This window comes from Puntigrus tetrazona, chromosome 3 (assembly GCF_018831695.1).
Source record: "Puntigrus tetrazona isolate hp1 chromosome 3, ASM1883169v1, whole genome shotgun sequence".
Taxonomy (NCBI): Eukaryota; Metazoa; Chordata; class Actinopteri; order Cypriniformes; family Cyprinidae; genus Puntigrus; species Puntigrus tetrazona.
The window spans coordinates 17,246,354-17,390,532 of record NC_056701.1 but is presented as its reverse complement, the minus strand read 5'-3'; the positions used below and the strand labels follow the sequence as shown (position 1 = coordinate 17,390,532).

General features: G+C 37.8%; 2 protein-coding genes across 2 annotated transcripts; one reads left to right on the top strand and one right to left on the bottom strand.

Annotated features, from left to right (window-relative positions):
• Positions 1–6,347: 6,347 nt before the first annotated feature.
• Positions 6,348–8,750, bottom strand: LOC122332748. Its single transcript, XM_043230135.1, is given in 4 exon segments — positions 6,348–7,106; positions 7,141–7,709; positions 7,712–7,927; positions 8,053–8,750. Coding segments are annotated over 4 exon segments (1,749 nt in total). The 5' UTR covers positions 8,738–8,750; the 3' UTR covers positions 6,348–6,827.
• Positions 8,751–41,927: 33,177 nt separating this feature from the next.
• hs3st4 (heparan sulfate (glucosamine) 3-O-sulfotransferase 4) lies at positions 41,928–130,728 on the top strand. Its single transcript, XM_043228915.1, has 2 exons — positions 41,928–43,503; positions 125,856–130,728. The coding sequence occupies exons 1-2, from the start codon at positions 42,899–42,901 to the stop codon at positions 126,508–126,510; spliced, it is 1,260 nt and encodes a 419-aa protein (XP_043084850.1). The 5' UTR covers positions 41,928–42,898; the 3' UTR covers positions 126,511–130,728.
• The last annotated feature ends 13,451 nt before the right edge of the window (positions 130,729–144,179 follow it).

Genomic DNA, 144,179 nt, shown 5'->3' with positions numbered 1-144,179 from the left:
GTGTCACAAACTGCCGCAAAGCGACTGTCAGATCTGTTCATGTTGCCCGGGTGAAATTCATTATCAGATTTATTTGATCAAATCACAACGCGAAAGGTCAAAAACGCGTGATCGGTTATTAATTGCTCATTAAACCCCTGTATTCATCAGTAATTCATTTGCTTCTCGCCTTGAGTACACAAAGAATATGGCGTCTGTCCTTCATTTTCTGTTCGGTAAACAAAACAATACGCTCAGACACCTGAATCAGGGCGCTATCGATTTGTGATCACTGATAACGATTCGATAGCAGGACCATATTGACGGATGAAGTGTGACTTGTGTCTCCTATTGGGAAACAGATTGATATCCAACTTACCTGGGTCAACGGGTTCCTAATTCATTACAGTCAATTGCTGTCTGTACTAATTGAGTCACAGATCACTGATGATAAGGACAGTGCTGTGTGCAAAGAAAACAGACGCTTAAGCTTCTGTCTCGCTATCGTGAGTGATTTGGCATAATGAGGTCGTACCTAATGCTTTTTTCATTGCTTGTTGGCACCATTGTAAACTTCAGTGGAAAAAAAAACATCAAACGTTCGTTGATTGTTTTAAAATTGTTAGCCCGTTTCGGCGTGAGAAATGCATCCTAATTTCGTGGTGGATCTGAGCCGCCGCTTCAAATTGTGTTTCCCCTGGCTCCGCTAATATGAAAACAGCGAAAGAAGAACCTAAATGTTCACCTCGGTTGAGAAATTTGGGTGTTTTGTGATCTAGCTGTGGGAAACTTGCTGTGAATTTGTACACAGCAGGAGTCTCTATCAGCAGTGGCTGCTCTCTGGCAGATAATCTGTTTCATTTGTGAGGTGAAATATTATGGTGTTCACACAAACCCTGTCTGCGTCTGTTTATAACAGAGGACAGCACAGAGGCCTAACAAGTGTTTCGGTGTTTTAAGGTGACGGCTGTATTATATGTAAAGGCGAGTTGTGTAGTTTTTTTGTTCCTAAATGTTAAAATACTTCTCCTATCCTAGTTTAATGCGCTTAGATGACTATAAATAAGCTGCTGGTTGTTGTAAAAGAGTAAACACACTGTGCTTCTATGGCACTTTTATCACCGGTCGCTTATATGATACGAACAAACTCCTGAATGTACTCAATGGTTGTAAATGAGACCTTAAATCATTTGGAAAGTCGAAGTAACTTTTTAGAATTTTAATTAAAAAAAGAACATACATTTACATCTGGAATGAACTGAACTGTTGACTCATTGTTGAAATCACCTTAACCCACCCTTAAACCAAACCTGTCCCTAACCTTACCCGTGTCCCACCTCGATAGCAGCAAAAGTACTTTGCAATACAATAAGTGCATTGTACTTATTTACCGATGCAAGTGTATAATAGTTAAGGCCACCTAACATAAAGTGAGACCTTATTTTAAGAGGTGATCTAAATATTTGTGGCTTGCATGGAAATAGATGGAAAACTGACAGAGTCGTGCTGCAGTTCTGTGGATGTTTTTGCCCTTTAGGTCTTCGAGTCGGTCATGTGACCGAAAGCTACGCATTGCATAGTATTGCATTACAGTTTCAAAACCTTTAGAGCACCTTAACGCAGACAAAACACACAAGGAACCGGCTCAGCTCTATGGCAGCACGTTTTTGCGTTGGCAAGCACGGCTTATATTTTCATCACAAAATGTAAATATCTAGTTATTTGTGCATTTCTGGTGTCGCCAGTGGTGCAGAAATGACACACTTCACCTTGAAGAAAATGATGCCAAATGTAATTATATCAGCATCATCCATCATACCTCTTCTATAGCTGTAATCCTCTTTTAGCTCATAGAACTCAACTAATAAATGCCTTGCGTTTCATTTCAATGACCTGGATGATGATACTTGTGATGAGTAGTGATTGTCATATAGCAGAATGTGAAGAGCAACAATAAACTGCACAGTTCAGTTCTGTTTGATGTTGTTGGGGCAGGTCTTTATCTTCCTGTCTTTGTGTCCTCTCCACATGGAAACCGATCCTAGCGTTGGGACTCCAAGGAGCTCGAGTCACAGCGGCACGGATCTCAGCCAAAATCCATACCCTCACCACCCCTGCATTTGTCCTCATATCCCGCCTGACACTTTCCATGAGAACGAATACCTTTTCGACAATAGAGGGAAAGCGTTGTAGGGTTTTCACACCTAATTTTAATTATGATAATTATGAATTGTCATTTGAATCAGCTCTCAATTCAAGTTTGGGGAATTGAATCTGAAAAGATTCACGTTGGTATGCAATTCAAGTATACCTTTAAATCACCTAATACGTCCAGCGTTTTAGGGCAATTTAAATGTATGTTACCAATATGAATTTACTCTGTGATCAGCAAAATAAATCAATTGGATTCTTCGCTTTACCTCGAGCAGGTAACAACGGATCTGGGCATGAGTTTGACTTTCCAGTTACATAACACACAAACAAGAATTCGTAATAATGAAACACAATTTATTCGACAGTACCTACTATTTGACAAGACTACACTGAGAAGACTAAACATAAACACACACACACACACACACATGCATTCATACACACATTCACGGGTTGGAAGGGAAATGGATAATTGTCTGTCCAAAGTCTGTTAGCTAGTTCTGAGATCGCACTAAGAGCACCAACAAAGCAAAGTTAGGTTTAGCCTCGCTTATATGTGTCTGCGCCAATTCAGTAGAGACGGAAAGGTAGTTTTACCACTCGGCGTGTCTGGGGAAATCCCGGCGTGCTGATTGGGCAGGCTCGTCCGTGGGATGACGTGGTCGGGCTTTCCCGGGCCGTTTGAATGAAGTCTCTCTAGCTTGGTGGTTCGCTTTGGATGAACCGGGTTGGTTATGGAAAGGGCAGTGAGTGTCCGTGGAGTGATGTGACGGAGCGGACCGGAGTCGAGGGTATCGGGTCGTTCTGGTTCGGAGTCTTCTGACTTCTACAAGTTCCGAAGTTTCTCTGTTTCCTTGGCGATTCCTGCAGCGACCCGAATTCCCCTCCCGGTGGTTCCGAAGAGTTCTTCTCGACTCGACTCCGACTCGATTCTTCTCGTTCTCAACTCAACTCAGAGAGCTCTGTTCCTGCGTTTTGAGGTGCAAATTTTGGGCCGTGCCCTGGGCAGTTGTCCAATCCCGAGGTCGAAGGGGCGTGTCCACGCCTGCTTTCGACTCCGGTTTCGTGCATACTTTATCCCAGTTAGAATTGACATTCTGCACTTCTGTTCCCTATCAAAAGCTTATAAGTGGAATACACTGTTGTGCATTGCACAAACACATATATTCATTCATCACGATATTGGAAACATCGTAGCTTCAATTTGATATCAAACATGCATTATCTAGCGCTTATGGAACGCTCTCTGTTAGAGGATTATTTAAAGAGTATATAGCGGTTCCTACATACATCCCAAAACATTTATTAAGCAGTTATTTACAGATGAACCTTTATTCGTTTGAAAGGAAGGCATTTAGATTGTTCGTTTAGTGGTTTTATGTGTGTCCTGGCAGTTCCTTTATTGTAGCGAAAAGGAAAAAGCGCGCTTTTTAAGGAATGTATGTTGGGACAGAGCAACCCTCCTGGGGGGTTTGAAAGTGTGAGGCTGTCCTGACCACGTTGATTCACCGCGAGTCTTATCACCTTTTGACTTGGTGGCTTGGTAGAACTGGTCCCAGATCAGTGCGCAGAACGAGTTATCGTGCTGTCGACCAGATGTTGCAGTTTCAATCATCCCAATCTTGACGTGGGTACTCTCGATTGGTCGAGCTCACTGCAGCGACAGTCCCTTGAGAATGTTTGGTAGACGTTGCGGCGCTCTGCATCGCTCGGCTGACCATCTTGATTGCCTTTATGGTCCGGGGTGCGGAGGATGCGCGATTTTACGACCTGGTTCTAGAGCGATTCCCCCTTTTATGGTTCGTGTCTGTTCATCGAGGCCCCACATATCCCCCTTTTGCGCGATGAGGTTCCCGTTGCGAACGTCATCGGGCACTGGAACAATGGACAGAGAGAACAGACATCCACAAACAACATTTCCATCGCTAACTGAACTGTGGTGCAGAAATTTGGAATTTGGGCAGATCGGGTGAGAAACTTGATACGACATTTGCGCTCAATCTATGGACTTGGTGCGGGGAGTCAATCTTATTGTCAGGACCTGACGTGAGAGAATGGTTAAGGGTGTTCCTGTAAAAGGGCCTAGAGGGGAAAAGGGAAACAGAGAGGGAAAGAGAAGGGAAAAGACAACACATAAGGGACACAAGGACATTGAGTGAGGTTAGGACAACAAACAATGGTCACATGTGTGGAGAAACTCCTTGTTACTAGAGTGTTGGTTCTAGCAGTGCGGTGAAGGAGCGTGTAGGTGTTGTGCTTGAAAACCTGGCTATGTGTTTCCCTAGTGGGTGAGGAATTACATCAGTGAGGTGCGATAGTCGGTCTGTGTCAGTGGGTTTGGTCTCCCCCCTTTCCTTGTCTCTTGGAGCCCTGGTGCCTCTTTATCTGGTTCCGGTGTACCCATCGCAGGGCTGGCTCGCTGCGCCCCTGTCGAATCTTGATTCGGTAGGCAACAGGTGACAGTTTGTCTACGATTTCGTGGGGTCCCGTCCAGTGAGGTAGGAACTTCTTTGACAATCGATGAGGGTGTTTGGCCGTGGCTGGGCGAAACTGTAGTACCACACTTTGTCTCCGACCTCAAGTTCCTGATATGAGGCCTTCCTGTCATAGTAAGCCTTACGACCTTCCGCTGCTTTGGAGTTGTTGCTGTGCAAAGGCGAAAGTCGTTCTCAGGTGCTGATGCAACTCTTCTAGGTACTGGTGCGTGGTGTAGGCAGTGACAAGGTTCATGTCACCGGGTTGGTCCAGCAGGTGTAAGGGTAGTGTCATGCGTCTCCCCGTCATCATTTCGAATGGGGGTACTCCGGTGGACCGGTGAGGAGTGGACCTGATGGCCATTAGTACCAGGGGAAGTTTGACATCCCAATCCTTCTGATTGGCGGACACGTACTTCTTCAGCATGCTGACCACTGTCTTGTTGGCACGTTCCACCTGTCCAGAAGAGATTGGGTGGTGGCTTATGTGCAGCTTGGCTTGCACACCCAGGAGTTTCCACATTTCTTGCATGAGCTCAGCGGTGAAGTGAGTTCCTCGGTCTGAATTGACACTCAAGGGCATTCCAAATCTTTTGAGAATATGGTTCATCAAGAGGTAGGCTGTTGTTTCTGCCGTGTCATTCGGAGCTGGGGGGCACTCTATCCACTTTGTGAACTCGCAGACCACGTTAAGGAAGTACTTGTTACCTCGTGTTGACCGTGGCAGGGGTCCTACCCAGTCTATTTGGAGGCCTGACCATGGGAAGGTCATTCCTTTCCTTTGCAGTGGTGCGCGGTGATTTGCATTCGCCGGTTGAAACTGGCAACAGACCAGGCATCCTTTCACGTATTCCGCCACGTCTTGCTGCATGCCAGGCCAGTATACCACCTGTTTGAGTGTCTCATAGGTGGCCTTGGCGCCATGGTGTCCAGCGCATGGTGCATCGTGGGCGTATGTCAACATTATCCCCCTTTGGCTCTGAGGCACTACGAGCCGTGGCGTAGCGAGTGGCTCAGGGACATACGTGAGAACGCCGTCTTTGAGATGCAGCATGTGCTTGATGGAGTGCAGGTGGCGGAGGTCAGAGGAGGTGGCTAGGTCGAAGTCAGAAACGGGTGCGGTAGCTGGGTCAGAAATGTGTGCACTGATGGTTTGCAGTGCTGGATCCGACGCTTGAAGGGTACTGAGATCGTCAGCAGCAAACTGTGGCGAGATGGAGATACGGGAGGAGGTGGGGATCGCAACGCCAGTGGCGTGTAGGCGGCGGGTGATGGCTGCCACAGCTGGGTTGGGTGGGTGGGAATGGAGCGTCCAGGACTCTCCATGTAATGCACCTGCTTTAGCGAGGGCATCTGTTTGGTCGTTGAAGTCTTTGTCGTGGTTCTTGCTGCTTGAACTTGAAATTGCTTGTGACCTTGACATTGCCTCGGCGGTCTGTAAACGGGCAGTGGTGTCTGTGGCTTGGCACTGCAACTCCTGAACGTTTACTGACTGGAAGGGCAGAGGTTCACGGACTTGTGTCCACAACTTCAAGTGCTTAAAGTCTATTAGTGGCTTAAAGCGATTAAGCAGGTCCTTTCCGATTAGCAGTGGGTAAGTCTTTAGGGGTGAGATGTAGACTGGGTGGATGAGGTTCATCGGACCCACAGTTAGGTGAATCGGGGCCACCTGTGTCAGTTGTAGGCCCGTGTGGGAGTATACTTGAAGGTTCAGCTCACATCTTTGAAGTTTGAGGGGCCATTTAATGTCTTTGCTCCTTCCTGGATTTTTCCGAGGAGTTCTGCTGACATTAGTGTGATGTCAGCTCCTGTGTCCAGAAGGGCTTCGACCCTGATGTGGCGTTCGATGATGACGGAGAGGTAAAACTTTCTTGCTATACCTCTCTCAATGAGATCACCCAGGAGTTGAGGGACTGGAGTTTGGGATGAGATGGGGAGGATATCAGGGCTAATCTGCAGTTCTTCGGACGAGTGGCAGACGACCAGGACAGCACTTTCAGGAACCAGAGTGGTTTCAGCGGCAGGTGTTTGTTGGATGATGCCGTGGTTTGAAGCATCATATGGTGAGTTAGGGGCTAACTCGATTGCTGGGGTTTCAGGTAGGATTTCTCGTCCATCTGAAGTTATGGTCATTATGGTTCTTTGAGTGTGCGGGGAGGAAGTGCTATTCTCTGTGTCTGGTTGGGTCGGGTGGTCGCTGCTGTCTCGTCCGGCTGCCAGTCAGGCTGAATCCGGCTTCTCTTTCTTTTCCCACTTCCAATCTTCCTTCATTTGCTGGAAAAACTCTCTCATCATGCTCTTCATCAGTTCTTGTGAGTAAAAAAACGGTGATGTCTTTTGCTCTTGTGTGGATTCAGTTTGAAAGTTCTTTCGTCGAGTCCTTGGGCTGGTTGCTCCAGGGTGTGTTTGTGCTCTACCCATGGAGGTTCCGTTGCCATCCCAGGAGCTCTTCCCCCTTTGGTTTCTAAAGGAGGTTGACTGATTCCACGATCTCTCCCACTGACCTTCCTGCGGTCTTGAACTGTCCCATGACTTTTCCCAGTGGCGTCCAGGCGCGGCGCTGTCGTTCACGTGGTCCATCCCAGCGGCCGTTTCTCTGATTGGGTCTGGTACCTGCGTGGAAGTCTTGCTCTCGGTTGGACACGTTCCACTCTTTTCTTGACGGCTTGAAGCTGTCTTGATGTTGGGCACCCTCTAGAGGCAGTCCGTGACTTTGTGTGTTGAAGTCGAGGACTGTCGGAGCTTTAGTGCCTTTCTCTGCAGCCATCTTTTGTTTGCTGTAGGCTTTGTGTGCCAAGTCGCGCAGCTGCTGAATGGTCATTGTGCGCGAACATGCAAGCACGCCTAGATGGTGGCTTACCCCAGGATGTAGGTTCCTGAGGAAGAGAGTCTTAAAGTTCATGTCCTGTTCCATTTCGGGCTCGTTGCGAGTTCCGAAGTATGCTCTCCTGAGTCGGCTGTAGTAGGCTTGCGGAGACTCATGACGGCCTTGTCTGATCTCCAGGGCGGCTACTAGTCCTTGTTCTGACTCTGGGTCATCAAATTCATTGATGAGAGCCTCTCGGAGCAGGTGGTAATCAGCCTTTGTCTGGGCTGGTTGCGGTCCAGGAAGCTGCGTACATCAGGGCTGGATGTTGCTCGCAGTAAATAGAGTCTATCTTTATCAGTGACGTGAGGTCTTACTTCCAGATGGAATTCGACGTCCTGTAGATAGGTTTGAATGTCTGGACTACTTGGCACACCTGGGGTGAACTTGACGATGTTCCTGGCGATCTTGTCGAGATCTTTTAGGTCCAGGCCGTGTGATGCTCTTTGGCTGGCTGGGTCCGTTTCTCTTGGCCTTCTCGCGAGGTATGTCTCTTCAGAGGAGCTGGTGAGTGTTTCAGCATCGCCTCTTTCCCCCTTTGTTCACTTGCCTGTACAAGCACGGGAGACCCGGTCCTACTTGGCAGGGGTGACGTTGGTGCCTCTCGTGTCCTCGGTGGCTCAGCGCGCAGGTCGTAGGCGTGTCTGAGTTCCTCCTTGACACAGTCAGATTCCTCTTTGACGTAGTCCAGCTGTTGTTCTAGGCGGTTGACCTCATTCCTTGACTCGTTCAAGTGAGTTTCGAGGGCTTTGATTCTGCCGGCCTTGTCTCTAAGGTCAGTCTTTGCCTTCTCCAGTAGCTGTTCTGCGTACTGGAGGTTGTTGGCAGCATTGTCAAAGTCTCTTTTGGTTTGTTTCACCTCTTGTGTGGAAGCTGCTAGCAAGGCTTTGAGCGTGGTAATCTCCTCTGGGTCCTTTCTCTCCTCATCCAGCTTTTCCTGTAGTTCCTGAGCCTCCAGTTCCAGCTGTTTGATGCGTCGCTGTGCGCATGTCAGCTCCTGTTGGAGATCGGCGGCGTGCCTGTCACTCAGTTTGAGGGTAGCGATGAGGGTGTGACTTAGGGAGCAGGTGATCTTTGCTAGCTCTTTGTGGTTGTAGCCTTGGCTTGGGTCCTGTTCCATTAGGCTCGTTAGGTTGTTATCCAGCTGTTCCTGGGTCTGACGCTTTAGTGTTTCCGCGGCCTTGGGTAGGAGGCTGCTGGTTGCAACACTTAGCCATGTTTCCAGGTCTTCCCAGTGACCAACGTTGTCTGCTGTGTGAGACATGTTTTGGTGCGGCGAGGGGATTTGGAAAAGTGACTGACACAGACCTGGAAGAAAATAACAACCAAACAAGGCAGAACAGACAACAGCAAGGAAAGACAGAGGTGTAGATGTGTGGTGTCAGTTGATGCTAAATGTGAGGTGTCAGGTGGGCGTGGTTCTCTGTAACTGTGATCCTCTGGTGGGTGTGCTTCTAACTGGCGTTTCTGGGAGACAATTAGTAAACACACACAGGACGACAGAGAACAGAAGACAACACAGAACAGGAAGAAGGGATAGCTGGGCGTTTCGTTCTCCTGTAACAGGCGGTCCTTGCTTCTTTTCTTCTCCTTTTTTTTTTTTTTGAAAGGAGGAGCTACCTGTAAGAGACGTAAGAGAGGGAGATAGAGAGGAGAGAGAGAGAGAGAGAGAGAGAGGGGGAGGTAACACACTCTTTCCTGGTCAAGGAAGGAGGGGGTTAGGCTCTATCACTGTCTCTTTTCCTAAGTTAGAGGATGCTTTTAGGAGTTTCTAAATGGGGATTTCTAAGTACTAAGACTGCGATTGCTATTAGAATCTCCTCCGGCGAGGATAAAACAATAGCAATGACAGTGTTAGCTTTTAGTTGGTTAGATTGACTCCGTGCACCAAGTAGATTGTTCCTGGGGTCGTGTTTACGATTCCTCGTCGATCGACTTTGGTTTCGGCTGGGTAGGATAACACGCTGAGAAGGGAAGGTTTGTGAGCATGAACAATTTGAAACAATGTCGTCAAGTTTCACCCGATACTGATCAGAAATGTCTCAAATTAAATTCTTTGCTTTCCTGGTTCCCACAGGTGCGATCTCAGAAGCAGCAGCAGCAGTCAGATCAGAGGAGAGGAACAAGAAGGGAGAGAAGAGAGAGTTGCTTACACTGTAAACAAAGTTGACAAAGTGTGATGCTGTTAAGCCTGATACCTAATGGTTGGTTTTACTATGTTGGTGTGATGAGTTAAGTCACCTGAGGGTTGAATAGGCCCTAACCTACTTATGGGTGTCGCCAAATGGGTTTTAGCAAAAGGGGTTTAGACCTAGGCTTTGGTGATGAGGGCGATTAACCCGTCGGAGTACAGCGGTGTGGCTCCCCGTCTGGGCGCCCCTGTGCTCCTGTAAGGTCAATCAGACTTCTGTCCGACCGTATTGCAGTGAGCCTCTCAAACAGCGTCGGCTTTTGACACAAAGGTGCGGGCCCACGGTGGAGGTGCGTCAACGGCTGGCTTGGACTGACAAGGCTGCGGGGCAGAGCCCTGGGTACTGATCGGTTTCCCCGATTCAGCAGCTGACAGGGTGGTTTACCCGAGCCTCCGCCCAGGTCAGCTTGTGTTGACTCCTCCTCCGTTACACAATTGCTGATGCCTGCTGCGGGTTCACTCACAATGCTAGGACAGAGAGGCCTGGCTTGCCCCCAGCTGGCACAAGGTCACGTTCAAACGGGGTCCTCACTCGCTGTGACACCTCCGAGACAACCGTCACTGCACCAACCTAGCACTAGGGAAGTGCTAGCTGCTAAGCCCTAAGCAAGGGAGAGACCCTGTAAAGAGGATTGAGAGGAGGCACTCAACTGTACACACCAACGTAACTGCAAATGACTTGAAATTTCTATTTGGTAGCGATAATTAATGATCAAACTTCCTGAGGAGTCAAGTCTGAATTAATCACTAAGTATCTTCTGCAATAGAATCCGGGTACTATGCCTGGAATAGTAAACGGAAGTTCAAGTCGATTATAATTGAAAATTTATGATATTGGTATTAAATTATAAAGCAATTATAATTAAATAAATCCACAAAATAGCAATTATGGAGGGGAGCCACCCTAATTTGCTAAATCTGAAATTAAAATTCCAAACCAGGGATTATATTTAAGTGATGTGTTATCACGACTATAAAGGCAATTATAATTAACCAAATCACCAGCTGAAATTAAAATTTTCAATCAATAACGGCAGTTAATAATTGAAATTCAATGCAATTATCATCAAAGTATTCGAAGCAATTATAATCAAATGGATCAGCAAATATTGTTGCAATTTATGAATATGAACCTAATGCATTTAGTAAATGACATTAAGGTTTCACATTAGCAATGCTAGAAAATTGGTAATATATCCTGATATCATCAAATTAATAAAAGCAGTTATACTTGTTGATGGCAATGTATCATTGAAATGCTAAGGGTAAGAAAAAAAAACGTTTCTTGTTAATACCAACGGTTATGGCAGTTCAAACATTTGTCAACATTCTTCTCGGTAAGGGAAAGGTGAGGAAAAAGGGGATAAACGTGAAGGGGAAAGGAGGAGGAAGCCCACTATTGTGGTTCCGGCGTTCCGATGGAACTCAACACGCCATAAACACACACGGCATTCAACTCAATGGACGACAGAGGTCTAAGCGCTATCCTGATGCTAACAGTTTGCATAGGTTTCAATGCCAACACATTAGATTCAGTTATCCTAGCCTCTGTTCACAAACTTCAAATATGGCGCCGGAGGACTGCGCTTGCGCACTTTGAAGTTAACTCGGAAACGGCGTCCTAGGACTTCCGCGTCGTTACTATGGATACGTGCAATTCGCTATTATACGAGTTCGGCCCACCCGAAATGACGGCGCATTTCGCAACGAGTAAACTCGATCAGCTTCGTCTAGCACTGACAACTTCACTTGCTAAAAGTGAGGCACTTTTACATGCATATACTGCAATTAAACAATGACGTCATCGGACCGCGGCGGGTCTGCACAGTTTATTAACTTGATCAAGAATTTTCTTCTCCCATATACTTCCGCGTTCTGACGCTCTCTGCGCTACGCTCGGTTTCACTTCTTCAAGTGACTAAATGGCAAAGGATTACTTAGTTAGCTACTTCTAAGCTCTTGCCAGGGAGGAAATAGATTCATATGACAGTGGAACTCGCACTGTCATAGATCAACAAAGGCCTTATGGAAAATAAACAAGGAACACGCTTGCTTTTTTCCTCAACGCGCTCTAACGCGGATCTCTGTCTCTATGGACAAATATTACGATTACTGCAGTTTTCAAAGTCTTCACAATTCACACGCACTTTTACGTGTTCGCATGTCAAAATAGAGGTACGAAATAACAACAATTTGTCTCTGTGTCTTAATCTATTCTTCCGGATAAAATAGAAAAACCACGAAATCACGAATCACAAATTTATGAATTATGAACTGAAAATCAAATCTTGCCCGCCTTGATTCTCCACCATTATATGTAGGGTTTTCACACCTAATTTTAATTATGATAATTATGAATTGTCATTTGAATCAGCTCTCAATTCAAGTTTGGGGAATTGAATCTGAAAAGATTCACGTTGGTATGCAATTCAAGTATACCTTTAAATCACCTAATACGTCCAGCGTTTTAGGGCAATTTAAATGTATGTTACCAATATGAATTTACTCTGTGATCAGCAAAATAAATCAATTGGATTCTTCGCTTTACCTCGAGCAGGTAACAACGGATCTGGGCATGAGTTTGACTTTCCAGTTACATAACACACAAACAAGAATTCGTAATAATGAAACACAATTTATTCGACAGTACCTACTATTTGACAAGACTACACTGAGAAGACTAAACATAAACACACACACACACACACACATGCATTCATACACACATTCACGGGTTGGAAGGGAAATGGATAATTGTCTGTCCAAAGTCTGTTAGCTAGTTCTGAGATCGCACTAAGAGCACCAACAAAGCAAAGTTAGGTTTAGCCTCGCTTATATGTGTCTGCGCCAATTCAGTAGAGACGGAAAGGTAGTTTTACCACTCGGCGTGTCTGGGGAAATCCCGGCGTGCTGATTGGGCAGGCTCGTCCGTGGGATGACGTGGTCGGGCTTTCCCGGGCCGTTTGAATGAAGTCTCCCTAGCTTGGTGGTTCGCTTTGGATGAACCGGGTTGGTTATGGAAAGGGCAGTGAGTGTCCGTGGAGTGATGTGACGGAGCGGACCGGAGTCGAGGGTATCGGGTCGTTCTGGTTCGGAGTCTTCTGACTTCTACAAGTTCGAAGTTTCTCTGTTTCCTTGGCGATTCCTGCAGCGACCGAATTCCCCTCGGTGGTTCGAAGAGTTCTTCTCGACTCGACTCCGACTCCGATTCTTCTCGTTCTCAACTCAACTCAGAGAGCTCTGTTCCTGCGTTTTGAGGTGCAAATTTTGGGCCGTGCCCTGGGCAGTTGTCCAATCCGAGAGTCGAAGGGGCGTGTCCACGCCTGCTTTCGACTCGGTTTCGTGCATACTTTATCCCAGTTAGAATTGACATTCTGCACTTCTGTTCCCTATCAAAAGCTTATAAGTGGAATACACTGTTGTGCATTGCACAAACACATATATTCATTCATCACGATATTGGAAACATCGTAAGCTTCAATTTGATATCAAACATGCATTATCTAGCGCTTATGGAACGCTCTCTGTTAGAGGATTATTTAAAGAGTATATAGCGGTTCCTACATACATCCCAAAACATTTATTAAGCAGTTATTTACAGATGAACCTTTATTCGTTTGAAAGGAAGGCATTTAGATTGTTCGTTTAGTGGTTTTATGTGTGTCCTGGCAGTTCCTTTATTGTAGCGAAAAGGAAAAGGCGCGCTTTTAAGGAATGTATGTTGGGACAGAGCAACCCTCCCTGTGGGGTTTGAAAGTGTGAGGCTGTCCTGACCACGTTGATTCACCGCGGGAGTCTTATCACCTTTTGACTTGGTGGCTTGGTAGAACTGGTCCCAGATCAGTGCGCAGAACGAGTTATCGTGCTGTCGACCAGATGTTGCAGTTTCAATCATCCCAATCTTGACGTGGGTACTCTCGGATTGGTCGAGCTCACTGCAGCGACAGTCCCTTGAGAATGTTTGGTAGACGTTGCGGCGCTCTGCATCGCTCGGCTGACCATCTTGATTGCCTTTATGGTCCGGGGTGCGGAGGATGCGCGATTTTACGACCTGGTTCTAGAGCGATTCCCCCTTTTATGGTTCGTGTCTGTTCATCGAGGCCCCACAGCGTATACCACTTCTGCTGACGCCATTAAAGGAATGCTCTTTAGTCAATAATTAAAATTTGTCAATCAGATTTTTACAAAATAGATCTCATTTTAATTTTTCAGTTTTGAATGTGAATTTGGAAATTCAAATGGTAAACATTTGAAGGGATAGTCCAAAAAAGAAAATCGTTCAGCTTCATGTCGTTACAAACAATTAAGATACTATTGCTGGAATCTGTGAGCTTTCTGACCGCCCATAGACAGCAAGGATCCTTACATGTTTAAGGTACAAAAACATCACCATAAACTCTAGGATGACGTAGAGAAGAATTGTTGAAAGTTTTTTTTTTTTGCACAAAAAAGACCATTGACCTTTGCTGTCTATGAGAACTCTGATTGTTTTAAAAATATCTTAACTTGTGTTCCAAAGATCACTGAAGGTCTTTGTGGTTTGGATCCAGTTATTATTGGACTATTGTACATTTTGTAAAAAAATACTATTTCAGTCTTTCGTGTGTGTGTGTGTGTGTGTGTGTGTGACCCAGGACCACAAAACCAGCAATAAAATTATACATTTTTATTTAATGGCAAAAATCATTACAATATTAAATAAAGATTATGTTCCATGAAGATATTTAGTACAATTCCTGTTCTTAATTACACATTTTGATTATGAATATACATTGCGAAGAAAAATATTTGAACAGCAAACATGAACGGAATTTAAAGGCGTTTGTTTAATTTCAATTTTTATTTTATTTTTCTATTTTTTTTTTTTTTTTTTTATTCCAGATTTTCAAATAGTTGTATCTCAGCGCAAAATATTTTGACCTATCCCAACAAAGCATACATCAATGGAAAGCTTACTTATTGAGTTGCTTTCATATGTATACATTTCATTTTTGTTTTTTTAAATTGACCCTTATGACTGGTTGTGTGGACCTGGGTCACATATATAAAGGTGCCATACAGAATGTGATATAGATTTTCCATTTTGAAACTGGATGAATTTAAAGCAGCAATATAGAGTATGCTGACTCTTGAAATTGCAGATATTTGTCAATGGATCCAGAAACATTAAACTGAACGAGTGTGTTTAAAATTGACCAGGAGGTCACGAGTCAGCTTATAGTTATGAGGTCCATAAAACACAGGTTCGATATTGATCCATATGTGCGTGTCAAACCGTTAGTATGTTTTCTTGTCACTGGCAGTATATTAGCGGCCAGATCCGTTGCCTTCATTCACACATTTATTGCTAATCTGATTTTGTTGCAGCTTTGGATTGATTCCAGACGTCCAAATGCTGCACAGGATCACTGTAATTATCACTCGAGAGCTGTGAGCCTTTTGCTTTTCTGATCCAGGATTTTAAAAGCATGACTAACAGTCTTCACCCATCGAAATTAAACACAACCTAGAGAAAGCTGAAGTGCTAAAATGACTAGAAAGCTCGAGATGTAGCTGTAGACTAATAAATACCGCATGCCAATCAAGTCAGATGTGGATAGTTCCCAGTATATCATATTTCCATTGTGCGAGTTGATTAAGAAAATAAAGTCTGGCACTAAAAGTGACCTTTTCATATTTGCTAAAACTTTCATTCAGATGTGCTTAACATGACATTACGAAAAGGTCATTGCTAGATTGAAGGCACAAATACCTTTATCCTAGATTTTCAGGAACTTAATGAAAATAACCTTTGTGTTCCTCTGCTTTGAGTTTTAAATTAACAAGCGAGATGTTTCTTAAAGAGACAGCGCGTCTGCGTGTGACAGAGTCCTGCAGAATTGAGACCCATTTTTGGACTAATCGAGTTTGTGTCTTTAGCTGAATGCAAGTACTGGCTCACACAACCCTGGCCTGCTGCCACCAGTGGCCATGATTGACTTCAATTATAGGCTTTGGGGATTATGTTGACCCGGGGTGGAAGTAAATCGTCTTGCTTTGCATATATAAATGAGCGCTTATCAATCCTTTATCTCAGGGTGGCATCTCATCTCTGAACGCTGCCGAAGAGGATTGATCAAATGAACACGTTTCAGCACGCCAAGGACTTTTGAGTGAATAAAGACGAACAATTGTATCAGGCAAGCTTTATCAACGCCTGCGCTGAGAGAAAAGTGTTAAAGGAATAGTTAAGTCTTTATTTACTCATCCCACGTTGTTCCGTATTATTAGAATTTTTCTGTACAGGTGCAGTCACATTAAGGGAATTTATTATGCAGAGAAGAGAGCATACAGATGCATGAAGCACAGCTCAAACCGAAAAAGTCACTATTAGCAAATACACACGACAAACTAAAATCTGCATTGAAATTTTGTTTTTTTAATCATGTCAAACTTTCAATTGCATGGATTCATAACCTGGTCTCATAAAAATATGTACCTCTGTGCACTTTTTGTGAGGCACCATTTTTACGTGTCGCGCTGCACGTTTTGCTGCAGTTTCAAAGACAAATGTGAGTGGTTCTAAAACACAGGTTCAATACGTGAACCCTGGAACATTTTTATTATGCTGATAGAGGTTTGTACTGCGGCCGTTCAGAACGGAAATATCCGTGGACTGTTGCTAAAAGCTACTGCTCTATCATGCTGAAAATATGCCCTACACCGAATCCAACCCCATAGTTTTAACAAATGAAAAACTGAAAAATGCATTTGTTGATCAGCGTTTCAGCTGCCTTTTAGGCAGATTTTAAACTGTTTTGTCAAACCGCAGTTACATGGTATTTGAACCGGATTTTCTTAAAAGCAAAATAGATGACTTAGTTATATATATACATGTGTTTATGCTAGAGACGTGGCCGACTTCATTGCACAGAATTTGCTCTGTGAGACACATGCACATTGCTTGACAGTGTGTGCTTCCATCCATCGTGTTTTAGATATTCTTTAGATATGCTTTTATTTATACTGTTTGGGATGCAGTACTAATAGACGAAACACACTCACTGACAGATTTTCATCCAGCTCACAGGTTTTGGAACATTCTTCTTAATATTTTGTTAACATTCATGTAACGTCAAGATACACATTAGTTGGTGGTAATACTCTTTGGAGTGAACGGCCATTGAACAAAAAGAAGAAGAAGAAGAGGAAATCACCTTTATTTATATATGTCAGATTCTGAGGCCAGATCACAGATATTCTAACAGGTGAGTCGACTAGTTGTTAGTTTTTTATTTATTTATTTGTAGAACTGGAGACAATTATAGGTTACTTGTTGTGACGTGGGAATTATTTATAAAATGGTAGGTGTATGTTAACTCTTATTTGTGTGCATACAGGCTTTCCCGCCTTATATTTTATAAATGACTTAATCTTACACACTTCATAACTTTCAGCTTTAAAGTAAAATACTTATTAGCCGTGTGTACGCTGTTGAGCCTAAAGCAAGTGTCTTGCTTTAAAAAAGTCAATATTTTCTCCTTGTTTGTTCTTTTGAAATATAAAGGCCATTAATTTCTTTAAAACATCTGGCTGTAAATTCCATCATCTTTTAATTTACTTTATATTAGGTGGCTTTAACTAATGCGTACTTATTGTGTAAAATACACGTATATGTCGTTATTGTGTAAATACATGTTTGTACATTGTACTTTTATGTATTTTTATACTATATGTAACTATATGTAGTTACATCTAATACATTTATAGTTACACTGTTGACCCTTACCTTACATCTTAACCCACTCTTAAACCCATACCAGTAAACCTGTGCCAAATCTTACTCGGATCCCACATCAACAACAGCAAAAATGTTTTGAAATACAATATGACCACAATATATTATTATTATTATTATTTTAATGTAATTAAATAGTAGTTAAAGCGTACTATAAAGTGTGACCAAATCAGGTTATTTTAATTGCTATACTTTTCTTTGACTGTTAGTTGCAAGTTTAATTAGAAAATGAATCAGCTGTATGTCAGTACTCCCTCTCTTTCTCTCTCTTACAGTGATTTTTCAACAGTTTTGTTACCGTAGCTGGCAAATGTAAAATGAGCTCATTTAGTGGATAAAAGTATAACGTTTCTCAGTTTAAGCATTTGTTATGTCCCCTGTGTTCTATTGTGGATTAATATTGGCTAATGCGATTTGTAAGTATTTTATTAACGTTTAAAACAAAGCATTTGGGGTTATAAAGCTGTTTTGTTTTTACAGATGCAGGGGCTTCTGGAAAGGAAGACACACAGAAGACACTTTTACCTCAGCTTCACGGACAAGGTTTAAGCCTAGATTTAAATCTGGGTTGTTTCTACTAAAAAGAAACTTGCACAGACTGATCTTAAAACATGTCAAGCCTTTGTCTTGTCTTAGGATGCACACCAGTAATGCCTCTTTCTAAGGATCATTCATACAAATGGCTAGAATGTCCTAACTGTACTATGACCTCATTCTGGTTTAGGCTAAGCCCTATCTATGATACTGGGCAGTAATTAGTTGTTTTGATATACACAATGTATTATGTTAAGTAAGATTTATATTTTAGTTTGTGGAATATTCGAGTGTGCAAAATGTGTTGGTAACGTAAGAAATCAGTTATGCTGTTGTTAATTTAGATGTACTGTGTGTTACAGCAAAAACCTGGGTAAAAGGTAGACAAATAAACTATGAATGAAAATGATCAAATGTATTAAAAGATGTTTACAGTTTTTGGTGTTGACATATAATTAGTAATGTTTTACCAAATGTTATTGTTTGAATTAATTTTTGTTCATAGAAAAAGGTACCAGGGCAATGTTTGGAGGGTATTTAAATATTTTATATAATGTTTAAACATTCAAAAAAGTTTTACTAACATTTTTCTAACAATATGAAAAATCTGAAAAAATGTTGAATGTTTAAATATTTTTTATAATGTTTTGAAAATGTCAAGATGTTCCTGTAATGTTTGCAGAAACCCCACAATGAACTCTGTCTGAATTCTTAAAAAAAAAAAAAAAAAAAAAAACATTTTCAACATTTACAATACATCCCAAAATAACGGTTTCATAACATAAAGGTTAAAATGCAAAATGTTATGGCAACTTATTTTTATTAGCTGCCCGTTGTGTTTGTTTGTCCTGTAGCATCTCACCACGGCTGCGGTTAAATGCACTTGCATTTATATGAAACTGATGTACACACAGTAAGATATGTTTTCAGAGCAGGGCAAACACCTGATATATCGAAAGTGATCTGTGCATGCTCTGAATGCAGCTTGTTGAAGTATGACACTGCTATGATCTCTTTAGCACAAATCAAACAGCAAAAAGAAAAACCCATAACTATTGACTGTAAACAAAAATCAATAATAACAAAATAAATAAAGTAAATTATGCACAAAATAAATTTAAAAATTTAAAATGTATATGAAAATGTAGCCATGTGCAGTAATACTGAAAACTGAGAATGAGATATTCTCCTGGTTTCACAGACAAGGCACAGACTAAATTGCATATTTGAGCTGTCTCAACTGAAACGATCTTGCTCTGCCATATCTTCAAATATGTCATTGCTCTCTGTCAAGATGCGCACCTGAAATGTTTTCTTCTAAGGCAAAGTTGCTTAAATATCTTAAGCTATGCCACATTTGTGAAACTGGGCCACTGAGTTTATGATGATAAAACTATAATGTACTAACACTATATACAAACTATAAATAAAAAGCATAGAAACTCCAGTGTCGGTTAAGATGTAAAGTTAGAGAAGAATTAATTGGGGAAAAAATGTAGATCAAGGACTGTTTTGGATCCGGATCGTGACTCCCAGAAACAGAATCGATCTCATCGGGAAGTGCCTGAAGATCCCCACCCCTAATATATATGTATATGTTTGTGTATATATATATAACAGCAAGCAGGGCTGACACAATATTTGATTTTTACAAAACTATTGTTGTAGTTGAATTAATATTCATAATAAAAATATTATTGCAATATTTATCACATCGTTGAAGGAAAATAAACTATGCCCTCAGTCACATTCATCCATGTCTGTTTACCTTTTCTTTTTCGGCATTTGAGTCACACAAAGAATATATACGAAGAGAGGAGCTATATAATACCACGTTTCTTTTATGAAATCCGAAAAACTCCCACACTGGCGGGCTAACATTTTTCAGATGTGGCAAGAGTGTCTCATTTTTGTCTGACATCTCCTCTAACATTATTTTGTGTGACGGTAGTAGCTGCACAAAGTGTCATCATTATCTTCTTCTTCTTCTACTTCAACTATGTTGGATCGACCAGATACAGTTACTGGTGCGGGATTATTTACTATATATATATATATATATATATATATATATATATTGTACTCAATACTGGTATTTTGAGATATTCCTAGCTGTCAGTATAAATCACATTGCTGTTATGGAAATGATCAGCCTAACATAATGGGGTCAGAATGACATGCGGATGAATAAATGACAACCTTTTCATTTTAACTAAAGTATATCTTTAACTGCTTAAGTGTGATAAATTCCTTTAATCCCAGTAGGGCAACCGTAAGTGCGCTGTACTGTGAGGTCTAACGTTTGAAAACAATGTTGTTGCCAAATGCTTAAAAGGTTGTGGTTGTGATAAAGACCTCCAAAATAGGAAATCAAATCACTAAATTCATTTCCCTTACTTTAAAGTGCAACAAATCCCAGACAAACTGACGAGATCATAAGACGTGTGCAAAAGAAGAACTGTTAAAAATCTTCCCTGAGGGCATTGACGTCAGTGTCTCTGTGCCTGTAACTCGACCCTGAAATGTGTAGTGTGTGTTAATAGTGTTTTAAGCAGGTGGCAAGCAAAGCTAACAGTGCACTGTTATGTCATATCCTGAGGGGGCGAACAGAGGCTTGTGTCATCTCCTCCACCGGTGCCTTGATGAGCTCTCATGTTCTTTTGAGATTTGCTTTACTGTTTTTATGTTTGAGGTCCCAGAGACACAACGGATGTGTGTGTGTGTGTGTGTGTGTGTGTGTGTGTGTGTGTGTGTGTGTGTAAATACAACCTCCGGTAATACTTTATTTTTAACATAATACAGAGTAATTACCAAGTAAGTAGTTACTAGTAGCCGTCATACTGGCATAAAACAAAATGTACTTATCATGTAACTAGGTTATGGAACAGTACCAACAGTTTGTAATAATATATATGTAATAGGCTGCTACTGTTACGTGTGACAGACCGAGTCTGTTTTACCGCTACTTATGTAACCAAAAGATTGCCACATATGTATTGCAGACTTTATACAACACAATTTTAAATGAAAGTACACAGACATAAGCTCCTTAAAATAAAGCTTACTTCACATGTGTCTATGCTGTACACCTTATCCAGCTGTACCTTAGTTTGATTTAACCCATCAGTGCACAGCTTAAATACATGTAATATCTATCTAATTGCATTAAAATGACATAATATTACACATGCATAAGCTGGTTAATATAAAGTGTGTCAAGATTGTTCTTAAGGGTAAGTGGCTGTGTAACAGACTCAGTCTGTTATATATGTGTAACATTAGCTGCCTGTTACATCTACACAAACTGTAATTACAGGCTGTTCCATAACTTAGTTACATGATAAGTACATTTCATTAAGTACAATGACTACTACTAAGTACCTAATTAGGTAACTCTGTATAATGACACCTTAAGATAAAGTGTTACCCAACCTCCTATCGATATTAACCTGTTGTTTTCCTTTCAGAACCTTTTAATATGTTCCTCTGACAAAATTAAAACCGATTAGGCCAATGTTACTCGAGCTTTTAGCATCTGTTTCATCACAAAGTAGAATTGTGATGCACTTCCATTTGGAGTTGCTTCGATTTCACATAAACAAAATCACTGGGCGTTATTGTTCTAATTATTGTAATGAATGAATGAATGAATGTCACTTAATCATCTATCTGTACTTAATCAATCAGTTAATGGCAACAGAGTTTACACCATCTTTTTGTTTGAAAATGCATTACATTTACATTCATTATATATATGCATATATAGCAAAATATTAATATTATCAGATTTTTTCCCCATTTAAATAATTACATATTTAAAGAAGTATATATATATATATATATATATATATATATATATATATATATATATATATATATATATATATATATATATATGATGCAATATTGATTTTTTTATCATCATTACTCCAGTCTTCAGTGTCACATGATCCTTTAGAAATCATAGTAAAATTCAGTTTTTCTGCTCAATGAACATTTATTATTATCAGTATGAACTGTTGTATATTACTGTTGTCTGTGAAACCCATCATTCTAGTAATATGCATGATAATAAGTAACTAATAGGTTTAACCATGAAACAAAGTGTTACCATTAAACATGTAACATTTTTTCCAGTACATGCATGGGTGTGTATTCATATATACCTAATAAATATACACAGTACACACTGTGTAAACCTATTCATTTTTTCTTCTTATATTTAATAAATCTAGGGCTATGCAACTACAACTATTAGTAAATTAGTAATGTGACATTTTGCATGGAAGTCGTCTGTGAATGGATAGCATTTAGCTTACAGTCACTTCACACAGTAACAGCAATTTGTGAAGCATTAACCTGACTCACTAAGTCTATTTTTCAAATGATTAAAATGCCTCTGCCTTTCTGAGACCCCAAACATAACAGCACAGAACATGACCCACGACTGCAGCGGCCAGGTCCCCGCGAGAGGAGGTGTGAATGGTTCAGAGCGTGGTTTGCGAAAGCGTAGGTCAGCGATTGTGAATGCATCGTTGTTGTGTTGCGAGGAGTTAATGGAAGCTGTGGCGGCTCTCCTTTAACAGATTACAGCAGCTCTGTGTCACGGGGAAAGAGAGGCAAGGTCTGCAGGCCATCCATCACGGGCCCTGTCTATATCCAGCCTTAGACTGGCTAAGTCGTGTGATAAAGGTGCATGTCAGCTCCCCTCTGCTGCTCAACTGCATCCAATCCCTGCTGAAATCCACACTGGGGTTCTGGCTGGCGCTCAAATCCACGCTGTTCAGCTCCACCTGCGGCCAACTTCATACACAGTGGAGAGACTATCCAGGTTTGACTTGCTGCTCTTTCTTTCTTGCTGTCAGTTTTTTTTTTTTTTTTTCTGCTTCTTGTAATTTTTCTCCTGAAGGATTAAAGCCCCGACTGCGAGGAAACATCCAGCAGTATTTCTGTGCATATGACAGGGCTCGCTGCTCAGTGCAAAAGGACAATTACATAGGCCCGACCTTATTGTGTGGCAAATCCTCTATCAGCTTGCACGCTCAGGGGAATCTCAAATTAATCCTGTCTGAAAGAGTGAAAGCCCAATCTTGTGTTTCTCTCATGTCATTAATACCAGTACAGTATGTGCTCACTTCATTCAGATTAACTGCCTGCATCCTGCTTGCTTGTTGGTTTTGCAGTATCTAAAGGTCCCCAGTCATCTCATCACAGGCCTATTTATAGTTGCTTTTTGAGTAACAATACGTGGGCCGTCTCCCTGTTGAGTCACTGCACATGTAGCCATTTATTTTTTACTGGAACAATACAACAAAACATCATTCGAAACAATAGGGAGCGCATCGTTGTTTAGAGATCTGTACTTTTGCAGTCCACAGCTTGAACGGTTTTTCTGACCAAAACCTGTAAATTATGCATGACCGTTTAGGCAGCAAACATTACTAATTTGCTCCAAACCTGATTTCATATAAATTGAATTTGAACAATTTACTGTGCGAGTTATATGATACAATGTACAATATTTGCAAGTATAGATTGCAAGTGTTTATTGTCAACAATTTTTATTATGTGAAATAATTTTTGATAGATGCCGGACTTTTTAGATAGATGCCAGCAATTATTTAGTCCACTTAAACTTTTTTTTTAATAAACTGACTGCAAACCTGCATTCAGATCTTCCTCAATCTAATAAAGAACCAACGAATACAATATGAATATGTTTTTTTTTCCCTTTCCCGACTGCCTTTTTTCACTTGGACGTACATAATGATATGGAAGAAAAGATCTTCCCTTTTATCACAACTTTAATAGGGATGGGTTCTGTCAACCTTTGAACTGCAAAAAAACCCTGAATCTGTATGAATAACAGGCAAAAATTGGTTGAATATTTTTTTTTAGTTTTTGTTTGTTCATCATGCAGTTGTCATAGGTTTTAGATGTTCAACAGTCACATGTTGAAGTGGGTTAATAATTTAATTTAATTTAATTTAATTTCACATTTTCCTACAAATCACATTCTATACATTTGTATTAAATTGTGACTTAAGGTCAGGTTAAGTGTTTTATTTTTTGCTGATTGGTTACCTTTTTTGCCATAACTAGCATCGCCAAATGACAAAAAAACACCACCAACAAAAAACACATTTCCTTTGATGTTTATTTTTTTCTCCTGTATTTGCCAATACATATCAACCTACTGCAGTAGACAGTATTTTATCATTACATTTTATCAGGTGTAATTACGCACATCACCTTTTAAAACTATCAGTGATAAATATAACTTCCTCACTGGACAGAAAGCCAAATTCTCAGTAAACAGTAAAATAAGAGAAAATTCTCTCATGTAAAAAAAACACAGACAATGGCTTTTTCACTAATTCCCTTTCTACCAGGTTCTTCTATGCATGACTGATTCCTTGAGGTGTATCAAGCACCTGATTGGTTGTAGTTCGGAGATGCGTTAACCAATGGATTTGCTTGCAGTTCTGTCATTATAAGTCTCTATTACGCACCTCTCTCTGGCTGAGTCTCCTAGTACCACATCATATATATATTTTTTCATCTGATTCTCATACCAAGACATTCGAATGTGGCCTCCACGTGCTTAGCATTCAAATAATGCATAGGAACAAGTCATTTTCACCACCGCGGGCGCAATACAGTATTTTGTTTGAAGAGATCATTACCTTTCCCCCCGGTTTCTCACCCAGCTTCCTTTCCTGCTCTGTCTGTGCAATCTGAATGCACAAAACCTTTCCCATCTGAATCCATACCTAATAGGAATATGTAATACATTTCACACCTTTGATCATCTGAAATTGGGGAGATAGAGTATCTATCCAGCGCCATCAAACAGTGCAGCACTCTTATCTTAAAAAGTCCAACAGAGCTGAAAAGAAGCTTTTCATGTCCTTTTTTTTTTTTCCATACTCGATGCTCAGATGTTCGTTGACTACTGCTTTAGTGCTGAAGGTCAAAAAGTAATATAAGGGCAGTTAAAGATTTTTGACATAACATGTAATTGCTGCACAGGCTCTGCTTGAACCTCTGCCAGCCTCATTTGCAATTAATGATCATTAGCGCAGAACAATTTATGCGTGTTTGTGTTAGGTTCGTGAATCTGCGCTTTTTAATGAAGCAAATATTGATTCAGATATTTTATGATGCAATCATTCATTTCCATTAACTTGCAAAAACGAGTAGGCTTTGGGTTATGAATTCTTTTGCATATTCAGTGGCCTACACATGCTTAGATGCATCGGTTTCAGCATCGTTTGATGACATGCTGAGACATAAATCTAAACCATGGGAAGTATTACTAATGGTATTATACACAGCTATAGAATTGCAGGTAATATTTTATTTTAAGGTGTCCTCGTTACGCGTTACGTGTGCTTACTATTATAATATCAAAAAATAATAATGCAAAATTACACGCGATTAACCGTAAACCATACCCTTATCCAACCATAACCATATGGTTGAGTACATTGATCTATATTGCATAAATGCATACTATTTATGAATCACACACACAAACACACACATACACACACACACACATATATATATTATGTTGTGTTTTAAAGACACATTCTAGATCCCTTATAAAAAAAAATCTTTGGTGAATTTTCACAGCATCTCGATAACAACTATATAACTATAACATGAAGTTTTTATTTTAATTTAATTTTTTTTTCATTTTAATCATTTACGTAATTAAAAGAGGTAATTAATTAATTGATTGTGAAATATATACCAAAGCAATGATTCATTTAATGAATTAATTGGGGTTTGTAAACATTTGTATGTCTGTAAGGTTGTTCATACATAATTTACATTTTATATGTCAGTGTTTTATGAAACCACATTGTATGAATACTCATGAGATTACATTGCACTTTTAGAAAGATCTGTTTGGCTTAGTTCTTCACCATATTCTGTTGTCCTTGTGGGACAGTAAAGTGTCAGAGTTCAGACTCTCAGGGGATGCAGGCTCAGGCGATTAAGACACTTGCAGTTATAGGAAATGCACTAAATACCCACTGGAAGAGTCTAACAATTCCAGTACAGTACAATCTAATAAACTGGATTCTTTAGGTCATGTAACAGCACAAAAAAACTCAGTTTAGTTGCTTTATATGTATGGCACGTGATTATAAAATGATACTGCAATATACAGTATCAAGGCAAATCTTGTCATTGCAAATCAAAAAATATTTTGTCATACACGCGTGGCCCCATAAAAACAACTTGATTTTTAATTATTTTTGTTTAATTACTTTCATCTGAAATGCACATATTTCTGCTTGGCCTGGTTGGCCCTTGTCATCAAAGAGAGATCAGAAACTTCAAGCGTGTAACGCTTTTACCAACTTATATCTTTCGTAACGTGACAGGGTAAGGCAAGGAAAGGACAGGACTCATATCTATAATTATGCAATATTATAATCATAGAATATTTCTTCTAATATCAAATAAAACCTGCACTGCGGTTGACAGAATAACTATATGATACTCTACTTGCCATTCAACTGCAGGTAGCAGTATAATGATACAGCACTCAGAGTACTTGACATGACATGCTGTGAAAACAAGTCCTGAAGAAAAGATATTATTATTGCACCCCGTGATTACATTATTCCTCTCATACCATAAAAGAACATTTGAATTCAAAACAAGTATAACACCCATTGTAGAAACGTGAAATACATCTAACTTAAGCAGTGAAGAGATTGCTATTGAGCACAAGCCAACTCTAATATTGGCCAGTTTATAGATTTGAGGACCTGAGACAATGAAAAAAATCATCCATTGTCGCTTGTCTTTGCTTGTGAATTTGTCAGTGTCAGTCCAACCTCATTATTTCTTAATCTGGGAAATGAAGCAAAATCGGGTTCCTGGTCTAGATGAGCCGTGAGTGCAAGAAAAAGTAATTGCGTTTCAAAAAACCTTGCCATTATTCGCCTGTAATTTGATTGTGTTGATTGATGTATCTAGGTAATAATACATGTAATAATAAAATCTATTTTCTTATTCAAGAGATTTAGCTATACCGAAGTTACATTGGTTGGTCATTGCTGTCATGCACTACATTCTCATGTCACCATCAATTGTCTTTCATTTCTAAAAATTAATAAATAATGCTTTTGTGCCACAGAATGTAGTCTTTTTATGAAAAATATATCTGAATTCAAATATGCATAAAAAAAGTAATAAATATAAATGCTTTCATTTCAGAGACATGTGCTTCTCTATGGTCTCAATCTATTATTCGTTTCGGAGCAAAGTCTGCAAAGTTGCAAACAAGAAAATAACTTTACTTTTTTACTTTAAACAACTCATTATAATATACAGCCGTCAAATGCACTGAGCTGCTTTGTCATCGAAAAATACCCTTATAATATAAAAGGATAGTTTTCTTAATGTTTTATTGTGAATATGAGATTGAGCTGAAAACGAGTGCTGTATCAGAGGCAGGTATTCAAACGTAGTGCATTTATGTCTCATAACATGCTGTATAATGTAGTGATCTTTTAATAGAGTAGTGCCGACTCAATGCTCCTTACATATTACAACTCAAATTAACAAAGGAGGCCCGTGCTAAGCTGTTAAACTATCACCTTGAGATTTGATTCAGTTGCAGAAGGGAGGAGGTAGCTACTGTAGTTCTGAAAATAGAATCTTTTTTCAAGTTATTTCTTTTTTTCTGTTATTAGACACTTCAAACTGTGCCGTCAAACTGTGTATAAACGCAATAAATGGACAGTAATTTAATAATGGTATTATTTTTAACAAATCTTGTTGAAATCATGAATTATATTACTGGTGGGATATCGCTCTGTATCAGAATGGGTGTGATTAATATACAGTAGTGCGATGTTGCACATTTACAGAAATGCAATTTTTTTTCTCAGTCACCTTGTCGTGTTGGGTATATGCAGATTTTCTTGACATTGTTTTTATTGTAGCAAATATTAAGTTAAAACTGACTGAATTTGACAAAAGCGTTTTTTGGAAGCTGTCTAAGAAAATACAACCTCGAATCACTACTGAACGTACAATCCCACCATCTTCGGTTTTAAAAAGCTGGAGAGTTCAAAAGGCAACGCAGAACAAAAACGGCTCAGGTTTACACAACACGTGCCTGAATCTTTAATGTTGTAATGAGTGCGTATCGTCAAACTGTCCGTGAGAACATTATTTTCTCCCTGAAAAAAGCTCGTTGCTTTTATCATTTCAGCAACGATGGGGTCGTGTAGGGTTCTGCTAAATATTTCCGTTCACCAGTAGGCAGATGCATAGCAGCATAATGGGATCTGCACTTGTCTTATAATGAAACTTCACTTTTCATTCCAAACTCCGTATGAGCTAACCTCTGGGGTTCTGGATCATGGCTTCCCGAGGAGCGTACAGGAGATTTGTCTCCCAGGAGAGCTTGAGGCAGAGTCCAGAAACCTTCTCCGATCACCTCTCATTTCACACAGACAGCTTCTGCATACTCAGAGACATCATACTTCAGAATACGCCTCAAGTACGGCAGAATTGATCGGCGGCGTGGTAATATCTTTTTTTGACGTTCTTACATTCTGCGTTCAACATTGTTTTTTTCCTTTTCTAAACACGCGTGAGCAATCATGACAAGCATGCAGGCTATCATGATTCAAACCAGCGAGATTCCAAGAACAACATTATTAATTTACGGGACGGTGGAGGTGTTCTGGGCTTGGGAGCCCATCATTTTAAGAGCGGGGAGGGCAATGAAGCCGGCGGAAACTATTTCTGTGATGATAGGCATCAAGTAGAAAATATGAATTATTAATCACAAGCATTTTGTCCCTGATGCCCGGAGGAAAAGGCGACTACTGCTAACACAATCCCCATCTCATTTATTTTTATAGAAAACTTATTAAAGTATGTACTTGAGATCAGATGGTTAGTACTAGAGGAAACACATGGAAATAATGAATGTCATCAACAGGGTCTGAGTGTTTGTGGCTCTTAACAAGCAATCAGAAAAGTGCTGCAATATGCATCTGAATTATGACTGAGCTGAGATTGGGCTTCTCGAGTTATTTTATTATTTAGCTCTAAGTTCATTTTGTTAAGATATGCACGGTGTTAGAAATGGAGAGCAATAATGAGGGATTGACACAATATGCTCCAAATGACCCAATTGTGAATCACTGTTAGTGCCATTTCAGACAGCTGCATATATAATTGACCTAAGGTTATTCGGCTGCATAATGTTATGATCCTTTGCAATCTGTGGATGTAAATGATGCATTTATAGCTGTATATGAATTTTTTTGTAACTCTTTGCAGTAAGAGTTTATTAACATTAGTTAATGCGTTGCTGTAGGTTTCAGCGATTACAATCCACTTCAGTTAAGACAGTTCTTATTATTATAGCTTAATGTTATTTTGTAACTATACTATTGTTCATTGTTAATTCATTTTCTTTCTAATACATTAATACATCATAATACATCAATTAAAAAAACACCTATTATTAGAAATGTACATGTAGGGTTCAAAAGTTTACAGTCAGTAAGTGTTTTCTTTGTTCTTTATAAGATTTTAATTATTATTTCTCGGTATGGACACACTACCTTGAACAAGACTTAAATTGACAATGACGACATTTATAATGTTACAAATGATTTTTTTTTTTTTTGGTACTTTTGAACGTTCTATTCAAATAATCCTTAAAAAAACATAACATACAACACATACAGTACTATTCTTTGCTAATTATCTAACAATATTGCCTATATATGTTATTTCTTGACTATTTTAAGTAATTTTAAGATTTTAACTGATCAGTTGCTTAATTCTGTAGAATGATTTAAATTAATGTTACTTAATTACACTATTCATAAATAAACCAATATTCAACACTGTTCATTTAACCCATGTTTGTTCGTCAAGCTTGAACTAATGATAATTTATACTTGAAATGATACAATAGTATCATATAGTACACACGCAAGGTGTTTATCATGACTTGTAAGCTACTGCATTGTAAGATTCTTCTTTTGAACAAGTCTCAGGTTGCCAGAAATGTGCTTAGAGAATCATAGACGTTTCCTGCCAATGAGAGAAATAGTGAACTACAGTCGGTGGTCGGCAGAGTTTATAGTCAACGCCATAGTCATGATTTACACTGTTCCGCCAGCACCCTGCTCTCACCCAGGGGAGATGGGTGTCTTTTTGATATAACGGCATTATCTTTTATATGTCCTTGAATGCGAGATCTTTCTTCAAAAGCTGACGGAAAGGGACACACTATATCCGAACGTGCCTCCTGATTTTACAGACAAAGTCTTCAAGGTGGACTCTAATATTTTCACCCATGAGTGGCTTTGAGAGAAAAGATCTTTAATCTCTTTGTAAAGTTTAATCAAGGTAAAATTTCAAGACACTCCTCTGAGCCATTCTGAAGTGAATCGCTTTGACGCGACGGGATGGTTTTTATTAATAAATGCCATCTTTAATTGAAATCTCAATTTATCACTGCGAGAGCTATCTGTTGTGCCGCGAAAGCGCGACACAAGCGCCTTATTGAAATCATTACATAATTAGGAAAATTAAACAGGTAATACATTCCGCGTTTTACTCCAGGGACAGTTACATTTGTGCTTTTCTATCTCCATATTTTTTAAATGACTCAGTTTTGTTCTTGCAAAGAGGAGATAAGACTAATTGGACAGTTGAAAGACCCATGAATTGATGATATTGCTTGTGTTGCTCTCGTTTTACTACGTGGCCCGCATTAATGCGTTTCGAAACGTCCCTTTTGGGTTTCCTGAGTCTACACCGTGACCTTGGTGTCTTTTTTTCTTCTTTCCCCTCTTTATGTACCCTCTTAACAGTCTGAAATGGGATTTGAAATGCACTGCATTATGACATGTGAACAGAATGTGTGAGCTGACCCTCTCAGTTCATGGAAACATTCGTATTATGACTCACATTCAATTATCAATTCAGCCCTTCAGAGAGGCTCTCAACAATAGATCAGTGAGCACAGAATGACCGTGAAAAGCTTTGTTCCTACTTACCTCTAAACGTGGAAAGTCGGCAGAGCCTGCGAGACTTCTTTGCCATGGCAATAACCATCTTTTGTGCTGCCGGTTTTCTCTTTTTGCAAGGAAAAAGTCTGCACTCGGCATCGTAGGCCTACGCGGGTATACATGTTTTATTTATGGACTCCATGCAGCACGTTCGCATTGCGAGACAACCCGAGCTTACGTTAACAAACACCCCGGTTTATTAAAGAGGCATTATTTCTCCCATCGAAACTAAACCTCGCTGGCTGAATTGGAGCCGGTGTTGCGTCGTATCGTGCCTGCTGACCGTTGGTAGGTGTGTGGAATCAGTGGTTTATTGTGTGAGCCGCAGTGCAGAGCAAACGCAATGGACTGAGAGAGCAAGCCGTGAGCTGTGACACTATGCTCTTTGTTAAACACAGTCAGGGGAACGTGGTCGATTTAGCAGAGCAACTCCGGGTTCCCACAGCACTTTATATCAAACGGAAAGATTAGCGCTTAACAAGCGCTTGGGAAAAGGACATATTTTTTTTTTGTCCTCTTCATTCATTTATCTTCAACACCGCGTGTGTAAAACCAATTACAACATCCATTTTACAAAGATTTTTTTTTTTTTAGTCTACACTCTAAATGACCGTATGAGCATAGACACTCGAATATTATTCATCTTTTATAACCTGCACTGTTTTATAAATAATTGACACATGTGTCTGTCTTTAATTTATTTTGATTAACAAAGATGAGTTTTAAGGGACAAAATTAGTGCAGGGGGACATTAATTTACCATTTGGCATATTGAAAATTTAAGACAAAAAACTGGTAAATCTTAGTCTCATTTGCTTAAATAACTGGACACAATATATTGTTAGTGAAGGCTTTTGCTTGTAGGATAAAAAAAACCCCAAAAAAACAATCCTGTTCATATTGCATTTTGATTGATGTACTATTAATATTATAAAAGCACTGATTCAGTACTTTAGTAGTAACGTCTTTCTTAGCTTAAGTTGATATTAACTGAACACTTATACATTAAATATAAATGGTAACACTTTACTAGTTTCTTATTAACATGCATATTATTAGAATATTAGCCATTTATTAGTAGTAATTAAGCACAAATTAATGCCTTAATCTACATCCCTACATCTTTTCTGTAGGATTTATTTTAAGACATTTAGTTTCTTCTTCATTTCTAAAAGACAAAAAAACTATTTACATGAATTTACAGAGAAACTGCAGTCCATTATGTTCTTCAGCACCAAGCAAACCACGTACCTTTAAAGTTTAGACATATTTCACCTCAAAGGACCTGCTTCTTCTTTTTTTTGCTGTAAGACTGGACATCTGTGTGTCCACTGACAACACAAAGGGGCAGATAAGGGTCCTTTTGCAATGTGAGGAGAGAAACCGCACTGATATGCCATAGCGGTCTCTTCCTGATGAAGTGTTGGACTTCAAAGCAGATAAAAGTCAGAAAGGCTCTGGACCACTGGTAGATATTGAAGTGCTTTCATGAAATACTGCTAAGGGACTTGTGGGTAATGCCTGTGGAAAAGACTCAATACAGAGCCTGAGCCCATAATGTAGGTCGCTGAATATATACAAGGTCTTTGTTAGAGGTCTACTAAATAATACAATATTTGCGTTATTAAAATGCAACCAACCTGTTTAGCGTAGATTCCTTTTAGACGATTGGTAATAATGTTGGCGTTACAAAGGATATTGATTTCTACCCAAACGTAGATCCTGCTCTCTGCGGTCAGTGTCATCACAGTAAGGACACTTTCAAAATCCTTCACACTCGCTGTCTGGAACAAATTACCAACCTTCACCTGGAGATCCATTGATCCATCTTCAAAAAAACAGATTCTCCTCTAGGAGCACTTTGCTAACTAACTAGTGTCTTTGCACTTTTTACACTTAAAAAAAGACAAAATTCTTCACATCCGCAGCAGCATACTCGTCCCTGATTAATTGATTCTGCTAATATTAGCTTTTTTTACATGCTGTAAAAGTATCTGGAAAGTATGTTGGCTGAAATGTATCTTCCTCAAGGTAGAGTAAGAGACTATCTAATTCATTTGAAATGGACAAAAGTGATTCTGTTAGGAATAATTGTCCATGTTAGCCTAAACACAAAGAAATTAATAAATCAATCAATCAATCCAACATAGGCTCATTGAAAATACGTTCCTCTACCTACAGTTCTGAATATTATTATCTGAACATTATTATACATATTGAACTCGTGTTTAAGTTGCCGCTCTCTAGACATTTCACTTTGGAACTGCAGCAAAATGTGCAGTATGGTTCCATTTCATACAGTATATTAATTAACATCAATTTTAATGTTTTTTGTCTCTTGAAATGTTTCAGAAGTAGGTATTTGTAATATTTTGTACATTAAACTGTACTTTTACAGCATGGTTAAATATCTATCCAGTTAAATATGACATCAACTCTGACTAATGTCCACATTTTGTTAATTTGCATTCATTTTATTAATATTTGCATAGCTCAAATACCCAAGTCTATTGTGCATTTATCCCACGAGGCCTCTCCTAACTAATTGTACCTAGTGTAGTATTTAATTAGCAAGACGAAAGTTCATTTGTTTCATTTAAGAATAATTATTTTGCTGTTCCAAACTTTACAAGAAATGTTTGATACAACTGCACTCGATACGTCTCAGCGTGAGATTGTGTTTTTGTTTTTTTAAATCTGTATTATGTATTTTTGGCTGGACTTGAGGGGGTGGAGGCGGGCAAGAAATATGGTTGCGTTCTTCTCCACTGCATGCTTGTCGTGCGCCGTTGCTCCAGCTCTCCCCAACTCACTATATGCTCACCCCGATATGCACCCCGAGGCAATGTGCCTTTCATTATTTCTTTTGAAACTTTCATCTGAAGTCTCCTAGGGATTAGCCCTCTTGATTCCTGACACAGTCAATGAAAAACAAGCCTTATACACTGGGAGGCTTTCAGCCAGTGATGCTGTTCTTTCTGCTCCATCTCTCACAGTGTTCAGCCATGTCAGGATTCCTACACAACAAGTGGGCTGTCTTTCTTGATTTTCCTAATGGCTTTGGTGATCTCTTATCATTTGGAAGAGAGCTGGGGGTTTTAAAACGCTCCGTCTCTTTCTTTGTTAATGAATGTAGCAAATCTTTACTACTTAACACCTCTGAGATTTTATCAGGGAAACTGTGGTCTGTTCACGGTCATGAATGTTAATAAGCCCTCTTACCTCAAGTGCTTCAGTGCCTCAGCCCTCTCGGATGGTCTTTACAACAACGCTGGGACTTACAAAGATGATGCAAAGCTTACCAAGTTTCAAGAGCGGAATTGTAAGTGCTGGCTCTGACTGCGGGCTTTCTGATAGGCCAAGCTGAAGCTGCGCTTTTAAATATTAATTGGTGTTCTTCAGAGATTTAAAGGGATAGTTCAGACAAAAATGGAAATTCTGTCATCATCAGCCTGTGTGATTTTCTGTCTTCTGCTTGACACAGAATGTGTGCAAATAATAATGTAAATGGGGTGCAAGTTCACTTATGGCCTATTTGGATGGTCTATTGTTTCTCATAATTAATATGGCACCTCAGTGATAAAACGGATCCCTCTTTATTTATAAAATCGGATGGCCATTTATTCACTGTGGAGAAATTAGTTTTGTGAGGTCCCTTATGAACATGACAACAAGTAACAAGCAACTACACACAGAACAAATTCATAAGGGACCACCAAAATAAAGTCTTACCCTTATCAGAAATGTGGATTCAGATGGCAATTAAATTACTACATAACCCTGGTGTTTGTCAAAACACAATACGTAATATGACCTGGGATTTTTACACAGGTGGAGGAAGAAAAACACAGATGTTCAAAAATTAGACAGCAGTAAAGTAAACTTACTCCTTGGATCCTTTTGCATAAGCAGCCAATGAGCTTGTTGCTCAATACTCAAATACTTGTCTATTGTGTTACAGAAACCCTCCACCTTCCCCAGCTCCACCTGTATAAATCTCCTACAGGGTAATTCATATTTTGAATATGTCATATGCAGCTATTCCGCCAAGACCAAACACATTAACATCGCCATGTACATTACCATGCAAATCCCTCTGAGACTTGCCATGACAGAACTAGATTACTTTGTTATAAGTAACTTCTTTAAACTCATGTGGTTTTCTTTTTTTTAAAATAAGGTTCAGATAATTAAAAAATCATTAAAAAGATGTATGATGCATGCAAGCACAGCACAACCTTCTGTACAGTTGGAAAACACAGGCTCCCAACCCTTTAATAGCATGCTCTATTGAAATTGACATATAAAATCACAGACGCCGCTTGATAATAACATAAATATAATTTACTGGTAAATAACTGGTCCCAACCCAATTATGGCCAGTGTTTTTATTCTTTTTGTCCATGCATTCTCTTAAATATCTTCTTTTGAGGTTGGGTTTATGATGAGAGAATTTGGCTGGACTATCCCTCTAAGCACTGTGTGTTTGAAGCCGCTCATTTGCTGCTTTCGTTTGTTAGGATTTTCACTATGTTGTATTTTGCCACGAAGCAGGTGGAGCTAATCTATCTCTTTTGCCCTTCAGTTATGGTTTACTGTCCAGGGAACTGGACACGAGTGTCTCCAATAATCTCTTAATTAGGCGATGATGGACTATTCATTTAGTATGCAAAGCTGCAGATCTCACTTTTCACTGAGCAAAGCCCCCTTTCGCTGTGGCGGCCGAGCCAACGCTAATGATCTCAGCAAGTGGCAGCAATCCATTGCAGTGCTACTGTGGGGCCACATTAATCTTGTGGGTGATCCGTTTGATGAATGACCCTAAACTAGAAGTCCTAGCAGATTCCACCCTAATTATGCTGAGGGTGCTCCACCTGGAGGCGCTTGGGGACTCTTTGCAGACTCAGGGATGTGTCGCCGCTCTACAGGTGCTTCCAGACATTGCTCCGGTGGAAATCCGGTTGACCCTTTGGGGGAGATGACGTCATGTGTCCTGGGGCTACCAGCCAGAGGTGAAGATGATGTATTGGACCCGTTCCTCCCATGTGCCACCTGGGCAAAAGCTTGCGAAAGTCATCAATCTGAGGGACATCCCGAGAAGGGGTCATTAGAGGCCTTAGATCTATTACAAGCTGTTCTGATTCTTTTTAAACTATTTGAGAGGTCTTACGCTGCCGGATTGCTTTCCGGGGTGTTTTTACCATTCCACTGGCATTCAATTGCTTCTCTCTGTTGCTCTGAGTTATGTTTGAAGATTGAATGCTCAGCAGGGAAAGTGTTGCATCAGCTGAAGTTCTGGAAAAATAAATAATATACCAATGTTCTCTTGAGAGGCAAAGGAGAAGAATCTGTTCTCCTTGAGTTGGTTCTTGTTCTTCAAATTAGCCGAATAAACAAATGTATGTAATTTTTCAAACTTTTATTACACGATTTAGAGGTCAGTGTTATAGTGCAGCTAGAAATAAGTCACTCTACCTTTTTTCCAAACATTTTTACGTTTCAAGTTTTAAGCCTGCCATTCCGTTATGTTTATATTGCTTGATTAGAGCTTTGTTTTTAAGTTCAGTTTCCCATCTAAAACGGGGAAAAAAGTCATATTATGTAAAATATTTAAAATGCAGTATTATACAAATCAAAACACTAAAAACTAAAATTAAGTTGGTAGTCATCACAACTTTATAATATTTGCTAAAAAATGAAGTTTAACAGTTTTATTAATGTACATAAAAATGAACTTGTGTTAAGTGAGAGTGAATGCGATAAAATGTAAAAATAGAGCAAATGAGCACAAAAAATTACCCAGCGTCAGCCAATGTAAAGCAATTGTCAAACTGAAAAACACTAAAATTGCAATTAACAACTGAATTTAGACATCGCAATGTAATCATTTTTAGTTTGATAATTGTACATTGATTTGGATATTTGCTAAAGATTACATTTCTTATTGATGTGTTTTAAGTGTATTTAAAATAAATTAAAAAAGTAAGCATCAAATGACAGCAAGTGAATAACAAGAAAATCAATTACACAAACTAATGTTTATCAATCAACTTCTACATTTTAACCAATATAGACATGAAATAATAATATTGTGTATCACATATTTCATGCATTTTACCTGTTTGGTATTTAAATGTAATCTTAAATATTCTTGTCAAATCAACTCAGAATTTCAAATATTTAAGATATAGATGATGATACTAAAGCGCAACGAGCAATGTGATCATAAGGGATTCGTTCTGTAAGGTCTTTACCCTGCAATTGGACAATAGTCTTAACAATAGCTTCTGAGAGTTTCATTGCCATTCTGTTCTGCTACAGGAGTCTGAAGGATCTGCAGGAGAACCTTAATGAGAAGAAAAGCCTTCATAAGAGTGCTGATGTCTCCAGGGCAAAGCACGGCCTAGCAGATGTCCGCAGGGAAATTCTTTGACCTCTAGTTTCTAGTAGCGAGATGCGAGACTCCCCATGGCCCCTGATGGTTATCCTGCCCGTTCTCTGCGGTTTGCCGTGCTCTTTCTCTCCAGAGCCCGTGACCCCTTCAGAAGTCATTCTGATTCTCCTTCCCAGCAACCTGTCCTCTGTGACTTTTTATTTCAGCTCAAATTTGTCATCTCTCATTATCTTTGGGAGTAATGACATTAGGATCGATAGGCTTTTACTCTTCCAATTTTGATCATGCCTGACTGGGGAAATCACTCATTATCTATTTTATGTTTCATAGAACACAACTGTGCTTCTTGGAGATGTTTCATTTGTTTGTTTTCTTGTTGATTACACAGACGCTGTTGACAATATTACAAATTCAATCTCCCGGCTTTCCCTTCGCAGTCGACTTAATTCCTGTGTGTAGTTAAGCCCCGCAAATGGCATCAATGCATTGCCGCTATCGGACGGATTGATTTAATTGCGTTCGCATACAATAAAGTTAGGATCTAAAAGGTCAGCAGGAAATGCTGCAAAGCCCAAAGGAGCATTTTTTTTAAAAAGAGGCTAGTGAATTTAATACACATCCATCACTTTTTATCATCTAATTAGTCCTCTGCATGGCAGGCTGTTCAACATGGGAGGAAACAGCGCTATTGATTCGATAAAGGCCTGGTATCTATCATTTCACTTGTTCATTGACAGACTGCCCGGTCATTTCTGACTCTGTCTTTATAGTGTCAGCAAAGCTCTCCTGCTCGTTGCTCTATTGCCTTACAAAATTGTTATCATCCCTCTGATGTCACAAGAATAACAGTTTCCCACGTGAGGCATGGGTTGTAACCCAGCACATTTTTATCACCCTGATGCAGTCGTGGATCTTGAATGTACACAAACTAAAAGCAACCAAAGAGCATTGTTTCACAGCCAGTAATTCGTAGAAGGGATGTGGAAACTGTGTTATATTGCTGAAATTTCTAAATTCAAGGGCTGTATCTGAATGACTGCATGTCTGTGGACTGTACTGTACTCCGCTGTGTTATCATCTTAATTTGTCTCTACTGTCATCCCAGAACCAAAATAAAAGTGGGGGGTGAAATTATTTTGTTTTGTCTCCATAGGTGCAGTGAAATTCATTGGTTCTATCGGCTGATCATCAATTTACTCCGTAGGCCTTATAGATCTCCTTGCTTGTTCAGCCCTTACATATTTCCATGCTTTTCCATGGATGTGTGTGTGTGTGTGTGTGTGTGTGTGTGTGTGTGTGTGTTGTGCCTCTGAGGCTGTCAGAGGTTGCCGTTTTTCTCTCTCACTCAGACAGTGGAAGCATTTCTGCTTTTGCCTTGAGCTCACAGCTTGGTGAGCATGTCATTTTTCTGTTTTGTTTGGTTTTCATTGGAGGGAAAGGACATGTTCAAGTATGATCAAGCAATAAGAATGTCCAAAACAGAAGGCAATGGATAGAGAAGAAATATTGTACTTTAGACAATTCTGCCGAGCTGCACGGCATACAAATATTTAAATAGATGTACCATATGTTAACATTTGATATCTGTCCACTAATTACCTATTGTTAGCGCACTGAGCAATCTGTCTGCATAGTCTTATTTTGCCATATTGTCTGCTCAATGTATTTATATAGGGAAAAATAACATCAGGGCTGGTTGGATATGTAGGCATTTTGCTTTAAGTTATACATACAAAAATCATAAATGCCTCAGTAAGCCTAAGCCTTAAATCAATATGTGAGCAAAAGGGCTTGTTGAGGATGTAAAATCAAATTCGCAAAAGAAAGCAGCTTTTAATGTGAATTAATATTTACCTGTATTCAGCGTGAAAGGCATTGAAAAGTGAATATATTAATTATTAGAGCAAATATTGCGTAATTGTTAATTGATTTACTGCTATAATCCTTCAATTTCAGAGGCAGATCCAGATAGAGGTTCCTCTAAAGAGAAAACAGTAAAACATACAGAGCCCTGGATGAACCTAGCCTTGCATTGTCAGACCGCTTACAAATTTAATGAAAAAGTCTGATTCACAGTCTACCTTCTTCTAGCCAATGCATGCCTACTTAGAGAGGAAGACTCTGCGACCAGCATATCAGAGTGATTTCTGAAGGTTTTCGTTGGACTGGACTAATGGCTACAATATTATTTGCAAGCATCATGTCAGGCGGACATCGTATTTATCTGTTATGTTTTTTGTTTTTTTTTAAATGCATGCTATGCAGTTTATTGCAGTCTTAGGTCTTAACATTTATGCAGGCTTATAGACCAAACTACCATTTTCCCCACTCGCCACTCAGAGCTCAGACAATTATAAGTCTGTTTCAAGCATTTTTGGCAGATTTCACAGGATTTCCCTTTGGACCGCATGCCAGAAGCTTAGAGTCCAACTGCCAGCCGATCTTTTAAATATCCATGGATATTTAAAAATGAGTTTTCCTTCACTGTGAACTCTACATTACATTTTCCTGTAGCTTCTAGGCAGGTGCTATCTTTAAAAGCAACTTCAAAAAAAAAAAAAAATTGATCAAAGAAATGCATCTCCTACAGTGCGTGGAGCTGTATTTCCAGTGAGTATTTGTGCCTAAGTTTGAGAGGTCATTTCAACAGTGGAGAGTGAGAACAGTAGCACCGCCACAACCTGATAGGTGGGTGCCCTATATGTGGGAAGAGGAACTATAGCTGAAGCAAAAGCCAGCGCTACATGAGATTTTCTTACAGTGTAGGTGCTGTAATGAATGTGAAGTTTGGTACCTTTGAGGTGCTCCAGTGTTGGCATGTGTCAGTTATAGTATAAACACTGAAAATGAATTCTTTCTTTCTTTTTCACGTGGGATACAGATTTTTGACTAACTTATATTGATGTAGGCGTAGGCGCTTCAGTGCTCATACATAAATATAGAAATAAAATAAATCCTGCAAGGTTTTTCTTTTTTTTTTAAATAAACAAAATGCGTATATGGTTGAATATATTAAATTTGTTGAAATATATTTGCAGGGGAAAAAAGTATAAATTTTACGCTTTAAAACTTGCAGCATTCACAGTAAAACTACGGAATAAACAACCAAGTAATGCATGGATGCTAACAAAAATGAAAAACATATGAGAAGACTTTTAATGAAATACCGTCAAATGTGAATTTTCACCCAGCGATGAAGTTTTACATTTATTACACTTTTTTATGTAAATAAAAAGATGACTGGTTCCTTTTAATTCCAAAAAATGGTGCATTTAACTTCTCTTTTACAGTTTTGCTTTTTATTACAGTTCTCCCCGTATACAGTAAGAACACTTACTGTTAGCCAGTTATCAGGTTTGACTGTAGCAGTTTTACAGTTTTATCTATTTTGTAGTGTATATTTTACTCACAGCACAGTGCGCTTATGTGTAGGTTTAGAGTACACAGAGCTCAAACATCTTTCTTGATTTTAAACAGCCTCCAAAAACCAACTACAAGAAGCTTGCAGGAACTCAAATTTATCAGGAAAATGAAACGCTTACTTTTAACGGATGCTCTGAGCTGGAAGCTGAGGAACATGAGAGACGTGATGAATAGAGTGATCTAACGGGAAGGGGACACATCGCTCAGCTCGCAAGTCATCTGTTTATTTCCCTAAAAGACATATGTCTTATCCTTGGATCACATTCAGTAGAGAAAAAGATCCATAACCTGTGGTAATAAGCGTGTAAATGAACATTTTGAGCATTTTCACTGTAAACGTTGCTTTGATGCTTCTATTTAAGGAACTCTGTGGTAGAGGGAAAACAACAGATAAAGAATTTCCATTGTTGAATTATTCAGCATACATAGCACAAGAACACTGCTGAATTCTAGAAATGTGCATCCGCCCGTTCAATCGTTCCTCATCCATACAGTCACTCCTGCGGTCGGTGCATTAATGCGCTGTAATGTGCATTAAGGTACCTGTCGTGAAGAATCACCAGTCTTTGCCCAGTGCTGCTGTTGCGTGGATTAGTCCTGCATCTCTCAGGCCAGTAGAGAGCAGGCATGAGCTGCTCTGTATAGAGTAAAGTTAGGGCTTATGTCATAAAAATGGAGTCATAAGAATATAAATGTGATATCAGATATAATAAAAGGAAGAAATATATTCTTATAATGAGCTGCTGTAATATTCCTATCAGTACTGCTTTTATTGTTAGTAGGCTACTGCGGGTTTGCGGGCCCTGTGAGAATGACAAACACCCGCTGCGCCGAATGAATTTGTGGTAAATGTTAACCAAATAAAACGAAACGAAAAAAAAGATTATTGTTGTATGTTTTAGAATAGAATCGCGTTTTTTTCAGTGTACCCCCAACATTTATGCATTCTATACATTCAACTCTACTTTCTTCTTTTGTTTACACATACAAATAGATAGGCTTTCGTGCATTTAAAAACACATGTGATAATGAAATCTACACAAAGTCATTCATACAGGAAAAACTTTAAATATACAATATGCAAATTAAGTATCTGTATCATTCATACATCTGCATATCGATATTAATCCGTTAGCATCCGTTTTTTGTTTTACATAAAATGCATTCTATTGTGTTTTTATTAGTATTATTCTCTTTTTTTCAATAAACGTATAGGTTCTATATGCATTATTTTTGTTTCTACCGATCAAAGCGCGTCTATTGCCTTCCTCCTCTGTCGTCTTGTAGAAAGCGGCAGACGAAGCATCGGTTCCTTACTGTAGTATTATTCTGCTTTTTGGATGAGCCCACGGCTGATGCGCACATCACGTCTACCAATCAATGCGACGCGTTACGACTGCGCGCTGCACTCTCAGCCACTGAGAGCAGTCAATGAATATTTATGGCGAGGCTGCTCACTCTCCGGCGCTCAAAGTTAGTGGATTAGCAGTGGGAGGATGACTGCGTGATACAACATCAGCACCTCGTTTGGATTAAGATCCAGCGTTTGCGCCGATTGCCACTTGAAATCAGCGGTGTGAAGGACAGCGGTGTCAAAATTGCACTCCAGAAGCGGTATCGGGTGCAGACGTGCCCTGCACATCACTTCAGAGACTTTGCTCTCTCTTTGCCCCTTTTCTTCTAAGATGCCAAGACTTCCATCAGCATCAACACCCTCAGTCTACAACCGAGAGGGCTGCTCGTTTGGAAGGACGCCCGACCGCAGCCGTTCTCATCTGCAAGTTCAATCCGATCAATTGTGACAAAGGCTGTCAGCGTCGGAATAAGAAATCGATACTCGAGACGTTCTTCTGGAATTTTAACGATCCGATTTCCTCCAGCGAAGAAGAGCGCGTGGAGAGCGCGGGATCCTCCTCGCACTTTCAGATGTTTGCGGTGTTGATGGTGACAGATTATTGTTGTTGAGTGTCCATGCGAGACTTGGGGTGGAAACATGTCTGGCCACTTCTCTGAGAGGGTCGCTGCTATCAGAGATGGCATTTTGGTCCAGCACTTCGGTTTTTACTTCTAAAGTGCCCCGGAAGATCTTATTCATGTTCACCCTGTCCCTTTCTGTCACCTACCTGTTCTATAGCTTGATGAGCTGTTACAACTCCTTCCAGTTCCAGGAGAACTACGTCTATCAGGGGAGGCTCGTGACAGAGGAGACAACTTTTGTTACGCTGAGGGAGAAACTTTACTCGACCTCTTCGCAGATCTACCTCGACGAGGAGTTCGTCGAGAGAACGGCCACAGAGCAAACCATCGCCGTCTCGAGCATTAGAAATAGCGTGGGGATCGACGAGAGGACGGCGGGATGGGTGCGAGCTCAGGCGGCTACGACGCGCTCCGCCGCCGCCGCCGCCGCTGCTGGAGAGCCCCCGGAATTCAGCACCACGGACAGCGAGCTTCGGAGAGCGGTGAACTGCACCTCGGATTACGGGGTTAAAAAATTGCCCCAAGCCATTATAATCGGAGTGAAGAAAGGGGGGACAAGGGCTCTGCTGGAAGCTTTGCGGGTTCACCCCGACGTGCGAGCCGTTGGGAATGAGCCGCACTTCTTTGACAGGAACTACGAGAAGGGGCTGGATTGGTACAGGTGCGCCCTTCAAGTTTATCTCTTGTGTTGTTTATGGGTCAGTGACAGATGAGGATGTCTGATCTCATGATAGCAACCTAGTTTAAAGTTCTTGGAAATGCCATTTCTTCCTTGACTTCGCTTCAATATTCATTTGAAGGAGTTTTTCTACAAAACAGCTGATTTCATTTCAAGCAAAATGCTTTATCATTATTTTTTATTATTATTGTGAGTGTTTTTATTATTATTATTATTATTATTATTATTATTTAATTAGAAAACATTTACACACACACACACACACACATAGTCATTCGAATGCAGGAGACCTGTTTTATGGTTTTCTTGTCACATGACAACAAAATGGCTTCCTTCATGACAGTGATTGATTTATGGGATTTTTGTTATATTATTCCTTTCATTTGTTCATTTATTTGTATTTGAATTATTTAAAACAAGAACATAAAACACAAACAAACTAACAATGAAAGATTATGCTGATGCAAAACTCCTGACGCAAAAAAGCAATAGTTTAATCTGAAATGTAAAAAAAAGAAACACGACAAGAATTTTAGTGTAATTTAATAGATCCAAGCAAAGCCTACATATCATCAACAAACATCTTGTCATTGACCCATATATCGGGGTTGAATTCTCTTTATTTCATTTACTATAAGAAGTGCTCGCATTCAAAGATTGCAGACATTATTTAACATTATTGTGGAGATCAAAAATGATGTAGTTATTTAAAAAAAACATGTTTTTAGACCAAAATGCCTTGATGATCAAAGCTTTTGATGACATAAGATGACGTAAGATTGTACAGCTAAATGTTGGGTATATACATTCAAGTTTAGTGCAGTCGTACAACAAGAAAGAGTTTACATCTTTATTTAAGACGATTATTTAGTTTTAGGCCTGTGTATTGCATTTGAGTATTCCTCCACTTCTGCTTCCCATTTTGCAGTTGAGAGATGCTTTAGTCAGTCAGTTAGTCAGTAGACAAATACATACATGATGCTTCAAATGCAGCCGAGCTCCAGGCTGCAACGGATGCCTTTGTCCAGGTTTAACATAATTACTACAATAGCATGACTGTTTCATTTCATGCTGAATTCATGCACAATCACTGCTCACTAGAGCCAGGTGCAGTGGATGCTCCATTGAGCACTTTGACTCCCAGGTGTGCTGAAATCATGAGGTGCATATTCAGGTGTATGTGCTCCTCCGAATGCTTCGACTCGTCAGCCTGTGATATTTCCCAGTTTACTGTACATTTCTCCACTTTATTTACAATCTGAGCCAGTGCAGGTTATTACAGTCAGGCTGTTTTTCTTTGGATTGCTATTCTGCATAGACCTAACATCACTCATCCGAGCGGTTGCCTATGGAGAGGAGACGCTCGTACAAAGAGCATCTGAGGGGTAGAGAGTGAATGAGCATTAAGTCATGCTGCGGCGTGTGCTGGATCCGCTTGGATCTGCTAGCCTTGGGCTGTGACTCAGAGCTTTGGGGCCAGGCAACATCTGCTGCAATTCACTTCAGAGCTAGTCGAACTCGTAACGTTCCTTCATTTGTGTTAATGTGAGCTGTTTCATTACGCTCTTTGTGTGGGGTTCATTAGACCGGGGGATGACAAGCTTATATAAATAACACCTAAGAGTGCTTGTGTGTTTTAGTTTCCCTGAGCCTGGAAAATCCTTTAAGCGGCCTTAAATTTGTTTCCACGTTCGCTTGGAACTTGACTTGTAGCTTGGAGGAATATCAAATATGTAGTGAGTGACTGCCATACTCACTGAAGGAAACAATATTATGTTTGCATTACTGGTGTGCTATAAATGTGTAATATGGCAAAATAAAGCTAAACAACAATAATAATAAAAAAAAAAAAAAAAATATATATATATATATATATATATATATATATATATATATATATATATATATATATATATATATATATGACTTTAAAAAGATAGGCCTACAATTTGGTGACAACACAACATACACTGAACATTTGTGTTTTAATATTGGCTTTTGAGTCCATAATCTCGCCAGATGCTTGCAAACTGATTTGCATTCGCAGAATTGGCTCATTTCACACTTAGCTGTGGCCGTAAAGCCTAAACATGCGAAACGTGTAGGTTATTAACTTAAAGAATTTGCATAAGTTTATTATTTCATTACCCTCATGCCATTTACAAAACCGCACGACTTTCTTCATTCTGTGAAACACAAGAAAACGCGAAAATGTCTTAGTCTTTTGTTTTTATCTGTGCACTTGGGAAACAACTATTTTTTTGAAGGATATTTTTGACCTTACTAACAAATGTAAAATTGTGGTGTTGAAATGCTGAAATATATAGCTACTCTGACAATTTTATTTACCACTTAAAACAGTGTTCATTTATAGTGTACATTTAAAATCAATGGTGTTCAAACCGCTGACTTTCATCGCAAGGACAAAACAATTCCTCAGAATATCTTCTTTTATGTTCCACGTAAGAAAGAAAGCCATCCAGGTTAGGCCAGGTTGATTTTTAGCTGGTTTATCCCCTTTGCTATGCATAAGAAGGCAACTCGGTGTACAAATATTCTGTATGCAAAGATGAATAGACAAGGCGGTTTTACATTTTAAAGCCATCATGAATAAATATTCAGCAGTAAAGGCTTTCTGGACTTCATTTGCTGGGCATATGTATCAGGAGAAGTCTTTTCAGTCTTGAAATATGATGGCGCTCCTCCTTTACAGCCTGACGCTATGTTTAAAAGGCTCGTCAGGGAGGACCGGATGCTCTGTTAAACTCCTGTCTGCTGTTAAAAGAAGCCTCACTTTCACTGAGTGGGTAATGTGTTCCCTCTGTCAAATAATAATAGCTCGGCATCATTAGACGAATCGCACCACTGTTGGGGTCCACTTTCAGATTAAAGGAGTGCAGGAAGGTAAAAACGAGAGTGTTAAAGCTGAAGTGTGTAATTTTTGCAGTGTTAAAAGACTTATATACCAGCTTAATATGCAGAGACAACTCTAAGTAAGCCATTTGTGGTGCAAAACTTTGCTCTTTTTCAGCATTCCAACTCTAGTGCGGGGTGATAATATAGTTTGCGTTTTGCAATGATACGAACATATGCTTTATAATGCATGTTACAGTGTGTGGTATTAATCTTGCGTTTAAAAAAAAAAAAAAAAAAAAATCTAATGTGAATTTTACAGCATTTTACAGGCTTCTCTGATCTGTTATTCTGTTATTTATTCATTCTATTCAATAGTCCCCCACACTATATTCAGAGCTGGAGTTCCTTCGGCTATTTGACCTCAGGAGAGTTTTTCCATCTTTGTGTCTGGTCGTGAGCCTGTAAAAGAGGTGGCCTTTCAAGAGCTAGCAAAGAATCAGCATTGCCTACACCAAGGTCTCTTCCTTTTTGTTGGAGATAAAATGCATTCTGATCAATGAGAGCTATACACCGCTGAAGCCCACGCATTGTTCTTGCCCCGTACAAGGCTACACAATGAAGCGCTCTAATTCCACCACCTATTTATTCCCCCGATGTCCCTTGTTTCTTGCTGAAGAGTAGAACTTGAGAAATCTTCCATTCTTTACAACATTACGTAGTTTAAAATAATACTGAGTTAAAAGCAAGTTAACTATGTGAATTATTCTTTAAGAAGGATGGTTCACTGTCATGATTTACTTCATATTGTTTTTTTTAGTATTTCAGATACTACTTTACTGTATTTTTATCAATATTTCAAGTGTATTTTTATATCATGTTTCACATCATGTTCTCATAACATTACAAACGTTCCAAAAACAATGTTATTTTAATGTTATTGCAATACTATTAAACTGTAGCTTTATTACTTTTTTAAATATTTTTTTTTTAATTATTCATGTTTCAATTTTTATTTTACTTATACTTTTATAATACACTTCAAATGCCTTCTTCTAAGGAATTTTTGTAAAAGCTGCTTAAATGTCTTAATTTAAGGACTTAAGCAACGTGCCGTTTGTGAAACCGAACCATACTGTTCAGAATTAGTATATGGTTCTTGGTACTTGGGCACTTTCAGGTTCAGATGTTAGATCACGTTTATAGTTAATGTGATGAGCTGCACCTGTGGTTACGCTGAGAGAACACCTGTGTGGACCTGTTGAGAACTGACATCCATTAAAAATCCCCTGACACTTTAATAAATAGCTCCAAAAAGTTAGTTACGAAAAGCTCCAATGCCATTTGTTTGCAGATGCCACTTGCTTTGGTATTTAATGCAATGCAATTCATCCTTTTTTTAAGTGTCCTAATACTTTTAGGGCCACTGGATGCGGCGAATCATCTGTGAGTTTCTGAGGAGTATGAACAGCATGCGACGTTGATTCCTTCCCGTCAGAAGCCGAGGCATCTCTGACAGGAGGAGCAAGTCGCAGATCCACTGCTGAGCGAAGCAGGACAGAACCCAAATCCTCCGTTTATCCCTTGTTTACCTTGCCTCAGCACGCCACGCTGCAGTTCAACCCGACTCTCGCCTCCTGACTGCTGGCTCGAAGCTGTGAGAGGAGGTGGGCCGTCTCCCAGCTCAAGCTGGATGCCATCTCTTTCCATACAGCCTAGCCCCTGCACCTCCATGGGACGCCCCAATCTGCCTGCTCCTGATAAGCTTTTGCCAAGGCGTGCAAGGACGCACCTCTGGGTACTCGGATGCCAACGCGGCAGTCGTGGAATTAAACTTTTTAATTAGCAGCATGCCCCTGTGCCTGTCGAGAGCGAGTGGACCGCTGAAGTCAGGTCTGTCTCATCCCCCTATTTCCACTTAATTAAATTCACCAGCACAAGAGAGCCCAGCGACTACAGGAGCTTCTGTCCTGGCACTTCACATGTTTATCGCCCTTCCTGTCATCTTTCGGCTTGGTGCGAACATGGTGCCATTCCAACGCTGAGATACAGTCTACAGTCGCTGACGGTTGAAAATTGCGAATGTACTCACGCTATTACTTTGTTTTGACGTATTGATGATATGTAGCCGTCTTCCAGGATCCAGCTTTCGGGGGTTGCACGAATAGGCACGCGCATATTGTTTGGCCCTCCGGAAACAATCCCAGACAGCAGTCTTGACAGTTCAATTACATCTGGGATTTAAAGTCAAAGAGCATTACGGTGTAAGCGTTTTCTATGAGAAAGGTTCTCCGTGGCCTAAAGAATCAAGGTGAAAAGTGAGCGGAACTCAGAGGTCGGGTTTCCGGGTTAGTTGACTCCATTTCTTTCGCAGCGCCAGAGCTGTACAAGGAATCGCGCCGTTTTATCTTCGAAGGCCGAGAGAGGAAAATCTACCCGCCGTCAAGATTCTGGAATACATCTTTTCTTACTCACCCCTCAACGCCTCGCTCTTTCTGACAGACATCCTTGCTGCCTGCTGTGCTGAATCCTTGCGAGAAAGTTTCTGAAGTGATGATCTTCATCCAATTCCACAAGTTTAATTCACTTACGCTGAGAATCTAATTTGTCAATTTAATTTGCAGCCATTAAAATATTGGCATTGCCGCACAATCTGCCATTAAAGCGCAGCTTCTGCCCTGCTTTGTTTCCGAGAACCTGAGCCTTGTCCTTGTTGCAAAGCAAATATGGTGGCTGTTAAGCTTTGTTACTTTTTTTTGTAGCCCCAGCCACTGCCTCAAGTATTAAATAATTTATTTTGAGCCAAAAATAAAGAGTAAACTTAAGTCATTTTCAGCTTAAATGAATTCTCTCAGGGATTATTTACTTTCCACGGATTTGCCATGATGTGTTTCCAGTCAGAAGGAACAATGATTTCATTCGACAAAGAGCTGGTTTACAGCCATCTTAAAATCTCTCTGAATAAGAATTCCCTGGGACAAATAGGCATGTCAATCATACTTGACAAGATTCCAATTTTCTCCCTGTGTTTCTTACAGCACCCCCTCCCTTTTTGCGTATTGGGTGAGTGATACAGTCAAGACACGACCCAAAAACAAGCTAATGCAGTTCAGACAGGAACTTTGACACGTTGAAGCCATGCAGCGAGGGCAAACATGCGGCTTCCAGCGTGTCTTACGGCTGCTCCTCTGACCTGACATTTATCGTAGCAGGGCTTTACTGTTCCTCAGAGGAGCTGTAGGGATGAAAAAAATCAGATTCCCTGCTAGGAATGTGACACATGGCTTCACCTGCATCTCTCTGTGACATCTGACACAGTACACAGAAATCCTAATACACCATATGGCTCTGACAGATAGAGGATTCTAGTTAAAGGAATAGTTCCCCCAAAAGTGAAATTTCTGTCATCATTTACTCGCCTTCATGTTGTTCTACACTTGTGTGCTGTTACTTTCCTGCAGGATTGCAATTGCAATGCAGCTTTTGCCACACAAGAAAAGTTTAGTTATTCAGCCTTAAATGGTTTGTTCAGAAAAAAAAAATAGGAGACACTCTTATAACGTCCCAAACCTGTTTTGTTCATCTTTGAAAGACAAAAAAGATATTTTTCATGGAACTTGAGATATTTCTGCCCCTCTGAAAGCCCATTCACCCAAAACTTTGATGTTTCTTTCTATGTAAGCTGTTTTTGTTACAGATATAAACGTTGATCCGTTCACATAGCGCACATCAAATATGGTCAAAAAAAGCTCAAACGTGCTTTCACGTAACAAATATCATCAGTTCTTGTGTGCAAACAAAGCACCTCTGTTCTTCTGTTGATCATATATGATTAGCTCTAAATGTATGTGCATTGATCAATGTTTAAATGAGTGCCTAATTAATCGCTATTAATTGCATCCAAAATAAAAGATTTTTTTTACATAATATATGTGTGTGTGTATTGTGTATATTTATTATGTATAAATACACTTATATATATTTAAGAAAAATGTGCTGTGTTTATACAAGTAAAATACATATCTACAATATTAATTATATGATAATAAATGAATATATGGAAATGCATGGAAATATTTTCAAAATATATACTGTATGTGTGTATGGGATTCGTTGTTTTAGAGCATCAATGAGTTTGCAGAAAAAAAAAAAAACAATAGTTAATTTGCTCTGGAATTATAACAGATGTGTAGTAGATTCGAGCGGGATTAAATACATTAAATATGTCTGAAACACAAATATTTCTAACACCCCCAGTAAAACTAGTCCTGTCCAAATAGGGCTAAAGATGAAAACTATGTAATGGGTTTGGGATGACACAAGAGTGAGTCAATGGTGACAGAATTTTCATTTTAGGGTGAACTATCTCTTTAAAAAAGAAAATACAAAAGCAGCGTAAATGTGATACATACTGTATATTTCCAAAAGTCTGTTCCTCAGAAAAGCATACTATCTGGCTTCAAAAGACTTACTCCGACAATCCTTTATGGTGCTTTTTGTATGTTTTTTGGTCTTGACATCACTGGTTCACTGTGTACTTGCTCTTTGAGATTCTTTACAAAACTCTTCCTAAAATCTTTTGTACCATGGAAATGATAACACCACTGCTGTGGACCAGCGAGAAGTAATGACAAAATGTAAATTTTTGCCTGAACTATTCTTTTAGCAGTTTGCCAGGGGAACGGCAAATTGCAGATGAAGGTTTTCTCCATTTTGCGAACAAACAAACGAGAAAGGCAGCTTTTTAGCAATGCTGCTTAGTGAATGATCTGTGACATGGCTCACACCACCCGTTTCTTCAATAATATACGCAGCTTAGAAGATTGTGACAGGCTTAATTCAATTATGGCGGCGAGATGTGCTTACACTCCGTAGGTGTGAGCTAATTCCTCTGTTAACACCCCTGAGTCACTGTCACAAACAAAGACAAACACATTCATTGGCTTCCAGAAGCTTGTTTGCTGTGATTGTCCCATCGCCTTTGAAGTTTCTCATTGCTTTCTGTTGTTTATTTATTCATGTGCTTTTCCTTGCCTGAAATCACCATGAGGTATTCAGCTAGAATAATTTTAGCATAGTGTGAAACAATGTAGGGATGGTATTTTGGAAGTGTAAACCGACTGCAACAGTTTCAACATACTGAGTTCTGGTGCTTAGATTCCGACTTTGAATATGTTTTTTAGGAACTTTCCCCGTGCCATTGTCTTTTGAGGTTTCGAGCTGCCCGCCATCAATTATATGCACACACCATTAATCAAACACCACATGAGAATGTCCCACAATATCAGCTCAGCTCACAATAGTTTTTGTGCTGCAGCTGCCACATGTGCCAAGTGTCCTTTGAGATCTGGACTAAGCTGATGAGATGAAAAAGGATGCTTTTAAGGATTATGTTAATTGCTAATTGGTGTATCAGAAGGTGATTGTTTTGTTTGGGTAATTTGGATTATTGGCATTTGAGATGTCAGTTTGGGCCGTGCTTTGCTTCTTCTTTGCCAGCCTAGTAACAATACGGATGGCATATGTTGCTTTTTATAATGCATTTAAACTTTAAGGTCTTGATACTGATTGTAAATTAATAAATGGTCAAGTACTGGTGTTTCATCGTGTTTCATGAACATCTATAGTGGACTTTTGTGGCTTAAATGAACCTGAAAATAACTGTTACACAGCAAGTCTTGGTTTCTATAAATATTTTCTCCCCGTTCATTTTCTCAATGGGGATTTATTTTTATTTTTTGGTAATCAAAGAGTTCAAATCCATGAGTTAAAGCAACCAAATCTGAGATGAAAATGTACCAAGTGTACTTTACTACGGATTTACTATGACAAGAATAAATTATTCCTGCAAAATACATTTAAATAGAAAGAGGTTATTTTAAACTATACTAATAGTACACAATATTACTGTTTTAGTACCAAATTAGTGCAGCTGTGGTGTATATAAAATAATAAAATACATGCAAAGAAATAAACATTATTTGTGTACAGAGACTAATGTATAAAAGTGTTGTAGACTATAGTAGATTTAGGACCTTTTTTAAGACTTCTCTTTTACTTCCAGTTCCTTTTTTATTTTGGTTAATCAGCCAGAGTTTTTGTTCCCCAGGTGTTCCTGGTTAGCCTTCTCTGTGTGTTTATACCTCAGTGTTTCCTTTGGTCAAGGTCTGGTGTTGTTCCTTGTTGATGTTTCATATTGATGTTCAGTCCTTGCCTGCCGTCCCCTGTGTTTGGATATACTACTTTTTTTTTTTCCTCCTTGTGCCTGGATTTGCTTTTGTTTAGTTTGTTAATAAATGCTTTATATTGCAATTGGATCCTACTCTCCATCTTTCAGAATCAGCCCTTGTTCCAATATCAATCAATTACAACAATGACAGAGCTTCACGGAGTGAGTAGTTACTGCTGAACCCTTGCATCCTGATTTGTTTACTGCTATTCTGTAGCTGGTCGATTTTTCTTTTTCTTTTATTTTCTCTTTTATGATTCCTCACCCGTGACATGACTGTTAAATATTTAAGTTTTTAAGTTTAAATTAACAGCTTGAACAGAAACTCACAGTAGTTTAATGACCTCTGAACTCATAGCGGCTCATATTATGTACAGTACATCTCGAAAGGTCTCTATAGAATCATTGCAATTTTCTCTATGGAGACAAAGAACAGTGTTTTTATTCCAGAACCCAACGGTTGCACTATATTGCACACCCCTCTGTGATTATACTATTTTTTCAAAGCGTCTTTGTGTAAAAGGAAACATTTTTGAATACCTGCAGTGTTCAAAAAAAGGCATAAAAAATTAGCTTTCCTGTTTTTTTGAAGCAAACTGGGAAATTGAGGGTGAATTTACTGCCACTGGATGAGGTACTTCACCACTGATCTTCTCTTAAATTCTCTCCCAGTTCATTTATCCCAAGTAAACACACATTTAAAACAACAGACGGAATAAAAGAATGTGAAAGAAATAGTAAAGTCGTGCAGTTCGGGCTGTCAGCATGTTGCCGAATCAGTGATCTCCACTCAGTTACTCATGCCACACTTTTTAACTTGTTTGCAGTGACGCAGACTCGCTCTTCACGGCCATCCACCCCCATTTTTCTTCTCTCCTGTCTCTATATATTTGAAAGCAGCTCGACTCTGATTTGCTCTTGTAATACTTGTGCATTTTAACCCGAAAAACACGGTCTGAAATGTGTTAAAGTTTTAATTGATCATCCTGATAAACAATGAACCCGATCCTCTGCTCTGCTCATTCAAGGTCACTTTCCAATCACAGCTTCCATATACTCAGTCCTCCGGTTGCTTTAAAAGGCCAACAAACCATGAAAGCGCATCTGGGCAGAGGTGAGAAGGTAGCAGTGCTGTAACTAATGGGTTTATTTAATTTAATTTACTGCAGCAGCCCGGGATCACAAGAGCCGTGCAGGCCGGAGAGAGATTGAGGTTGCTGTGGGAAAGAAAGAAAGATTAACCCTCTTTTTAAAAGGGCAAAATTCGCTCTCATGTCATGCTGGATTTTCCTGCAGAGATATGGCACTGTATAACTTGGCAGAACTAAATGAATACAGGTTTGTGAAGGAATGGGGCTCTCAAGTTTATTTCTGACAAGCCTCCTAATCAACGTCACGCTGGGGGCGCGCGTGCCGGGTCGAGAATCGTTCAGAAATGAAAGCTTTGTAAACACGTCTTCGGATTGGATGGAAAGCAACGTCAATGCAAAACACACACACACACACACACACGCCCGACTGTCATACGTGAAGGAAGCAGCCAGAGAAAAATGGCTGTGGTTACCAACTGATAGAATATCACGGTCATGGTCAAGCATGTGTTGTAGTCATTAACGCTCACTAATTAGGGACTCGCCTGTGATGCTGCTATTGTGCTTACGTGTCAGCGCATATCTCTTTCGGTGCATTCTGTCCCCAATTAACAGGCGGAAAAAAAAGGGAAAATGTCTGAGAATTCCTGATGCAATCTGTGGAATGCAAATGAAGCAATCCCAGCAGCCCTTGGGTTTGCATAGCCACGGTTCCTGCTGGATCGTTCACGCGGAGCTGCGTTTAGGAATAAACCGGCCGAACACATGCGCGCACCACCTTGGGTAAATCCAACAAACGCTTCGGGGCGCAGAAAATGAATGTGGCATGATAATTAGTTAACCAACAGAGCGTTGCCAGAGGAGGGAATGTTATACCTAGTGTTTAATAACAGATAGTTTAATTTGTGACGCTTGTAATGTGCCCATTTCTTCATAACGCGTTGGCGCTTTTTTTTGACAGTTCCTTCTGTTCTTTACCTCCTCACAAACATATTTGATGTTCTCTTCTCGACGTTTTGGTTTGAGGTGTCAAAGTGTTGTAAAACATTCTCAACGCTGATAGATGCCTAGGGCTGAGGCACATTGAGACAGTGAATTTCTGTTTGCTTAGTTCTCTTAGAATTCGCCTTTGGCTGACTGTGTCATGCTAAGATTATCATGCGGGGTGGATACACACAGGGTTTTCTGGGATTTGACTATCGTCGCGTGTGCGTTCGCGCTACCTTTGTAGCTATGTTTGACAGGATTATTTGACATCAAGTACCACTGGGCCACTGTGAAAGCTGAGGATGGGATTCGTACAGTCGGTTACGGCAAGTGGCATTTGAGACACAGACAACACACAGAGTTGTGTTTTGATTTGAAACACAATCCTAAATGGGAAATTCAAGGTCAGTTTGCCATTTCTTGTTGAGAAACAGTAAGTCGAATGAATAAAACAGGCAGACAGCAGCAGTGGCATGCAAAATTGTGTCAACAACATTGTATATAAATCCTAACAAACTCATGTGTTGGTGCAAATGTATCAGAAAACTTGGTAATGCTTTATTTTAAGGACCAGTTCTCGCCATTACATGGCTGCTTATTTGCATGCATATTACTATTAGCATATTGACTGTTTATAAACCACATATTATTGACCGGTAACATTTTACAATAATGTGTCGTTTGTTAACATTAGTTCATGTATTAAGTAACATGATTAATGTCAGTTAATGAAAATATTGTAAAGTGTTACCTATTGACCATATATATCATACCCTATATCTAAACTTAACAACTACCTTACTAACTATGTTATTAAAAAAATATAGAATAAAATTAAAAAAGTTAATTTGTAATATTTTATAAGTTGTTGTTTATTATGTTTTATGTAACAGCAATCCTTCAGATTTACAGTATATAGCCATAAGTGCGTCTGTGTGGTCTTCAGGTTTTATATTTAATGTTACAAAAGTACGATATTACTGCCGTCATAGTCATACGAGCCATAGTAGGGTCAATGGGGTAAAAATGTAACCGCCACCTATTTTTTTATGTATTAGATGAATTACAATAAGCTGTAGCATGTGTAATATTGTATCTTAAAATGCATACGTTTCAAAACTATGTTATACACATTTGCACCTGTAATCTTCCCAATAGTTTGTTAAAATACAGCTATCATATCAATAGGTCTGTAGTCATGGCACAGAGTGCACAGAACTGGTTCACGCTGCATTATTTTGTCTCAGTATTTCTCTTACAATAACACGCATGATGCAAATAAAAGATATTGCAGAGGGAAAGCTGGTTCATCAATTCTCTACTTATAATTCATGTACTGTATATTGCATTTGCCTGGATAACATTATTGGGGATTGAGGGAATGAAGTCACTGAGGAATAAATGCACGGAGATTAAAAGCATTTGTTGTTTGGGGCACTTAACATCCCACATGTTATGCTTCCCATTAGTCTGATGTAACCAATGTATCATAAAAACTAAGGAAAGCAGTGCATATGATAGATTCACAATGGAGTTAGAAAGTAGTTACAGAACAGAAAACTTAAAAAGAGCGGTCACAGGAATATGGGTGCATAAAAGTTGCTGAAGCTAACATGAAAGTTTGGACAGCACTGCATTTATGATAATTGAAGTATACACCAGAAAGTGACATGGGAATGAAACGACATGCCACCTGCCTACCTACCTAAAGCAAAAGAAGCCCCACTGTGCTTTACATGTCCCTTTTCGCTTTTTAGCTCTTACTTCATCCTGCCCCTGACACAGTGCACTTTTCTTTTTGCCTTTTGCATTATTCTCAAATGAAAGACACAACAAAGTCCACCACATGTTCTGTCAATTATGGAAACTCAGAGAAGCAGTCCTGTTGTGATAATGAATGTAATCAAGCCTCCTGTGGCACAAGCACAATAACAGAAATTTCCGTCAGTCCATGTGCTGCTTAGCATTGTAAGCTACACTAAAACTGACCACAGCTCTGACGCCGAGCGCTTACAGTAGACGCTTTTCAAACAAAGCCACTTTATTTTACACATTGATTCTGGCTTAGAAAATGCTCAAATTCTCAGCGCCAATCGGGCATGGTCCAGGCGAGCTTTTATGATTTCCACCCACCAATGTCTGTCAAAATGAAAACAGACATCTGTCACAAAATCACTGTGAATGCAAGACTTCGTTATTAGAGACACTTGCTGGGAGATCTGTGTAGATCTTTACATTTTTAATGGCTCCTGTCACGTTTTTTTATTTATTTATTTATTTATTAATCAATTTAGCTTTATGGTTAGAAATATTATTGACGCTGCATTGTAGGTTTGGCAGATCAGCGTGTTGTTCTAGGTATCATCGGTTAACAGATTAGTTCACCCAAATAGAAAAATCTGTCATCATTTACTCACCATCGTGTCGTTCCAAGCTGCATGCATATACAAACCTGTCACATCAAGTGATGCCAAATGGTAGTCACTTCTCTCGTAGCCAAACACTGTGTATATGTGGAAGCATGAATGAGATTTGAGAGTTACATGAGAGGTGGAGGATTATCACTGCACGCTTTTTCCACCTTTGGAGCTTGACAGTCTGTGATCACTGTACATTTTTGTTGTATTTTGAAAAATGGGGCAATTGTTTAATATGTGATTCTATTTAATATTTATTATTGTTTAATATTGTTCAAATCAAATCATTTGGGTTCCGGAGGAAATTATTACCAGTATGCAGGAGCATCATGCACTTTATTGTAATAAATACTTTATAGTCATAAAAAAATGAATAAAATAGAGAATTACTGAAACTTTAACTAATATTAAAGTGAAATCAAAAACTATTGTTCGAAATATGAACATAAACTAACTAGTAAATTGGTGATGCAAAAATGGAAAGTCATAGGGTTTTTTTTTTTATAAAATTGCAAAACTGAATGCACTAATTAATCATGAATCTCTACTACTGCAGCTGTTACTCAAAAAGGAAGACATGAGAGAGGAAGAAAAAAATTCCACATATAAAATGAAAACAAAAATACTTATTTTGGATGTGATTAATCACAATTAATCATTACAAACATTGGAGTTGCTTTTGTATTCCACTTGCTAAAATTATGAGACCTCTGAATCATATAGCTGGTTTAGTAATGAACAATGTAAATGGAAAGGTTCTGGAGTGGCGTCCCGCTGTAAACCCCATTTTGTCGCTAATTGGAACCTTTATTTTTAAGAGCGACCACTTACAGTCACAGCATTAACCTCTGTGATCTGCACTCAGGGCATTCACCTGGGTCTCAGTTTGATGGACATGCGCTTCCAATCAACTCTGAGCGGAGCTCACCCAGAGGCTCTGCAGAGATCTTCTTCACATCTCAGTCAACGGCGGCAGGCCGCTGCCCTAATATGGCAGATTAAAACCCAATATTAATTTTTCCATCCTGTGCTGCTGGAAGCCTGGGCCGTTTGCTTGTTGTGTCTGGGGTGTGTTTGTTTTGGCCGAGGTGCTCCGCCTCTGCTATCCTTTTTATTAACACAGGCCCTAATGCTTTGATTTAATGCACTCTCAGAGGTCAGATATTGCGCTGGCAGCCACAGAACACTTCCTTCCTCCTTGCCCCATTAATAACAGCAAACAAATCAGGGATGTGCCATAAATTTTCTCTCCGGTATATTAGAGCAACTTGGATGTGAGATCTGGACATGTTTATTATTAGAGTAGAGCATTACTCCCGTGTAGTTCCAGCCAGAGGGTGCGACTGGGTATGTGTGTGTGCGTGTGTTTCTTTATCTCTCACTTGTATATGCTCCGTTTCATCTGAAATTACATACAGTATTCCCCTATGGCCAGAGCGAGTCCATATGTTTTTTTGCCAGGTACATCAATGATTTTATTAATGCACTGTAAGTGAACATGAGAATAAAGGATCCATTTAGATTCCCAAAGGACCATAAGAAAGCCTCATTAAGGTCCAGAAATAACCTTTATTCTCTAATTCTTTAGTTAATGATTTTTGGAGACATGTTCTGGCGGTTACAATTGGCCATTGTGACTTTAAGACGATAAATTTCATTTTGTTCAACCTATGTTCCTCACACATATTCAAAGTCCCATGTAGTCATTTAGAAGTGATGATAAGAGGTTTCTTTGCTGAACATGAAGTGCTGCAAAGGACTTTTGAAGAAATTCTATTTTTGAAAAGTAATTTCGGGAAATGTCATTATATTGGCTGAATGTGTAGGCTGTATGTAGATGCTATAGAACTGGTAGAGCCTCCTGCTAGCAAGAGCAAAGCGCTGGCTCAGATTTCCAGGAAGCACACATACTGATAAAGTGTAGTCCTTGAATGCATTGTCATTTTAGATAACACTGTCTGAAAAACTTAATGTAAATATTAAAATGTAACAGCGACCCTCAACTTAGTTCCATAGGCATTTGTTTATTTAGTTTTTTTCGTTTGATTCACTGTCTCGACAGGGATTCACTGAAATTGTTTAGTAAAGATGCCCAAGACTGAACCAAGTAGCTCTTAGATGAATCGCAGTATTATAAACATTGATTTGCAGCACAATTTCAAAACCACAAACAAGACTGAGCATATAGCATTCAAAGGTTCAATGGCTGTATGCTTTTTTTTAAAATGTTTTAAAATAGCTCTAATGATTAATTAAAAAATATTTTACTGTTTTGAAACTGTGATGATTTCGTATTTACTGTAGTTTTAAAATAATTTACCAATATAATTAATACTAATTATTATGGTAACACTTTAGAATAGGGAACACTTAATCACTTTTAATGATGACTTTTCCCTCAATAAATTGCTGCTTATTATTAGTTAATAAGGTAGTTGTTAAGTTCAGGTATTGGGGAGGATTGGGGTTGTAGAACAATGTCATGTAGAATAAGGCATTGATATGTGCTTAATTACTATCAATAAATGGCTAATATTATAGTAATATTCATGCTAATAATCAACTAGTTAAGAGACCCTAACATAAAGTGTCACTACTATTATAATGTAATATATTGTAAGCCTTGTCCTTGTATAGATTTTTTTACTCCACGTTAGGAAACTTATAAATTATACAGAATTAAGTTTTTTAAAATTCTAAAAATGCTAAAAGTTTAGGATAAAAAATACCATTTGTGCAGCATAAAAACCATTATGCCTATGAAATGTCCCCTTAAATGTGAGTATGTATAGATCTCTGTTCAGGATAGTGGAGAATATGCTCCAGAATGTCTATGAAACTTTTTTTTTTTTAATAATGAAGCTGAAATCGCATTTGTTTGTGTCTTTTTAAGGAAGTATATCACTGGGCTTATCATTATACAAGCTTACACATTATCATTAAAAATCAATTTCTCTGTGGAGAATATCAATCATACAGTTGCGCATGTTCATGTAATCAATATGATAACCATAATACCAACTCATTAGCAATTAGCTAATATATATAATAAAAAAAATGGTGGCATTGCATTGATGAAAGGATGCAAGCGTTGTCACAGCAGAGAGGAAAACAGTCAAATATGTGTAGGGTACTATCATCTACTTTTGTTTTCAACTCTAAGGTTACTAACACCAACGGTTTATGAGCTCATGGGATTGAAAGGAACAATGATAAGGAAAAAGATGTTAGTATCTGCAGATCGCTGGTTTCCAGTGTTACAGCTGAAGGCAGGTAGCTTAGCCTCTACCGTATAAAGAACCGCTCTCATCTCTCACTGCCCTTTCAAACTCCCATAATACCTGAAGACATTTTTCCTTCTCTCCCATCTTCCTGTTTGAGTAGCAGCAGCGGTATTAGTCAGTAACGATTAATTAGTGCTTTCAGTTTTGCATTTACAATGAAGCAAAGAAAATCAAATGTATGTGATTGATTTGCAGCTGCGGTTCATGGTCATTCCGTGAATTCAGTTGTTGTATTGAAGTTATTAAGCATTCACAGGGCGCATCTGAATAATGTCCAACCGAACTAAAGCTAATGAGATATAGCAATGTCCAATCCCACTGAAATCCACAAAGATGATCATATTTACACAGTATATAAAAAAATAAAGTGTGAAAAAAGGTAGTTCTTAAGGAGTTCATTAGTTCATAATTTCTAGCATTAGAGACTATCTTCTTAGAGTGTTTCCATGACTACAAGACTGCTTAATAGAATAGTCTGTAATGAATCACCATCTCATTGTATTCATTTGGCTCAAGGTCTGTGTATTTCTGGTACACAACGTTTCTGTCAGTCTATTAATGAATAAATGATCCCAGTCATTCATCTCCAGACGCTGTAATGACTTGTGTGTTTAGAAGAATCTGAATCCGTGGCAGATCGTCTCAGCACGTCTGACAGGACGCGTAAAGGTGAATTACCGCTACGTATCCCCAAAAGACTCGCCACTCGACCGGCACATCCAAAGCTTATCCCTGATCTCTCAAATATGATTCAGATTCACCGGGGTGTGACTTTCATCCTAAATAAATGCCTCAGCTCTATATTACTTCTGAGTGGATTTTTATGGGAAGTGGAGAGATAATGCTGTGTCACAGCTATTGCCGGGACGGGACTCTATTTTGTACTGGGACTTGTAAGAATGCACCAGCAACATTGCAAATGCTGGAACAACTTTGAGCTTTTTAAGTCTCCAGTTAGCAACAGGCGATTTAAAGTATATACAGTTTTTTTTCTGAGACATACAAGTATTTTATGTAATGCTATGTACTTTTATTCATCAAGCATATATTAATATATTGAGCAAAAGTGACATTAAATTATTTCATTGTGTTGCAGATGTTGTTTTCTACAAAACAAATGAAAGAGCACATCTGCTTTTCATATTATAATATGTTAATATGAGCAAACCAACATACTGCATTGATTTCAGTATTGACATGCTGATTTCTGAAGGATCGTGTGACATTAAAAAATTCAGCTGTGTGATTAAAGAAATATTTTAATCACATAGCTGATTAAAAAACACATTTAAATATTATGTACTCATATAATACTGTGTGTGTGTGTGTGTGTGTGTGTGTGTGTGTGTGTGTGTGTGCTAGTTACTGTTTTTATGGCACTTTTTGACCATGTAAATCTAACCTTGGTTCCTAAAAGAGCAAAAATAAACAAACACATATGTATGTAAAATCTACCAAAAATCTAAATGAATTTTAGTAATAAAATATAAACCAATCGAGACAGATCTGCCATGAATGCTGAGATTTTATCTTTATATGAAATATTCACATTTCCCAAAGAACTATACATTACCCACAATCTTGTTACCCACAGTTACCATGGAAGCATGGAGAGAGCAAAATGCACAAACAGCGCTGATCACTCACTCGACTGGATTTGTCATTCTTTCGCTAATAATTCCCATTTATTTTCTCCACAAGCATGTTGACCTTTTTTAGACAGTGCTTTTAATCAGGTTATCAGCTATTCTTTTACACGTGTTTTAAATGTAAAAATGTTGCATTTTACAAAACACTGTAAACCAGTATGCTTATTGAGAAAAAAACAGTGTCATTTAATTACCGTTATGGTTACACTTTATTTTAAGGTGTGCTTGTTACACTGTAAGTATATATTCAACTACTGAGCAATTAACTGCATGTGCTTACTATATGGTCAGGCTTCGGCTTATTTGCATGTAATTACGCATAATTGTTGTTATAATAGTAACTAGATGTAACACGTAACAAGGACACATAAAAATAAAGTGTTACCACAGTTACTTACGCAAGTGTTAATGAATATGAAGTAATCCAATATAACCAGTTGCATTGCTTTAATAACGTAATTGAAATAGTTACACTACTTATTACATATTTAATAGGGCTTCCCAGCACTGATTTCACATATATAATATGGTAAAGAATTTTATCCAAAGCAACGTTACATTCAAGGTACACGCCATCAGTTTCGCTGCTTGCACCATTGTCTAATGTTTAAGCTACAGGCCAGATTTTATCACCAGAATATAATATCCGTGGCACTGCTGATGACACGAAGCGCACACGACTCGAGTCTTTTGCTTATCCTGGTCTCCATATTGTTTATACACCATTAGTCTCGCAATGCCTCTTCCCTGCACTTCACCTATGAAAGCAGAAAATGCCGCGGGCTGCTCTCATGCAGCAAACAATGCATCACGCTGTCCATAGAAGAGCGAAGCAGAAAAAACATTCACTTTAGCCACAGGACGCCACCACTGATTTTGCCTTTAAAAAGCAAAGCTCGGCTGTCGTGAAGCTGAAAGTGATTTAGGGCGCATTCGGTGAAAAGAGATCAGATTACGGCATGAATATTCACTTGAGTTTACAATTATGGATGTTCTTCGTCTTTTAAGACTGAAGTGAGAACAAAGAGAGCGCATTAATTACACACATCAAGTAAGAAATCTTTTTAATGGCTATCAACATCAAAGCTAATGGAGGACTCAAAAGGGATCCTCAGAGAATAATCAATTGTGTGTGTGTGCACGCGCGTGTGTGTGTGTGTGCACATCCTGCTTTTTCTTTGTGTCTGAGCGCTCAAAAATTGGCAGAATATATTCAGCTCAATCTGTTATTCTCGAAAGAGTCACGGTTTGCCCAAGGAAAAAAAGCAACATGTTGGTCTGTCCCGCTGAATAATCAACATCGTTAGTAATTCTGTTTCCCCCCTATATTAAAAATGAACAGCATGTGCGGGAAGCGCAGCTCTACAGCGAGGGCTTGCCTTGATTTTCAGGGACCAATCGAAATGCTTTGCTGGGCCAGGCATTCTCTCAGATGTTAAGATGTATAAATGATGCATAAAGCAGCTGTTCCAATATTTATTAACATGTATAAATATGCTTTAATGGATATTAAACCCTGTAATCACGGTGTGTCATACATGTCTCCAAAAAGAAAAGAAATTAATGAGTATGTGGGCATATTTATTTCTGCATGTATAGATGTCTGTTTATTTATTCATGCATATATTGACAGTAAGATTTTTAACATGTAATATTTTTTTGTAGATGTATACGAGAAAGTGTTTGTCTTACAACGCCAAAAAACAACAACAAACAGCAGCATTTTGCATTTCTGTTTTGAAGTTTAAAAAGCATTTGGAGAAAGTATATTTATATATATATATATATATATATATATATATATATATATATATATATATATATATATATATATATATATATATTTCTCTCACGCTTTAAAAACGTACTTTCACAAAACTAGTGAGCAAAGTGAAGGTGACAGATGAAATTCTCCTTAGAAAAAAACACATAAACTATTTATGAGCATACATGTGCTACAAATATTGTGGAAAATGTCAAAAGCACTTTTTCTAGTTCTTTTTAAATGATCCTGTGACAAATTATTTAAGAATAAATATTAAAAGCTGGATAATTTTTTTCCGTTCTTTAAAAACCAGTCTGCTCTTTCTAATAGTTTTGGAGTATAACATGTCACACGTGTCACACGTGTTCCATATCCGAATATTAAAAGTGCGCATCTGGAAATGTTTTGCGTGTAGCTTGAGGTATACTCTCTGCTACAACAATATGTTGAATTATACAAACACCGCCGGCAGAAGTGCACCGCTCTACTTGAGCACCTGTTTGCTGTGCGGCGGAAGCTGAATTTTGCAGCCTCATTTTGTGCTGTTTTGTCACTTACATGCCTCAACTAAATTATGCGTCTGCAAATTGTCGATGCGTCAAACTAGGCCGCTTTCCAAAATCCCGCTCTAAAAGAAGCTCAGCCTTAATTGGCAAAAGCTATACGGAGATCCAGCAAACCGGCACCCTTCTCTTCTCAGCCCAAGATGCGAAAAAAAAAAAAAAAAAAAAACGTACGGGATCGGCCGAGCCAGCTTTCTTTCAACTTTCATCCCTGCGATTCTAATGCCAAATTCAGTTGAGCTGTGCAGTGTTTAACCTCTCCACCCCCAGATCCCCAAGGCTCAGGCTGGAATCTCCTCACAGAAATGAAAGCAGTGGTGGGTGTCGCTAGGGGAGTTGAATGAGGAATGCTGAATGACGGTGAGATAATTGGGGCCTGTTGGAGCGTTCTCTCTCTCTCGCTCTCTCTCTTTCTCTCTCTCTTTCTGCGTTCAGATCAAGGGGACGGGAAAAGAGGAGGGGAGAACGCTTAGTCAGCGCAGCAGAGCACCTTTAAGAGCACACAGACACACGCTCATGCTCGCTGTGAGAAAACCAGGCAGCTGTGCAAACTCATAATGTGCTTTAATTATGTTGACTTTGTGTTTCATGTACAGCGAAAGGCTGATATCTAACAAAATTCAGCTCATTATAAAACCCTGGAAATGCAAAAACAAACAAAAAACTTTTTTCCTGTTTTGTCATCAGAACTAGACAGACATGTGCACACTTAATATGCTTCCAGAAGTCACGTAAACGCTGTAGTGAAGATATGTACACTACCATTCAGAAGTTTGGGGTCAGTGAGATTATTATTATTGTTGTTGATATTATTATTTACCTTTTATTGTAACTCTCTTGCGCTCAAAGATGCTGCATCGGTTCAATTTAAAAAATACAGTGAAATTGTGAAATGCTGTCATATTGCAATTAAAAAAACATTTTAATGTAGTTCATTTTTTGAGATTAGATTTTGAACACTTTTGTAATGATGTACAGTATTTACTTTCACTTTTGATCAGTTTAATATGTCCTTTCTAAGTAAGAGTATAAAATAAACAATTAAATATCTTCTGAACTCAGTTGTATTGTATGCTATGCAAATTAACCAATAAGAAGTGAAACAAATATGGTTCTTGGTCATAAAAATGCTAAATAATTGCCCTGATTAAATTAAAAATGTGAAAACGTTTTATAAGCCTGAGAGTGATTTTCAGTTGAAAAGTTTTGTTGGTAACGATGAAGTTGCAATTTAACATTTTTTTAAAACATTTTGAGGAATATATTTCTGTGACTCTATGATCTGTATTGTTTTAATACTGTAATGACCTGTATTTTTCACTTTATTTAAATTTTTGAAAGTTTAAAGAAGAACTAAAATGGATATGTCTTTTTATAAAATAAATGATCGTGAGATTTGAACTTTGTTATATCAGAAGGATACTGAGCAGGAAGTTTTCATTTTAAGTTGTTTATGCATTTGATATAAATGCGTGTATATATATATATATATATATATTATATCTCAAAAAATGTGTGCATATATATAAAATCTCCAGTAGGGGGATTTGTCATGTGACACTTACCAACGCCGCATATAGCCGTCGAGAACGTTGTCCTTGGCGTGTATCACGTAAAAAGCTGCGCTAAGTGCTGGACCTTGAGCGGGTGGCATGTTTACCCATGAGACCTGCGGCTGGTGACACATGCTTTTACTTTGACTAATAAATCATTGACGGACTGATGTGCATCGATGGGAATGCGGTGTCAGTTTTGATACTTGATTAGCATTTCTGTCACTTTGCTTTACACTTAACATAACTCCAGCTGTGCGGCTCAATCGGAGCCGTTCAACGGCATGACAATGATGAGCCATTCCTCAAACTGACAGCCTGTCATGACAACATGTCCACTAGAGGGGAAGAGCATCTGAAAGCTCTGTACTCGCCGAAAGGGCCCTTGCAGTCGAGTAATAGCCGGACGGCTGAGTGTATCAAACATCAGGGTTATTGATTCTAAAAACAGCAGGCTTACTCGACGCTTTTGGCCATTTTCGAAAGCTGTATTGAGCGATTGTGTCTGCTATTAAATGAGCTGTTTAACAACCGCTCGGAAAACGTGCGCTGGCGACCGACTTTATGCTTCATTGGCACCTTGTAGCTGTTGAGTTGCAAATGGCAGCTCCCACCTTTAACATGCTAATGAGAAGGTGTTGTGAATCAGCTCTTCATATTTTCACTCCCCTACATGATCTCCAGGGCAGTCAGCCTGAGTCAGAGCCGCTAGCTGCGAAATGCTCTCTTCACAGAGAAGCCAAGGACAGTCGCTAAGACTTTACGGCCCGTTCCAGCTACTCGCTGTGTCTTAAACACATTTGCGCTGCTGTGAGGCAGAGCTATTATCGGATGCTGAACTGAACCTAATTCCTCTTGGTTTTGCGTCAGCTTCAGTGCTGTGTTTGAGATGCCGCATGAGAGTCATCTTAAAGTTTGCCGTTGTCATGACCGTCGGCGCGTGTCTTGTCTTCTGTCGGCTCTGCGCTGGAATAAACAAGTGGCAGACGCGTTGTGATTCCTGTCTAAATGCAGGCGAATCTTCTTGTGGAACTAAATCTGGAAATGTTCTGTCGCATCCCCGCTAGATGGCTATAGAAATGTCTAGGCCTATAAAATAAAAATCTGACAATAAATATGAGCTGTTGTTATATACATAGCATTCAACTGCATAAATGGATCATGCTGGATGCTGGATGCTGTTGTTGAATATGTCATGTTGTATTTATGTGCAGTATTTATTAATATTTTTAATTAGCTTTAGTTGTGTGCATTTGTTATCGCTGCTTATTAATAGCTTATTAATGCTTATTAAATAATAGTGAATATTAACTAGTATTAAGTATTCGCTATTCATTATTAATATAGTATTAATATATATTATTTTATATTTCTATATAGTATTATATTACCCTCATATATATATATATATATATATATATATATATATATATATATATATATATATATATATATATTATTTGTAGTATAATAAATTGATATTTCAGTATTATTGGCATTGATATTTTGGTTTTAGTTTCTAATTTGTTGTTTAAGACATACACTTTCTTTTTGTCAACTGTCACATGTAAAATGGCTCACATTGTATTATCATTTATCTTGAACTTCTGCCATAACTGAAATTGTCCACCACGTACACCGATGATTTAATTATGGAGAGCATACATTGCTCATTATACGTGCGGTGTTCTGTTTCTCTCTCTTCCCCTCCAGTGCATTTTTTTTTCACACTACATTAAACACACAAAGCTGCTCCTCTGGGTCTGGTGCGGCTCTCTGATTTGTTTCAGAGCTGGCCATACAATACGCTCTGGTGCCTGACCCCTGCCCGGGGCCAGCTGACCTACATTGTACTGAATATAGAAGATCCTCTTTATGTCTTTTCCACAGAGAGGTTATGAAAACGCATAAAGTACCTTCACGAGGGATGTTTTTTTTTTTGGTCTGGAAATGCACTTCTGATTCAGCTGCCAAATTTATCACTGCAGCTTACAAAATATTACACCAACTTTTTTGACAGAGAGAAACTTGTTTTGCAGTTTTTTTTTCTCCCCCAGATGTTTTTGCCGCAAACCTACTGTTAATTGGCAACCTTTGGCGACAACTTTTTCTGAGGTAGATTTTAATTCAAAGCCAGTGTTTCGGTATAATTGAATGCATTCAGATATCTCGCACCGTCTGCATGTTCTTACTCAGAACTGAGTCTCAGATGAGGTCACGTCACAAAATAAAGTGCAGCTCCAGAAGCTTATTTGACCCGAATAACCTGCATAGTGACTTTGACTAATTGGATGTCAGAGACTGTGCTGAACTGCCTCAGAAAGCAAAAGCATTAATTAATATTCCTCCATGTTCTGCTTAACAAGAAAATTGAGTGATAATGGGGCCTAACTGCCCCGCATCTGCTGGAGTCGCTTACTAGTGCTGATTAAATGCGTTGTGGCCTAAAGGTTGCGATGTGACATTGATATTGTTATACATTCATTATGAGAAATCAGATTTCTTGCATCCAGCTGCCTCTTTGTAATGACCTCTTTGTACTGGTAAAATGAACCTCCCGGTTTTGTGAAGTGTACAGATGCTGTTTGGGTTTTACAGTGGCACCAGTAATGGTCTTTTAGTGTCAGCAGCTGTACAGTTACAAGCAGGACAGCGTTAGTTGAACAACTGCATTAGCTGAATGGGTGCAGGGCTCCGTGTGTAGGTCCCTCTCCATCTCACCCTTGGATTTTTTGGCACATCTGAGTCACACCTGCCTCAGCGCTGTGCATCAGGCTGTCTCAGCACACTTAGCCATGCTCCTCTGATCTCCAGCGGTACGCTCAACAGCGCCGGCCTCTTCACACTTGTATCGGTAACTTCATTTAAAGTTCAGGGCGTTTAGCTGTACTGTTCTGCTCTCCCAGTCCAACCACATACGAGACCCTGAACCATAAAACCAGTCATCATTTTTTAAACGAGATTTATACATCGTCTGTAAGTATATATAAGCTTTCCACTGATGCATGTATTATTATATAACTACTGTTTGGTCTTGATACAACTATTTGACAATATGGAAAGGGTGCAAAAAAAATAAATACTGAGAAAATCACCTTTAAAGTTGTCCAAATGAAGATTTTAGCAATGCAAATTACTAACCATGACGTTTGATATATTTATGGTAGGGAAATCTATGAAAGATATTCATGAAACATACTTTACATCTTTACTTAATATCCTAATGGCTTTTGGTATTTATAATTGTGACCCAAACAATGTATTGTTGGCCAAAGACTTAAGACTTAAGTTGCTGCTCCAGGGTCAAATATCACTTGTTTGGAGTTTGTAAGTCATTGTTAGTAAAAGGGCTATTTCTATTTTCTGTTTCTAATTTAATGTGTTGATCGTGTGAATATTTAAAACTTAAAGTATACTGTGTGAACAGTCAAACTTTAGGGTCGGCAACATTTTATGTTCATCAAGGCTGAATTTATTTAATCAAATATACAGTAAAAACTTGCTTGCTTCTAAAGACAATTCTTCTTATTCTTCTTCTTATTATTACAATTATTTTTAATACTTTACTGCCACTTTTGTTCAGTTCAATGCAATTTCTCGTATAACAAATGTATTATTTTTGTTAAAAAACTATTGAACAACCCTTTGAACGGTAGCATACGCACTTAAATTCATTCATTATTTCACTTTGATTAATTCCATATTTTTAATTGACCTATAATGAATATTCATGCTATTATTATAATTATCTGTACATTCATTAATTCATTGTTTCTGTCATTTATTTTCTCGCTATGACATTGACATGACTCATTTATAATAATTTCCTTATATGATCATTTATTCATATCTCGCAAATAACAGTTTACAAAAAAAGGCCTTTTTCCCACTGAGTGTTTTGTTTCTCTCTACACTTGTTCTGTAGAAAATAAACACGTAAAAGTGCAAAGACAATTTCCGCTGGCGCTCACGCAGACTTTCAGATTTCACAGGTTCTGAAGTTCTTTGTAAGTGTTGCTCAGCAGTGGTCTTCTGTACTCCTTAGTATTCAATAACAAGATTGGTTTCGTTTAATGGCTTTCACACCTGCCATCATAATGGAAGGTCAAATATTAGAAATAAGTGCTATTCAAATCCTCTGTAATTGAATATTTGAATGGCCAATTAAAATCCCTGTTGGAGGTTTAGATAAGGGGAATTAGCTTTTCTTTATTCACCTCCCTTGAAAAGCTTTCCTCCCATTCGCCATTATTCTCTGGAATTCTGTCATTCTGATTTTCCTTATACTTTTACCTCCATTGTTGAACATGCTGGTTTAATAATAATAGTGCAGAAGAAACTTTGAATTTTCCACTATTTTGCAGATAGACGGTGTGCAGTTTCTGTGGGTGAGGCGCAGCATTCACACCCGCCCATGGTGAAAAAAAATGAATTTAGCCATGCTTCCCACATATTCCAAGAAAGATTCCTGTTGCTGCTGTCAGCTCCTGAACCCCTTGCCTCCTTTGCGTTTTCTGCTGTTTGTCGTACCCACTCAGGTTTGAAAGGCGAGCTGCTTTTAATGCAACCTCCAAAAAAAAGACAGAGAGAGAATATCTGCATCTTTGATAATTAGGTTGCATAACTCTAACAAACAAAGATGTTTGTCCTCACCCATTCACACGGTTTGGTTGATCAGTCGTGTCGCACCTTCCACTGATAATTTGCTTTAAACTGAATATTCTGTCATCTTCTACCCACTCTTGTGTCACTTGAAACTAATTTGATAGAAAATGAGTTTTTAGTTACTATTTTCATTAACAGTGTCTGTGTATATATATATATATATATATATATATATATATATATATATATATATATATATATATATATATATATATATATATATATATATATATATATAACAAGTTGGTTCACGATGTACCTTGTCTTTGCCTCTTTACAATCTAATAAATAGCAGCAGGTTTTGTGGTGGATTATTTTTAGTTCACTTAACACATGTTCTGTGTGATGAGTGTGTTGGGGGAGGAGCGTTTCTGTGCATCTATACTGAGTTGCATTTCCCTTGCGGTTAGCTGCTGAGAAACAGAGAGACACAGACTTGCAAAAATGACAATTCTCTGTGAATTTCTGTGAAACTAAAACTTTGTCATCTTGCGCATCACGAGGGGTCTCTGTCAACGCAGTCAGATGTTTTTTTTTTCCAGCAGTGGTCCTTGATTTTGTAACCTATGTTTCTGTGATTTATGAATTTAACATCTTTAAAAAAAAAAAGTGCAAATATTGTTGTGTAAAAAAAATGAAAAGAAAAAAAAAAAATAGGAATCCCAATTTGGCAGATGGTGTTTTCAACCCAATCTCACAGCAATTTCAATATATTTTACGAAGTGGCTTATTCATATGAATTTGTATGATCTCAATTGTACAAATTCATACAATTTTTGCTAAATCGTACCTAACTCCACCCTTAAACCTACTCCTCACTGGGGTTTAGACAAGTCATAGAGTCGTATGAATTAGTACGGATTAGTCATAAAATACGCTTTGTGAAATTGGTCGAGAGATAGCATTGAATTGTCCTAACCAACAACAAAAAAGCCCTTAAGTCATGGCCTATTGTCCTTTCCCAGACTGTAATATTCGGTGCATTGTTGTATTTATACAGCTCAGTCCTTAAATTGTGAAGAAAAAGGAAAGCCTATTATTCAGCGGGGCACAAAAGAGGAGTAACATAGCTGATATTTTAAAATAACGCATCAGGACAAATCGTAATGTTAGAAAATAATGTAGGTCATTGCATGCACCTTCCTATTATGTGCAAGACACGCAGGTTTGCTATTCTTCAAACGCTTTTTTATTTCAGTACGATAACACATTCATGAGGAGAGTCTAAAAAGGTGTATCAGAAATGAACTTGAAATATTCAAGCAGCCTACTCTTTTATTTTCAAGCTGATGAGCTAATGCCTTCATAACGTTTAGAAGCACGCTTTGTTACTTTGCCGTAAATGTTGTAATGTATGCACGCAAGAAAATGCGGGCCAAAAAAACGCAGTCCAGCTCATAAGGGCTGATTTATTCATTTTTTTGTGTTCTGTTGGTGTGAAAGTTTTTACTGCAGCAATCAAAGTATTCTGAGCAGAACTGCTTTCAGAGTTTCACATGCAATAAGAAGCAAAGTTCCTTTAGTTTTTGACTCCTGCCTTTCGTTTATTTATTTGTGTTTGTTAAATTGTTTAAAATAATGTAAAAATACTTTTATTAGTATTATTAATTGCTATTTTTGTCTGATTTACTTATAATTTATTTAGATAAATGAGATAATTAGGGATTTGAAAGGCAGGTTGGAAATTCAGTTAAAACATTTGGACCGAGCGTTTTGATTGGACAAACATTTCTTGGAACTTTCTCATGAACAGAATATGTAAATACTGATAAACACATTTAGACCACTGCTATCGGGATGAGAAGAGAGGACAAATATGTTTAATGACATGGGTATGACCGAGGTAATACAGTTAGAAGATGGTTTATGAGCTGGTTTATCCTCATATTTCAAAAGGCTTAAACTCATACTAAATGGTGCTTTTTTCATTTTTATCTAAAAATGGCTGTAGTTTTCCGTAAGGGGTAGAGTAAGTTGTAGGGCTATAGCACATACAGTTTGCAAAGTATAAAAAACATTACACCCATGGAGAGTCCTCATAAACCACATGTGTGTGTGTGTGTGTGTGTGTGTGTGTGTGTGTGTGTGTGTGTGTGTGTGTGTGTGTGTGATAGAGAGACTTATTAGTATTAGTGAACTCAAAATGTTACTCTTGTATAATATTTAGGCAAGAAATCAAATGTCACACTGATGCCACATTCAACTTGTTTCTGAAGCCTGCATGGCAAAACCTAAAAAAAGTCTATATTTTTTATAATGAAAAGAATACTTTTATTCAGCAATGACGAATTAACACCAAAGACACTTACAATTTCACTGAAGTTTTTTTTTTACTTCAAATAAATCCTGAAATGAATCCTAAAATATCACGGTGTTGAAAGAGATATTAAACAAGACAAATATTACTACTAATAACTAGTAATAATAATAACCCACATTTCTTAAGAAGCAAATGATCATATTAGTGTGATTTCTGAAGGACAATGTGACTTTGTTTAATGCAAAATAAAAATCTACATTTATAATAATAGTTACATTATTGTCCACAATATGGCTGATCGGATAAATCCAACTTGGGTGAGCATAAGAAACTTGTTTTTGTATAATAGAAATGACCTGTTATTAGAATATCACAGCAACTGATCAGAGATCTTCACAGAAGCGTTTCCGTCTGTATGAGTTCCTGTTGCATCTTTTCTTTGAACACTTCCTGCCTTCGTGTGTGAATGACTCTATCAGTATTAATAGTGTGACAACTAACAGTGCACGCTAACACACTGTCACTCGCAGGCGCACTGCTTTCTGCTTCCCTCGGCTGTAAAACTGCAGTTGATTCTCTCTCATTTTAGAGCACTCACCACACAGGACCCATAATGCCTTGAGTGCTCGCATGAACCACATGTCAACCGAGGCTTTTCAGATGCCTAGCTCTCCATCCATGTCATCCTGCCTCTAACAAGTGGTGGAGGGAGGACAAAAATAAGAGGAAAATGGACTGAGGGGGGGGAGGAGGATGTGGTGGGATGCTGTCCCGCCGCAGCTCTCATCCAGTGAGCGAGTGCTGGCCTCGGGCGGGATAACATGAGAGAGCTCTCGGTTCTGGCTAATCTCCCCACCCACCAGCGCTGACCCGTGCGCTTTGACTGCGGGAGAGACCCAGCCCTCCATCAATGTCACAGTCAGAACTAATGAGAGCCAGAGGCCGCAGGGTCAATGACTAAGCTGATTTGCCTACTGATAAGCGATGACGGAGCCTTGGAGAGGGGTTGTACCGCTGTCTGGGATTAGATTAGCTCCTCTGTGCTGCAGCGTACAATTTACGAGCTCACGCTGTTGAAACTTGGTCGCAACCTTGGAGAAGACGAGTGGCTTTAACGTGCGTTGTTGTAACACGTAAAAAGGCCAAACTGACCACACTTTAAAAAGAAATACCTATTTATTGCGAGTTAAAAATTCTATTTATTGCTTTCATTAAAGTCGCAAATGTTATTTTGATACAATAAAGTTTGAGTCGTGTTAACATGGTAACGTTAATCGCTACATCAGTTCAATGTTCTGATTAATTCATACTAAAATTTGATTTAGTTATTTAGTTCAGGGTTGTCCATTCCTGCATTCACAACGAGCAAATTTCCAAAAATTATGCAAAAAAAAGCCCATGCATTACCTTTTTCATTTTACATCTAAACAAAAACGTTCAAGTAAGAAAAACAAATAATCAAAAGTTAAAATCACTTCTGTGTGTTCATTATAAATAAATTGATTATTAATACTACAAAAGCAGCTCAGTCAAACGCAGCAATCTTTTCTTTGATTGTTAGATTAACATTAATGAGACAGATGGCCTATATATTTTATTAAGACATATTGCACTGCACAGATCTAATATAATGTTGCACATCAGATGTTTTCTCCCAACAGTTCCCCAAATGATCACTTAACAGATTATGTTTGTGTGAATGCCCTACTTAAATACTGTAATTCTGTGTATACAGTATGTGTATGTAACGGGACAGTTGTGTGCACTATTTATATATCAGCAAGAGCAGAGAGCAAAGAAAAAGGTGCTCCTTTCAGAAAATGTACAAATAAAGATAAATAAAGATCATTTTAGATGTTTAATTTACTATTTGGGAGCTTAATGAACTCATTTATGTGAAAAACTCAACCTAAATCATAATTTTTCACTTTTTTTTTTAACTCTATTTGCCAGCACAGGCTACAAATGTTGACATTTAGTGATAATGTATGTGCTTTAGTAAAGAGAAAGGCCTGTTAGTGTTTAATGCTGTTGTGTTTGAGATTTAAAAGAGTTTCTGGTATAGTTTTGCTGTTGGCATTATAAAGCGCTTGTGGTTAGTTTTTGGCAGCTACATGGAGGTACACTACATATGAGTAACCATATGAGCAACGACTGCCCTGTAATATCGCCTCCCTGCTTATTGATATAGTAAGTAGTTGCTTCTGACTTTCAACTTCACTTTTAAAAAGATCTGCGTATTTCCTAAAATACAGCTTTTTGGATTATTCTCTATCAACAGCAGTCAAAGAAGGCTTGTCCAAACTTTTGACTTTTGCTGATCTATATATAATTCTGCTAAAAAGCATATCTTCAAGGATCCCAGTTAAATAATGCGCAGAAGTATTATTTATTTACACACTATATGGGTCTTCTGACCCTCTATGTGCATGTTAAGCTTGATTTTTTAGGACAGCTTGACCACATGTATAACAGTCACAAGCAAGCGAGAGAGAAGATGCAGAAAATGCACCTTTTCCATTCTCAGTACTCAGTTCACTGCAAAGCAAATCATTTCTTCATTGCTTGTTAAAGAGATTCAATGCGCTGTACATCGGCGCAATAATGATTTTTCCCATTTCCCGCTTCTCCCCGCTCTTTTTGCGATTTCTGACAGCAGAATAAGTGACGCTAGACAGATATTGCTCCCAGATGATTTCACAATGCCATTCAAGTAGGTACCCGATTACAGGTTCCTGGGTAATTTGCATATGATTATGCCACTGGTTTTGTACAAGGAGAGAGCATGGCTGTAATTGTCTAACTTTTATCGTGTAATTACACTGCCGTTTGCACTCTGTAATCTTAAATTCTATAGTAGGAGTTATTTGGCAGAATTAATCACAGTGGCATGTGTGGCAGCTGGGATGTATTTCTTTTTACTCTGAATTTTTTTCTCAGTTTCAAGCTGCCTCGTGAACGACGGCACAAAGGACTCGACTGCCGTTCGTCTTTTACATATCAGCCGGATGTTTCCTTTGTGTGAGACACATTAGTGAGTGACCTCTAACTCTCGTCCTCTGATGTACGGTGTCATTCGCCTCGACTACGCTGTCCCAGATGACACGAAACGCCGCAGGAGACAAAACAGCGATGAATAATTACCCCAAACCCGAGAAGAGTTCTGCGTTCCCGCTTCCACAGATAGCATCTTATCACCTGGTCAGTCTAGAGGCTTATCGCCGCCTTTTTAGCTCACCTGAAAGCATATTCAAGACTTTAATCTCCAGCAGGAATGAAGTGCATATTTAAGCGAGCGGTGAGAGCCCGCGGCGTACGGGTTTCAGGCGACCGAGGTTCGTTCCGTAGCAGGCAGTCGGCAAGACTTCCATCTGTTTGCTCCCAGGGTGTGGGAACAAGGAACGTGGCATCTTTCTCATTCAAGATGCACTCTTGATGCCTTTATTTTGGCTAGACCCTCCTTGTCGGGAGGCTGATAGCAGTATTGGCAGCTCTCAGGAAGACTGGCAGCAGGTGTAATCAATACGACCATCCCGCGTCAGTGGGAGACAGCCGAGCCCAGAGGCGGGCCATCCATCAGCGTTCCAGCAGGCCTCGGGTCCACCTGGATCATACTGCATTGCACACACTGCAGCGGATGTGCATAAATAAAAAGGTTGTTTTAATTAGTTGTTCCTCCTCTGAAGTTTATTCAATTCTTTTTCCTCCCTAAGTGCCATTAAGAGATACTTAAATAATGCATCGTCTGCTCAATCAAAGGCAGACTCCGTTATCCTCTATCTGAGGAATTCAAAACATAGCTAGCATCTCTGAAATATTAAAACAGCCCCCAGCTGCTAACAATGACTACCAGTTTTTTGGTTTTTTTTTTTTTTTTCGTGGCAGTGCACAAGAGACTATTCTTTTTTTAATTGATTCAGGTAGGGCCTAATGAATATTAATTGCATGACAGTGCATAATTACAATTTTATGAGCCACGATTATGCTATTCAAATTCTAGGAGTTAAAAATGCTTGATATTTAATTGCAGTTACAGTTTTTGCAAAACTGTTTTGTGAAACATGGTTAAACTCTGTATCTTTAGAGATTTTAAAGGTGAATCGAGATTAAAGTGTTACTCCACCCCATAATGAAAATTTTGTCATTAATCAAAATTTGACCCCTTAAAAAATAGTTCATCTGCCATCAGTTGTTCAATCTATATTTAGTGAAGCGACGATATTTACGTTTTTGTAAATAAATAATTTTATTTTGTGAACAAAAAGTATTCTCATCGCTTCATAACATTACGATTGAACCATTGATGGCAGATTATGGAGAATTCAGATGATGTCTTTCATACTTTGCTGTACCTGGAAAGTAGTAATTGTTTGACAGTCAATGGGACAGTCACAAGCCTCCCAGTCTTCATTCAAAATATCTTAAATTGTGTTCCAAAGAAGAACAAAGCTGATTAATGACACACATTTCATTTTGGGGAGGAGTAACTGTATATACTGTAACTAAAAGTCCACTAAAGAGAGTGTGATTTCATGGCAATGTTTCTTAACACAATTGCTACAATACACAATACATAATACATAAACAAAATTTTGTTTTGCTTTGAAGAGCTACACTTATAATGTGTTGACTAAAACTAAAACACACATTACATTTCAAATAAGTACTTTTTAGTCTTTATTTAGAGTGATATTTCATATTACATTTAAAGTGCATATATTTTAAATCTAGAGAAGTGCCATGTCATTATTAGAAATATATTTGAATGTGTGATATTAAACTTTGACATTGACAATAAAAGTATATTTTAGTTCACCATAAATATATGTCAGTTCATCTGCACATTAACCATATTTCAAAGGTGATATAAGCATGAAATTACAGCTAAAGATGTGCTTAAGTTATACTTAAAGTTAAGAAAATTGCCTTTAATATAAAATCAAACTATTGGAATAAAATTGCAACTAAATTGCAATTAACATGCACTTTAAGTGTCTGAAATCATACGGAAAATCAAAGTTTGTGGTTAAAGATATGTTTCACCCAAAAATGAAAATTGTGTCATTATTTACTCCCCCTCAAAGCATGAGCTTCTTTCTTCTTCAGAGATGAATATAGTAAAAAAAAAAAGTCAATTGGCAATTGTTTGGTTACCAACATTCTTCAAAATATAAAGTTTCCTTTTTGCAAGAGTTGGACTCAAACATGTAACCTTAAGGTTAGCACTGTATCGGCTAAGTTACAGGAACACAGTCACACGGCTTTCAAAGCGTCCTTTACTCGGACCCACTGTTCTTTTGACTAAAGAATGACTCCATAAAGACTTTTGCACCCTTTCTTTCCTCTTTTACCTTCCTATTATTGGATGGCCACTGTTGCCTAGCAAAATATATATATTTTTGGGCGTGGATTTAAGAGATTGAGTCAGCACAACGTTCTAATGAACTGAATGTAACTTGATTAGTTAAGTGGCAAAATTCACATTGATTAATGAAGCCCATTTTTCCTATTTTGGGAGCTATTCTTACACGTAATGTGGTGTCAGCGCTTATTTTTCTGAGCGTTCATTTTTTTTACAGACCATGTTTGTGTGGGAGACGCTATTCAGAGGACAGGTTGCTCACTTACCCACTGAGTTTAAGAACGCAAGAATCGCCAAGCATCTAGGCCGGGAGCAGCTGGAGATAGTCACAGTATGTGTCGGAAGATAAGCAGAGCGTGAAGAAAAAAAGAGTTTGCAGAAGGTGAATTTTGAAATGTTAAAGAGGCCCAGCATTAGTCACCCTGAGCTGATTTTCCATGTAGGGCCACTGCTGGCGCATGTAGAGATAACTGAGTCACGCCTCTCTCCAGGAACCGTCGCGAGGAAGCATGGCACAGAACAGTCTCTGTTGACGTGCCGGAGAGAGGGCAGAGTGCCAGGCAGAGCGCTGAGGTGACATTTGTAGTAAGCATTCCCAAACAGCAGCAGAGCACCATTACTAGCAGCAGATCCGCTTTCACATGAGTCAGTCGCGCTCCCTCACCGACTCCCCCTGTTGCTAATGACCGGCACAACCTCACACTTGCACCGGGAGCGCTTTCCACCCGCCTGACCGTACGCCGCTCGTTCCCGCGATGTAGAAGCGAGATCGTCATCGCGCTGTGAGTTCGTTGTTTTGAAACAAGCTCCTCGGCAGATGTTCAATAAAGCAGAGAGATATTTTAGCAAAACACAAAGCTGATTGTCTAAAAACCCAACCTGAGTTAAAAATCACATACTGAATTTGTAAAATGGAGGAAAGAGCTAAATAATGCTGCATACCTGGTAAAGGTCAGGGCACTGAAATATGAATACATTTATATGGATGGTGTACAAGTTTTTTCATTTTTGTGTTTTTTCAGTTGGACCTGTTTTTATACTATCTATCGGCTGTTTACAGTTGTTACAACAGCTCCAAAAACCTCTCATTCTACCAAAAGTTCGAGTTGGATCCAGGGACATTTTAAACAGCAGAAAGTTGAAAGGAATCGGCATCGAAACTGCATCGTCCGCCAACCAAATCCCGCCACCTTCCGCCAAACCAATTACCATTAACTCTCTCTAGACGAGGCTTGGAGTGACATCACTAATGCGCCAGTGGCATGCGCGTGTCATAATAGTGAATTAATGTGGCGCTCAATAAAGTGAGCGCTCCGCAAGCCACCCGCTGCGATTGCAGTAATCAGTGTTTGTGAGTATGTAGAAAGCAGTTATTAGCTTGAGTAAACAGTGAGCAAGCTGTCCTGATCCCCACTGTGCTCGTAGCGCTGCCACGAGGAGGGCTGATGGCAGCCTGTTCTCGAGCTCATCTCAAGCCCTTTCCGCTCAATAGCGGCGTCTCCGAGCAAGCCTCTTCCACTCCGTTCAGTTTCATCAACAGCACAGGGCAGACATACACCTCTCTGATTCTCTTAGGAGAGTTCGGTTACAGATGTGTCATCGGACACCGCAGTTTTTTTTCCCCGTTCCTAATAGATGACTGGCTTCGAATATTCTGTCAGTTTTTCGCCAAGCCGCAAAAGGTCAGTGTTATCCAATCTCCACTTGTGCCCGTCTCCATTTACCATAATCATTTTGAATATGAGAAATATGAAAGCGGTCTGGCCAGAGACACGAGCCCGTTCTTTATTCAGCATGCAAGGTGAAGATTTCCTTTCTGTTCGCTCAGATTAATAAAAGCACAGTTTGGAGTGCCCTGGAATACTAATTAGCTCCTGTTTATTTTACCTTTCTTCGGACGATCAATAATCACACAAAAGCGATGGAAGGCTCAAATCGCTTCGATAGCCGTTTAAATTAAATTGGATGAAGTTCATTACAGATTCCCGAGGCGTCGTGCATAATATTCAATATTGGAGACTTTTTATTTCATCTCTTTGTCTTTTGTTCTGAGTTCCTGTGTGGAAGCCAGACGAGTCAAGAGTTCTAAGACAATTAATTAAGTCTCTGACAATAGGGCATTTCATATGTTTCCTCATAGCATCACAAGAAGATTTGCCGAATTTGATTCGCTCGCTTCCTTTCTGTAGACGTGTTCAGGCGTTCGTGCTCGCTTCCATCGCAGCTTGTGCCCAGTGTCTTTATGTGCTAATCAAGAAAAATCCTTATACTCACCCGTTTGCCAGCATTCAGGCTTAAATCCCATGACTACAGTGGCACAGGCTGTAATTTCGAAGGTGGTGGTTGCCAGATACTTGGGCTAGCTGTTTGCAGTGCAGCTTTTTGATTCTTTTTTTTTTTTTCCTGTCATTTTTTCTTTTTCCTTTTCTGTTCATTGTTTTTTTTTTTTGTAATCGCTAAGGATTGTTGTTGCTGACAAAGAATGACCTGTTAACAAATTAAATTGGCTTAGTGTAATCACAGCAAAAAAAATTAAAAATACTGTTATTATTTGCAAAGATGGTGTCTGAACCATAGGTCAGCCTTGTTTCCAAAAGAGAAGCTCATGGGATACAGCATTGATGTTAATTGTGAAAGTCAAATAGTTTGGAGCTCACACTTTCTCCTTCTCTTTCTTTAAGACTCAGATTCTCTCCAGTGTTAATTAAGATCAGTGACAGATGGTCAGTCACATGTTGGAATAACTGACTCTTTATTACATCGGTAACAGATATAAAGAGGAGACTGGTGCTACCTGACACACATTTACAGAAGTAAATATTTTGTGTATAGGTACAGTCAATGACTTATCAGTGATTTATTTATTTATTTATTTATTTTTTCAATGTATGGTTTATCTATTTATTTTTTAATACTATGTTAGACATGGATGTACATCACAATAAGAAAACACCTGTTGCTACTTCATATAATGGATATTGCCACACCAATAAAAGAGTCTTTATAAGTAATTTTTACACACCTGATTGGCTGAGAAGTGTAATATTTGAGTAAAAACTGAACTCCAATTGTTTCACAGTGTGTATAACTCTTGTAGTGTAACAGTGTAGTTTAAAGAGTTGTTCAGAATGTACTGTATTTGCTTAGACTATGTAGAAACTCTATTTATTTCTCAGTATATATATATACTGAGAAATAAATAGAGTTTCCATGTGTGAAACTAGCCCTGGCCTCTGCTACACGAACAGAATGTAACTGAAAAATTGGATTATATGAATTTCAAATTCTGTCTCCTTTTCTTTTCCTTGTATTTTTGTTTCATTTTACCTTGCTTTTTGTTCCTGCTCTCTGCATGTTTTATAGCACAACATGCGAATAACCGTAATTTGCCATGACTGGTATTTTGCATACGCTGAATATGTATAATGAATGTTAATACAGTTAAAATCCTGTCAGAAGATGTTACCAATTACGGTAATTATATGCACATGGCACTCATTAAATAATGTGAAGCATAAGGCATAACTGAAGCACAAATTAGAAGCTCTCTCAATACCTTTAGATTTGGCCCATAAAAATGTCTTTTTATGTGCGATTCGGTAATTTTCATAATTATGTCGCAGCACTTTCAGCAAGCCTGCATGTGTAAATATTGTCTCTAACTCTCTCAGCCTCTTAATCTCTTTATCTCATGCGGCACGTGCAAAGAGCAGATGTTTGTGATTTATTGAATAGTCGAATGATCGTTTAGAGTCAGATACCAGCAGCCAGAGATTTAATAGTTTAATAAAGTGCATTCTGTCACTGTGTCAATCATCCTCGGCTCTCGGATTGGCACTAGCAACACAAATGAATGCGTTCGCGCTGACACAGGAAGCGTGCGCCGTATTTATAGCTTGATTTATGCTTAAATATGCCAGTGCTTGTGACACGGACATTTCAAATTCAATTCTAAATTTGTCACACGGGCCCAAACTCCCTCGAAAATCATCTCTCGGCTTAGAAAACACCAGCGCCTCTATTATTCACAGAGTGTCCGGAGACCATTCTTACAAGGTTTGGCACAAGTACATCACCTGTCAGGCTACATCGATTTAGCCGGTGACTCAGCTGAAATATAAAAAAAAAAAAACAGAGACATTGGTAGGTTTAAGTACTACTGCCCGCTTCGTAGTGCTCCTACTAACTCCTCCAGCGCTCTAAATGTGGCAAAGCCATTTGCTCAGCTTATAAAATGCTCGGCTGCTTCTATCCTCCTCCCTTTTACTTTAGCGAACATATTGGAATCCACAGTGCGTGTAAACCGTTAAATGCAGGGAACTTGGAGCATGTCTGAGCATGTCAGGAACCAGAAGGGCAAACTTAATTTTATTGCAGGAAAGCTTTCTTTTTTCCCCCCTCTCGAACAATGTACAGTATATGTTTCCACACCGGTCTATGTTTCTATTATAGCTGTCAAAGATTTATGGTATGTTACCTTGAGCTGACTCGAGTCCTTTATTTTATCCATGACAGCTTGCAGTCAGGGCACTAAAATTGATTCGTGCTCTTACAAGAACAGGTATTGGATCGGCCCTCGCCAGAAATGTTTAATGTAACGCTTGATAACGTTTGAGACAATTAGGGATGTGGTCAGTAATTTGGAAGCAAACTTCCGGCGGCTCTGGTGTTCCCTAAAAAGTGCATAAATAATGCAAGATTTGGAGCGCAAACCATCTGTGACAACTTATTACAAGAATTAATCATCGCATTATAGCTGTCAAGCGTTTGGCTTTTACATGTACTCGAATCCTCAGAGTCACGAGACTGTTTTATGCCGGCTGTAACAGATGTTGTCAATAGTCATGAGAGATAATAACAATTTGTGATGGTAATAATAGTGCTGTCATACAGCTGACCTTTGATCAATGTTATGTGAGATGTCATAACACAGCCTGACATCACATCAGTCAAACCCATAGTTATGTGGGCCGTCTGGCTGCCTCTGTAAATGTCTGTCTTTGGTCCATTCTCGTGGTTATATTTAACTGCGAAAGCAGGCATTTGTGTTTTTTAGTATAGTAGCATATTCTTAATATGATTCGCTCTTTCATTTTAAGGCATTTAGCACAGTTAGGCACGAGCGCACTTCAAGTTTAATACTGGCAAATATATTGATATCTAAATATTTGTGCATACTATCATGTGCTTTTGGTTAATTCTATAAACCAAATAATACGATTCAACATGGCACTGTTTTCTAGCACCCTTCACGTTTCACTTACTTCATTATTTTTCTACAGACCAGTCTTTGATTCGACTGCATTTGACATGTTTGTTTAACAGCTTTATTGATGTTTGAGAACATTTGCTTGTGCATGCTGGATGTTTAAGTGGAAAAAAGGGGATATCTAATCAAGGGAAATCTGATAATGCTGCCTGTAAAACAAGTTTTCAGAATTAAATCCCACTGTTTTGATCCCAAAACAAGTTTAAGAAATTATACTTTAAAAGAGTGGGTGTTAAACTCTTAGTAGCTAGCCAAAATGTACTGAAGCAAAAGATTAAAGTAAAAAAAAAGATTCACATTGAACTGTACCTAGGTAAAAGAAGGACATTTTTTTACAATATTTTTTTTCAAATATTTAATTTTTTTTTTCAAAGTCATTTAAGTAATAAAGATACACTAACTAGTTACAAATTTATAATGTTACCAAAATAATTATAGTCATTGTTCAAGATTTTTTAAAATACAAAAGTCCAGTGTAAAATAGTGTAAATTTATTGTATAATAATGTATTAATATGTCCTTTAAATAAAAAATAACAAAAGCATGTTAAACTCTAACAGATAAAACTTGCAATTATGCATTCGACAACATAAACAAAAATGACAGTTTCTACTTTAAATTTTCAAAAATAATCCAATAAAACTAAATCTTCAAAAATTGAATTAAAGACAAAAACAACAACATATGTTTCCATGACATTCTGATCATATTTTTTTTACATTTTACAGTTACCAAACTGTGCATTTCATAATAAATAAATAAAAACACATATATAAATAAATATCTAACATATGATCATGCAATGATTCTGTCTGTGGTGAAAACATGTTTGAGGAATATTTTGTGTCTACCTTCATTGACAAGAACACTGTTCCAATGCCATTAACAACATTACGGTAATGAAGTACAGTTCCTCAAGTACTTATACCCGGGTTGCCTCGTATATCCCTGAGTCTCGGCCCTTTTTGTCCTTTTGGCCTCTAAAGAGGTTTATCTACGACGGCTCTTGCTGTAGCTCCTGTCAATGTCAGATTATTTACAGTGTGCCGGGGGAAGCCCTGCCTCACTCTGGTAAACGTATGTCTTTCAAGTCTTTCCTCTGCACCACTGTGCTCTAAATCAAATGAGCTCTGTTTTCTTTCGTCTGCACATCTCCTGAGAGACATTTTGTTTCAAGGTTCAGAGAAATCGCACAGTTTAGTCAGGGTTTGAGGGCATTGTTTACTGCCTTCACAGCAGTCCTCAGAAATACTTCTGATAACTTATGGTACAATAGGCTCATTTTTGTTGTTGGTGTTGTTTAGTTTCTTGATTTTTCTCTCACCGCAGCCGTGCTTTATTTTGCCACATCTTGTCTTTCCGACACGCATGGTTCCCTGTCACATTCTTTTTTATTCTCGGCCGGTTGTATCCTTAAGGTGTTGTCTTTGATACTGATCTTTGAAGGCCAGCGATAACCTTTCAACGCTCTTCTCCATGTCTGCTTGTGTGCTTGATGAAAAGCGAAGAGCGGCCATAGACTGGAGAGGGATGAAAGTGCTCCTCATGCCCTTCCAGTGACATTATCTCAAGTGAGACACAATGAGCGTGGACGAGTGTGGGGTGCGCAATGAACATCTCAGAAAAACTGCAGATAACATTGATCAAGGAGACAACATGGACCCTGCAAGTGAGCTATTCATCATTAGCACTCAACGATAGTGAGGCCTTGCGTTAGTACAGACCGAGAACATCTTAATGGCTGTGGCTTGCATTTGTGGCATGTGGGAAATAACGTCGGTTTATCCAGTCTTTTTCTATCTTTATCATTTAAAACTTTTTATATTTAAATTGTACTTGGCTACAACTTTAAATATGCGCCAGTTTGTTTGCTATTTTGTTAACTGATTCAACAGTAATGCATTTTAAATGTCACTTAGTAGGCACTTTTTGACAGTTTAAAATCAAGTGTGCTGACGGACTGAAAAAAGCAGAAACACAAAGTCTATATTTTTCTTTCATGTAATGCTTTAGCTAAATGTCTACTATATTTACATTTTAGTTTAAATATGTTCTATGTATTTATTTTGCACTGACACCAAAAGTTAGCAGTTGGGCTATTTTTACGTCTTGCCATGACATAAATTGAAGTACGTTTGCAAAGTGATTCTGTCACATTAGTCCTAGGATAACATGTGAGAGTGTTATGGTTGTGATTTCAAAGCAGTGTGACATTTAAATTTTAATATTCATTACGCTGCCTCTTCTAGTGTTTATTACTTTAAATGTTTCCAGTTCATGTATTCACATCGAGGGCAATGAAAATGTCACAGATGCTATTCATATGTGTTAAGTTGTAAACAGCCTGCAGTATCCATTAAATACATACTATCTACTGTTTTTTTTTTTTTTTTTCAATTGAATCTGGAACGGGAAATTGTGCGATTTTGAAACAAAGTCATGATGTAAAGTGTGTACGAAAAATTTAAATATTGTAAATACTTAATACTTAAATATGTAAATAAACAGTAAAGGATTTTGAAATACATACAAAAACTAAAAGGAATATGAAAAATCCTGCGTTCATTTCTGTAAGTGAGTTTTTAAACATTTATGCCAAAGAAGAGTCATGTTCTTTTTTCTTTTTTTTTCCATTTTCGGTTTTTAGTTAAATCTGGAAATAAACAGCAAGTTCAAGCATTTTGAAACATTCACAGTGAATGGAATAAATTGGGAGAAGGGGTGGAATAAACATAAACAACTAGTTACATAATTTCCACAGAAATAATTATGATAATATAAAATTAATATAAAATTATGGGGCAAATATGCACAAATATAGCAATACCCGAAATCCTTGTGTGTAAGCATTGGTCATAATGAGAAAAAAAAAATAAGTTTAGGTATTAGGATTAGGAATGCGGGTTAAGGTCATGTAGAATAAGGCTTATTCTGGTAATATGCGCGCTAATAAGCTACTAATATGTGTGACTGTAAAATGAAGTTTTACCAAACCATTACTTTTATGGAATGTCCTCATAACACATGGAAACCCAATGTGTGTGTACACGATATAATCCTGGTTCCCTCGACAAACCCTTAAAATGTACACCTCGGATTGCCATGTTTCCATTCCATTACATCTGTTCTTGGACAGGCATTAGCTTTGTGTAGGAGCTCTCCTCTTTAGTGCCTTCTCACCCAGGGCGTATTGCTTACATGAAGGAACACAATGTATCCATAAAGACGCAGCTGGGTTCATTCACGGATGTGTTCAGTTATGTCAGGATGCTCTCTATGTAGATGGTCCATGTCCGTTACCGGATGAAACAGCTTAATGAATAAGTAAAAAGCTCCATGCATGGTTTACCTTTGCTCTGCGCAGAAATTATAAGTGGAAGTGCTGGGTGAGGTCTAGCGTGAATTCATGTCTTGTCTCTGAGAGAGATGTTTGCTTTGAGAAGTCCTTGCAGTAATGGCTTGTTAAGATCCTGGCACACTTTGTCCAGCAGCTTTGCTTTTCCCTCATGGTTTATTAATTCTTATGGCAGTTCGGAAAATGGTTAACTATGTACAGTAAAACTGTCGCTGCAAAAAATAGTGTTTTTGATCAATTAAGAATTCGAATGTGAATAATTGCATAATATGGCAATTAATCATCAAACTCTTTGCACACAGAATCTAAACTTTTATTGAGTTAATTTAAACGCAATATTGCGGTACATCACTAATTGAATAAACATTACAATAAGTGGGTATATTGATTATTTGTTTTTATGTATCATCTGCAATAGTTTTTTTTATTTTAATTTTTTTGTTTTTATTTAGCACGCTTTATTTTTATTAAGTGTTTTGCTTTGTTATAACTTAGTAAAAATGCGTATTAAAAAATTCACGCACACTAGGTCTGGGCGCATCATTAATTGTTTATTTTTTGCATGCTGTTTTTATTATTTATATCATTATTTTGTAATTAACCCCAGTAAACTAGTAAAACAGCAACTCTGTAATACATTAGAGAGGAGGCGGAAAAAAAAGGCGTCACGAAGCCATGTGAATACTGTGTGGCTTGCAGTTTCCTCAAATAATTATGGTGTGATGTAGAGGAAACCCTTGACATCTGTAAGATTTCATTATCAGCTTTTCTGAGATGAAAATGGAATTACTCCTCACCTCTAAAACTGTTCACCTGTGCCTGTAATTTGATGAGTTTCGCTGGAGTTGCATTTCCGAGCGGAGGCTCTGTTACGTGAAGGAGAGTTTGTGCTCCGTCAAAACTTCATCAGTACAAGGTGAGCAAGACAATATGGTAAGACAGATTGTGCAGACACCTCTCACCGGGGCTCGTCACATCTCGTTTACGGCACAGCGGTGGTGCTTCAGTCGGGAGGACAAAGTGTCCACGTGGGTGTTCAGGCTACTTCCAGTGCTGAGGTTCAGAAAGGGGCGTGCAAAACAGCATAGCTTCAAAGCCGACTAGTTCACTAATGAGTCTTAAAGGTGTGTTCAGCATTTCTTCCCTTGTTAAAGAAGTTTTACTTACAAATAAATGTGTTTACTTACATAAGTACGGTCAAATGCTGCTATAATAACAAATGCATTAATTAGAATGATTCTTTAAATTCAGCTTTGCCTTATGCAAATAAATGCCGTTAAAGATATCCAAGTAGAAAATTGTTATTTTAAATAATAACATTTTACAGTTTCACTTTATTTTGATTGTCTACTTTAGATATTCTGCTAACTACACAGTAAGTAACTTTAACTAACTCTCATTAATTTGCAACTACATGACTACTAACTCACAGAGCAGACTGTTCGGGTTGGTTTAGGGTTAGTAGAATAAGTTGACTTATACTTGTAAGCTTTCTGTATGTTGTGGACTTAATTATTCACATCTTTTGACCTGTATTATGTAAAACTAGGCTGATTTCGGCCGCAGCTTGCATTCAGAAACAAGTGGACAGGGTGCATTACATTTAAACGCCACACCGCTTTTAACTTGACACTGAATCCTAAACAGCTCTTGTGTTTTAAACACAACACTGGCAGGATGATTAAAAAAACACAACACCGCAGCCAAAAGCATCTGTCTGAATTTGCAAGGCTGTAGCGGCAGGGCTTGAAAGGGGATTCGTTTAAAGATGCACCTTTTCCCGAGAGGTTTCGACTGTGCAACTGTCTAATAGTGAAAGCACAGCAAGCTGTCCGCAAGCTAATTACATTTTCTTTTTAATAAATAAAATAGATAAGCTAGTCAACCTCATAACCGTCGGCCATAGGTACATCCCTAGAAAGGCCATAGTGTTTATGATGCAGATTTGTCACATGTACTGTATCTGGTTGAGCTGAAGTGAAGCCGATTGTTTGGGAGTGAGTGCTCAGATAATGATGAGACGCCGTCGCTCCAATAGCAACATCTAGGCAGGCTAAACACGCTTACATACAAGCCTGTCATATTCCTACCTGCATCTGCTGCAAATACAAAAATAGACACGCAGGTTTTCCATGTTTCCGCAAATGTTTTAGGAAAGAAGATTTTCGGCGACAGTCGACAGACGCTTTCGGAACTTGTTCATGAGCGTTTGGAAAATGTTCCACGACACCTGTGTGTTATATTGCTGTGATTTTGTGTTGCACTACCCAGCTAAACAGTTGCCACGCTCTGTTCATTCTCCGGTGGCGCTCAGCTGGATTGCAGAGCACTTTGTGATTTGCACAAGTGTCTGCAGTAATGGGTGTCCCTCCCAGCCAGCTCCCAGCAGATGGCTGTGATTGGCATGACAAACACAACAGAGCTCTGGCTCTCAATTACAGCTTAAACCCAGTCTCTCTGTGAGACTGGCACATAGATGGACTTCTCTGTCACACTCGTATGCACTGATTTTTAAAACGTCCGATTAAAGCGAATATAATAATTCCATGAAAAACATTGTGTTTACATACCTTCCTTGTGTTATTTTTAACTCTATTAATGAAAAGACATTGTTATTTGTATGATTTTTTTTCAGCATTTTTTTTTTTGCCATAGGACAATCTTTTTTTGTCAACTACCTATATATATATATATATATATATATATATATATATATAGAGAGAGAGAGAGAGAGAGAGAGAGAGAGAGAGAGAGAGAGAGAGAGAGAGACACACACACACACACACACACACACACACACACACACACACACACACACACACACACACACATATGAGCTACACCCTTAGCATCCACTTTTAGAAACATTAAGAGTCTGTTATTTATTTAATAAAGTATGAGTGACCCCTGCTGGCGGTATGTTGCATCTTTTTGAGACCGCTCACTTCCTGGTCTAATAAAGATTTCTCGACCGTGTGCGATGCGAGTCTGTGTGACAGCCTGCAGTTTTTCCACAAGATGACGGAATATCACTGTATCTACGAGTTTTCTGTTTCAGGTACGATTATATATGTCCGTCAGTTTACATGTTAATGTTAATTGCAATCTCACGCTGCGCCGCGAATCAGTGTGTTTTGAAACTAAAAGACGGAAAACACACGTTTTCACAAGCTGAGACATTCACAGATTTATGTGTGAGAAAAAAATATCATATACGGTGTCAAAAAGATAAATGATGCTGTGGATGCTAAGCTGTTCTCTGCTATTGCTAACAACGCCCTTCAGCTTGCCTAACAACAGCACTCTATATATATATATATATAAATCAAAACAGTCAAAGCAAATACTTATATGAGGACTGTGTAAACATATCAATAGGAAAATAGAGTCAAAAACGCCAGCACATGGCCGGGAAAAGAGAGCATATGGCCATCCAAATTAATATAAACTAATGTTCACACATTGTAAGCAAAATGTTCCTGTAGCTCAAAGATTAGCGCATAGTGCTGTAAATGCTAAAAACATGGGTTTAACTTCAAAGGCAGATGCTATAAGAAACCATATTTTACTCTGACTTAGATTTGTTAGTTAGACTTGTGTGTAGCACCTCCATCTCTGCACACTACACTGCTACATGTTAAAAGCTAGCGTTTTATTCCTGACAAGATCTCTGATCGCTTCTGTCTAATCTGAATAGTCCATTGCAGATTATTTAGTAAATGTTGTCACAGTTTCATTCAGACCTGTTACAGAAGGAGAAGTTACACGTTTTGTTGGAGAAATTCTGCAGCATGTTAGTAAGTTCAGCAAAGCCCTTCCACGTCTCATTTTACATGCAAAGAGAGTGTTTACATCAAAGTCTGAGAGGCACATCAGCAAAAAAAAAAACTGCCGTTTAATTTGTAAGGGTCAAAGGAGGGGGTGGAAAGAGTATGGAAAAACATTATAAGTGGACCTTAGGGGAAAATAAATAAAAAATTGATTCGAGAACTTTAATGTAACTAGATATGCAATGCATTGAAGCTGGAGGTGACTAATGCAACACATCTAAACGTCTGGATATCATGCTTATCTGTTTTACCCGGAATCATTTTGTGTATTTCATTGTGCTGAGGGTCTCTGAGGACAGACCTCTGGAGGTTTAATTGGCATTCAGGGGACTCTGCATTTCCAATCATTTTTAAAGTTGTCGTCATACTTTGCTTTTAACGGCAGAGGGGACGTTGCATGCAGATTTTGTTAGATTTCTCAGCACAAAGTGTGGCGAAACGTGTGACCTACTTTAAAGCTCGGAAAGCTGATGGGCGGAGGGATGGACTCCGTTTGACCACCATCTCTGTCTGTTCTTTTTTTTTTTGTCAAATATCACCATCCACCTGTCTCTCGCCGTCTTTCTCTCTCTCTCTCTGCCATGCTGCCTACAAACCGGGCTTGTTTTAAACATTGATGGACCCCGGCGTGAAGCCCAAGCGGCGGGAGCATCAGTGACCCCGGGTGATGTAGAGCATCAACGTGATACATGAGACGTGTTCGAGAGTGCGCTATGCTTTTACAAACAACAAAATGACTATCTTTTTTTCCTCCGTTCTTTATCGTACGATGTTGATTTCTATCTCCCGGTGCCAGTTCCAGATGTGCCTTTGATCACCGTGTCTATTTTTGCTTTCTTTTGTTGCCATGAAAGAGAGAGCACAGCGAAGGCGGTTTTGCTACATCTGAGCTCCCGGGTGCAAGGATTCGTCCCTCATTTCTGGAGAAATTCAGATGGCGAGGAGCTTTGAACGACTTACAAATGGGTTCTCATTTGCCCGTTAGTCTTGATTGATCCCGTGTGATTTGGCATTGACTTGCTGAAATCAAACATCAGCCTTTATTTGCGGTGATGAAGAGGATGAGCTTGTGAAACACTCACCTCATTTAGGATATCCATTTTAGTCACAGCATGTCAAAGCATCATAGATTTTCTTTTGGCACCCCCTTTTTACTGATTACTGTGTTTATGTAACTGGCACGCTGCAGCGCGGCCCTGCATCCTCCAGAAATGTACTGCACAACGTCATGCTTTTTATCTTCTGAGGTTCAGCAAATGCCGCTTTTATATATCCAAGGAGACGTTTAGTCATACCTCATTTAGACTGAGGATACTCATCACGCTCAATTAGGTACTCTGTGTTTTTCTTGTCATACCTTTTAATAATAATTATAGAGTTTTATGCTCAAATCAAATAATTACTGCAGAATGCGTTTGTTTTCTGTAAAGACATCTGCTTTCACCCTGTTGACGGCGGGGCCATTGATGTGGTTTGATTATTGGTAGTCTTTACATACATGGGCAGACATGAATAATTGCGGTCTATGCATTCAAGGTTTCCTTGGCCAGCATATAAGTGGGTTGTAACCTTATCTAACGGCTGAGAACTGCAATGTAGAAGTGTCTGAATTTGGCTGAAACCTGAGTAGCACCTATTCAGTAACCGTGCACTTCTGATAAGCTGTTTTGATTTGCTGATTTAATTGTTCTTGTGCAGCTCTTGTTTATTTTGTTCGAATACAATGCATGTTTGATTACAAATGATTTTATAATTAACTGTAAAATGGCTAAAAACTGGCTGAAAATTGCATTGCAATAGCTAGTGAAAAATAAATATACTAAAATGCATTTCAAATACGTTTGTGTCATGCTGTGTGAATACATTTATGTTCTTTTAATAAAAATATCCTATATATGCTAAATTTGAACAACTCATTTTGTGCTCAGGTAGTGCTGAAGCCCAACTAAAGATATCTTGTGCTAAAGATTTAATATATTTTAAATGTATTGCTATATATATATATATATACATATATATATATATATATATATATATATATATATATATATATATATATATATATATATATATATATATATATATATATATATAATTTTTTTCTTTTTTATGTTCCTTTTTTCAGATTTTTTTATTAAGGTTTTAAACTCCCTATGTCAATAATATGTCAGTAAATATGCATGGTAGACAAATGTCTCTTATAAGTGATTTTATTTATGAAGGAACATATTTTCTTTCAACAAAAGAAAACATGACATGCTATTACATTCACGACTGCGACTGCAATAAATATTGCTAGGGATTATTTTATAGTCTCTTAAATTTAATAGGAACATGTCCCTACCATCCAAAACCAAATCTCTTGAACAGGCATGCAAAGACGGTCGCAATCCTTTGTTGGCCATAACTCCCTGTTATAGCTGTACAAATACGCTCTAAAATAGCAAAGTGCTCATGAAACTCCATTATTCTCCCAAATACCCAGAATTTGGGGGAATTTGAAGGGATTAATGGGACATGTAGAACTCTGTAGAGGCCTGCCAACTCCAGATGTTGCTGCTGGTGTGATTGATGTTTACTGCCTCCTTGTCGGTGGGTGGTTTTTATTTTTAATTTCGCTTTATCTGTGAGGAAGATCTATCACGGCAATCTGACAGCTATCGTTTTTCCTGTATTTCATTGACATAACCGCTAAAGTTGTGATTCTTTTGTTTTTTTTTTTTTTTTGTTTTTTTGCTTTGCAATTAGAGCGAAGCGCTTCAATAGAAAATGCAGTGCAGGCAGATATACACAGCGCTATCTGAGCTGAATTCAATTCCTTCAGTGAAATGGGAGCAGTCAGCGTAGACATGATAGCAACCCAATGAGAGGAGGTTTTCAAATCCAGCTGCAAAAAAATCCTGACCGGACCACGATTCTCATGACAGGAGAGTGTTCTATTATTTAATATGGCTGCCAAACGATCATGGATCCACGGTTTAAAGCTCGCAAACATGGTTTCTAAAGAGGATTACAGTCGTTCCAGTTGGATTCTGTAGCAAAAATACCAGCAATAACCAGCTCTACTGAATGTTGAACTTGCTATAATCCTTGACCACACTGCTGATAAAAGATTACCCATAAGTAATCCTAGCATTCAGTTTTCCATAATCAAAGGAAGAAATAAACATAGAGGTCCTACTGTTAAGGCACAAGATGAAAAGAAGAAATGGCCATTTGACCCATGCACACCAAATTACTTTTCTATTTTAGTAAATTACTTTCTTCTTACTTATTCTCCATTTCTCTTTGATAGTCATTATTGAGGCTAAATCTCAGCTTTTAGGGCATTCAAGGGATCGCACAGTGCTCGGATCAAGTAAATAATGTACTCGATTGCAGTTCTTTGGTTTACTCTTAAGTCTCAGGAATACAATAAAATCATCTCAGTGCAGCTTTTCTTATAAAATATAAAAGGAACAATAATAAGGAATGATGTCCCCCATAAGAACAATGTGAATTTACTTTTACATATTCAGATGCATGTTCTCTTTTTTAAACAAAAACACACATATATATATTCTTGCCCCTGCCTGACCTGCACTAAGCTTTTTAAATAATGTTGGTAACATTTATACTTAAAAAAAAAGAAAACAAAGTACCAATATAAAACATAATACGTACAACACAGCATCCAAGAGATCTGTATAGATACATTTATTAAATGACTTATATACAGGTATATGAATATATAAATATTTACTGTGAACTGAACTGAAGTTGAATGATTTCAGAATATATACAGTATATTCTGAAATGGAGGTAACAAAAAGAAACTACAATAGTAGTATATAATACTACAATCACAATATGCATTCTTGGCAATTCTCATTAACACAGAGACACAAAAACGTACATTTTCAACATAACGCAATCTCACAGACCTTTTTTTGCAAGAGACATAAAAATAGATCAGTTAATCTCAAACTGACAGTCTAACTATGACGAGAGTTCATATTCTGATCAAATGGCAAAGCCTTAATTAAGGTTATCGTGATTGTTTACTAGTTTAATTTTCGTTTTCATTGTTTACTTCGATTAAAGTGTGGAACTATTTCTTGAACCGGTTGAAATTCTAGATTGCTTGGATTCAGTGCCTGGATTTTGCCTTTAAAATTTTGCTAGACAACCATAAATTTGGTAGTATCTTCAATAATGTGCTTCCAGCCCGATCAGCTAAAAAGGTGCTAAAAGTCATCTAAAACTAGCCAAACAACAGTTGGTTTAAAATTAATTGTTCCTGTTTAAAGTGATGCACCTTCACGACTCTTCTCGACTTTACTTTATTTAACTAGAGATTTGTTAAAACGATAGCAGCTTTTGTCCTGGCAACCTGAGTCAAGACATTTACTGGAGTAAAATGATTTGAACTTAAAAACAGCCACGCAAACCGCATCCTTCATTCACCTTTCTACGAACAACTCGTTTATTTTTGACAGCGACTCTTCACAAGAAAGAACGCAAACAATTCAGAAGCTGTTGACATCTCTTTCCTGTTGTTGTTGTGAACGTGCAGTACAATGAAGAAAAAGGGAACCACAAATAATCAGTTATCTCTCAGCCAGCATCAGCTTGGCAAAATAAGCAAAACAAACCCATATTACATGCTGGGCTAATTAGGCCCCAACTTGCGTTATTTATTTACAAAGCTCAGACAGACATTACACTCCCCTGCTGCCAACCCTTTGTGGCCAATCGGAGCAGAGCCGGCGGGGACAGAGTCTTCAACACGCCCTCTGCTCCCAGCCTGCTATCAGCCATGTGTGAAAACAGAGGAGCGCTTGTCAAAAAAAGTGCTCCTCAATTCCTGTAAGCGTTTCGCCTTTTGACACATTAGTCATTTGGTTTGTGTAGCCCAGATAAAGCATCCAAACGAGGCAGAGGAGATAAGTAATCTCATTTACATTTGTTGCTCTCCTTAAAGCATAAACAGCCAGATGCTCTATTTATGAGACGGCAACAATTAGCAAGTAAAAATTCACATATGAAATCCCATTAATATTCAAGGCCGAGAGACGCGTTTGGAAAACAACAGTGTGGACACAGCTCGTGCCGCAGTTTGTCAAAATAACATTACGGTGAAATTCGTTCACCTCCATTGTTTCCGAACAGGTGAAGGCGGCTGAAATCTGCGGCTGTTTTGTGTGCAGTGCGCGTGTCGATGTTTTGCGGTGTCTGTCTTGTTGCTGAGCCCAAATCTGTTTGAGCCCCAGGCAATTTGATTTGCCCGGTTTGGGTTTTGCCGATTTTTGATTTGGTTAGAAGCCCGGAGAATTCACTTTCTCCCTTCCCCGTCTGCGTCAAAGGTCTCTAATGAGAAGCTTTTGTCAGCATTCATTGCTACAGCCTCTAAATTGCCACGTTGGAATTGGAGAACAATGCCACTGTAATCAGTCGTACTGGGGATACGAATGCAGAAATTAAGTCACCTGATTGACACTTGGTGCACTTGACAATGCTTTGCCGTTTTGACAAATTGTGACTATTGATCGTCTGAAGACTTCATTGTGTTTTCGCATGGATTTCCTGGTCATGTGTCACTCCCCTTTATTAAGTTACTCCAATATAGCAGCCGCGATTTGTGCCGGTGCCGAGGATCCTCTGATATCTGCCTCCCTCGTCGTTACCGTGGAAACCACTGTGAGCCGATGAAAGTTTGCTGCAAACATGTCTCCCACATAGGTCTGTCGTTTGGGCTCAAAATGAGACACGGAATTAAAAAATAACATGCCTATATTGTGCTTTTCAGATATTTGTTGATGCCGGCCTGCACTTGTCAGAGGAAGTGTCATTGTGCCGCTTCGCCTTTCATCACTCTCCGTGCCACTATCATTATGAAGCACATTTTTCATTTTACCATGCCGTTTCATTCCTCTTCCCGCAGATTAAGTGATAAGAGTTTAAAAGTGGTTTTGACATGAAGATGATGGCTGCGAGAAGTAAATAAGCGCCACCACGGCTCTCCGTACTTCAGACGGCTTCTGAAGCAAGATTGCGGTGGGGTGGAAGCTCCTTCCGGAGATGAAAAGAACGAGACTGGATTCCACCTGGGAGTTATTGCGTGATGTCATATGAAAATACGCCGCTTTAGTCGGGAAATTAGTGGGTGAGAATGATAGAAACATGTTGTTTACTTTAGAGGGAACTGGAGACAATATCACACTTACCAAAAATGGATTTTGAAAAGGGGTAGAAAATAGAACGAAAGTTTGATTTGGAAGATTGTTTTGATACATCAGTGGTGTAAAATTCCATATTTCTCAATCCTGCTGTCGGGAGCCTCCTAGCACTGTGCTATAGGGATGTGTTCCTCATCTAAGCACCTGACTCAACTCATCGGCTCATTAGCAGAAGCTCCAAGACCCGATTTGGGTGTCAGATTAGCGAGACACCTAAAATGTGCAGAGCTGGGGGGCTCCCAGGAGCAGGATTGACAAAACAATAATCTAAGACGGTTTATTGTCTATAGCATTGTATAATTAGAGCAGGTCCAGGCCGAGTTTAAACTGCAGCGCGGTGTCTATAAACACTCCATTTCAGTGACTGAAATTGAAGAGTTGGCATTGCCAAGGCCGTTAGTGTGAGAAGTGGCACGGCTGTTTGGGCATTATGCAGAGTGAATCAGATTTTAAGCAACTGTAATTGATTAACCGTTCTTGCATTTACTTGCGCAAAGCAGGAAAATTGAATTTCAGACCTCCATAATGTGGCTTTTCAAACAGCCGAGCTAATATAAGAGTTTTTGAATCTACTGAATATCTCGTTTGTTGAAGTGAAGGGGTTTGAGGCACATGGTGCGCTCAAAATACAGTGCTTAAGATTTAGATTTTGCCTTTTTTTATTTTGGTAGCTTATATTATATTATATCATGTCGTATTATTCATGTGTGTATCCAGAATGGGCAATGAAGAAAACACATGTCAGAATTTATACACAAGTGATCAAATCGAAGTAGCGTCGAAAAGTTATTCAATTGCAATTATATTTCACAATAGAACTGCTTTTACTGTATTTATCAACTTAAAGCAGCTTTGGTGAGCATGATATATGTCTTTAAAAAGATTAAAATATCTTTCCAAAAAAATGTTTTAAATTATAGTGTTTATATATGTGTAGTTTTTACATCTGATAAATGTTTATATTCATTTATTAAGTCAACGTTAATGTGAGAAAATACAAGATATCTGTGACAGAAATCATTAACATGTCTAAATGTAATCTTCCACCCACCCACATGCCTTTCGAAACTTAAAAAGCATACGGAATCATGTTATTATTATTTACATGTCAAAGCTGCTTTTTCCATACAACAAAAACGCATGCAGATCACTGGCTTTTAAGTGCAAGCGCAATATTTTCCATCATTTATTAAAAGTAATTATATATTAGTTAAAGATTTTGAGCTGAATCCCAAACGCTAAACAAAAACATGGCATTTAGCCTAACACATTTCAAGTTGTTGAAAAACGTTTTGTGTTTTTTTGGTTATCATGTCATATCAGCCTGGGGCTGCCTCTGGTGCCCCTTAAAAACGGATAAATAAAATGTTACCCTTTTATTTTTATGACTTCTGTATTATTATTTTTAATGTAGCCATATGTAGTGTAAATGTTTATTCTATTAAATTTATATAAAAGCCTTTTCCGTTCAGTGCACTGCTGGAAGTAGCTGCAGGATGGCGAATCTGTGTGCAGTAATATTCAGTTGACAGTAGCTTTGGACCTTTGCGGCTTATATCTGACTCTTTATTGCATTGTTTTTAACGGCATATTCTAAGAGTCTCACCGGATTACAATAAAAAAGCAACCATTTACATGGTCAAATGTGCCGTTTTGGGAGAGAAAGACAATCATCCATATTTGATGATATTGTTTGTTTGTCTCATCCTTTGTTCTCCTGAGTCCCATCCCCACTCAACCAGCATTGAACTGGCATCACTTCCAACGTTAAGTGCATTTTTCATGGAGCAATCTGTGAGATTCTCTTCGTGGAAGCGAATCCTGCCTTCTACCGCCGCTCCCTCCGGACGCACCTTTTGCTACAAAACAATCACGCTGGAATTTTATGAAAGCTAGAAACTTCTAAACGGCATCTACAGGTCAATTTCTCCACCAAGGCTTCGCAAAGGTCACCCGTGGCGTCTGCAAATTCAGAAAGGCCGCGTGTCACGGGGCATGAACCGCTGACGAGAGCATGGCGAGTCGTGACGGGCATCTGGCCCGGAAGGTCAGCGGTTCATCCCCCTGTCCGTGACTCGTGTTCACTGTAATTCTATCAAGTACTCGGACGAAAAAACCCAGCGATCTTTCAGGCTGCAAAGGTCACGTGCATTGATTCCAGCGAAATGATGTTGTGTTTCTCGTCGCTGGTCTTCTCTCTCTCCTCTGCGGTCGTGAGGCTGCCTCGCTAATTGCTCCAAAATGAAAGTGCCCTGATAACCCGATGCTTCCCCTATCAATCTTTGTCGTATTTATCTTTAATTGGTCTTGCAAAGGTTTTTATAGCTCTGATCTGTCCCATTTTTCCAGATGACATTTGCTGGCTTGACTGGCATTTTATTCACTTTCTTCGCACACAAATTCCACTAGTTCGCCGTATCAACATGCCCATCAGAACTCATCCGCCTATGTGGGTAATAGCCTTCTTTCCGACGTCCCCCTTTTCTGTGCAACCTTTTGAAACGCCTGCACTTTTGATTGAATGACGGTCATTTTCAGCAGACATTAGGCAAAGATAACACGCTACTGAAATGATAAAAGCAAACCAATGCGTTTCTTTTCAAACCAGGAAGTCATCTGTAGTCGGAGCAACAATGTCTGCTCTTGTGATTCAAGCGATGAAGCTGAGTTTGTCTAAAAGGAAAGAACACACGTTTTCTTCGCTTCCACTGTCGAGCCGTCATTTAATGTCCCTCCATAATTACCACTGATAAACACAGATCGGTCGCGCTCGGCGTAATTGCCCTCTGCTCATCTGACCTTTACGTCGGATCTGGCGAACTAAGAGTTCGTAATGACATCCAGCACATTTCGAGGACCTCTGGGGCCCGGTATTGTCCTGATGACGGAGAATTATCAAACCGAGAACAGCAAAACATGTTTTGAGTTGGATAATGAAAACAGCCAGTGCTTCTGAAAAGTAGCAGAATTTTTCGTCAGCACGCCTGTTAATTACCCCGTTTCCCCAGGGTTCTTGCTCATGGTTTGGTATGAAAAGGCTCATTAACGCTGTACTCTTCTCATTGGGCTGATTTTGTCAGTCGAATCCCGGCACCCTCCTCTTCCTGCCAATTGGTAGTGCTCACCGGCATTCATATTATCTTCAGCCTCTGCAGTCCTTCAATCATGCCTTCAGACGCTAGGCCACACACACTGGAAGTCTCTGTGTCGGTGCGCTGGTCCGGTGCAAGCGCCAATAGTTGAGATTATAGCTCATATCAGTCTGTTACTGTGCTTCGGGCAATTTTTCAGCTAACAAGGACTGGAATGACACTTGAAGGGATCGTTCACCCAAATATTAAATTTCTGTCATCATTTTCTTACCCTCGTGTCATTCCAAATCTGGATGTTTTTCTTGTTAAAATATCCTGAACATTTTTTTTTATATACAATGAAGAGTGGACTGAGTCTTTCGAACTCCACAAGTGATAAAAACTTCATAAAAAAGCACCATTTATGGACTATATTCTATCCTAAAGCCATGTTATAGTTTTGTGTGAGGAACAGAATGATATTTAAACTACACTTCACCGAAAAATTTGAATTCAAAAGCCCAGATTTTCAGTGAATTATTACTAATAATTTCAGTCTATTACATTTAAAGTGTCCTGAAACTCCAGAACATATTTTTTGAGATGTGAACAGATTTGTACAGACTGCATTTCGGGGAAAGCACTAATAGAACTCATAAATGTTATCAATGAGTGTAAATGGGTTTTTTTTTTTTTTTATTATTCTGAGTTATTCAGTTTTGTTACTTTCAGTAAAAGTGTGGTTATTTTAAAAGCTTGTGTTTTTATTCAATTTTTTTATATATATATATATATATATATATATATATATATATATATATATATATATTTATTTATTTATTTATTTATTTATTTATTTATTTATTTATTTATTCAGTATCATTAAAATGGTGGTAAATTAAAAATTCTCACAAAATTACTTATAAATTAATTATATTATTAAATAAAATAATAATCATTACAAAGCAGTTTCATTTTAGGTTTCGGTTTTCGGCCAGTTGCATCCAAAATTATCTGTTTCCGCCCAAAATGTTCTTTTTGGTGCATCCCTACAACAAATAAATGATATTGGCTATTTATTTGTACACATATTTCCGTCACAATATTCTACATCTCTAGTCCTACCTAATACCTAAATTTAACGACTTCGTTAATAAGAAGCAAATTAGTGAATAGTTTGTTAATAGCAATAGCAAATAAAGTATATTTATGTATGTATTTAAACACAGTTCTTATGTTCTCAAAAAAAAAGATGCAGAAACCTGGTCTCATCTATCACAACCTCTGCACTCTTTTAGTCACTGTTCTTTATTTCAGTCACCTAATGTGTTTATAATTGATGTTTTTAAGTGTCTTCTTTTAACCCCTGCACTAAATTGTCAAGAGTGCACTCCAAGACCCCGGTCTGGCTGTTATGCGGTGGCGTTATGCATTTGAGACGAGGAAGTCTCAGGCCTTTCAGACTTAGCTCATCCCATCTAAGAGGAAGTGTCTCACTGTAAACTGATGAAATGGATGCTTGCCTGCTCCTCCTTAAAGTGACAGTTCACTCAAAAACCTAAATTCATCATCTTTAATCGCCCTCACCTCATTCCTGTAGGACTGACTATCTTTCGTGGAGCGCAAGGTTTTCGTGCAATTATGAAAAAAGTGGCTTTCGAGCTTCAGTAAGGACACAAAAGCACCATGAACAAGTTCAGTCTTTACACAAAGCTATCATACGGCTTAATTTGAAATATAGCAATAAATGTAACCTGTGTGGGCCAAATACATGATACTTTTTGATGTTTGAAAGCCTCGTAGGGGATTTATAAAGATATAAGCGTGAGTAAATGATGAAAGTATTGCAATTTTGGGGTGCACTATTGTTTTAATGCGAACGGAGGAAGATTGTGTGTTCTGAGGGACTCCGTCTTCATCAGCGGCTCTGACAGACTGACAGCAGCTGACTTTCTCTGACTCAGCTCACAGAGAGAGGCCGTCACACGGGAACACAGAATCCCCCTTCAAATCTGTTATTTCACACAGGGGATTCGACTCTGACTTGTTGAGACATTAATTGAAGCGCATGGGGTGAACCTGGTACGTTTGTTTGGACTGGAAAAATAGGGGTGTCATGCACCTATATTTTTGTCGGGCATTAGTGTCACACTTGGTGCTGTGTTTGAGATAAGGCACGACGAAAGAAAAATACACTTTGAATGACATAGTGTCACGTATAAGTGTGAAACATGAGAGTCTATGGAAATTGTCAATTTCAATCTAACATTTTTTTTAACAGGGAAATTTCTCAATCAATTTCACACATTTCTCTAAGGTCAAGTCGCTTTTCTTAAAACAGTTTACACAGTTACACATTTCAAACAAATTACAAATCATGCGAACGATTTCCTCAAAACAGTGCACAAACTTTGATGTTTTCATAATAGTTACAGTATTTTTCTCAATCAATCTGACACTTTTTTCCAAAGAAATGTAAGTGCTCTCAAAACTACTAACACAGCCGTATTTTGACTTCACAGTTCAAGTTCAAAAAGCACTGCATTTTTTTCTCTAGTAATGTGTTTATTAAAAGTATATTAACGTCAGGTGGTGTTCTGAACCATTTCTATTGAGAAATGTTTGGACATGTACATGTCTTGCTATTATTGTTGACAAAATTACTTGAAAAACATGAAATGTCAACAGTGTATTTGTGCATACAGCCGAATGTGTTTTATAATGACCAGAGAACACATAGATGCTCTTAATAAAAGCGTTACTAGATAAAATGAAGTGCTTCATTTCGCAGTAAAGTTAAACTGTTTGGTTAAGAAAAGCCTGTGTTTGGATAGCTGTGTTAAGTGCTTTGAGAGCATTACATTGCTTTTGTGAATAGTGTCAAAAAAGCAGAGAAAAACTGTAACAAAGCAAAATGGAAGCTGAACTGGATGATCAGTGATCACCATGTGGCTTTTGTTGGAAAGTAGCTTTGGCGTCTTGTTTCGTGGATGAATATGTTTGGGTGGGTAGATGATGATAATTCAGTTTGAACCAAATAATCTATACAAGGCCACATTTTGTTAAAACGTTTCTGCTTCTACATTTTAATCAGTGAAACTGAACTCGCCAAATCTAATTCAATTTAATCAGAAATAAAATGTACACGCTTGCTTAATACACGTGCCTAAAAAGTACTTAAAATCTCAGTTTCAGTGTTTCTCTCTAGAATTAAATCACTCGTAAATCACCTATAAATAGCCGTTTGTCCTCATCTTTTTTTTTTAAACATTAACAAATTGCATTCATTAAATCAATCGTTTTGATTGATTTTCGATTGCGTTTAGTTTAAACGTTAATAGTCACTACAAATGAACCTACCAAATAAAAATAAATAAATAAATAAATATTAAGTTATTTTATTTGCTTTATATATTTACTCAAGCTATAAGAATTTTTCGTTTGAATGATTCTCCCTAGAATCAGAGCAGTTGGAATAAATTAATATATAATCATCTTGTTTTTCTTACCCTAAAAATTAACCTAAATAAATAAATAAAATGTATTTTCTTGTTTACTTGTTCAGAATTCTTAGAAAAGTCGTGATTAAAAATACCTATTCAAATTGGTCTGACACAACACACCCTCCAACCAATATTTAGGATGCTGCCTTCCCATGATTTGTTGCAGAAAACACAGCCTCAGCCCCGGCCGGTCTCTCTTGAGTGGCGTGTTTAAGAAAACACCAGGACTTTGAAATGACCAGAGATGAGCTGTTCTAAATTAGTGTTTGGTTCACATCTCAAGTAGTAATTTCAGATCAATCAAGAGCCGGTGCTGAAAGGAGGGGAGAGGCTCTTTCACTACAGTAGCTTGGATTATACCCTTTCACTCTCTCACTCTTTTTACTTGCTCTCCTTCTTTCTCTCGCTCTGAAAGTAGACTCACCTAACAAATGATCCCAATATCTGGTAGGGAGCACTTAGGCAGCATGAATAATTACAGGTTATGGTGGGATGGTGTGACAACAGCCGGGCTGGAGTGTGCGTGGGTGCTCCTGCTCTCTGCTTGTCACCGGCTGCACATTAAGGCAGTGTGGGACTTGAGGGCTGTCAGGCAGGGACTGTAGTCACATCTTTATTAATAATGAAAGACATATTCAGCCCCCCCGCTGCGGCTGAATCTCACTGGCCTCGTAATATCTTCAAGAACAACAGCCAGAGCAGCTGTGGCTTATGTTGCTCTGAAACTGCTGTTATTTTAAGACTCGGTACAGGAACGTTTGATGGGAGTGTGTGTGTGTGTGTGTGTGTGTGTGTGTGTGTGTGTGTGTGTGTGTGTGTGTGTGTGTGTGTGTGTGTGTGTGTGTGAAGTGACCGGTTTAAAGTTCACATATATAGCACAGTAGCAGTGTTGTTTTTGTTAACTAAGACACTTTAAAAACTGATTCAGTAACTGAATTTAGGGTGACACACAACAGAAATATTAGGTGAAAAACCTAAAAAAGAAAATCATTTTAGGGTGAAGAAATAAAACAAATAATGAAAGCTATATATAGAAATATTTGAATAATAATAATAAATAATGGAATATTATTACATCTTAATTTTTTTTAATGAAAACTGAAAATAGCCCATTTAAAATATTATTAAGCACTATAACATAACAAAATAACAACAACAACAACAACTGATTACTTAAACTAAATATATTGTTTATAGTATAAAAAAACACACTGACCCACAGAACAAAAAAAAGTTACTCAAATGAAAATTAAACAAAAAAAAAAGAAAAGCGCATAACACAAATATTACAATTATAACAAAATCTGAGATTTTAAATCTTAATGAATAATATAATAGTTTATGGATAAAATAAAAACACTGACCCATACGACGGAAACAGTTAAGAAACATTAATCAATTAATTAATTTTATTTAAAATTTTAATTACCAGTGTGTTTAGAATAATAAACTTAATTAAACACAAATTATTAACGAATGTGCTCAATTCAGAGAGTGCCATATAGTGCCATTTCTCATCAGATTCTCCAAACCAAATGACCTGAACTGTGCTTTCCACTGTAATAATTTTTACCACCCTCTTTCTGGATGTCAACAATGGTCTTATTTGGCTCTGTGTTTGAGTATCCAAAGACTTTTTAAAAGAGATTTAAGTTGAAACTTGAATAAAACATAATTAGCTCACCATAAGGTCTTCTGAGCTATGAAAGAGCAACCTCTGAGCAATAAAATGTTCCTCTGGGCAGAGCCACTGAGTTTAGAGGTGGAAATGATTTTTATAATGAGCATGGTGAGCTTGTCTGGTTTATCTTGGCGTAAAGCAGATTTAAGGAAAAGAAGAGGAAGGAGCCGGTGGACCCTCAGAGGGAATTGTGTGAGTTGCTTGCATCAATTGCTTACAAAAATAATGAACCTTTTAGGGGGCAATAATCACTGCAGATTAGCTCCATGCCAACAGAAAATCCATTAATAATGTGGCCGTCATCAGCGAGGCTTCTCTTTATTCGTAGTCGAGAGCTCTTCTCTCGCTGCATTCAGAGCGCGCTCAGCAAGCGGCCAAGGCTCTGCACGGCTCATATGCTTCACCTTACTCTACATATAAACAAACCACAGTAAACAAACAAACAAAGATGGCACATCATCAACACGCATTTATGTTCGCGCGGATCGTGGAAGCCAGATTTACTGAACAGATCTGCTTGTATCCTTCAAGGATTATAAATTGGTGATTATGTACAATAACCAAAGAAGACTGCCCACCAGTGATTGTGTGTACCGCCACGGAAATGTGTTTTTGATTCATACATAATTGCATATAAATAGCTATTAATCAGCTTGAATGTCCAAAATAGCACAAGATGAAGCCAGTTTTGACTGTCATTTCAGACACCTTCAGCTTGTGGGAATTATTTTTGCTTCCTTTCAACACATTTTAATGGACTGAGAAAAATCACATTAAAGAATGACACAGTTCTGTAAATGATTTGATTATGTGTCAAACATATAAATATAGCATATAGACTAAATCTTCCATAATGTATTAGCCATTTGTATTATATATACATTTTTTTAATTTTTTTAAATGTTTGAAACATATTCTTGGTTATATACAAATATTGATGAACATTCCATTTTATCATGCAAATATTGTTGCAATGTTGCTTTTGAAGGTTCTCTGAATGTCCTAAAATAAGTAATAACTAGTGCTGTCAAATAATTTAAAATAAAAAGGTTTGTGTTTATTCAATATGTGTGTGTGTATGTTTCACAATGTTTTTTTATATGATAAATATATTTATAATATTCATTTTACAAATATAAATATATAGGCATGCAAATACATGTAAATGTTTTAAAATTATATGCATGCATTTATTCATACATGCAAAATAAATATACACAGAACACACACATATTTTATGCAAACAAAACCTTTTATTTCATAATTTATTTAATCATTTGACAGTACTAGCAGTAAAAATCATCCAACTACAATATTTCAGAAAACAAACATTCCATTTTTGACATTTTTGTGCTTACTGTTTCAGAACATTATTAACACTAGATAATGTCAAAAATGTATGTGTTAACATTAATGGAAGAATGTTTGTTCATAACTTTGAGAGAACCATGCCAGAACATTTTGAGAATGTTTTCTGTTGTCCTTGTCTGTATTCGTCTTAGAGTTTTAGTATATGAAAAGCGGCTTATTTTTAAAGGTAATTTCACGAAAACATGTCTGTGTAGTAGTGCAGACGTAGCTTAAACGTAGTAAAACTTATCAGTGGAGAACATTCCTCCTAAAAGCTTGTCTTGATGCAGCTCTACCTGTTCCAAGCAGTTTTGAGTTCAAGGACCGGTCAGCATGTCTCCTCCACACAGGAGCGCTTTCTGTATAAACGCTGTAGTGGACAGCTTTCTGCGGAGCATCACAAGGCACCACGTCGGCTGTTGTTTGCGAGTTTTAAGATGCGCATGAGTCATTGTAAGTCTAATCAATGTAAAATCAATCAGTCAAGAATGGATTGTGCCCTCCCCCTTGACACACGTAAACGCTGCCAACATCAGAGGCAATTTTGCATGTCTAACGATTCATGCTGTTCGTATTTGTGAATTTACCATTTGCAAGCTTCAACTCAGTGGTGCCCTTTATGTGTATAATCTGGGTTAAATCGCATTCCTCCTTCTTCCCTGGCATTAAAACTCTTGGCTTTGAAATAACATCTGTTTAGGGTTTCTCGCAGTAGGGAAAGAGAAAAAGACGCATTGCAGTTTCCTGTGTCAAATCATCAGATCCCAAGGTTTAATTGAATGTTGGTAAAACAGCAGACAGATTAACATTGACAACAGTACAACTCCGTTTAGATTATTAACTCCAAAATCCAATCGGGGGCCTACCTGGACAGCATTTTCAGGCATCAGAGTAGGCAGCAAAATTCCCTGATTTTGTCACGTTTTAAACATTGTACATGTATCTGTCTTAGAAATAACAGAACTCATTCTGACATCTGTAATCTGAGATTGTAAAAGCAATGAGTTATACAAAACGTTCTGGCTCTGTCAAGCTTTATGATGGCAGAGAATGGCTGTTTAGATTTTGAAGTCAAATAAAGTACACCCATCCATCATAAAAAGTGTTCCAGGGGGTCAATGAAGTTCTTATTCAAGGACATCCGTGCATTTGTGTAAGAACATACATATTTAAAACTTTATGAACGTAATGTAAAGCTTCTGCTGTTTTACACGTTTACATGAGAGTGGCAGTCCAGCTGATGACACAGGACTTAGATGAACGTGGAAGTGCACAGGAGGTAAAAAGGAGGATTTGTTTGGAAAAATGTCAGAGGAATTTAATATAAGCCATGAGGAGACTGTGCAAAAACAAACAGACAAAAAACGCATGCTTACATGCTATAGTATGTCATCCACTGGCGTACCAATCTCAAAATATTTTCATTACACAAACATCCATTCACTTCACAAACTCTTTATTAATCCCAAGAGCCATCTCGAGCACTTTTTATGGTGGATGAATGCTCCTTATTGGACTTAAAATTTCCACAGCCATTTACTGCAATTCTAAAGCTTGGAGGCAGGACCATTTTTAATAAAACTGATTGTATTCATCTAAAAAAAAAAATAATATTTTCATATAATTCATAAAAACCTAAAATGCATAACCTAGAATGGCTCAAGGTGAGTAAATTAGGAAGTAATTTTCATTTTTGGGTAAAAGAAAAAAACAAATTGAAATTTCCCTTAAATGCATTTACCATCTCAGATTAAAGTCATTACAATGAGTTCTGTTATTTCTATGACAGATACATGTGTAATGCTTTGAACTGTGTCAAAATCAGGGAGTTTTGCTGCCTACTGTGATGCCTGAAAACGCTGTCCAGGTATAGGTCACTGTAATATTGTGAAATCTGTTATTATCTATTACCTATCACCAGCTAGACCGGCGTCAAAGCCGCACCGGAGCCGCACGGAAGTGCACACAAGTGTAAGTCGGCCTTTTCAGCGCAATTAGAAAATAGCTGCCAAACAGCTTGCTATTTTGAAACTCGCAACTGTGCCTAAAGACTTGAGGGAATGAGGGAAGCTAATCTGATTTCGCTCTAAACGAAAACAGTCCCTTTTAAACTTAAGGTATTTTAAAAGTAATGACGGGCTTCATCATTCATGAACGCATTATGAGGTCAGATTCCCGACCCCGAGTTCGTCTTACAGCTCCGCGGGCATGAGCGTGAGCCCAGATTGTGGTGTCTCTTACAGAGTATTTTTATCAGTCTGGCCGTAACGGTCTAATATATAACACACCGTACTTTCTGCAGCCTGTGTAATGTCTGGTGATGAGCAGAGTCGTAAAATTAGCCCTTAAATAAGGAAGTTTAAGGATCTGTTTGAGTCCACAGGCTCATTCAGAAGCAGCGGTGGGGGTTTATTCACTGGTGTCTTGTAACTCGCTTTACAGCACTGATTATGAGAGCCTGCAGAGACGCTCATGTGGGCAGACGCCACAGACTATTTGCACTTCTCACGTAGGGTATAAGAAGTACTATTGACCTAACTGTAATCTCATAATTTCAAAGCACTTGAAAAAATTGTTTATCTCTAACCAACAGCCACCGAACACTATCTGCTTGCTCTTCTATGAATACACTTACCCCTATAAGGGCTGGAATGATTTTTTTTAACTGGAAAATTGTGACAATAAAGGCGTAATTTGATGCTAAACCTCTCCAAATTATTTGTTTGTTTTTAAATAAGGCAACAATTTTTGCCACAGTAATAACACAGGGCTCTTGAGTTTTAACTCATGCTGACAGCCAGGCTAATTTCATTGCGCTCTATTAGAAAGCCCTAAACAAAGCAAGTGGCTAAAGTTACCTAAAGTGGGTCATGATGAAGTTATTTGAGGGTCCGATGTAACAAAAAAAACGAGGGCTGAACTCCAGTGGCACTTTTCCGTGACACTGAATATACTGCATGTACCGAAAGAGGAGAATCACACGCGAATAAAACTAAGCCAAAGGCGTATTTTGATTACCAAGTGAGATTACTGCTTGCTTCTAGCAATGATTTGCTCCCATATTTTCTGTATTATTTCAAATATTTGACGGTAAATGCACACATGGGAACTCTTGAGCATGGCTGAATACAAATGTTGCCGAATTCCAGCACTTTTAACACTTCTAACATTTGCAAATGCCATGCTAACCTTTGTTCTGTGAGCCTTTCCCTGAGATGCTATGTTGCGTCTGTATATATTTGGTGTATACTGTGACATCTGTCTATATTTTGCATACTGTATTGCCAGCAAAAATTATACCGTATGCAATACTTCGAATGTACAGTAATGTGCACAGATATTCACAGATAATCAATATTAGTACATATTTAATAAAATGCATTGGATCGATATTAACCTTTTCAAAGACAAAAAATTTAGACTGTAGGATAAACAATGTTAGCGGTTTTGTTCAATCGTTTTCTCTCTCTCTCTCGGTGTATTGGCCCCTGTTTACATGTGCGAGGTGATAATGGCAAAGTTGCTTGAAAGTATAATTTTTCACCCTCCTCCGCCTGCTGCCTAAATTAAGCTTTTTCAAGGTTGGATGTGCAGCTGGGGATCGAAGGACAGGATCTTCCATCAGCGCCTGGAGGATCTTGTTTCCGGTTAGAGAATATTCAGAGCTACTTGAGCCCTGCCTTATTGGACCCAGACTCTGAGCTATGGTTTAAGACCACCGACTGTCCCACAATCTCACATTCTCTAATCGATGATTCACAGTCACTGTTAAATACTGAAAATTATCAATTGATGGGTTTTAATTGACGCGATTAATATTAATTGCTTGTGAAACGGTATATGCGGATGAGCTCTAGAGCTTTGAACTTATTCAAAAATTAGTTTAGAGCAGCACACAATTTTTTTATTTATTTCTGATTGTGATTTCCCATCCATGATTTATTTATTTATTGAGTAGTCAAAACTATATGTTGGTTACTAAATAGATAATAGATAAATGAGGCATATTTATATTTTAGCTAATTTTTGTATTTATTTATGTTTGTGTATCCGTTAAAGGCATGTTTTAATTATTAAGTGAGATTTCTGCAGTTCAGAAGAGTTCATTCATTCATTAACTTGTACTTTTTTTATTATTAATTGGAAAACAAGGTATGTGATTGGACACGCTGAGATATTGCGCGTAATGAATGTAAATGTGTATGAAAAGCTTCTCCAAGAAAAGCACAATCTTTGAGATTATCGTGACGACAGAAACCCGACACGAGGATTAATACTCAGGTTTTAAATAATCCATAAACGTAGACACATCGCGATTTAAGATCTTCCTCCCGGCCATGCAGATTACGCAGTTAATCTGTGTATCTGTAAAACATTATCCTTGCCTTCGCAATGTGAGATCCTCGCCTAATATCAAACCACCTCTGATGAAGAGATTACAGATATGTACAGTGGTTTATTGGAAGTGCTTAAACAAGCTATTCGTTGGCCCAAGGCTTTCTGAAAGCGCCCGAGATCCATTCCAGGATTACACATATATCTAGACGCATCTCTCGAATCGCAAGCCAGCGAAGTGCTCAATGACTTGGGACAGTCATTTCACAGTCGGCATGTTCTGTGTCGCTCCCTCTGAAGATAAAGAATGATTTTTCTCGTTTATTGAGCCGACACAGCATGCTGCTAGGTGATATTATGCAGGAATTTGACAGGAAAGTACACCGCTTGAAACCATCGAGCAACAGCGGTGCAACATTGCACATAACAGGGTTGCAAAGTGACGTAGAGAGATTGAATTGTACATCTCGTGCTTTGATCCACGGCATCATTAAATATACATGAAATCCAAGTCTAAAAAGAGGGCTAAAACAGTATTAGTCGAGCTCAGAGTACGGTATGGGAGGACGGTAAAAATGGAGAATGAAGCTGTCCGGTTATTAATGATGTCTAGATAACGTTGTAATCTAGGCCTTGCGTTGAGGTTCTCTTTGAAAGCGCAAACTGCTCTTGTTGATTTTTCATTGGTCGAATCCGTTGGCATGTTTTATGCCAACAAGGACTTTTGGCAGCACCCTGGTTTAGTGTTTACTGTAATTTCGCATGAAAATGCTGCATCATCCAGAGCTCTGTAAACCAGAGTGCTCCCTATATCGCATATGTAGGTAGAGAAAAATGATGGACATTTGGCGACAGGAAGTAAACAGGCGTTCCTCTCCATATGCTGCGGCAGACCACATGATAAATGTGTTGCTTGAATTTCCATCGTGTTTGTTTTACACTTACGTAAGTGCCTTGTCTGCAACCGCTACAGCTTTAATCACCCAGAAATCCCTCCCGATCTCACCTGCGACTCTCGAAGAAAAGAGTTTTCGTCATCAGATGGCAGACAACCTGTTTGTGGAGATCTTCTGCTTATATATATATATATATATATATATATATCATTTACATTTTTATTTATTTATTTTTTTAAGCAGTTTCTTTTTCACAGCATTATTTGTGGCAGTAAAAGCACAATTTGGATTACCAAATGCTCCAGTAATAGTTCAGCTTAGCCTTTAATGGAGCAGCTTAGTCCTTCAGTACGTGATTATAACGTTCTTAGCTGGCTCTTTCCATGAAGCCAGATGTTCACGAATAAACACCACTGCGTGATCGCTTCTCTGTGAAAGCTAATGTGATTCTAGCCTGGATTTTAGTGACCCGTGTTATTTTGGTCCTAAAATGAAGACGTTTACAATGTTAAGGGGCTCTCTAATTAGGAAGGGTTCATCTAAACCTGCTCTGCTGTCGAAATGAGAAAAGGTCAAAACTCACTCCACACTTATGCAAAGCTGCACTAATAAAAATGAAGATATATTTCAAGATTATTAGTGTACTTCAAATATGCTATATTATATGTAGTAATAAAGAATACTTAAAAGTGTTCTTGATACTATATTGACTATATTTATTAACACACTAAAGTAGGCTACGCTTTAAAAGTGCATTTTGTAAAAATGGGACATTTTAAATCGCTGTTTTCACGTAATACTTTAATTGATGGTTATTTGATTTTATATTTAAGGTTAATACATTTAAAATATACCAAATGCACCAATGTTGTCATTACAAATGTGTAAGTAGAGATTAAGTAGAGTCTTGGCATTAAAGTATATTTTAGTTTACCATAAATGCTTGACAATACATTCTGCAATACATTTTATTAGATTCAACAGAATAATGAAAATAAATGAAAACATTAATTGCAAATAACATTACATTACGTTCACACTTACGTATAGTATGCCAAAGTGTACTTATTGTTTACTTTAGTGTTTATAAAAAAATGCAAGTAGCCAACAGCCTTTCGCAAACCCCTAGAAGTTAAAAGAAAGTAAAAACATCTGTGATTTGTGCTTGAGACTGTCTTGGTTACAGTCAAGATGTCTTCTTGAAGTCACACACAAGATAGAAAGAGACGGTGACATTTAAAAGTTGAATGACAACGCTGCATGTGCATTAGCTCTAAGCATTGGTGCTTCTGCTCCATTTTCAATGCTTTAATATTTTTCACCCTTAAAGCATATCAAAGGTCAAAAACACATTGAGTACCGGAGCCTGAAAAACATACACAGCACTTTGATGGATTAGTGAAGTCAAAGAACCTTTTTTTCTGTCTTAGTTCCATTCTCTTTTGTGCCACACTTGTAGTTTGGTGGAAAGGTTTATATTAACACTCCACCATACTGCATTTTGAAGGAAAATGGCTGTTTTAATTAAACACATTTGGAATGAGACTCCGAGCATACTGTACCTAGCCTTTTGTGAGATTTCGTACTAAGTATATTTCAAATCTGTTAACATATTTATTAAGACTTAATAATACAAAACTAAAATTAAACTTTACTTGGAGTATATGTTTATTGCACAATGCACATATCTTAAAATTATGCCTAAAATGTTTTTTTTTTTTTTTTTAATGTCACTGTTAATAAGGACTGAATGATCTCTGTCTAGTATAAATCTTTAAGTGCAATATATTTAAATTGTACCTGACGTATACTTGTAATAGTTCCACAGTGCATTAAGTGCAAAATTATATATATATATATATATATATATATATATATATATATTATGTTTTGCACTAATGTATATAAAGTAGGTGAAAAGAGAAGATGGTTTTTACTCTATTGAAGTGAATGTGTCTCAGTTTTGTATTTGAATTCATTTTCTGTATAGCCACATACCTTCAACTCCTGGCTACAAAAAATCTATTCAATTTTTCCACCATTCACTGTTATTGCCTAGGCAGAAAGATACAGTTCATTGAACGCACATTGACATTTATGTTGTCATACTATAGGAGTAAGTTTCCACAATGGCTGCCATTAAAAATGCTATTACAAGCTTTTCAGAAAATGTTACTTTTAAAAAAACGGAACAACAAAAATATCTAAAGAAATAATAATAAGAACATGCAGAAATATCATTATCATTTAGCTATCAAATACTGTAAGCAATTAATTTAAAACATTTAAAATCTGCCTTCATTGGTGAACTCTTGTCTGAATGTACACTCTTTACGATGACATAGAATTTTTTTTATTATTTTTTTAAAATGCTTCAATAAAGAACATTTAACATGCGAACGACCTTTCTGTTTCACAAAAGGTTCTTTGTGGCGAAAAAAGGTTCTTTAGATCATAAAAAGTTAAGAAAGAGATGATTCTTTAAAAAACCTTTGACTGAATGGTTCTTTGCGGAACCAAAAAATAGCCTATTTATGGCATTGTTATGATGAACCTTTAAAGCGCCTTTATTTTAACAAGAGTACAGTATTTGTGTGTGTTTTTATTGTGTTCACTGCTTTACCCAGCAGCTGCTGTATTGTAACCTTGGAGTTTGAGACAGAATTTATAGATATTTTCAATTTATGAGGGTTTTGAACAAGAAATATAAGACCACTTCTAGGGAAAACATACTTGTAAAGGGGCTTTTGTCTCAGCTACTAAAGCACAACTAATTGCTTATGTCCCCGTGTGACATCTAGCCCTGGTTATCTTTATATGGTTTATATATTAACTAAAAACTAAAAAGTTCTTGCAAAAGTTTTAGACACTATGCGTCTTTTGTGAAATATACACTACTGAGTAAAAACAGAAAGTAATATTTGCTGGTTTATATGTATGTTTGCAGAGGTGCATTGTGGGTAATTATTTTTAGTTAATGAACTAGAGTGCACACTGTTTCTACCACATTGCCGTCATCTACAAAAAACGTAATCTGTCCACATACAGACTGTACAACCACCTGCATACAAATTGCTATGATATACTTTACTTAATCTGTTCTTCAAATGAAAAAAATAAACGAAAACTTTTAGGTTCTCCGTATCTGAAAGTACTCAACCATACCTGTGAGGGCGAGAGAGTGCTGATCAGCTTCACGTTTAGCCTGAGCCTTTCGCACAGATAGAGAAATAAATTGAATCTTAGATATATTTAAAGGATTTAAAAAATGGCTCAAACATAGATGGAGAGAGAGAGAGAGAGAGAGAGAGAGAGAGAGAGAGAGAGAGAGAGAGAGAGAGAGAGAGAGAGTGAGAAGCGGAGAGATATTTTCATTTAAATACGGTCAGGGGTTCACTTTCATGCTGCAAATCACACTATCGCCAAAGAGCAGAAGACACCGAAAACTTTGATATTATTTTAATAATGACTGCTACAGTGATATCTAAATGGCTCACCCATTGTGCATTGTTAGTGAATATATCAATCCACTGTGCCTAGAGTTTCTCAAAGGCTAGTAATTCCCAGTCTAGTGAGTCCGAGCAGGGAAATTGAGAAAATACATCACATTTGACTGTATCAGAGAAAAACGTTTCGTAGTATGTGATGTGAGAGCGGTGGAGTGTCATTGGCAGAATGAAGGGAGCCGTAGCTGCTCCCAAATGCTGCTTTGCACAAAGCTATTATAAGTAAGTGCACTGGACAAATGGGGTCCTGTGATGCTGACTCAAGCAAATATCAGACTCAATGGAGTGCCTGCAGACTAACAGCACTCTAAAAGTACTGTTGTGCTTCAGAGGACTTCAGCACATCAGACAAACAACGGCATAAGACAGTCTACTTAGGTCTTATTTTGTTCTCAGAGGCAGGCTGCTTCCTCCTTTTTTATTTATGGGCTTTTTGCCTTTTATTAAATAATACAGTACAGAGAAAAGGAAATTATTTGGAAACGAGAAAGGGAAAGGAGACTTGAACCTGTGCCCCAGGTGAAGCTCTGATGTGTTCTTTCTTTCTTTACGTTATTGTCATTTTAAATCGTTAATTTAATATGAATAATTATTTGAACAAATACGCAATAAATAATAACAACAATAATAACTGTTTAAAACTAGATCTGTCTATCTATCTATTATCTTTAATAATCTATTTGGGAAATGCTCTTATGCTTTTACTTTTTAACATTAATATTTATTTTACATTTTATTTATTAATATTTTATAATATAAAAAATAATATTGTAAAATATTATATATACACATATATATATATATATATATATATATATATATATATATATATATATATATATATATATATATATATATATATATATATATATATATATAATCTTACAATTTTGTTTCCACTTTTGGTCATATTAATACATCTTTGCTGAACAAATGTATTAATTTCTTTAAAATTAAATAAAAAATAAAATCATATCGAGGCCAAATTTTTGAAGAATAATATAAAGCAAAAATTTTAAAATAAGGAATAAAAAAAGAAAAAAAGTATCATTTATTAATCATCTTATTGTCTCTAATCAAGAACATGCAAAAAAGCAACACTTGTGACCGTTTACTTCTGACAGACTCAGCTAAGCTAAAACGAGCTCAATATGGAAACCTTTCTTAGCAAATATTGATGTATGAGGCAACTTGTAATCACTTCAATGAATTAATTGGCATATCATGCAAATAATTTGATTCTAATCTAGAATCAATTGGCAGCTCTAATTGTCTCCTACACAATGGATCATGATGCATCGCGTGTACGGGCACATGGAAGAAGCGACACGGCGTATTCATGCTACATTTCTTCTCTGATGTCAGTCTGTTATCATGGATGGGAGCCATATGGAAAAGTCAGATTTTTAATGCGTGGGTCTACACGGTTATCCCGTCACTAATGGATGCCTGTAACTCCCGTCACTCATGCAGAGTAGGAAAGCTGTGGTGTTATCATTCATGGGCAGCAGTGCAATCTCTCTCAGTACCTGGATGAGTGCTCATCGCTGTTTCTTTTTGGCAATAAAATCTATCACATCCAATCTGTCATATTAATCAGTTCTGCTTAACTGAACCATATCAGCTAGATTTTCTGGATAGAAATGATAGCCTTTGCCTCTATTGTACCAGGTGATATCTGCTGCGTTTTTTTATTATTTTTTCAGTTTTTTCGGCGATAATCTTTCAGTTACGTCTTGGTAAAATGCTAAATGACTGATCGGCGTGCTTGTGCCGTCTCTATAGTGGCATCTACCGGTTTTTGCAATAGCCTCACCAATCACAGGATATCGAGGGCTATTGTGAGGAAATTGTATGCGCGTAGCCTGAAGCACCGTCGAAAGGCAACGTAAACAAGCGCGAGTTCTGAAAGTAGCTTCATGCATATTCCGCTGAATGGCAGGTTTCTAGAGCCATCCAGGCCGTGCGACTGATAAAATGGGAAGAGAAAATTCGCTTCCGCTCTCCCCTCAGGAACGAATTCATAAATAGAGCCTGACGCTCGGAGGTGTGGCGCCTTCCTCTGCAATTTCTCGTTAAAATGATGTTGCGAGGGAAAACAAGCTAATTTACAAGGTGATATACAGGCTGGTTTCATGGAGCAATTATCAACTTTATAGTGATATTCCAAAGATCCATAAAGCTTCTCCTCTGGTTGATTTCATCACGCTCAGCATGTCCAAGAGGCTCATAAACATAGCTTTAGATCTAAGTGCAGCAGGCTGGCAGGATGGGTAGCGATGCACTGTGCTGCCTCGCTGTTGGACGTAGAATGGCCTTCTGGGGATCGCAGGAGGAGAGAACAGAAAAGGTTTTTTTGATCAAGACCAGCTGTCAGTTCTCTCCTAAACGGTTTCATTGAAGTGAACAGTTCTCGGGAAGCGGAAGGGGCTTTACTTGCAGCGGGGAGAACGTGTTGTTGTCTTAATTACTTGCACCTCTCTCCATGCAACTTAGGAACTGACTGTTCTACGGCTCTCTTAGCACAACATCAGTCAGCCGGGTGAGAGCGCAAAGGAAACAGAGGCACAACTGTCTGGGGAACCGTCGTAGGTGTTTCATCCTGTCAAGTCTCTTGGCATTGTTCTCAGAAAGCCTTTCTATTCACCCCGTAAGAAAAGGAAAACAATTCCCTGTGCGTTTCGGGCCTCTTCATATCATACCAAAAGCATGTCTAGATGCGCTCGTGCTCTTGTAGTGAGATTGTGTGTCGAAGTTCGCAGGCAATTTTTACTTAGATTTGAAAATAAAACAAGTATATTTTCTAAGAAAATGCTATTTCTATTTCACGTTTTATTAAATGTGTTCCTTCTTCTTTTTTGTAAATATTTGTAGAACTTACTAGCCATTTCTAGGTGAAAACTGGGTAAGGCTTTATTTTAGATATGCTACATGTAATATAGTAATAACAATAAATTATGCATAATTACATTTACCCTAACAGTTACTTCACTATCTATATATTTATGTATGTATGTGTGTGTGTGTGTGTGTGTGTGTGTGTATGCTCGCAATACCACGTCGGGATGAAAGTCCTGTCATCCAATCTGCTAAACAAAATAGGGTATTTTGAAAAACATTTTGGGTGAACTAACCCTTTTTCAGTCTTAAAATACTGTCTCGGACTAATCTAGACATGACTATAAATAAACCATTCGTAGGTTGATTTCGCCAAAAGTGTAAAAACTGTCTCTTTGGTGTTAACAAAACATTAATCTGTTTGTTTGAGCAAACAGACACAGCTACAGTGACTCAGTCAATGGTATGAGAATGGTATGAGTTTGAGGATGGGCTATCACTTTGCCTTAACAGTGGTAAATCTAAAGAATGTTTGTGAAACTAACTTTTTTATAGATTTAGAAATCACACATGTGACCAATATAATATTTTCAGCACTTCACTGACTCACACATACATTATGAAGACACACTATATGCTGGATTGGTTTGTTGTTGCCAGATATTGCTTGAATGCCTTCTCTATAATTACAGCAAAGTTTTATGTCTCGGAGCCATTCGTCGTTGCACTCATTGACTTGTTTTTGGGAAAGTCTTGCTCTTGTTATTGACTTCTTCTTGAATCTCTGCCATGAGCCCCTCCCTCATCCTGTTCTCCTGAAACAATCAGGCAATTCTGCCATTACATCCCCTTGATAAACAACCGAGGTACATGCAGAGTTGCTGTGGGAAACGTTGTGTGTGGAAGTATTCAGAGTTATAAAAGGATGCACACAATGCAGGGTTATCTTGCTGTGAGGAGGCAACTCACGCTGCTGTGAATGTAATTTTTGCATGAATTACTTATACTACTATCATAGGCAAATCATAGGTTACATGACAAGTACATTTCCTTTTACCTAGACATGGAAACTTGCAATACTGACATATGGACAGCGGCTAAAAACGATTTGTGTATGAACAACAGATGCAAATGTGTATGAGTCCTGTATAAATAATGAAATCTTGGCATTAATATTTCAATGGCATTTTTAGATGGATAGATAGATAGATGGATAGATAGATAGATAGATAGATAGATAGATAGATAGATAGATAGATAGATAGATAGATAGATAGATAGATAGATAGATAGATACTTTGTTATATTTAATTAATTATAAACCATTGTGGAAAATGGTTTATTCCACTTGCCAAGGAATGCTTTTATTTATATGGTGGAAAAAAATAAAATGAATTATTATGTTAATTACTTGAAAGATAAATAGGTATAATTAGTAAAAAAATGATGTAATTTTGCTTTTTAATTACAAAACATTCATTTTATTGTTAGTGCAATTACAATTTTAATCTAGTTTCTTTGTACATAACACAATTCACAAACTTTAGTTAAAATGTGACCAATATGGCCCATAAAATGTCTGAAGACTAAAGACGAGGCGTCTCACAGCGCTTTTCCACATCTGCCTTGGAGACAGAGAGTGTCTTAGAAGAAGCATACCTGAGAAACACCAGTGTTTAATAATGCCTCTGGATCATGCATTATCTTTCTCAGTCTTGTAGATCTCAGCAACTGGCCATTAGAATGCTTTTAACTTCAAAGCACAGAGAGGCAATACAGCTTTGCGCTCTAAAAGCAGCATTTCCTCAAAAATGTTGTTCATTAAACTGCTATTTCTTTTACTTAACTGTCCTCACCTGCCGTTTACATGCAAAATGCAAAAAAAAGCCAAGAAATGAAAAATGTACACAACATGAAATCATCAATGCACCACGCATTTTTCTTTCTTATACTGAAAAATTCAGTCCGCCGCAAATGATCCACGGAGCTGCGAAGGAATTTATCTCGTTTAACTCTAGTTGTCCTAAGCATGTTTATCCAAGCGTTATGCAAGCACGGCAAGGCCTATAGACAAATAGCTCCGGTATATTATGCGATTTGTGCGAGTAGGTAAACAGCAGATGGCGAGGGAAGCCTTTTGAGCCCCTCGCGCTGTATTTACCTGCCCACCCGAATGACCCGTGTCATGCTGCACTCCTCATGCAGGCATAAGCAATTGTTAACCATTTGTATCTGCTTTTCACCGTTCCAGCTGAGCGCGAGGCCAGCCGAGTCATCCGCGGCTCGTAGGAAAATTAGCTTGTTTATCAGCGTTCTGTTTTCTTTTCCACCTCTCCCTCCCTCTGACATTTTAAATGTACACCATCCATGACTGATTCGCTCACAATCAAAATGAGTTCGACCTCAATCACAAATGAAGGTATCGCGCCTCCGTAATCTCCATATTTTCGCAATTACACATATAATGAGTTGCATCGCGCTTGATGAGGACAATGGCCGGTTATGTGCTCGTCTTAAATGAAGAAGGTTACCTTGAGCATCAGTCATCTGTCCTGTTGACGGAACGTTTCGTCCGGAGAAGCATGACGTGTTGCTATTAAACATCGTGGCATGCTGCTCGTTGCGCCTGTACTTTAGATGCTATTTACATAGGTGAGTCCAAGGTGATTCATTATGGGTTTTTTCCCCGTTTTGGTCGCTCTCAGCAAGTTTTTCTTTCTTTTTTTTTTATTCAATTCAACTTGTGAGCAAATAAACCCCGTCCCGGGCATCTTGTGTGCTTCATCGTGAACTTTAAATAGCAAGTCCTGAAGACCTTGAGAGGGCAAAAAATCTTTAGTCATTCATTACCGCACTGAGGAAGTGTAGAACATTGATGGAATGTAATGAAAACTAATACTCTTTCTAGTCACTGTGCTATCTACAGATGTGTTTTATATCCCATTACTGCTCTAGAAGTGGCCACGGCTCTATAGCATGTTGAGCAAAGCATAATCCATTGGGAAATTACCCATCAGAAGTGCAATACTGTTACAGAAATGAAATTACAGAGGCACTTGTGAGTGAGTGCGTGCATGCGTGTGCGCTGAGGGGCATGGAGGATATATGTACTCCATTTGATGTGTTCCACAAGGAGAATTCGAATGCGGCCCGGAGAGATGCTCATTTAAAATGTGTCCAACGTGCAATGATTGATTGGCTTGTGCTATCGCCATATTTGTGCGAGAGCGACAGCTGTCACTTCGGAAGACGTTCTGAATGTATATATTGAAAGAGACAACACTGCAATCAGCGGTATTGCTTCATCAACTACTTCATAAGTAAAACTGTATCAGTCGCTGTTAAAGCTTGTAGCATTTTTGAATAAAATGAACACTTAACTTGAATCCTTTACAGACAATGCACTCTAAAGGTATTTTATAGTGTATATAATTAAAGGAATGGTTATCAGAAAATTGGAAACGACTTAAAAGTTGCTTTTAGGTGAGAAAGAAATTTATCTACATCTCGGATGGCCTGAGTAAAAGAGTTCTCATTTTCGGGTGAACCATTCCTTATAATTATGTCTTTCAATGCAACTTTCAATGCATTGTATGAACTCATGCATAACTGTAATCAAAGTTATAATGCATTGTTATACATAGAAAACATAATGCTTTAAAACACATGACAAACTACAGTGACAAATATAATTTATTCATGAAAATATATATTACAATGTGCATTGTGAATATCTTTATAATGCATTACAAAAAGGCAACAAAAAGTTGTTAAATATTTAATGACATATCCAATATACGTTATAAATAAATAAATGAGCGACAGGGCCAGAGACTAGACAAAATCAACATAGAAACGTTGATTACAAATAGTCATGTAGTTGTCACTGTTTGACAGAAAATAAATAAATATATATATATATATATATATATATATATATATATATATATATATATATATATATATATATATATATTAAATCAGCATAAATAAATTACACACACACACACACACACACACACATGGGTTCCCATGATTTATTGGGAGGATCCATAGGCTTAATGCTATTGTGCTGTATAAAATATATTTATCTACAAACTATTTTATCAACCTATCCTAAACCTACACATAAACCTACCCCTCACACATTTTCCAAAGACTTCATTCTGATTTATAAGGTAGTTTCTTCATGGGGGCTGAAAATGTCCCCATAAGGACAAGGATTTTGGATATTATCATATTTGTGGGAACATTTTGTCCCCATAACGTAGGTTATACCTGACACACACACACAGCATTGTCACCTGTGAACTGAGGTGCAGTTCAATTTAATACAGTTTGATGGACAATGCTTATATTTCAGTTCCACAATCCCTCAGCATCTATATAATAAATGAAGCCCGTGCGAGGTGCTGCTGTATACAGTGTACCAAACAACACATGCAGTATTCAATCTATCGTGAGTATGTGTGCTGCCTCTGCACATTACTGTGCACTTTGAACCTCTAGCTGTGTTGGCAACCTTTTTTTTTTATATATACCCGTAGGTTTTGCAACATGAATTCAGGATGAAAGAAGACAATTTTGCAAAAATATCAGATTCAAGTTCTAGATATAAGCATCTGCAGTCCCTTATAAAAATAATTCAGTTCCACTGAACTACAAGCACGCTGACAGATGGTTATCCAGGAAGTCAATAATATACAATTATATGTGATCAGAATGTAGAGCAGAATATGTCGGTCACATTCGGGTGATGAGGAATTATAGATTGACTTTCTACCAAATGTAACAATGAAGCTGATTGTCTGTCAAATGATGTTTACAGTGTGGAACCTCCTTTAACAAAAGTTATTGCGGTTTTCATCATTGATGCCCCAGAGTAATATGATTCAATTTTTTATTTTAAGGTAATAATAAATCCATCCCATCAGCTGTGAGGATGAAGAGTGACCCATCAGGTGTCCTGCCTGTTGAATTGTCAGAAATTATGGTGTTAACAAAATAAGAGTGAATAACTTGAGCTCTTACCCGTTGCTTGTTGTTGTGTGGTAAATGTAATAATAATAATAATAATAATAATAATAAAGGAAATGAGAAAGAGAGAGAATGCTTTACTTTTTAAAAACACTGTATATAAATATATAGCAATCGTTATATATAAATATATGCGATTGCACAAAGTGATTGCTGTTGTTCAGCGTGAAAGTGTGGAAAGTTTTTTAAAGGAATATTTCACTGAAAAAGAAAAGAAATGTAATCGTCTTCAAGCCATCTGAGATGTCAGTTATTTCGCTTTTTCTTCAGCTTTTGAATAAAACATCAAAAGTCCACACAAAGTCCATTCAAGCTGATTATATAGCCGTGTTTTGCAGATTATCGTCATGTTATTATCATCTGTTTAGGCTTTCATTCTGACGGCACCCATTCACTTTAGAGGACCCATTGGTGAGCAAGTGATATAAACATTTCTCCGAATCTAATGTGTCAGTAGTTCTGAGAAAGTGCGCGCGAACAGGTATTTAAACTCTGGAATCTCTGGTTTGTGGCAGGTTTAACAAAGACTCAGATTTATTTATTTATTTTCTGCTCTGGTAAAAGCTAGAAAAGGTCAAACACAATGAAGAAAGCAAACATTTCAAGAATTACATAATAAATAGTGCAGAACATTTTGACAGGCTTCAGCTAAAGTTAAAGACCTGCTCTTTAACCGCTGTGCCCTAAAGTAAGACCTTCAGCATACAACGCTTTAATTCAGTCAAAATCGCTTAACTAAAGTTTATATTTGGCTTTAGGTGATTGAGTGCATGCAGCTGCATGATTATATTATAACCAGGACCAATATATATATTGTATTTTTTTGCATCTTCATTTTTACCACTCTTCTTCCATCACTTTGTTTTTCCTCTGACTACTAACTTAACATTTTTTAATTAATGTAGCTTTTATTCTAATAAGAAACAAAGTTTATATATAACTTTTATACATAAACTTTGCTTATTTATAAAGTTTATGTATATATATTATTGATTGATATATGATATGAGATGTGATAAAAGAAGCTTATTTTAGTGAATGTTATGTAGAATTTACATTTAATGCCTGTGATGTTTATTTTATTTATTTATCGTGTTTGTGTGTGCACACACAGTCCCATAGTGTCTCAATTACGTAGAACTGAAGGCAAATTAATTATGTAGTCATAAATTTAGGTCAAATTCTTGTTGTGAGATTTAATGAGGGATCATACTGAATAGATCAGTATGAATAGATCATAGAGTGGGGAGCTTGCTAAATATTCATTTGTTTTGTCCTCCTGAGGCATGGATCACATCGCAATATAAGCCCAAAACAGAGATAGATATTTATTTAATTTCCTTCACTTATGAATGACTCTTTCCTGGCACACCGATTCATCTCCCAGTTTGATCTTGATGATAAAAAGTTGAACACAATACTTCATAGAGTGACAAACAGCTGACTGTAATCACTCAAAGCACATGCGTCTCTTATCACAGAAAATGCCATCATTAATATGGTGTACTTCCAGTGAGGCTTCTGAACATTAAATCACAGCAGGAAAGGTCATAGGATGCACTTTTTTTAAATTTTAAAAAGGATTTAAAATAATGTATTCATTTTATATATGTACTTCGGCATCAGATCATTAGCACATCTAGCATAGTACATATGTTATAGATATATGTCATATTGTGTTCAAAGTGCAAAAATCAAATCAATATCATAATAAAGTCTGAGTTATACTCCAGTATAATTTTTTTTTCATTTCTTAATTGCATTTCATAATAACAATATTATATTTATAAACATCATCATGCTTATAAAATAACCATTCTGAATTAAATTTACATCATAGACTATTTGATTCATTTTAATCTGAATATTTAGCCTGACTCACATCAAAACATTATATTACTTTTTTAGTTACTGATTTTTAAAAGTTTCAAAAGTTTAAAGTGTATTTAATCACAAAACCTGTAAGATTTTTCTTTTAAATAGCTTTTAAATATGTTATTCAAATATGTTTTTGAAACAATAATTTTCAATTACGTTTTATTTTTTCATTTTGATACCTAAATAAAAGTGTGCTAGATTTTTTGTTGTTGTTATGTAAAATATAAATAAATTAAGAAAAAAAAAAAAGAAAATTAAGGTTGAAAAAGTGGGGTTTTTTTTTTATTTTATATTTTTTTATATTATACCTCAAGGCTACCTTACTGCAAACAAAATTAAATATGCAAAAAGAAAAGAAAAAGAAAAATAAACAACAAAAAAAAAAAAAAAAAAAAAAAAAATATATATATATATATATATATATATATATATATATATATATATATATAATGCAATTATTAAAAAAGCCTTTGTACTTGCTAGGTACAGAGTGTAAAACTCTGAGTAAATGTATGGTAAAACAATACCCCAGGCTCAGCAGTATTAATGATATGCAGTGAACTCCTTATTAAAGTTCTAAAACAGTGCCAGGAGTAACACAGATGGAGTCAATTAAGCAACGAGCGTTCGTACACTAACACGTTTCATCTTTGAGCTTTTATCTCTAGTATGTTACTCCGTGGCTGTAATTAGCTGTATGCTTCCACTTGCAACATTATGTCCAGTCATAGTAACAGTTATTTTCACGTGTGATTTCAAATAATTTGCTACTCACTAGCTGAATCAATTCTTTACGTCCCGTGTCCTTGGGTATGGCGTTTAATAATGAAGACTGCGTCATGTTAACCGCTTCACGCTAATCTGCTTCTCTGGCTTCTGGTGTTTGCAGGGAGCTGATGCCGTCTACTCTGGAGGGACAGATCACGATGGAGAAGACGCCCAGCTACTTCGTGACAAACAGCGCCCCGAAGCGAATCCACACGATGGCGAGAGACATTAAGCTAATCATAGTCGTCCGCAACCCGGTCACCAGAGCCATTTCGGATTACACTCAGACGCTCTCCAAGAGGCCCGAGATTCCCACTTTCGAAGTGCTGGCCTTCAAGAACCGAACGCTGGGCCTGATCGACGCCTCGTGGAGTGCCCTGCGAATAGGGATCTACGCGCTTCACCTGGAGAGCTGGATGCAGTACTTCCCGCTCTCGCAGATGCACTTTGTCAGCGGAGAGCGGCTTATCGTCGATCCGGCCGGCGAGATGGCAAAGGTGCAGGATTTCCTGGGACTCAAGCGCATTGTTACCGACAAACATTTCTATTTTAATAAAACCAAGGGATTCCCTTGCTTGAAGAAGCCAGAGGACAGCAGTACCCCACGGTGCCTTGGCAAGTCCAAGGGCAGAACTCACCCCAAAATAGACCCCGATGTCATTCGCAGACTGCACAAATTCTACAAGCCCTTTAACATGATGTTCTACCAAATGACGGGGCAAAACTTTCAGTGGGAACTGGAGGAGGACGGCAACTCGCCTGGCTCTCGGGACTGAACCGCTGCTGCTCTCCGCACCACCAGCCTTCTCATAGCCCCTCATCAGCCGTTCCCTCGATCCGTGCTTCAACGCGCCAATCGATTATTGCTGTCTTTTTGCAAAAGTGTGTGTACCCATAGCGAGAGTGCTAATCTCTGATCTGCCCCAATACAAATGGTGTTCATGATGGCAAACATGGTTACTGTACATATTATCCCGAACATAAATATATTTATATTTGTCAAGAGAAGAGAATTTTATTCATTTTCTTCAGAACGAGTTGCTATACGAATCATGTCTTCTATGATGATGCATGCGATGAGTTAAGTGTCCTTACCCACCGTCACCCTGAGGGTTCTCTTTTTTCAATCTCTCTCTTTTTCTCGCACACCAGCAGTGAGTGCAGTACACTGAGTCTGATAACCGAGGTTATTTGTGGATTCGGAAGAGTAGAAACAACTACAATCAAATGCAGATCTTACCGATATGGTAATCCTCTAAAATAAGAATGTTTCAGCTATTTCTGCCCAATTTTATGCATACTGTTTTGTTTCGTGGCTAATAAAAATTCACATAGTTGGGTCCAAAAGCTTACGCTAGTATATGCATTTTAAAAAAATTATATACTGTATTTAATATTATAGTATCCAATATATTATCAGAACGACAGTTGTACTGCATATATTTAACTTTTTTTGGGGAGTTCTTTGTTTTTTTCAAATCTTAAAACATTTATGCCAAGGCAATAGGCTTTTGGACCTTATATTTTAAATAAATTAGCTCTTCATAACTCTTTATTTAATTAAATGTTCACTTACACTACTGTTCAAAAGTTTGGGGTCGGTAAGTTTTTAAAATGTTTTCGAAACACAGAGGATGCATTTATTTGTAAAAACAGTAATATTGTGAAATATTATCACAAGAGTCTAATAACTGTTATATTTGCCTATTTTTAAAAATGCAATCACTCTAGTCTTCAGTGCCAGATCTTTTCAAATCATTCTAAAATGCTGATTTGACTCTCAAAAATAAATAAACAAATTAAAATATTACTATAAATGTTGTAAAATGAGCTTCTTAATATTTTTGTATAAACCGTGGCACATTTTTTTCAGTATTTATTTGAAATATAAATCTTCTGTGACATTATGAAAGTCCTTCCTATTGCTTTTGATGCATATTGTCTAACAAAAATAATAAATAGCATTAGTATTAAAAAACAACATGTTAAAATGACCACATACTTTTGAATGGTTGTGTACTGTACATTGTAATAAAACAGGCTTTTAGACATCTAAAACTACTATTAATACGGCAATCATTCATTACCATGGTATATAAAGTACAGTATCAAGGTTACATACAGTACGTATAACTTGAATTATTTTCATTGTGTGAGTGTGGACTGAAGGAATGTCAGGTCTAAATGATGTGTGATATGGTATGTGAGTGAGTTAGCAGTATGTAGTATTTTTTTATTTGATTTCTTACACTGTGCAACATTGTGTGTATTTAATCACAACCTCAAGAGTGATGCCATCCTTTATGTAAGTTGATCGCAGCCACTAAAACTGTCATTATCACACTCACGGCTTATTTCAGAAGAATCCAAAGTGTTGCACATATGCTCCATTCCTGGGTTTTACCCTCCACATTTTTTTTTTTTTAAAGCAGTCGCTGGCACAGTGATACAGCAACATGATAATGAGTGTAGCAGCACTGCTGGCGGAGAGAGCAGCAGGGAGTTACCAAACATCTGCTGTAACAAAGTCCTCTGTCATTACAGACAAATACGACATTAAAAGAGATGCCTGTGAAAACCATCAAGGAAGTGAGATTTTTCAATGTGCAACTGATTGATACATTTCACGTTAAGGAAGATATAGAAATCACATTTCTGGGAATACTGCATTGATCTTGATGCTAAATGCTTTATTTTTTACCAAAAAGCCATGTTGTTTTCATAAACGCACTCTGCTAGCTGACGATATAGTGGATTTTGTTATATACTTGTGCACTTGATTTGGAGAGCCAAATGTTTCTCAGCATTAATGTGTAAGTCTTGGCCATTCATAACCCAAAGCAATGTTTCTCCATTGCCTTCATCTCAGATGTTGTTGTCATACATTAAAATGTTTTGCAAAGCACTGTTGCATGACCTATTCATGCCTAAAACTACTCTATAATGCCACTCGATACTTATTTATTTGGCAATTTAAGTCGGTGTTGTGCTATCTGATAATTTAAACCACACGACTCCAACTCTCAGCCGAAAAGAACGTTACATGAATAGCAAGCAGTGATTAAATGAAACAGCCCATTGGATAATTTTAAGAAAACATTAATTACATTTGTGCTATGACATTTAAAGTAAACCCTCAGGATACAAAAATGGAGATAAAGTAAATCTCACATGCCTCGCATTTAGAATGTATTATTTATTTTCTGTCGTTAATTGATTACAAACATTCAGGCCAGAATGAACTTTTAATAGGTAATGTGAATGGGAAAACTTTTCAGAGTTTACCTATTCCGCAGATTCTTTCGGTTAAAAAAGCAGAAATGTGGTTTGCGCGAATCTGGCTTGTTTGATAAGAAAATAACAGGGTGTCAATGTCCATTAAACATTGCTTTCGCATTCGCATGCTTTTCGAATTCCCCCTCCATTCAGTCCGTCTGCCGTGTCTGTGAACTGTTTAACAACTTCGACAATCAATGCAGTCAATAAATCAATAAACACGGTCTTAATACACATCCCTGGCCTGTACGGGCCCTCCCTCCGCACACCTCTCTGGCCGTGCCGAGCTTGTTGTATGTTCTCAGTGCTGAGCTGGTGTGTTTTTCGCCCGGGGGGAATGACAGACCTGAGAGATAGTTACACAGAGCAATTGGTTCAATCAGAGTAAGCGCTGTGCTGCCCTTTTATATCCCCCTGACTGAACACTGAAGCCTGAACCACAATATCCCAGGTCACCCGTTCTGCTTTGAGCCTCAGCTGTGTAGCTATCCCCCTGGTGCTCCGCTGAAAAGCGCTCTGATTTCAACTTTCTCTCCTCCATGTAACACACCTCCATTCTTCCTTCGACAATGGATCTGTGGAGTAAGACAGGTGGGAGCCGACCAGCTGCTTTTTCTTTTTCTTTCATCCTTTTTTTTATGATTTGTGCAAACCAAGCAGCACTAATGTCAAACACTGTGTCCTAACCAGGCATGATGCGCTAAATTGCTAAAAGGTTTCTGCTGGCTTTCTCACAAAAAGAGACATTTTGCAGGTGTTACTGTATTGTTTTTTTTTTTAGTTTTTTTTTGGATTTGGTGTCACGCTGAGTAGTCCTATCCATAACAAATTTTTGGTCCAAATTTTTGCTCCTCAAAACTGTATACAGAGTGCTTAATCCTGAAATCTGGAAACAACATGTTTTTCAGTTGCACTGTTACAGAGTCAGTAGGTTTTTAGCATGCTGTTTTGTTTTGTTTTGATGCTTGAAATAAGTCAAATATTTGCACTTTATAATTTACACCTCTTGAGCGTTTATGATTTTTGCTTAATAAACATCACCGCACAGAACAGCTAAACTCACCTATACGCACCTGCTCGTTTTTACGGCCTAGTTGTGCACTTTTTTCTTTTCTCATTTTTTAAACGAAGACTGGAAGAATCTGAAGAATCACGATGAACGAAACATGTAAGAATCGTAAAACTTGTTGGCCACAGAGCTTATTTTCTGCAATAATTCAAAAGCCAAATGGAAAATCGTACACGTTTTTTTTTTAAACGAACCAGGGTGATGCTGACTTCCATGCTGGCCTATAAAAATACATAAATCCTGCTGCACTCTAAAACATCAACAACTTACAAATGGGTAGTTGTGTCACAACATGATGCAATTGAGTTTTTTTGCTGGGAATTTCACTGGTTAGGACATGGTATAAACCTTTGCTTTAGTTTCATGAGGATAATTACTCAACAGAACGAGACTACAATCAACACACTGTGAAGAAAAAAAAAGAAGATATGAGTATTTGGTGTGAAAATACTCAAGGTTTGAATAAGCTGCGGCAGTGATAAGGTTCTCGCAGATATTTTGGAATGTACAGCTTCATGAATATTCTATGTATTTGCACACTGATCTAGAAAAAAAATCTGCTATGATGTAAATATCAGAAGTGTATAATGTACATATGCAGCCAATTCTTTTTCAAACAGAAAATAAAAGTGGAATGAGAGCCACCGAGGTCTCAGCCTCCTGCGTGTGTGTGTGTGTGTGTGTGTGTGTGAAAGAGCTGATGTGCTGCTGTTATGTACTGGCAATGCTTTTGCTGACTCAGTGAGCAAAAAGATAGAAACAAGAGCTTTGAAGCTCAGAAGTGCGGTGAGAAAAGAAACCAGAACCTCTGAGAGTCCAGGGGAAAAAGAGGCAAAACTTGAGAGGAATTAAATTTCGATTACGCTACAGTCTTTCATTTCTGCTCTCCGACAAGAGACATTTCTTTGGTGTCCTTTGCGATTATAAAAGAGGGATAATACAAATCCTACCCTCTTTTGACACTGTTATTCCAGAGCTAAACCTGAGGTTTTACATTTAAATCAGACTCTGATATTGTCAAACGTACAGCAGGAGGGCTTCAGTCGAGTCAAATACCCACCGTGTGAACAAAAGCACTAGGTAAACTTTTCATAGCATGAATCATTGAGCATACATTTACATTACTTTCCCTTATAGTATAATAATATTACTAATAATAAACTCTATGTATTGTTATTTTTGTCTATTTGTATGCCTTCACGTTAGATTTAACATAGACTCGATATACAATCCTAATGTGTTTTGTGTGTTTGCTTAAAAGTCCAATGATATCATGATCTATAGACATTAGGAACAAAAGTTTACACATTGGGAAATAAAAATTTACTTGAAAATTGGTGGAAATCTACTTGAAATATTGAAAAGTAGTGCCTTAAAATAATGTGGTACTCTTGGTGGCCTTACTGACAAAAAAAGCAAAAAAAGGATCTGAAAGATTTACAATTATTAAAACAAAAAGGCACACACAACTTGGAAATATTTGAAGACGAGAAATGGTGTGATGCTCAAGTTTCGCCTTTTCTGTTGTTCATGTGAGGAAATTAATTATTGCAGTCTCTAAAACGCAATATAACTCATCAATGGATGGCAGCGTTCTCAGTACTAAAGGTCACGAAGAGCAGTGATGCTAATGCTAGCTAAACAACTATTAAAAGCAAGTTGTTCAGAGAAGCATTTAAAATAATTTAACAGTAAATTCTTCTTTCTTTACCTAAACCCAGACATCTTTCCAAAAAGACTTTCTGTGGATTAAACTTTAAAAAACCTACAGTCCTAATTTTAGCCTTTGATTTGAACTGTTTCTTTTGCTCAACCCCTCAGGTATGCAGGGCCTGTTTTCAGAGAAATAGCTCTTTGATACACCCTACCAGAGATCGGTTGCATGAAAGACATGCAAAGCTGTCCTCCAATTGCCTGTCCCTATGGGGGGTTTATGGCGTGTGGTTCTGAGATGGACTGATCTCTGCTAGACTACAGGTGGAGTCGTTCGCTCCTATCAGAACCACTCCAGTTGGCCTGTTATCACAAGCTGTAAAAATCATTGTTGTGACAGTTAAAGCATGAGCAATCAAGTTGGTGGCATTTATATTGCAACGTAATAACAAGATGAACATTCAAATCCTTAGCTGGTTTATCAAACGGATGGCTTTTGGACATGCATTCACAATACATTATATATTTTTTCTATACTTGATCTGTGCGTATTTCTCCCCTGATTCACACGAGACCAACTTTTTATTTTTTATTTTGTACAAAATGTTTTTTACATTCTAAGATATTAATTTATGGACTGGAGTCACGTGGATTACTTTATAGATTAAGATGATATTTTATCAGTTGTTTGGACTTTCATTTTGACGGCACCCATTCACCAGAAGAGGATCTGTTGGAGAGCAAGTGTTGTAATGCTAAATGTCTCCTGAATCTGTTTGAATTTAAAAACAAACCCATCTACATCTTGGATGTAATTTTTCAGCTAACTTTAAGTTTTAGGATGAACTGTTCGATATTAAGGACTTTATTTGTACAGAATAGCATACATATATCACATTACTTTTTTTGTGAATTGTTTTACTTTACACAGAAAATACAACAGGTTACACCACAGTCTATAAGTTTGTACTGGGCTACAAAGCCTCGCTTTATTCCTCCGGTCATCAAGACAGTGATGTCTAAAAATGCATCATCCCACTAATCGATACTTCCAAAATGATCCTGGCTGTGGAGGTGTCTAGTTTCTTTATCCACCATTATTGGTAATAGTCTCATTAATAGAGTGTTGATTCATTTTCTGCAGAGTGGATATTAACCTTTTGCCAGTAAACATTCATTATGTTTGTGAGAGGTGTGTTCTGTGTGTGTGTGACGCTGGAATACCAAATGACGCTTGGGAGGATATTGCACTACAGCCTCTAGAAACTTACAGAGACGCACAACTTCCCCTGTTAAAGACCTTCATCTCGCAGCACGGTTAAGCAATACAGCAGAAATTGATTCAGTTGCTTTTGCCTCTGGAACATTTTGTATCAACTTATTTAAAAGTGCACAATCTGCAGAAAAGTGCAATTAAATGTGACAAATTAAGCTACATAGGAATATAGTACTGTGGCTAGAAGCACATAAGGCCCAGACAAATTGAGACAAGCTGTTCATGCACAAGACACTGTTTCTTGTGTCTCAGATTAAGCGATTGAGGCATTTTATTGTTGGATATAATAATGAACATAGCAAATCTGACTTGTCATTCTTGTCATCTGTCTGCTTTACCTTGAAAAAAATCAAACCCATGATTGACTTTCACAAGATCACTAATTTCAGGTTTTAACATAGGGTTTTACATAATGAACAGCATTTGGTAACACTTTGGAATATGGTTTCATCATTAATAAATAACTACACAAGAACACACGAGTAATGCAAAATTAGCACTCTAGTAACTACTACTAAATAACAAGAAACTCTGATTAAAGAATTAGTAAGTAATAGTACTTAGTTGAATGTGGTAGTTCACTGTTAGCTAATCAGTAACTATTCTTTTTTCATACTTCTCCAAGAACTACTAACTACTGTAAACAGGCTCATAATTAATATGAATAATACATAATGTATAATTAATTCTAAAGTGAAGGTCATGGTAACCCACTAGTAATGACTCAAGTATTACCAAATACTTCAGATGGAGTTACTAAGTTATTAAGGTCAGTATTCTACAGTGAAAAATATGTTAACTCACTAGTTATGACTGAAATCATTGTAAGCTTTTACAGGTTTTGTAAAGTATTGAATAATAGTTATTCAGGTCTTACTACATTTTTTGGATCAGTATTCTAAAGTTTAGATCATGATAACTCTCTATTAATTACTGAAGTCATTGTAAACCTTTGAGGTTTTTGTAAGGTTCTGGTTAGTAATCCACTTTGCTAGATTTAAATCATTACTAGTGGGTTACCATGATCTTCACTTTAGAATATGGATCCAGATAACTAGTAGTTTCTTCAGAAGGATGTAGTAACATTTGAGACATTACTATCCAAAAACACACACATCTCAAAAGCTTACAATGATGTCAGCTGACATTAGGCAGTTATATTTTTTCACTTTAGAATACTGATCCATATAGTTTCTTTAGAAGTAATACTTCAGTCATCACTAGTGAGTTACCATTATCTTAATTTTGGAGCTAATTATTTATTATGCATAATTCACATTAATTATGAACCCGTATACAGTAGTTTTTATGAGTTCTCCAGGATATATGAAAAAATTGTTAATTGTAATTGTGAACTACTAGTTTCACTAAAACCTACTGATTAAATTGTTAATCAGAGTTTCTTGCCAGGTATTAGTAGTTACTACAACATTAATAGCGCTTTAGTAATTTGTTCCTGTGTAGTTATTCGTTAACGAATGAACAGTACTCTAAAGTGTTATCCAATAGTCTAAGTTGCTTTAAATGCTAATGAGCTCTGCTGACTCTTCTGTGAAGTGACGAGCAGATTGAAAACATCAGCCGCAAAACTGGCTAACTAGCACATTATTAGAAAAGGTGATCACTTCTCACTTCTGTTGGTGAAGCTGGATCATGGATGATTCGTGTGAACACAGATGCGTCTAGGCAGATCAGGGATAGGTGCATTATTTTCAAAATTAAAGTAACATTTATCATCTGCATCTTCAGCAGCTTAGATGTCAGAAGTGAATGACTGCTGTATTCATTATTACATCCAACAAAATGGCTCAATTGCTGAATCAGAGACATCTAGTCTTCCCTGCACTCGGAGTGGACTAAAGACAGTTCACTCAGGGCAGGTCTAAGGTAAGACGGTCTTGTCAATCATCTTTCGTGGAACTACATAATTCTGCCAAGAATCTCAGAACAGCCTGATCTGAGAAAGAGGACTTTAAAACAGTGATTTGAAAAAAAAACTGGGTGGATCAGTACACTACATACAAACATCGACTAACATTCACATTCATATCGGTTACATGATAGAACCGATGCACCGACAATCAAATGCAAAATCATAGCTACTTTTAAAACTCACTGGATCTTTTAATCACATGTCCTTGAATATTATCAGGTACAAGATATATCAGGTATAAAAATAAAAATAAAATAACGTGAGTTGTGCTACAACCTGTATCGATTTCGGAACAAAAGAGATTCAGAGCAAGGACACTCAGCAGCACAATTCTTTATTCATGCGCTTTAGAGAGACATGGGAATATGTTTTGCTCCATTCCTGATCATTTTAAACTCTTTTAGATTGCTAATTTGCCCTCAATACATTTTTCACCAGGCTTTAATGGGTCCAAATTTGCATTATGGTTGCTTCTACACCCATAAAACGTAATTATCCTTTTTCACTCCCTGCTATATTCAATTGCGGTATTTCTCTAAATATGAAACACAAATGCATTTCATTCATAAATATGAGAATGTTTTAATTACTGGTGTTGAACATGAAAGTATCGACTGTAGCAACTAAAACTGTTACATCTATGCACTCTGGTTTCTAGACAAGCGTATACGTCCTTTCATTTTACACAAGAAAATGTTATTAATTTAAGAGCGTAAAAGCACTTCAGGCAAGACAGGTCTTTATGTGTGATTGCATGTTCTTCTCTCAGTGCTTCACCTTATGGACAAAGCTTTGCGAACATTTAATAAGTGAACAAAGCAACATCTTTATGTGTAATTTTAAGCATAGCCATTATTCCCTCATGCATTAGAGACATCTGCTATAATGCAGCTTTTTCCCAGGTCAGTCAGCCTGAGCTCTAAAGGAAACTAAACAAGCGTGGATAATGCGTTTTAAATGATTTTAGAAGCCTCAATTATTAAACAGCACCCAGCTCTGTTGTTTTATGTGTAGCTTGAAATGAGGACTAATATCGGAAATGTTAAATACTGTTAACTTCCACTTTAAATTGCCCGAAGCATTACTTTAATATTTAACAAGTTGCTTTTTCTGCTCTTATGTTTACAGTCATGGTATAATGTCCTTTAAGGTTTCCCCAGGCTTCAGAAAATTATATATATATATATATATTATTCATTAGTTTGTTTGTTTCTTTTGTTATTTATAGCACTTATAATTCTCCATTTCAATTCCTGTAGATTTTAATGGTTATAAGTGTGTATCTGACAGAATGTAACGGTATGTTGGGTGTTTTGTTACTTTTGCCATTACAGTATTTTAAAATCTCGTGTTATTTAAAGTTATGTTATATAAAGTTGTTTGGTTGTGTTATATTGGGTAGTTATGTTGCGATCAGTGCTGTCAACTGATAAAAAAAAAATTGTTGCACTTTTTTTCTGAAATGAATCGCAATTAATCATGAATAATCCCACATAACAAAAACTTTTACATTGCAGTAATTTCATATTCAATCTTCAAATGAATGTAGAAACTATATATTTATATTTGTGAAATATAAATGAAACAAATCTCAGTTATGAAAACAAAATAAATTACAAACGTAAACAAAAATCTAAAAAAATTAATTAATCAGAAAACACAACAATTATTTCGAAAACATCAAATGGCAAGAAATCAAAATAATCAAAATAAGTCATAAAACACAACAACACATCAGACAAACTGGAATAATTCGATGTTAAGATATTCATTAGATTTTGCTCTGTGTTATGTAAAGTTGGTATGGCATTTTTTGTTTGTTTGCTTTTATTACGTAAAGTTTTGTTCTGTGAGGTTTTAATGTTATACAGAGTCGTTGTTACAGCATGTTTCAGTATATAAAGTATTATTCTGGTATGTAAAGATATACAAAAAATGTCATAATTACGTAAAGTTGAGAAGATGTTATACTGATATGTTCTTTGAAACGGTTTACATAGCATTGCATATTATAAGACCTGTTCATTTTACATCTATAATGCAAGGCATCGGCGCCAAATTTTAAACCATGTCAACCAAAGTAGAGAAATCTACACATCACCGATTCTGTTCACATCTGTACAGTCTGAGAAGTGAACTCTCCGAAGAGTCTAATACAGGAGGGTCCAGTCACGGTAGAAGTATCTTTATGCAAATATATTCCACCTCAGGAGCAGAGACTTTCCCACCCTGATTAAATAGGCAAGAAATCCACAGCAGCCGTGATTCCTCCAAACACGGCAGAGGTCTTTGCCAATGGGCTGTGTATCTCTGTTGTATCTTGCCCTGGCAACACATAAATGATGCAAGACAAAGATACGCCAGATCTGATTGGTATGTGTGCCTGCACCCAAAGGAGGAATTTTAATAAGTTGTTGAATAGAGATTTACATGCTCTAGTATAACACAGTCTGTGTTTTCTTTCACTTCATTTGAGATGTTAGATGAGTGGAAACTTTCATTCTTATGAATAAACTTAATCTGAAGGGTTCTGAGTTTTGGTTCTAGCTATTAATTTCCTTCATTTTCTTTTCATATTTAGCAAAAACCGAACAGCATATTGCTTCGTACCTCCTTTTTTATCCTGCAGATCTTATCCTGAATGTCCTTGAGTCTCTAAAGACATTTAATGAGGTGGTATATTGATTTTGTCTGTGCGGAAGTATGAATACATAGGTCCAATGATAAAAAGCTCATGGACCTTAGCTTCAGAGTTTGGTTACTTGTTGGCCGAGCTTTTTTCCAATATAACTATTTTAACAATTCTCCACTTTACATTCAAGCTGTAAGATCGTACCCTGTTTCAGTAATGAACCTGTGTGGGATTATTTTCTAGCCAAGACCGAATGCTATTAGTCTGAGATATGTTGATGTATGCAACAAATAGATCTGTAGGGTTGTGAGGATTTGTCATAGTACAAATTGTTTTGAAAAACAAAAGACTGAAAACGAGCATAAATGCACTCACTGAATTGGAATTGAGCAGACCCCAAACAATTATACATGCCAAACTCGCTCTAGCAAACTACTAGCCAGCAACAATACGCTTCATCAACTTAAAAAAATAATAATAATTTGCACCCTGCAATATCTAACAAGATGAAGAGACTTCCCAACTAAAGTATATACAGTATCGTCTTCACTCACAGTTGCCGCTCTTTACCAGAATAATACACTCAGCATCTACTGCTTATTCGGGAAACGACCAAATGTTATTCAAACAGCTTAAAAAGTCTGCTTTACCCATTTGAATAGACAGCTTACAATGAATATATATATTGTACCAAAACTCATTTGAATGTTTTTTTTGGGGTGTTTTGGGTCTTCTGTCTCCATTGTGATAAATGAACTCAAATTCACAACAACAGCAATGACAAACTTATGAAATCTGTTATTTCATTTTATTTTAACCATTTGTTTGTCATAATTTTACTTTAAGGTTTGCTGTGTTGTGAGCTCATCTTTTATACGAAACATAATATCTCAGTTAGATTGTCATCGTTTAATCTTTCCTTTTAGTATTTGTGGAAGTATTGTTTTGTATAATTTTTTTTTTTTTCCAGAGCAACACATTACTGATTTTCTCTCAATTACTATGTTTCGGATTCAAACCCGCCTCAGGGTGGGAGTTTGCAGCTGCTGTCAGGATGTGTCTAAGTCTGTTTGTTTTGAACAAACAGATGTCTCTCAAAAGGAATATGAGATGCATTCACTTGAAAAAAAGGGGGAGTCTCGCAAAAGAATTGTTGTCTGCTGTGTTTCGAGACCGCTATGTTATATTCATGAATTCAGAGAATTCCTACATCACATATGGACGGTCTGGAACAGCGCTTATCACTTAATTGCATGGAAAACAGTCAGTGGAGGAAATCACTAGAGATCGTGGGTTTGACATGCAGAAACAGAAATCCCTAAAATCCATCCGAATGTCTTCTATTGAAAACAAGAGTCGCAGGCATCAAAATGTGTACTCAGATTTTGAAGTTTCAAAAATCCTTGAGCAAACCTTAGGGGTGCATAAAAGTTTTATGACCACATAGTAACAGAAAAATAGCAATAATAACACTCTCTCTCTCTCTCTCTCTCTCTCTCTGTCTCTTTCTGTCTTTTTGTGTGATTTTCCAGACTCGTGGTAAGATCATTAATCACTGGGCTGAGGTTGAGCAGAACGCAGAATGTGTTCAGTAAGGTTGTATTCTGTCCTCAATTATAATGTAAACACAGTGCTCACAGTAATGAAGCCATTGATCGGATTTTAGAGGGAAAACCCACTAATGCTGACAAAACAATGGACTTTAAAGGAATAATTCATCTAAAAATAAAAATTGTGAACTCACCTTCAGGCCATCCAACGTGAGTTTGTATCTTCTTTGGAGAAATTTAGCATCACATCACTTGCTCTCCAGTGGATCCTCAGTCAGCAGTTATATGTACTTATTGCTACATATTTCGTGGCTCGATAAAAAGTGCACCAAGGTAAGTTAATGCCATGAGACTAGGTATAAAACATCACAATAGTCCACTGTTTCCAATGCAAGTGCTGCAGTATGTGAATCAAAAATAACAATTTAAACTGCAAAGAATTTCTCTCTTGACAGAGAGCAAGTATACTAATATTTACTTTTCTCAACTAAACTTCTTCAATACCGTGAATATGCTACAGCCATTTAAGCCATTTGTATATATTTGTTTATAAAACATAAGATAGCTTGTGAGGAAGTTAATGATATGTTCAGAGCCTCTATAGAGTCTATACTGTGGTAAAGTTTTAACCTCCTTCTTAAGTGCTGCAGACTGATTTAATTGTACAGTGCCTACTGACAGACATTGAGCTATTTCAGTTTGAGTCTTTTATCAAACTAAAAACAACAGCAGTTTTTTTATTACACTTAGAAATGGCTTCTCTTTGCCTTTGGACCAAGAATAAATAAGAGTAAACAACTTCTGTACGAAAAAGTTATAAAAAGATAATAATAATGGTAACACGTGGCCTCTTGGGGCTTCTGTGGGTTGCTTTTTAAACGTTGATCGTTAAAGTTATCTAATATTTCTGAAAATGAATGAAACGATACTTTAAAAACTACACTTCCGGCAGCTCGACACATTAAAATACCTTTTTATTTTTACTTTTCATTTAAATGCACAATCCTTGCTCGGATGCTAAAAAGACCCCGTTGTGTGCTTAAACAACATTTGCTGTTTCATTGAAATGTGCAGAGCCAGTGGAAGAGAGAGGTTGTATTGCACATTAAAGGCTTTTGAGTTGTGTTTTCACATCAATGGTTACAGTGGTAATTACACAGTAAAACATACACAGTCCAGTGCACTAGATAAAAATAATCATACATTTATATAAAACTGCACATTAATCAATGACAGTAGTGAAAGTAGCATTGCACTGTGGATAGATTTTTACAGTTTCCTTGCGAAACAATGTCGCACCTGGGCTGTTAAAAGGGACAACGACTGTGTAGAGTGTCTATTAAGAGCTGTTCTCTGTGGTCCAAACATCGATTTCAGACCACAAGTTTCTGTATATTGCCTGAAATGTCAATTCACTCCTTATACTGCTAGGAACAAAATGTCACGTAGAGCCAAACTTCCCTGCAATTATTCCAACAATATTGGATTTAATCCTCAAATATAGTCAGCATCAGATCTTGGTTGTTTGAAACAAGTGAGGAAGCTTGTGTTAGGGTCAAACTAATGGCCCAACATTGTTCGTGACTTCATGTTATTTGATGCTATTGTATTTCTGTAACACTTTATTTTGATCATTCTGTTGACAACAAGTAACTTTGTACCTACAGGTCAACTAACTCTCATTAGAGTATTAATAGACTGTCTGATTAATATCCACTGTGATGGTCTCCCAACAGACATTGTACTGACTATAAGTAACTCTGGAAGTAGATGTCAACTTATTCTAACCCTAATACTCTACTACACTCCAACGAGAGTTAGTAGATATGCATGTGCAACATTACTCATAGTAATGTGTTAAAGGGACCATCAAAATAAAGTGAAACTGTTTTTTTCTACAACTAACTGAAGTGTGTCACTAAGTGTAAAATAAGTGTTTGTTGGACTTTGACAAAGGCTTAAAATCATTTTAAAACAGTGAGTTAGTTAGGTCATCTGAATAGGTCAGATAGACAGATGATGATGGATAAATAGACAGATAGACAACAGATAGACAGTTAGTCAGTCAGACAGAAAGAACTACATATGGATTCTCCGCTATACCGTAGGTAACGTTAGCTGGGCTTAATTAAAAGCAGTCTGATACAGCCCAGTTTCCAGTCATTTCATTACTGAATAAACATCATTACATGAGATGTCAGAAAGGATCAATATGCCGAGAGGCTGAAGAGCTCCAGCCCCCACCGAACCTCCTCCAAACCTCGGCACCTCCCTCGCACACTCTTTCACACGTAAGAGACAGATGAGGTCAAGATTTGTTCATATCAGCACCTCCCTCCCTCAGGCTAAACTAGAGCAGGTGGAAGGGAAGAGGGGATGCGTCTGCTCTGAGAGGCAGACCCTACCAAAAAGGCATCATTAAATTCCTTCTTACTGGTTTCCGTACATTATTCATATCGGGCCGCTGAAATATAAATGGAGCTGTGTTGCTGAAGCTCTCAAAGACTGGAGCCCCATAAACTCTTCTGCAGCGAGTCCATCGTGTTTGGTCAGGTTTTTCTAAAGAGCCGAGAGTACGAATCCTCACGGAGGGCTGTGTTGGAAGTTCTTGTTGGTCCAGAAGTTATTAATTTTGAATAGAGACCAAAGAGAGCTGCAAGAAAAGCTTCATTGGCTAGTCACTCATTTAGTCACTCATTTCAAATTATGGATCATAAAACGCTCTCCTACACACTCCAGCATTAGAGTTGCATATAAGTCAAAGTGGGTGAGGGAGAAATAGAACAGGAAGAATACGGAGCACAGACGGCTGGATGTGTTGACAGGTGGAGACAGGGTTTCCCGTAGGAATTAAATGATTGAATCATGCACATATTAACTTATCTCTTCATACTGCACCGAGTAACTGAAAGGTTTCTCACTCCCGTCAATTGTTATGTTAAATATAGATCATATGAAGTGTGTATTTTTCCCCCCTCTTTCTTGCTCATTTCTCATTTACACATGGCAAAAATAAAATGCTATGTATCAAGAAAAATATTTTGGATTGAACGGTTATACATAAAAATAAATGTGCATGTATGTGTATGGTAAACATACAATATACAGTATATATTAAAATATGTTTGTTGTGTATAAAGTTACACAGTTAAAACAGTCTGATACTAATAAATAGAAAGATACATCAGTGCTCATCTGTATAAATAAAATCAATACAGCAGTCAGGAACAATGGTTTACTTAAAATAAAATATATCTTTTTATTTATTTAAAATAGCTGGTTGTATTGGTAAATATTAGATACAAATGTTCATTGTATATAACAATTCCCATTGTATTCTTTTCATCACTATTATTATATGATTAGCTGTCAATATAATAATGCCCACCTTTTATCTTGTGACCAATTTTGTCTAAATCCATCTGAACTTCAAGTAGTTTGAAAAGATGATCTATGATTGAGGTGCTTTTTAGTGAGCACTCAGCACCTCCGTGCTTGCAGACTTCAAGACACCTGTGCTGTTTACTGAGAATCTGATGACTAATGATCTAAGAAAACAGCACTATTAAGACTAATAGCCGAACAACAGCTAGTAGGAACAATAAAAGGAAATATAATTTTCGCTGTATTAATATGCTAGGCAGGGAGATGCCATTATTGCACTCATCAGAAGCCAAAAAATGTGTAAGTGCATTTCACTTCACCTGTCGGCACTGCTATTGCTCACCTTAGAACAAGGACCGAGGAACTTGAAACAGTCTTTAATAGTACAATCACTGGAATCACTAGAAACATATGGTTTAAATAGGGCAAACAATGAGCAATTAACTAGATAATTAACAAACACATACCTGGAACTCAATGAAACAATAATGACAAAACGAGAACGGGAACTTGAAAAGCAAATAAGGGCATACACGGGGGGAGCAAAACACAAGGCAAGGGAACACACGCCTGACTTCTCCATCTTGCATTAGAAAAAAAGCAATTTTAATATGTCCCCTTTGATGTATCTGTGTAATTGCCGAGTCCATTAATGCATTTAAACCCGTGCTTATTACAATCTTAGTTGCACAATAAACAGCTCTGTCTTCTATTGACGCAAATAAAAGCTCTCTCAAACCTTCATATTTGAAGTACAAAACCAGGAATGCAACTTTTTTGAACAGCATGTTGTCATTTTCTCAAAAGGCATAATATGAAACGCTGACTGCTAAATGCAAATGGATGTGAGTCTAATCAGAGCTACACAGCTTCTGCAGTACTCACGCATGGATGACATGTCAGCATGCTCTGAAGACAACACTGACGCTTTAACAGAATTGTGTTTATGCTTCTTCAGATGCAAGCAGGGATTTTGTACAGTTTTATATTTCTCACGAGGGCAAGGGGTTTCTACATACAGTATTAAATGAAGTTAAAATAAATGAATGTAATTCAAGTGCCCCAATTATATTATTTTAACCAACCAAAAAATCTCATAGTACACAATGCATAGTTCACATATTCTTACAGTTTCTGAAATGATTAATTCAGTAATTACTTTTCCAAGCTTTTACTCTGCTCTGATTGGTCAAATGCCAAGTCTCTTGTGATTGGTCTACTTCAGCAGAGAGTAGCAAACTAAACACCCATTATCTGATGGGTATATGTCTAACATCACCTGAACAAACTAAATAAATAAAATAAGTCTCATCACATTCTCTTGTTATAGAAATGTTAACAGCAGTATAAACTAACAGCAATATATACAGACTTTTAGGTGTAGGTCACTTGTACAAATTCAGATGAATTGGCAACGCGGAATATATGTACGATTTAGCAAACCTCGTAAAATGTGTATGAATTGCCATAAGATCAGGCTGAAATGTTAGTGAGAAGAAGAAAAAACAAACAGGGAACACTTATTCACAATTAACTACATTTTTCCCTCAAAAGATTTTTAATTTCCCACTTATTATTAGTTAGTGAGGTAGTTGTTAAGTTTAGGTACTAGGGATGCAGAACAAGGTCATGTAGAATAAGGAATGCATATGTGTTTAATTACTACTGATAC

Excerpts from the sequence above, each read along its gene's own strand:
- hs3st4 (XM_043228915.1), top strand. The coding sequence starts at position 42,899 with ATGGCATTTTGGTCCAGCACTTCGGTTTTTACTTCTAAAGTGCCCCGG. Across the intron at positions 43,504-125,855 it reads AAGGGGCTGGATTGGTACAG|GGAGCTGATGCCGTCTACTC; the intron begins GTGCGCCCTTCA and ends TGGTGTTTGCAG.